General features: G+C 42.7%; 1 protein-coding gene across 1 annotated transcript; it reads right to left on the bottom strand.

Moving 5' to 3' along the window:
* Positions 1-51,984: 51,984 nt before the first annotated feature.
* VIPR2 (vasoactive intestinal peptide receptor 2) lies at positions 51,985-133,128 on the bottom strand. Its single transcript, XM_077809484.1, has 13 exons — positions 133,078-133,128; positions 126,592-126,694; positions 116,911-117,018; positions 112,302-112,399; positions 76,171-76,268; positions 71,476-71,617; positions 68,570-68,720; positions 67,083-67,143; positions 65,879-65,948; positions 58,763-58,854; positions 53,890-54,019; positions 53,761-53,802; positions 51,985-52,158 (listed from the first exon to the last, which is right to left on the bottom strand). Exons 1-13 carry the CDS (start codon positions 133,126-133,128, stop codon positions 51,985-51,987), a joined length of 1,320 nt encoding a protein of 439 aa, XP_077665610.1.
* Between the last annotated feature and the right edge of the window lie 11,051 nt (positions 133,129-144,179).

Here is a 144,179-nt window from a genome sequence, read left to right as displayed (position 1 = left end):
TGGCAGGGAAAACGGGCTCAGAGGTAATTCCATCACGTCAGGTGACCGTCCCAAGGGAGTCTCTGTGACCGACCCTGTCACAGTCACTTCAACATTAGTGTTCCCAGCAGAGTTTATTGATCTAGAGGAACACCAGCAAAACCCATTCACTGCTGTTCCTCAACTATCTCAACCACCTGGATCTGTTTCCTATTTAAATCATTTGATGCTGGAAGAGGAAAGAGATATGACTTCCTTTATGCAAATTTGATGTACTGTGTCACTAATTTGTAATGTAATTTACAGCCAGGTACTGATCATTAGAAATGCATGTAACAAAAATAAATGTATAAGGTGAAATAAATACTCCACACTTTAGTAATGAATACAATATAAATGCCTTCCTGGATTGATGGATAGTTTGATGTGCATTCTTTGGGGATGAAGATATTCTAATCTGAGACTCTGGCATTAGTTTCTTTAAATAGTTTTTCTTCAGTTGTGTTGTCAATGTGTCTGCTTTCCTGGTCTGTTATGCATTTATTCTTCTTTGCAGCACTTGATGTACTCTCTTGTGCTGTTTTAATTCCTTTAATTTCCCTCCTCCCCTGTTAGAAATATTTGATTCAGTGAAGTTTATGAAAAGAGAGAACATTCTCTCAATAAAAATGATAAACATTTGGGGTCAATCCTACATTCTTTGCTCACACAGACATTTAATGGAAGTCCATCAGAGTTTTGGGTTGCAAGGAATGCAAGATAGAGCTTTTAATTAATATTGGAAAAATGAGGAAATTGAATAACTCAGGGGGCTGGTCATGGGTTACAGACAATCTGGGGATTGATTCTGATTTCACATCAATTTTACAATGCTATAACTTCATAGGAGTTATGCCTGGCTTATATAGTATAAGCAAGATCTGAATCAGGCCTTAATGTCTCAAAGATTATCATTTCAAAGAAGAAAATTCTACATGAACTGAAATCAAGGCTACAGGTCTGAAAAGCCCCAAACGTTGAATAGATTAAAATCCAGATTTAGGTGGGATCAAACTCTGGCCCGTATGTCTGAAATGGTCAAAACAAAACCATGGATCAAAACAACCCATAACTTTGGAAAAGTTTATGTTGTAGCTCGGTTCCATCTCTAAGGAAAAAGTATTTTACTTTGAAAAGCAGATTTTTTCAGAGCGACTATATTCCCTATCTACTCCTCTTAGCAGGGCAGAGTACAGGAAGTCTTGGATATGGTAGATGCTCCATCATTTAGGATTTATCTACATGGGGACACCTAGGAAAATTAATTTGGATTAACTGAAGGTGTTAATTTGAAGTTGATTAGTTAAAACGCATTAAGCCCCTGTGTGAACACCTCTGTCATAAATATAAAGGGAAGGGTAAACCCCTTTGAAATCCCTCCTGGCCAGGGGAAAGCTCCTCTCAACTGTAAAGGGTTAAGAAGCTAAAGGTAACCTCGCTGGCACCTGACCAAAATGACCAATGAGGAGACAAGATACTTTCAAAAGCTGGGAGGAGGGAGAGAAACAAAGGGTCTGTGTGTCTGTCTATATTCTGTCTTTGCTGGGGATAGACCAGGAATGGAGTCTTAGAACTTTTAGTAAGTAATCTAGCTAGGTATGTGTTAGATTATGATTTCTTTAAATGGCTGAGAAAAGAACTGTGCTGAATAGAATAACTATTTCTGTCTGTGTATCTTTTTTGTAACTTAAGGTTTTGCCTAGAGGGGTTCTCTATGTTTTTGAATCTAATTACCCTGTAAGGTATCTACCATCCTGATTTTACAGGGGGGATTTCTTTATTTCTATTTACTTCTGTTTTTATTAAAAGTCTTCTTGTAAGAAAACTGAATGCTTTTTCATTGTTCTCAGATCCAAGGGTTTGGGTCTGTGGTCACCTATGCAAATTGGTGAGGCTTTTTATCCAACATTTCCCAGGAAAGGGGGGGTGCAAGTGTTGGGAGGATTGTTCATTGTTCTTAAGATCCAAGGGTCTGGGTCTGTAGTCACCTAGGCAAATTGGTGAGGCTTTTTACCAAACCTTGTCAAGGAAGTGGGGTGCAGGTTTTGGGAAGTATTTTGGGTGGAAAGACGCGTCCAAACAGCTCTTCCCCAGTAACCAGTATTAGTTTGGTGGTGGTAGCGGCCAATCCAAGGACAAAGGGTGGAATATTTTGTACCTTGGGGAAGTTTTGACCTAAGCTGGTAAAGATAAGCTTAGGAGGTTTTTCATGCAGGTCCCCACATCTGTACCCTAGAGTTCAGAGTGGGGGGAGGAACCTTGACAACCTCATTCAGAATAGTAGTCTTAGTTAATTTTATCTTAGGGTATGTCTACACTATAAAATTAGGTCAAATTTATAGAAGTAGTTTTTTTAGAAATCGTTTTTATATAGTCGATTGTATGTGCCCCCACACAAAATGCTCTAAGTGCATTAAGTGCATTAACTTGGCGGAGTGCTTCCACAGTACCAAGGCTAGCATCGACTTCCGGAGTGTTGCACTGTGGGTAGCTATCCCACAGTTCCCGCAGTCTCCGCTGCCCATTGGAATTCTGGGTTGAGATCCCAATGCCTAATGGGGCAAAAACATTGTCGCGGGTGGTTCTGGGTACATGTTGTCAGGCCCTTCCTCCCTCCCTCCCTCCATGAAAGCAATGGCAGACAATTGTTTCGCGCCTTTATTCCTGAGTTACCTGTGCAGACACCATACCACGGCAAACATGGAGCCCGCTTAGCTCACTATCACCGTATGTCTCCTGGGTCCTGGCAGACGTGGTACTGCATTGCTATACAGCAGCAGCTCATTGTCTTGTGTCAGCAGATGGTGCAATAGGCCTGATAACCATCGTCATCATGTCCAAGGTGCTCTTGGCCTCCTCAGTAACGTCGGTCAGGAGCGCCTGGGCAGATATGGCTGCAGGGACTAAAATAGGAGTGACTTGACCAGGTCATTCTCTTTAGTCCTGCCAGCAGTCATTGCACCATCTTCTGATGAGCAGCCAGGAGATGAGGATGGCTAGCAGTCCTACTGCACTGTCTGCTGCTAGCCAAAGATATAAAAGATAGATGGAGTGGATCAAAACAAGAAATAGACCAGATTTGTTTTGTATTCATTTGCTCCCCCTTCCATTCCTCCGTGAAATCAATGGCTGACAATTGTTACGGTGAGGTCTGTCAGGGGCACCTTGAAAAGTTTAATGGGTTGAGCATGGGCCTGCTCAATTGGCCTCAATCCTCGAGGGGGCCATTCTGTGTGACAGTTGTTTTTGTTTCTCCTTGATGTAAAGCCATCCCCTTTGTTGATTTTAATTCCCTGTAAGCCAACCCTGTAAGTCATGTCGTCAGTCGCCCCTCCCTCTGTCAGAACAATGGCAGACAATCGTTCCGTGCCTTTTTTCCATTCAGATGCCATACCACGGCAAGCATGGAGCCCGCTCAGATCACTTTGGCAATTAGGAGCACATTAAACACCACGTGCATTATCCAGCAGTATATACAGCACCAGAACCTGCCAAAGCGAAACCGGGCGAGTAGGCGACATCAGCGTGGTGATGAGAGCTATGAGAACATGGACACAGACTTCTTTCAAAGTACGGGTCCTGGCAATGTGGGCATCATGGTGTCAATGGAGCAGATTCATGGCATGGAACACCAATTCTGGGCCCAGGAAACAAGAACAGACTGGTGGGACCACATAGCATTGCAGGTCTGGGACGATTCCCAGTGGCTGCGAAACTTTCGCATGCGTAAGGGCATTTTCATGGAACTTTGTGACTTGCTTTCCCCTGCCCTGAAGTGCCAGAATACCAAGATGAGAGCAGCCCTCACAGTTGAGAAGTGAGTGGCAATAGCCCTGTGGAAGCTTGCAATGCCAGACAGCTACCGGTCAGTTGGGAATCAATTTGGAGTGGGCAAATCTACTGTGGGGAAATCTACTGTGATGCAAGTAGCCCACACAATCAAAGATCTGCTGATATCAAGGGTAGTGACCCTGAGAAATGTGCAGGTCATAGTGGATGGCTTTGCTGCAATGGGATTCCCTAACTGTAGTGGGGCCATAGACGGAACCCATATCCCTATCTTGGCACCGGAGCACCAAGCCGCCGAGTACATAAACCGCAAGGGGTCCTTTTCAGTAGTGCTGCAAGCACTGGTGGATCACCAGGGACCTTTCACCAACATCAGCATGGGATGGCCAGGAAAGGTACATGACACTCGCATCTTCAGGAACTCTGGTCTGTTTCAAAAGCTGCAGGAAGGGACTTTCTTCCCAGACCAGAAAATAACCATTGGGGATGTTGAAATGCCTATAGTTATCCTTGGGGCCCAGCCTACCCCTTAATGCCATGGCTCATGAAGCCATACACAGGCAGCTTGGACAGGAGTCAGGAGCTGTTCAACTATAGGCTGAGCACATGCAGAATGGTGATAGAATGTGCATTTGGACATTTAAAAGCGCGCTGGTGCAGTTTACTGACTCGCTTAGACCTCAGCAAAACCAATATTCCCATTGTTATTACTGCTTGCTGTGCACTCCACAATATCTCTGAGAATAAGGGGGAGACATTTATGATGGGGTGGGAGGTTGAGGCAAATCGCCTGGCTGCTGGTTACGCGCAGCCAGACACTAGGGTGGTTAGAAGAGCACAGGAGGGCGCGGTGCGCATCAGAGAAGCTTTGAAAACCAGTTTCATGACTGGCCAGGCTATGGTGTGAAAGTTCTGTTTGTTTCTCCTTGATGAAACCCCACCTCCTTGGTTCACTCTACTTCCCTGTAAGCTAACCACCCTCCCCTCCTCCCTTCGATCACCACTTGCAGAGGCAATAAAGTCATTGTTGCTTCACTTTCATGCATTCTTTATTAATTCATCACACAAATAGGGGGATAACTGCCAAGGTAGGCCCAGAGGGGTGGTGGAGGACGGAAGCACTGGGTCGGGTGGTGGAGGAGGGAAGGATAAGGCCACACAGCACTTTAAAACTTTAAAACTTATTGAATGTCAGCCTTCTGTTGCTTGGGCAATCCTCTGGGGTGGAGTGGCTGGGTGGCCGGAGGCCCCCCACCGCGTTCTTGGGCATCTGGGTGAGGAGGCTATGGAACTTGGGGAGAAGGGCGGTTGGTTACACAGGGACTGTAGTGGCGGTCTGTGCTCCTGCTGCCTTTCCTGCAGCTCAACCATACACTGGAGCATATTAGTTTGATCCTCCAGCAGCCTCAGCATTGAGTCCTGCCTCCTCTCATCATGCTGCCGCCACCTTTCAGCTTCAGCCCTCTCTTCAGCCCGCCACTTACTCTCTTCAGCCCGCCTCCTCTCTTCCCGGTCTTTTGTGCTTTCCTGCACTCTGACATTGTCTGCCTCCATGCATTTGTCTGTGCTCTGTCAGTGTGGGAGGACAGCATGAGGTCAGAGAACATTTCATCGCGAGTGTGTTTTTTACACCTTCTGATCTTCGCTAGCCTCTGGGAAGGAGAAGATCCTGTGATCCTTGAAACACATGCAGCTGGTGGAGGGAAAAAAAGGGACGGTGGTATTTAAAAAGACACATTTTATAGAACAATGGGTACACTCTTTCAGGGTAAACCTTGCTGTTAACATTACATACATAGCACATGTGCTTTCGTTCCAAGGTCGCATTTTGCCTCCCTCCACCACGTGACTAGCCCCTCCCCACTCCCCGTGGCTAACAGTGGGGAACATTTCTGTTCAGCCACAGGCAAACAGCCCAGCAGGAACGGGCACCTCTGAATGTCCCCTTAAGAAAAGCACCCTATTTCTACCAGGTGACCATGAATGATATCACTCTCCTGAGGATAAAGAATGGATGTTGTTTGAACGCCAGCAAACATACGCTGCAATACTTTGTTCTGCAATGATTCCCGACTATGTGCTACTGGCCTGGCGTGGTAAAGTGTGGATGGAATAAGGCTGTCCTCCCCAGAAAACTTTGGCAAAGGCTTTAGGAATACATCCAGGAGAGCTTTATGGAGATGTTCCTGGAGGATTTCTGCTCTATCCCCAGACATGTTAACAGACTTTTCCAGTAGCTGTACTGGCAGCGAATGCCAGGGCAAATTAATCATTAAACACACTTGCTTTTAAACCATGTATACTATTTAAAAAGGTACACTCACCAGACATCCTGGAAAAATCATGGAGCAGGTCCTCAAAGAATCAATCCTGAAGCACTTACATGAGAGGAAAGTGATCAGGAACAGCCAGCATGGATTCACCAAGGGAAGGTCATGCCTGACTAATCTAATCGCCTTTTATCATGAGATTACTGGTTCTGTGGATGAAGGGAAAGCAGTGGATGTATTGTTTCTTGACTTTAGCAAAGCTTTTGACACAGTCTCCCACAGTATTCTTGTCAGCAAGTTAAGGAAGTATGGGCTGGATGAATGCACTATAGGGTGGGTAGAAAGCTGGCTAGATTGTCGGGCTCAACGGGTAGTGATCAATGGCTCCATGTCTAGTTGGCAGCCGGTGTCAAGTGGAGTGCCCCAGGGGTCGGTCCTGGGGCCGGTTTTGTTCAATATCTTCATAAATGATCTGGAGGATGGTGTGGATTGCACTCTCAGCAAATTTGCGGACGATACTAAACTGGGAGGAGTGGTAGATACGCTGGAGGGGAGGGATAGGATACAGAAGGACCTAGACAAATTGGAGGATTGGGCCAAAAGAAATCTGATGAGGTTCAATAGGGATAAGTGCAGGGTCCTGCACTTAGGACGGAAGAATCCAATGCACCGCTACAGACTAGGGACCGAATGGCTAGGCAGCAGTTCTGCGGAAAAGGACCTAGGGGTGACAGTGGACGAGAAGCTGGATATGAGTCAGCAGTGTGCCCTTGTTGCCAAGAAGGCCAATGGCATTTTGGGATGTATACGTAGGGGCATAGCGAGCAGATCGAGGGACGTGATCGTCCCCCTCTATTCGACATTGGTGAGGCCTCATCTGGAGTACTGTGTCCAGTTTTGGGCCCCACACTACAAGAAGGATGTGGATAAATTGGAGAGAGTCCAGCGAAGGGCAACAAAAATGATTAGGGGTCTAGAACACATGAGTTATGAGGAGAGGCTGAGGGAGCTGGGATTGTTTAGCCTGCAGAAGAGAAGAATGAGGGGGGATTTGATAGCTGCTTTCAACTACCTGAAAGGGGGTTCCAAAGAGGATGGCTCTAGACTGTTCTCAATGGTAGCAGATGACAGAACGAGGAGTAATGGCTTCAAGTTGCAGTGGGGGAGGTTTAGGTTGGATATTAGGAAAAACTTTTTCACTAGGAGGGTGGTGAAACACTGGAATGCGTTGCCTAGGGAGGTGGTGGAATCTCCTTCCTTGGAAGTTTTTAAGGTCAGGCTTGACAAAGCCCTGGCTGGGATGATTTAACTGGGAATTGGTCCTGCTTCGAGCAGGGGGTTGGACTAGATGACCTTCAGGGGTCCCTTCCAACCCTGATATTCTATGATTCTATGATCCCTTCTCCGCTTGGCGGGTCCGGGAGGCAGCCTTGGGTGGGTTCGGGAGGGTACTGGCTCTAGGTCCAGGGTGAGAAACAGTTCCTGGCTGTTGGAAAAACTGGTTTCTCTGCTTGCTTGCTGTGAGCTATCTACAACCTCATCATCATCATCTTCCTTGTCCCCAGAACCTGCTTCCGTGTTGCCTCCCTCTCCATTGATGGAGTCAAAGCACACGGTTGGGGTAGTGGTGGCTGAACCCCCTAAAATGGCATGCACCTCATCATAGAAGTGGCATGTTTGGGAGTCTGACCCGGAGCGGCCGTTTGCCTCTCTGGTTTTCTGGTAGGCTTGCCTCAGCTCCTTAAGTTTCACGCGGCACTGCTTCGGGTCCCTGTTATGGCCTCTGTCCTTCGTGCCCTGGGAGATTTTGACGAATGTTTTGGCATTTCAAAAACTGGAACGGCATTCTGATAGCACGGATTCCTCTCCCCTTACAGCAATCAGATCCCGTACCTCCCGTTCGGTCCATGCTGGAGCTCTTTTGTGATTCTGGGACTCCATCATGGTCACCTCTGTTGACGAGCTCTGCACTCACCTGCAGCTTGCCACGCTGGCCAAACAGGAAATGAGATTCAAAAGTTCACGGGCCTTTTCCTGTCTACCTGGCCCATGCATCTGAGTTGAGAGTGCTGTCCAGAGCGGTCACAATCGAGCACTCTGGGATATGGTTCCTGGAGGACAATACCGTCGAATTGCATCCACACTACCCCAAATTCGACCCGGCAAGGCCGATTTCAGCGCTAATCCCCTTGTCGGGGGTGGAGTAAAGAAATCGATTTTAAGAGCTCTTTAAGTCGAAAAAAGGGGCATCGTTATGTGGACAGGTGCAGGGTTAAATCGATTTACCACTGCTAAATTCAACTTCAACTCCTAGTGTAGACCAGGGCTTACTTCACTTCCAAAGTGAATTAAACTAAACTGAATTAAGGCTACTTTAATTCTGAATAACCTGACTGGGATTTAATGTGGTTTAACTAATCCACCTCAGATTCAAAACTTTAGCTTATTTTAATTAGTTTTCCTGGAAGTGCCTATGTAGTGTGGCAAGGTACCTCTTTTGCCACGTCAGCCTCAGTGTTTGTCCCTCTGGCAGGGTGGTAGAGGGGATAGGACCTGGAGTAAATCAATCCTACTCTGGAGGTTTTTAATTTTTAACTTTGGTTTATTTGCAATATTTACAGGGTGAGCCTCAGAGTAGCCCAAGTTGTTCTTTTAAGACACCACACAAAAAATACATCTTGTCCCATTGGAGCATTGACTAATTATGCTGGCTTCTGGTTGCCAGCACTTCCCCAAACAGAAGAAAACTCAATGTTTCCCCTATAGGGAGGAGAACAGCCTACCACTTGGGAGAAGCCTTTTCTCTTTGTTGCCCCTAATCCCGATGCAGCTTGTTTCTTCTCCCTCCTCCCCCTCACTCATGGGAAGAAGGGTTTTTAAAAATCAAGACAGCCCTTAATTGGACTCTGGTGTCTCTAATTAACAGGTAACCTCTTTTCAGATCTGACTTTGTCACCATAGACAAACCTAAGTCTTTAATTCAAGATAGAATGTCTTTCCAAAAGTTCTGCTTTAGCTCAAAGAGAAGATGCAGAATTATTCAGGAATTACTACGTCAAACTAGTTGATCATAATAGTCTCTTTTGGTCTTAAAATCTATGAAAAGTACAATGATAGTGGTTCAATCTGAACTCCTGATTGGCATGATTTGATGCAATTATTAGACCCAAAGTGCACACTGAGGTCTGCTTTCTCCCTTTGCAAACTATAGAAGTGTATAAATAAATAAAAAATGAACTTTAAAGCTGCAGACTTCACACTCCACTGGTGAAGAATATTCATCATGTGAATTTTAACTGAAAAGTTAAAATTGCAATGATTAAAATGTCAATTTGTGCATGTACAGGTAAAAAAATCACTTTAGCCTAGATTCTACTACCCATAGTCATGACACCTAGTACCTTACTCTGCTAATAGTCCTACTGATGGTGGTGGGAGTAAGAATCTTCCCAGTACGACTGTGTATAGCAGCATCTGGGCCTAAGTGTTAAGGCCTGTGGCGTTGTGGAGTTATAGTTCTCATTGCAATATTAACTCACTCACATTGCGTGTATTTTTGATTAATAGGCTCTAAGATGCATATCTTTATACATGCAGCATGAGCAGTGTGACTGAGGCAAAGTTTCAATGAAAAGAGTACATTTAAAAACCCCCACTAATAGTAAAATATTAAAGAGCATCTGCAGACAGAGAAGCAGCCACTGCAGGTTGGAGAGGGTTGCCATCACAACCTATCATAGTCCTTATGTTGCTGCTTTCTGCAATAGCTGCAGCATACAAGCATTGCAAGAGTGCACATATAATATGGCACTGTTAAACTTAGTTGCCTGTTTACATCTAAAAATTCAGCCTCTAAACACATGCAATTTATAGTACACGTGTCTGACTCACAGAAACTTCTTGTTAATGGGAAATTTTTTTACAAATGTTCAGTTCTGACTGTATAGTTACTTTTTTGTACCCCAAATCTTCTTCTCAGTACTTTCGTTTCCTCTATCAGGACCAAATCCTGAAGTCCTTAATTAAACCTTCCCCAACTAAAATCAACAGGAGCTCTATCTGAGTGCATACTGAGGGACCCACCCCATAGTTTTCAGGTAGCATTTTAAATACCATCTTGGAGAGGAAGGAGATTTTAAGCTGTCATGGCCAACAGGTCATTTTCCTTGATGAACTCCTGAGCCCTTAGCATTTCTTTTGTTCCCAAGAGGTGCTCTTAGAAGGCATCTGTTTGCCTCTGTATCTGAGCCCCCTCATTCCAATTTTAGCAGCAGTCTGTTCTGACTGGCCAGGGATTTCCTTCAATGGCTCTTTTACAGTGGTGGGATTTTTGGGGAGCAGTGTTGCTGGAAAAGGCCTATTGCTGTCACCTACAGCTAGACCTTACAAGTGGGTTACTCTGACCACATGGCATCAGTACTCAGCTCACTGCATTGGCTTTCTATAGACTTCTAGTTCAGAGTGTTGGTGATTATTTTTAAAGCCCTGAATAGTCTGGAATCTGAGAGACATATTTATATTTACCCTATGAGGGCAAATGAGAAAGAAACCAACAAGCCCTTTCCTGAAAACTTATTTTCAACCCTTTGCAGAGGTCTGTCCAGAAGAACCAGCTCAATGTTTTATTGCTGCACCTTGAACTGTTTCTATTTCTCAGGAAAAGTCACTGTGGCCTAAATTAAGCACATGTTGTAAATTTTAGGCTTAAGCATGAAATATTGGTTTAATATCAACCTTTTCTTCCATTTGTTAAAGTTCATTTAGTTTTATTCACCTCCTGACCCCCAATTCATTCTTCAATCCATTCTCCTTTCTGAGCTACAGAAGTTTCCCAGCACTTTTACTTTACAAACAACTCCTAATCTTAACAGACTCAAGTCATAACTCCTCTGAAAGCCCCCAAGGGTGGCTTTTTATAGTCTCTCCCTCATTTAGGACAGGTGTATGGAGATGCCCAGAAATGGAGCCAAGCCTCTAGCAAGGGAGTATCTGAAGGAAGGAATATTTCCAGCTTCCACGCTGGAATACAATAATAACCTTCCACTCCTTACTGCCTCTCCAGAACCAAACAACAACGAAAAGACCCACAACACTAGCTATCTGTCCCTGGGTATGAGGCTAAAGAAGAAGCCAATCCATTAGTCCTTATTCCTTTGCAATACAATTATTAAAACAATTAAGGTTAATTGACAGCCCTTGGGGTATCATCTGCCAAAAGATTTGATTGCTTAATTAGTTGCCTCTTCACAGTCTTCTTTCTACTAGAAAGAGCAACATACTATTCCAGTTTGGAATCAGCTGCAGTATGGAAGCAAGAAATTATTTGCTTTACACTTTCTTACACTGGGACCCTTGTGGCTGAGGTTACATACTGTACAATACTCTAGACACCACCAACAAAAGTCTAGAAATAAATACTGTAAATTGCAACACAAAATTATTTCCAAATATGTTTCAAGTTTTATTCATAAGGAGAAGTACTTCTTATTTTTGGAACTTTCAGATTGCTAGGGTGAGTAAAATGAGCAGAGTTTACATAGAATGGAATCATTCAGACACATAATGTACAGGTTAGCTCAGCCAAGTATATCTAAAAATGAAAAATATTCATTTGGTTTGGACATTATCAATGGTATGTTTTAGGAATGAGATGGCAGTAAAATAAATTGCATAACTGAAGGTAGTGTTGTCTAATGGTTAAATCCAGACTGTTGCGTACTCGCTCGATTTCTGAACATGGTGTACGCAATAACTAGTAAGCCCTCATGCATCAGCGCATGAACTAGCCACTATTTGTTTGGGGCAAGGAAAAAGCCTAGTGGCAGGTTATTCCATAATTTGGGTTTCTTATACATTTCTCTGAAGCATTTGGTACCAGTGACTGTTTGAACGAGCACACTAGGTTAGTTGGATCATTGGTTTGATCAAATATAACAAGCCCTATGTTTTTTCAGGCATGAAAAAAAAAGCTCATTTACTGAGGCAGATGAATATATAATACAAGTAACCTCTTGAAATCCTGCAGACAGGGTGAGAGTCACAAAATTTATTTAGGTTTCAGAATAGCAGCCGTGTTAGTCTGTATCAGCAAAAAGAATGAGGAGTACTTGTGGCACCTTAGAGACTAACAAATTTATTTGAATGAGCTTTCGTGGGCTAAAACCCACTAAAACCCACATCGGATGCATGCAGTGGAAAATAGAGTAGGAAGATATATATACACACAGAGAACACGAAAAAATGGGTGTTGCCATACACACTATAACAAGTGTGATCAATTAAGGTGAGCTATTATTAGCTGGAGTAAAAAACCTTTTGTAATGATAATCAGGATGGCCCATTTCCAACAGTTGACAAGAAGGTGTGAGTAACAGTAGGGGGGAAAATAAGCATGGAAAAATAGTTTTACTTTGTGTAATGACCCATCCACTCCCAGTCTTTATTCAAGCCTAAATTAATGGTGTCCAGTTTGCAAATTAATTCATAGAATCATAGAATATCAGGGTTGGAATGGACCTCAGGAGGTCATCTAGTCCAACCCCCTGCTCAAAGCAGGATGAATCCCCAACTAAATCATCCCAGCCAGGGCTTTGTCAAGCCTGACCTTAAAAATATCTAAGGAAGGAGATTCCACCACCTCCCTAGGTAATGCATTCCAGTGTTTCACCACCCTCCTAGTGAAAAAGTTTTTCCTAATATCCAACCTAAACCTCCCCCACTGCAACTTGAGACCATTACTCCTTGTTCTGTCATCAGCTACCACTGAGAACAGTCTAGATCCATCCTCTTTGGAACCCCCTTTCAGGTAGTTGAAAGCAGCTATCAAATCCCGCCTCATTCTTCTCTTCCGCAGATGAAACAATCCCAGTTCCCTCAGCCTCTCCTCATAAGTCATGTGTTCCAGTCCCCTAATCATTTTTGTTGCCCTCTGCTGGACGTTTTCCAATTTTTCCACATCCTTCTTATAGTGTGGGGCCCAAAACTGGACACAGTACTCCAGATGAGGCCTCACCAGTGTCGAATAGAGGGGAACGATCACGTCCCTCGATCTGCTGGCGATGCCCCTACATATACGTCTCAAAATGCCATTGGCCTTCTTGGCAACAAGGGCATACTGTTGACTCATATCCAGCTTCTCGTCCACTGTAACCCCTAGGTCCTTTTCTGCCGAACTGCTGCCAAGCCATTCGGTCCCTAGTCTGTAGCGGTGCATGGGATTCTTCCGTCCTAAGTGCAGGACTCTGCACTTGTCCTTGTTGAACCTCATCAGATTTCTTTTGGCCCTCTAATTTGTCTAGGTCCCTCTTTATCCTATCCCTACCCTCCAGCATATCTACCTCTCCTCCCAGTTTAATGTCATCTGCAAACTTGCTGACGGTGCAATCCACACCATCCTTCAGATCATTAATGAAGATATTGAATAAAACTGGCCCAAGGACCGACCCTTGGGGCACTCCACTTGATACCGGGTGCCAACTAGACATGGAGCCATTGATCACTACCCGTTGAGCCCGACAATCTAGCCAACTTTCTATCCACCTTATAGTCCATTCATCCAGCCCATACTTCTTTAACTTGCTGGCAAGAATACTGTGGGAGACCGTGTCTAAGCTTTGCTAAAGTCATGGAACAACATGTCCACCGCTTTCCCCTCATCCACAGAGCCAGTTATCTCATCATAGAAGGCAATTAGATTAGTCAGACATGACTTGCCCTTGGTGAATCTATGCTGACTGTTCCTGATCACTTTCCTCTCCTCTAAGTACTTCAGAATTGATTCCTTGAGGACCTGCTCCATGATTTTTCCAGGGACTGAGGTGAGGCTGACTGGCCTGTAGTTCCCAGGATCCCCCTTCTTCCCTTTTTTAAAGATGGGCACTACATTAGGCTTTTTCCAGTCGTCCGGGATTTCCCCCAATCGCCATGAGTTTTCAAAGATAATGGCCAATGGCTCTGCAATCACATCCGCCAACTTGTTTAGCCCTCTTGGATGCAGCGCATCCGGCACCATGGACTTGTGCTTGTCCAGCTTTTCTAAATAGTCCCGAACCACTTCTTTCTCCACAGAGGGCTGGTCACCTCCTCCCCATGCTGTGCTGCCCAGTGTCTGGGAGCTGACCTTATTCGTGAAGTCAGAGGCAAAAAAAGCATTGAGTACATTAGCTTTTTCCACATCCTCTGTCAGTAGGTTGCCTCCCTCATTCAGTAAGGGGCCCACACTTTCGTTGACTTTCTTCTTGTTGCTAACATACCTGAAGAAACCCTTCTTGTTACTCTTAACATCTCTTGCTAGCTGCAATTCCAGGTGTGATTTGGCCTTCCTGATTTCGTTCCTGCATCCCCGAGCAATATTTTTATACTCTTCCCTCGTCATTTGTCCAATCTTCCACTTCTCATAAGCTTCTTTTTTGTGTTTAAGATCAGCAAGGATTTCACTGTTAAGCCAAGCTGGTCGCCTTACATATTTACTATTCTTTCAACACATCGGGATGGTTTGTCCCTTTAACCTCAATAAGGATTCTTTAAAATACAGCCAGCTCTCCTGGACTCCTTTCCCCTTCATGTTATTCTCCCAGGGGATCCTGCCCATCAGTTCCCTGAGGGAATCAAAGTCTGCTTTTCTGAAGTCCAGGGTCTGTATTCTGCTGCTCTCCTTTCTTCCCTGTGTCAGGATCCTGAACTCGACCATCTCATGGTTACTGCCTCCCAGGTTCCCATCCACTTTAGCTTCCCCTACTAATTCTTCCCGGTTTGTGAGCAGCAGGTCAAGAAGAGCTCTGCCCCTAGTTGGTTCCTCCAGCACGTGCACCAGGAAATTGTCCCCTACACTTTCCAAAAACTTCCTGGATTGTCTGTGCACCACTGTATTGCTCTCCCAGCAGATATCAGGGTGAAGTCTTCCATGAGAACCAGGGCCTGCGATCTAGTAACTTCTGTGAGTTGCCAGAAGAAAGCCTCGTCCACCTCATCCCCCTGGTCCGGTGGTCTACAGCAGACTCCCACCACGACATCACCCTTGTTACTCTCACTTCTAAAATTAATCCAGAGACATTCAGGTTTTTCTGCAGTTTCAATTCCAATGCAGCAGTCTCTTGTTGGAGTCTGTCTCTGAAGTTTTTTTGTTGTAATATTGTGACTTTTAGGTCTGTAATCGAATGACCAGAGAGATTGAAGTGTTCTCCAACTGGTTTTTGAATGTTATAATTCTTGACGTATGATTTGTGTCCATTTATTCTTTTACGCAGAGACTGTCCGGTTTGGCCAATGTACCTGGCAGAGGGGCATTGCTGGCACATGATGGCACATATCACATTGGTAGATGTGCAGGTAAATGAGCCTCTGATAGTGTGGCTGATGTGATTAGGCCCTATAATGGTGTCCCCTGAATAGATATGTGGACAGAGTTGGCAACGGGCTTTGTTGCAAGGATAGGTTCTTGGGTTAGTGTTTTTGCTGTGTGGTTGCTGGTGAGTATTTGCTTCAGGTTGGGGGCTGTCTGTAAGCAAGGACTTGCCTGTCTCCCAAGATCTGTGAGAGTGATGGGTCAGCCTCCAAGATAGGCATCCAGCTCCCATTGATTTCACCTTTGTGACCCGCCCCCAGACTGTGAAGGATATGGGTCACAGCTAGTTGCAGATTCTGATACCCTTATTCATACTGACCACTTCACTCTGCAAGGAATCCCCTAGAAGTCAATGGGGTGATTCATGGAGTAAGGTGCTATTCAAAGGGAGTAAGGGTTTTAGAATTTGGCCCTGAGTAAGCAAATGGGAAAGTCACCTGTCATTTTTCAGTTCACAATATTGACTATTCCTGAACCAGCTCATACTAACTCCATCTTAACAGAGGACTCCCGCTTTCATTGATTTGGCCATTGACTTGGGCAGATTACAACTGATGCTGTTATGTGACATTGCAATAACAAGAGTTACCTCTTGCAAGCACTGTGAGGCTTCATGAACACTTTTAATCAGAGACTGTGAAAGCACTTTACAAGTACTAATAAATTTTAAAGTATAATTATTAATTGCACCAAAACCTCTTCATTAGTTCAGTGTCAAATGTCAGTGATTTACATCTTTTATTTTTTTCCCGTACGAAGCCTCCCTCTATTGGGTTCATTAATTTTGGTACTAAAAAGGAAGCATACAGTAAACTGCAAAAATATTACTGTGCACATGGGAAAAACAAAGTGCTGAAGGGAGCAGGAGTCACTCTAAATGTAATTTAGAGTTACAGAGGAATACAAATACTGGCATAGACTACAGAGGGGACACCACTCTTTTTATCAGGAATGATACAACACCCTTGTGAAACTAGGAGGAGATCTGAGAGTAGTAGTTCAATCCAATGGACCCAGTTCTCCTCTGCCTTGTACTTTATGTTATTAGACTACATCTCAGCTGACTGAGGCCCAGATTTGTAAAGGTGTTTAGCTTCCCAACTCCTATCTAGCCTCCATTGATATCAATGCACTTTACATTCACATCTTTAGTTAATTTGGCCTCTCTCTCCTGAGCATCCCTGTATAGAAAAGCACTAAAAGTACTTAAAACAGGTAGAGTGCTTGCTAATGCAGAACACTACTGCTGTTGACAGAATCAGAAATATGTAGCTACAGGGAAATAAAAGTCTCTGATATTCCTCTCAATCTGAAGTACATACAGTATATGGCCTCTATTACCAGGGCTGTCCCTAGACAGTGTGGTGCCCTCTGCAGCCCGCCCACACGGGGGACGGGCTGGCCCCAGGCCTCTGCTGGGGTGGAGGGCTGGCCCCAGGCCTCCACAGGGGGGCAGGAGCAGGCTTGGAGGGCAGGGTGGAAACCGCCCCCCAGCACGAGCCAGCGGAGTAGAGTGGGTTGGGGCCAGGTCGCTCCACTTCCTGCCGCCTGGTGATTGCAGGGTGGGCCAGACCCTGTACTCACGAGGCGGCGGGAAGTGGAGTGACCCAGCCGCAGCCTGCTCCACTCTGCTCCCCTGGCTCCCAGACTCGGGACTTGGGTGGCAGGGGGGAACCGCCACCCAGCACTCACCAGCGGCGTGGAGTGGGCTGGGTCGCTCCACTTCCACCACCTGCTGAGTGCAGGGTGCGCCCAACTCCTGCTGCAGTCCCCCAGGACATTGCTCAGGGGAAGGTGTGGAGTGTGGGCAGGGCGGGGGCAGAACAGGGGTGGGGTCCATGGAGAAGAGGTGGAGCGGTGGAGGGCAGCTTTTCCGGGCGGCTCAGCCGGCCGGGAGATCGGGCTGGCCACTGGAGCAGCACACAGCTGCATAGGGGACCAAGAAATTTGGGGCAATTTCGTGCCCCAAATTTCCTGGTGTCCTATGCAGCTGCATATTTTGCGTAGGGGTAAGGATGGCCTTGTCCATTACCATAGTATTTGAGTGCCTCACAATCTTTTTAATGTCTTTATCCTCACAACACCCTTGTGAGGTAGGCCAGTATTACCTCCATTATACAGATGGGGAACTGAGGCACGGGGTGTTTGGTCATTGATTTCACTGGGCCAGGATTTTACCCTAGCTGACTTTGCCACAGACTTCCTGTATGGCCTTGGGAGAGTAGAAAATTGACCCTAGGTCTGCCAAATCAGCACCCCAGCCACTGAATTATCCTCTCTCTCTGAAAACAGCTTCCCCTAATTGTGGGCTAGAGTCAGTCACCCTCGCTCATGATGAATAATATCTAATTTCTAGACTAGTCCTATTTATTTCACTGGCCCTACTTGTGGGGTGAAGCCCAGACATGTCGGTATTTAAGCATAGAAGTCCTATTAATTCCAGGGGAAGTCAGGCACCTAAATGCTTTTGAGTGTAACTTTAGCGCCCTTCTGGCCAAGATGGAGTCCACTCTGCAGGCAGCACTGGCCAAGAGAAGGCGTGCACAGGAACACAGCAGGGAAAGTCACTTCCACCCCTGGGGTACCTGTTCCAAACCCCTGGGGTGAACACCCTGCCCCCAAGAGTACGGTGAATATAGGAAAGGGAAATATTTATTTACTGAGGGATGAATGGAGAAAAACAACATGGGGAAATATAGGGGGAGTGATAAAACAGGGTTACAATCAACACCAGGCCACACAGGCCCAGGGGTACCACTGTCTGAAAGGGCAGGCATCGAGCAATGTGTCTACACTCAGAGTTCAGGAGTTCTGGGCAGAGTTCCAGTCTGGTGGTGAGTCTTGGGTGCTCTTGGTCATCTTTGGAGCCAGTAAACTTTCCCAACACACCTCCCTGGTGCCCTCTTCTGCCGTTCTCTGCAAACCCCCACAGAGCGATAACTTTGCCACTTAATGACAGATTTCAGAGTAGCAGCCGTGTTAGTCTGTATTTGCAAAAAGAAAAGGAGTACTTGTGGCACCTTAGAGACTAACAAATTTATTTGAGCATAAGCTTTCGTGAGCTACAGCTCACTTCATTGGATGCATTCAGTGGAAAATACAGTGGGGAGATTTATATACATAGAGAACATGAAACAATGGGTGTTACCATACACCATACTGTAACCCCCCTTAACTAGCTACAGCCTCCCTCCTTATTCCCAATTCAGAGTCACAAGCCCCAGTACCCATGCAGCGCTGGGCAGCAGTGATACTGGGTCCAGCTCCGGTTTGTCCTTCTCGGGTGATTCCACCCTGGCACAGTGCTCCTCCTGGCTCCTGTCCTGGGGTGCCCCAGTCAGCTGCTCTGTCCCTCCCAGGCTTCGGGCAGGTTCTTGGCTGCTTCATTCTGGAAGGGCCTGAATCTGATTGCTGCAGCCTTTCTGTCTGGAGCTCCAGACACACACGCTGTCCCTCTCCCCTCTCTCCATGCCCTCTCACCCCCACAAGCACTTCCTCTTCCTGGAATAATCAGCACTTCCCTCCACAGGACAAAGCTTTAAAGGGGCCATGTTCTCCAACCTCCAAAGGGGTTACAGAGGATCAGGGGCTAAAATACTACTCAGTGTGAGTAAGGGTAGCAGAATGGCTTGGATCCACAAAGGGACTTGAGTGTTGCCACACCTGTTAGGTGACTAGAAAATCACTGGAACAACAGTGGGATCTAAAAAGAGAAACTTCCTAAACTAGCTGAGATGATGCTGAGGAGAAGAGTGTGCTCACTTCATGGAGCTAGGTACCAAAGTGAGAGCTGCAGGGAGGCACCTCTCTCTGCTGGCAATCCACAGCCAGGAGTCCCTCTCCTGGGGTCAGGTGGCTTAGATACCTAAACTGTTAGAAACATTAGAGGAGGATGTGGTGGCAGCTCCCTTATAGCTTTTAGTCTAGTGGTCAGAGCATTCAGCCAGGAGGTAGGATACCTGTGTTCAGTCTCCCCCCTCTGCCTGAGAGGGAATAAGGATTTGAACAGGGATTTCCCCGTTTCAAGGGAGGGTCCTAACCGCTGAGTTATGGAATAGTCTGGGGATGGCTGCCCTCAATATTTCCATTGGAAGCTATTCCACTTTGTACAAATAATTAAATTGTCACTGGAGGAGGGGGACTCGCTCCTGGGTGGGTTTCTCACCTTTCAGGTAGGTGCTCTCATCACCAGACTATGGCCATTCTCACTTACTCGTTCTGGCCCACTGACTGTTCAAGTATTTACAGGGAGTCCCCCCCGTTCAAATCCTTTCTCCCTATCAGGGAGCCTGGAGGAGGGGAGAGGAATTGAACCTGGGCCTTATACGTTCTAGATGAGTGCTCTCACCACTGCACTGAATGGTATAAGGGAGGCAGTACCACCACCTTCTTCTCCTGCTGGATTCTGACTGGGGCCTGCTCCAGCAGGTGTGCCCTGAGCATCCTGTATACTTTACCAAACATCTTTTAAAATCTGAACTTGTTCTTAATCCACACAAGCCTGTTCTAGGGTTGCCAGGTGTCTGGTTTTCGACCGGAATACCAGGTAGAAAAAGTACCCTGGTGGCTTCGGTCAACACTGCTGACTGGGATGTTAAAAGCCCAGTCAGTGGTGCTGTGGGGCTAAGGCAGGCTAGTCCCTACCTGTCCTGGCACTGCACTGCACCCTGGAAGCGTCCAGCAAGTCTAGCTCCTAGGCAGGGGTAGGGAGGGGGCACGGGGCTCTGCATGCTGCCCCCACCCTGAGCACCAGCTCCACATTCCCATTGGCCGAGAATGATGGTGTAATGAAGCAGCCTCTGGTGGGACACTACTGAAAGTATTAATTCAGGACAAATTGCTTAGAGCAGGGCAGTCACAGCCCAAGGCTTTACTACTAAGGCACACCAAACCAGCCAAACAGACAGGACTTCAGTTTTACCCCACTGGCTCACCAGAAGTCTTACAAGCAATTCCCTCAGACACTCCAGTTTCCCAGTATCACCACCAGCACCATTTCTTATGGGGATGGATGGTTATGAAAACCAATACCCCAGTAAAAGAAAGAAGGTTCTCCCAATCCCAAAAGACCAAGCCCCAGACCCAGGTCAATATGCAAGTCAGATCTTACCCACAAATCACATTGTTGCCAATCCTTTAGAATCTAAAATCTAAAGGTTTATTCATAAAAAGAAAGAAATATAGATGAGAGCTAAAATTGGTTAAATGGAATCAATTACATACAGTAATGGCAAAGTTCTTGGTTCAGGCTTGTAGCAGTGGTGGAATAAGCTGCAGGTTCAAATCAAGTCTCTGGAGTACATCCACAGCTTAGATGGGTCATTCAGTCCGTTGTTCAGAGCTTCAGTTTGTAGCAAAGTTCCTCCAGAGGTCAGAAGCAGGATTGAAGACAAAATGGAGGGGTTTCCAGGACCTTTTATATCCTCTGCCATGTGGAAGGACACCCCTTTCTTTTTACTGTGAAAAACCACAGCAGCAAGATGGAGTTTGGAGTCACATGGGCAAGTCACATGTCCATGCATGACTCAGTTCTTTACAGGTAGAGCAGCCATTGCTTACATGCTAGCTTGACATTCCCAGGAAGAATCCTCATATGTGGATTGGAGTCTCCCAAGGTCCATTGTCAGTTAAGTGTTTCTTGATTGGGCACTTAATTTGAAGGGTGCCTTCTCAGTAAGCTGGCCAAATGCTTCACTGGTGCTATTTAGAATCAAACACATTGAGATACAAGTACATAGCCAATATTTATAACTTCAAATACACAAATTATTCATGCATACAGATAGCATAATCATAACCAGCAAATCATAACCTTTTCATAGACACTTCACTCGACAACCTTGTACAATATTTGCTGCAAATATATAACAGTGGTTGCAACAATGATCTATACGGTTACAGTTCATGTCAGTAACATCTCAGATGGCCAATGGGAGCTGGGGGAACAGTGCTTGCGGGCGAGAGTAGTGCGTGGAGCCTCCTGGCCCCCCTGCCTAGGAGCTGGACCTGCTGCTGGCTGCTTCTGGGGCACAGCGTGGAGCCAAGACAGGCAGGGAGCCTACCTTAGCCCTGCTGCACTGCTGACCAGGAGCTGCCCGAGGTAAGCCCGTGCCCCAACCCTGAGCCCCAAACCCCTCATCCCTGGCCCCACCCCAGAGCCTAGACCCCCAGCCGGAGCCTGCACCCCCCCTTCACCCTAACCCCTTGCCCCACCCTAGAGCCTGAACCCCTCTGCCCCACCCCTTAGCCTGGAGCCCCCTCCTGCACCCCAAAGACCTGGTCCCACTCCAGAGCCTGCACCCCCAGCCCAGAGTCCACACCCCCTCCCACACCCCAATCCCCTGTCTCAACCTGCAGCCCCCTGCCACATTCCAAATCCCTCGGCCCCACCCTCCACCCTGGAGCCCCCTCCAGAACCCCAAACTCCTCATCCCCACCCCAGAGCCCACATCCTCAGCTGGAGCTCTCACCCCCTCCCACACCCCAACTCCCTGCCCCAGCCCGGAGCCCCCTCCAGCACCCTGAACCCCTCATTTCTGGCTCCATCCTAGAGCCTGCACCCCCAGTTAGAGCCCTCACCCCCTCCCGCACCCCAACTCCCTATCCCAACCCAGTTAAAGTGAGTGAGGGTGGTGGAGAGCGAGCCACCGAGGGAGGAGGAACGTAGTGAGGGGTAGCTGGGCCTCGGGGAAGGGGTGTGGCGGGGCCTCAGAGAATGGGCAGGGCTAGGATATTTGGTTTTGTGCAATTATAAAGTTGGCAACCCTAGCCCATTCCCTATATAGTAACATACTTTCTGACCTAGTAAATTGGATTTCTTGTGCTACTATATCGAAGTATTTCTGTGAAATACCTAGTCATAAAATGACTGAAATCTGTGATGAATTGTGAAACATTTTGATAGAGCAGCTGCCTTCATATTTTCAGGCCATACAGCAGATCTGGAATTAGTAGTTACATCAGCGTTGAGAACAAGATGTCAGCAGTTGAACAAACATTTGCAAGAAGATTTCAAATAATAAACAGAAATCTTGAGAAATCTCAGCCAGAACCTTTGATGTTTGGAGTCAGTAATGGGATTAGCATTCACTCTTGGAGGTGATTCAAGAAGTTAAATGTCTGCAGTAAAACAGTCCCAGCTCACACTGCTGCTGTCCTATGACTTTCTCCTCTAAGGACCTAAGGCAGTGCCTACTAAAAATCTATTGAAAGGCTGCCTCTGACATAAATGATCATTAGATCAGGTCCTAGCTGAACAGTAAACTAATAAAACTGTCATAGTGGATGCTTTGGAACTTTGGGACTGTCCAGTGGCCAGCACTTTGTAATGAAGCTCAGAAGGGCAAATTTATTTCATGTCAGTGGAGTTAAATTATGGAATCCATGCAATTACAATGGGGATGAACTTGTCCCCAAGCTTCCACAACTGGGACAGACAGGCTTAGGGGGAGTAGTTGTAGCCGTGTCCCCGGATATTAGAGAGACAAGGTGGCTGAGGTAATATTTTTTATTGGACCAACTTTTGCCTGGTGCAATAAAAGATAGTACCTCACCCACCTGGTTTCTCGGGCTTAGGAGCAGGCATTTCCCGAGATTACAGCTGTCAAAAAGGAGTTTACTTTATGACAGATAATTATGTGCCCTAGAAGCATGTAGGGTAAAATTCACCCCTTATGCTTGTGCAGCGGACCAGTATAAGACCAACTAAAGCCACAAGGCTCTGCCCATGACATGGAGGCACCCCGTGCTAACGTCAGGGTCGAGGGAGTTCACGTCTGCCATTCAACTCTTGTGTGCATAGTAAATACTCACCCACTAAAGGGTCCACAACTGAGCCCTAGATGTACAAAAACACCTGACAGGAATTAGGGTGAGACAACTGAACTCTTTTCACACATGACCTAGGAGTTATGTGAATCTCTGTGTCCAGAGATGAAAGATTAGTACACTAACTTCACCAGTTGGTCTAGGCCTCAACCTACCATAAATAATTTGAAAAATTAAATCCAGAGAAAGAAGGGCTGTGGGAAACAGTGCTGGCCAACAACAAACAAATGACAAATGAATCCCTAGGTCAATTAAAGGAAAATATGCACATCAATTTGAAAGAGAATTCACAGCATTATAAAGGGAAAATGTAACAGATGAACAATAAAAGGGCAGACTATGAAACGTCTTAGTATTGGTAAAGGATTCTCAAGGTCACAGACAATTTATACAAATGCACTCATAAAAGAACTAACATGGGATGAACTGATGCTGTTGCGCTAGACTGTGTTTATACATACAAATTACAGCCCAAACTTAGCTAAACACTTAAACACGTCCTTAAAGATAAGCATCTTTAAGTCTATCCCTGTTCAACAAAGCATCTGAGCATGGGCTCAGGTCCTATTGACTTCAGTGGGGCTTAGTCATGTGCTTAAAACTAAGTATGTATTTAAGTGCTTTCCTGAGTTGTGATGGACTTAAGCTCATGCTCTGCAGAATTGAGGTCAAAGCACAGTTCTCTGGGAAAAGGAAGCAGCCCTGGAATAAGAGGATGGATTGGTAACTGATTAAAAGATAGGAAACAAAGGGTAGGAATAAATGGTCAGTTTTCAGAATGGAGTGAGGTAAATAGTGGTGTCCCCCCAAGGTCTGTACTGGGACCAGTCCTATTCAAAATATTCATAAATGATCCGGAAAAAAGGGTAAACAGTGAGGTGGCAAAATTGGCAGATGATACAAAACTACTCAAGATTGTTAAGTCCCAGGCAGACTATGAAGAGCTACAAAAAGATCTCTCAAAACTGGGTGACTGGGCAAGAAAATGGCAGGTGAAATTCAATGTTGATAAATGTAAAGTAATGCACATTGGAAAACATAATCCCAACTATACATATGAAATGATGGGGTCTAAATTAGCTGTTACCACTCAAGAAAGAGATCTTGGAGTCATTGTGGATAGTTCTCTGAAAACATCCACTCAATGTGCAGCGGCAGTCAGAAAAGCGAACAGAACTTTGGGAATCATTAAGAAAGGGATAGACAATAAGACAGAAAATATCATATTACCTCTATATAAATCCATGACATGCCCACATCCATGACATGCCCACATCTTGAATACTGCATGCAGATGTGGTTGCCCCATCTGAAAAAAGATATATTGTAATTGGAAAAGGTTCAGGAAAGGGCAACAAAAATGATTAGGGGTATGGAACGGCTTCTGTATGAGACTGGGACTTTTCAGCTTGGAAAAGAGACGACTAAAGGGGGATATGATAGAGGTGTATAAAATCATGACTGGTGTGGAGAAAGTAAATAAGGAAATGGCTGTATTTTAAAGAATCCTTATGGAAGTTACAGGAACAAACCATCCCGATGTGTAGGAAGAATAGTAAATATGGCTGGCAACCAGCTTGGCTTAACAGTGAAATCCTTGCTGATCTTAAACACAAAAAAGAAGCTTACAAGAAGTGGAAGATTGGACAAATGACCAGGGAGGAGTACAAAAATATTGCTCAGGCATGCAGGAGTGAAATCAGGAACAAAATGCAACTAGCAAGAGATGTTAAGAGTAACAAGAAGGGTTTCTTCAGGTATGTTAGCAACAAGAAGAAAGTCAAGGAAAGTGTGGGCCCCTTACTGAATGAGGGAGGCAAGCTAGTGACAGAGGATGTGGAAAAAGCTAATGTACTCTATGCTTTTTTTGCCTCTGTCTTCACAAAGAAGGTCAGCTCCCAGACTACTGCACTGGGCAGCACAGCATGGGAAGGAGGTGACCAGCCCTCTGTGGAGAAAGAAGTGGTTCGGGACTATTTAGAAAAGCTGGACGAGCACAAGTCCATGGGGCCGGATGCACTGCATCTGAGGTGCTAAAGGAGTTGGCAGATGTGATTGCAGAGCCATTGGCCATTATCTCTGAAAACTCATGGTGATCGGGGGAGGTCCCTGATGACTGAAAAAAGGCTAATGTAGTGCCCATCTTTAAGAAAGGGAAGAAGGAGGATCCTGGGAACTACAGGCCAGTCAACCTCACCTCAGTCCCTGGAAAAATCATGGAGTAGGTCCTCAAGAAATCAATTCTGAAGTACTTAGAGGGGAGGAAAACGATCAGGAACAGTCAGCATGGAGTCACCAAGGGCAAGTCATGCCTGACTAATCTAATTGCCTTCTATGATGAGATAACTGGCTCTGTGGGTGAGGGGAAAACAATGGACTTGTTATTCCTTGACTTTAGCAAAACTTTTGATACAGTCTCCCACAGTATTCTTGCCAGCAAGTTAAGGAAGTATGGGCTGGATGAATGGACTATAAGATGGATAGAAAGCTGGCTAGATCGTCGGGCTCAACAGGTAGTGATCAATGGCTCCATGTCTAGTTGGCAGTTGGTATCAAGCGGAGTGCCCCAAGGGTCAGACGCTTTTGTTCAATATCTTCATTAATGATCTGGAGGATGGCATGGACTGCACCCTCAGCAAGTTTGCAGATGACACTAAACTGGGAGGAGAAGTAGATACGCTGGAGGGTAGGGATAGGATACAGAGGGACCTAGACAAATTAGAGGGCCAAAAGAAATTGGGCCAAAAGAAATCTGATGAGGTTCAACAAAGACAAGTGCAGAGTCCTGCACTTAGGACGGAAGAATCCCATGCACTGCTACAGACTAGGGATCAAATGGCTAGACAGAAGTTCTGCAGAAAATGACCTAGGGGTTACAGTGGACGAGAAGCTGGATATGAGTCAACAGTATGCCCTTGTTGCCAAGAAGGCTAACGGCATTTTGGGCTGTATAAGTAGGGGCATTGCCAGCAGATCAAGGGACGAGATCATTCCCCTCTATTTGACACTGGTGAGGCCTCATCTGGAGTACTGTGTCCAGTTTGGGGCCCCACACTACAAGAAGGGTGTGGAAAAATTGGAAAACGTCCAGCGGAGGGCAACAAAAATGGTTAGGGGACTGGAACACATGACTTATGAGGAGAGGCTGAGGGAACTGGATTATTTAGTCTGCAGAAGAGAAGAATGAGGGGGGATTTGAGAGCTGCTTTCAACTACCTGAAAGGGGGTTCCAAAGAGGATGGATCTAAACTGTTCTCAGTGGTAGCAGATGACAGAATGGTCTCAAGTTGCAGTGGGGGAGGTTTAGGTTGGATATTAGGAAAAACTTTTTCACTAGGAGGGTAGTGAAGCACTGGAATGCGTTACCTAGGGAGGTGGTGGAAACTCCTTCCTTTGAGGTTTTTAAGGTCAGGCTTGACAAATCCCTGACTGGGATGATTTAGTTGGGGATTGGTCCTGCTTTGAGCAGGGGGTTGGACTAGATGACCTCCTGAGGTCCCCACCAACCCTGATATTCTATGATATGTTATTTACTCCTTCTCATAACACAAGAACTAGGGGTCACCACATGAAATTAATAGGCAGCAGGTTTAAAACAAACAAAAGGAAGTATTTTTTCATACAATGCACAGTCAACCTGTGGAACTCTTTCCCAGCAGATGTTGTGAAGGACAAGACTATAACAGAGTTCACAAAAGAACTAGATAAGTTCATGGAGGATAGGTCCAACAATGGCTATTAGCCAGGATGGACAGGGATGGTGTCCCTAGCCTCTGTTTGCCAGAAGTTGGGAATGGGCGACAGGGGATGGATCACTTACCTGTTCTGTTCATTCCTTCTGAAACACCTGGAATTGGCCACTGTCGGAAGACAGGATACTGGGCTAGATGGACCTTTGGTCTGACCCAGTGTGGCCATTCTTGTTTTCTTATATTCTTTTCCAGGGCCTAAGTATGTGTCCCCTTTTCCTAGTGAGTTTAGTAGTACTTAACTTGGCAGATCAAACTATAGGCAGGATTCATGATAAACACTGTGTTTAAATTTGGTAATGGGACCAGGTGTCATCGTTTGAAATTATAGGTGTTTCAAATAAATTGTCAGATTTGCGCATTGGTACTTTCTTGATCCTATAGCATGAGAGGTCTTTAGGTTTTTTTTCTTGAGAAAGAAGTTTTTGTTTCTCAGACAGTTCATTATTCAGAAAAAAATGGGTTCAACCTTCTAGAGAACCAGCAAAGGCCTATGCATTTACTTAATTCATAGGTAATATTACCATTAATATTACCATCCTATTCAGAAATGTTATGGGTTACAGCATAACATCTGATACTGATATGTAGTCAGGATTCTGGCAAACATAACATGTGAGCATTGTGAGCCCAATGCTATCTTTTTTGTGCACCTGGAATTCCCACCAAAGCCTCAATTCTATTCAACATGCCCCAGATTTTCAAAAGAGACTAATGGTTATGGGTACTCAACTTAAAGGGATGCCCTTCCTTTGAAAATTAGGCCCCTCTATGGTGTCTCAATTTGGGTATCCAAATATTGAGGCATCCAAAATCATGTCATTTAAACAAAATCTTAGCCTTTGCCTCTATAGATTATAAAGAGACATGAAAGCTGTTCCCAGCTCTCTCATTAACTCAGCAGAATCAATATGAAGGGTAGCTAATTTTGTTAACTGGCATCAATAATGTCTCACAGATACCCTGCTGTGTGCATGATCAGTTAATGATCAGATTACCTTCTGCTCTATTAAAATGAATCAGGTTCCTCCCCAGATTCAGAAGAATCCCTGGAGAGAGAATCAACATAGAACCCAAGATGCCTTGGAGAAGTCTTAGAGCTGGGTCTAGAACTATAGATCAAGTGATTTTATAATTCCCTGCCAGAAATTTACCCTCGGTAAAAATTGGACCTAGGGGAGGCTCCCAGTGCACATTAAATTCACCCCTATGTAGCGGGCCAGTACAAAAGCCAATGCCCTACTGTAGTCCCACCTAAACCCTCAAATTAGATGGTGCATAGGCCTCATGCTGGCCTTCTACAAAGGGGTGGATTTCAATCAATGAGTGAATAAGTAATTGAGATGTTATCTGAGAAAAGAAAAAACAATGATGTTTGTTTTGTTGTTTACATCTACCAAAAAGGGCAGATTAAAAAAGCCATGAAGCCACTTGGTCCAGTCCTCCATTATTTAAAGTCAGTGGGAATTTTGGGTTGCCAAGGAACCCAGTGTCAAGCCATTAATCCTCAATTTGCAGGAACTATTCCTGATTTACAAATGGTACCCTCTGTGTTTGCAATCCATATGCCTCATGCCACATGCCTCCGCTACATATGTTTCTGTTTCATTTAACCACAACCATCAAGGGAATGGCAGAATACTGAGGAGATGTTTATGTCTGACTGATGCCTAAACTATCTTTAGCCTCTCTAAGAAAGGTGAGATAATCTCCTTCCCCTATCTAAAATTGTGCCTCAGATAGGGACTACCTAAATTTACCCACTTATTATTATATCTGTCTCCCTGGAATTAATTTCCTTGTTTGCATTTTGTAAACATATTCTGGCATAACATGTCTAAGTTGAGATGCTACTATCTCAAAGAGAGGACAGACAATTGATATATCTGGCATTTTCTTCTTCTCTATCACTTTGAATGAATCTGGATCTTTTATAAAGCCAGGATGTCCAAACCATTCAACTGTAAATTAATCAGTGAGGCCAGAAGTTGCTTTCTATCCAGGAGCCAGCCAAATATTTCACAACTCACATAGTAAAAAAATAAAACAATTTTTCAAAACCTGATGACACATTGCATGCTGTGAGCTAAACGGTTCAAAATTTGTTGCCAAGGCCTGAGGTGGAATAGCCACAATTCATCCCAGACCCACTCTGAACATATTTACAAGAAAACACAATTGTGCTATTCATGGATCGGTTTTTGAATAGCTAATTGGAAGAGCTTTTCTCATCTCTCTGTTGACGAGGGACACATTGTACAGGCTTCAGAGTAGCAGCCGTGTTAGTCTGTATTCGCAAAAGAAAAGGAGAACTTGTGGCACCTTAGAGACTAACAAATTTATTTGAGCATAAGCTTTCGTGAGCTACAACTCACAGAAGAATTAGACTAACCACCTCGTTAGGCTAGGTTATATTTTCTCTTAAATTTCTTGTAGAGCAGCTAGGACCATAGCTGAATCTGATTATACCTGAAGATACACTGGAACCATGTAAAAGTGAGTCTACAATACACACAGCAGCATGCATGTAAAATAAATTAAGGCTGTAGCTGTGAGGGGAGGTTCAGGACCTGTTTTCCTGGCCTGCTCCCTATGCAAGTTCTTTTAGTTTGGGGCATGGCCCTGCTAGTCCAGTTGCCCTGCAGTTGGGGCTTCTCTGGAGGATCCCCTTGGCCAGGGAAGACTTACTTGCCTCCAGTGGCTGCACTGGTAGGCAGGTTGCTAGTCTGTGCCTTCAGGCAGGCATACAGAGAGCTCCTGCCTCTTTGCTAGTCAGCCCCTGGCTGAGCCAGGCTCCCTTCTTTTCTCCCCGCTTCAGGCCTGGCATTGGCTGCAGGTATAACGGGGCCGGGTTAGCTGAACCCACAGGTGTTCTTTAACCCCTGCTGTGCCCGGCTGTAGTCTCTCTGCTCCTTCACACATTCCCACACCCCCCATGACCCCGTTTGGGGTCTGCCCCCCTCCAACTGCTTTCCTGTGAAAGGAAGTCTGCATTCAGATGGGCTCTCCCGGTCCGATGCTGGATGCGGAAGGAGAAGAGCTGGAGGGAAAGGTGCCATCTCATGATTTAGGGATTTGCGTCCTTCATGGTGTGGAGCCAGCAGAGGGGGGCGTGGTCGGTAACTAGGGTGAAGTGCGTGCCCAGAAGATAAAAACAGAGTAAATCCATGGCCCATTTTACCGCCAGGGCTTCTTTCTCAATGACAGAATAGGTCTTCTCTCGAAGAAACAGCTTCCTGCTAATGTACAGGATGGGGTGTTCATCGCCCCCTATTACCTGCAATAGAACCGCTCTGAGGCCCGTGGCTGAGGCGTCTGTTTGTAACAAACTCTGTGGCGAAGTCAGGGCTGTACAAGGCGTTTGAAACACCTCCTGACAGGCTCTGGTCCACTGGATCCTTTTAGGACTCTGGTTCTTGAGGAGATTAGAAAGGGGGGGCCGCAATGGAGGGGAACCCTGGGATAAAGAAGTGGTAATATCTGGCTAGTCCTAGGAATCGGCATACCTGCTTCTTTGAGGACGGTGTGGGGCACAGCTGGAGAGTCTGGACTTGGATAATCAAGGGTCGGATTGTGCCCTTTCCCAATGTGTACCTGAGGTCCGTGGTCTCATTCTTCCCAAGGTGACTTTGGCTGGGTTCTCTGTCAGGCTGGCCTCCTTGAGGGACTGTAGGTCTGCAGTCACATGTTTCAAACGGTGTTGCCAGTCGGGACTATAAAGCCATCTAGGTACGCGGCTGCATATCTGCTATGGGGATGGAGAATTTGGTCCATCAGTTGCTGAAATGTGGTCGGGACCCCATGCAAACCAAAGGGCATGGTCTGGAACTGGAAAAGCTCGAAGGGGGTAGAGAAAGCATTTTTCCCCCTGGACTTGGGTGTGAAGGGGATCTGCCAATAGCCCTTTGTTAAGTCTAAAGTGGTGATGTATTTCACCTTTCCCAGCAGGACAAGCAGTTCATCCACCCATGGCATTGGGTAGGCATCGAACTTCGATACTGCACTGACCTTGTGGAAGTCAATGCAAAAGCGGGTGCTTCCATCAGGCTTAGGGACCAGTACCACGGAGCTTTTCCTGTCTCTAAACGACTCCTCAGGCCCATACACTTGCTCTCCTCTTTGATATCAGAGGTGTCCTGTTAGGCATAACTTCTTTCCCACCATAGGGTGGAACCCTAGCCGCACCGAAGTCAATGGCAAAGTGCTCATTGACTCCAGTCAGGCCAGAATGTCACTGTGTACAAACCCCACACACAGTTGTACACTCGGATGGGGTGTACAAACCCCACACTGGGCAACAAGGAGCTAAGGGATTATTTTGGGCTCAGCCAGCCCTGACCCACCACACCTGCAGCAAATGCACCATCTGCTAGAGGAATTAAAAGGCAGGGAATAAGCGCATTGGGGTTGCAGAGCTGGAGATGAGCACCCCCCGCAGCCTACAGGTCCAGCAGTGCAGCGGAGAGCTGAGCCTAAGGCTCTGATTCAGCTGCCCAAGGGGGTCTTCCCTGAGGAAAAGGAGGATCCACCCCGGAGACAACCAGAGAGGGAAGAATCCTGTGGACCTTGGACATTAGTAACCCCCTCTTACTTATTGTGATTTGGATTTCCACACCAGGGGAAAGCCTTGGACTAAGCTGACTTGGGGACTAGAGGAAGAGGCCTGGGGAGGACAGCCTTAAGCAGCCTTGGCTGCCAGATCACTGCTAGCCCAAAGGTCCCTGGGTCAAAGCCTGGTGGAGTGGGAGGGCCTGAGCTCCCCTCCCCACAACCTCCTTGGCAGTCAGGAGTTGTAGCCATGACCACCAGGCCATGCTTCTCAACCAGACCCCAAGTGAGGACAATTACAGTCGCCCATGGAATCTGATTGCTGTACATCACGCTGTAGTATGCAATGTTGATTTCCCTCTTCATCCTGAACACAGTTCTTGGTTCCCCTAATTGACAGTGTAGTTTCTCAATACAATCAGTCCTGACTGTGCAGGCAGCACATGGAACCAAACAAGATAGACACCAAACCACTCTGTTTTTAGACTGCATTCATTACTGCACTGGCTGAGGGCCTGAGAACTGCTCCAGTGTCTGGTCAGGTAAAAAGGGGCAAGAACATATGGGCTAGACTGTGATTTGAGCTACACAGCTGTGTAGGTGAAAACGAACCCCTTATGCCCCACTGCAGGCTCCCCTGCCCTTCATCTGTGCAGATGGAAGCAAGCAGGGCTACCTTTTGCTTGCACCCTCCCTGGAGCAGGTAGGTAGGGAATGCACAGACCCTTGCTTCACCTTGGAGACTAACCAATTTATTTGAGCATAAGCTTTCGTGAGCTACAGCTCACTTCATCCGAAAGCTTATGCTCAAATAAATTGATTAGTCTCTAAGGTGCCAGAAGTACTCCTTTTCTTTTTGCAAATACAGACTAACACGGCTGCTACTCTGAAACCTTGCTTCACCTTCATTACTTGCCAGCAAGAGTATCTGTGCCACTGTGGGAGAGGGAGCAAAGAGGAAGCCAGGGAGGAATTGTGACTCAGGGTTGTCTGCTGTCACCCTGCATTCTGGTCCTGAGGTGGTGCAGTTTACACATGCTCCTGTGTTCAGGGCTGTGCCTATAGGCAGAGGGCGAGATTTCAAAAATACCTAAGGGAGTTAGTTGTCCAGTTCACAGTGAAAGTCAGTAACTTAGGCTCTGATCCTCAAAGATATTTAGGCATTTAACTCCCATTGATTTCAATGGAAGTTAGGAGCCAAAATACCTTTAAGAATCTGGGCCTTAACCGTATAGGCACTTTGCAAATCTCACCCACTTGGCTGTAAATTAATACTTCTCCGTGTAAAGTGGGAGAAGCCTCTTTGTTCCGATTGCTAGAAATGGCAATTCTGAGAGAAGACATGCTCGAGTTCCCTAGCTTGGATCCTGCATGACAACAGATTTCTAAATCATTATGTGGCCTCCTCCCTTGGCTTCTTGTTCGATATGTTTGACTTTTATCTACTTTCACTCATTTTTTATACCTTATTTTTTCAGACTCTTATTATTTTGTTGCTAAAATTTCTTTCTTGATTTCCTGGCTGCTACTTGGGTAGGGTTACCATATTTGAACATTCAAAAAAGAGGACACTCCACGTTGGGGTCCTGTTGGCCGCGCCCACAGTCCACCCCCGCTCCTCCCACAGTCCGCCCCCGCTCTGCCCCAGGTCCCGCTCCCTCCCTGCTTGGCCCAGCCACCGCACCCCTTCTCATCCTCTGGCCCGCCACTGGCTTGCTGCGTCCCTCCTCAGTCCCCCACCCACCACTTGCCTCCTCCCACCTGCCACTCACTCCCCTGCCAGAAACCCCCATGCCCGCCCCAAGAACCCCCGCCTGCCGCTGGCTCGCCGCTTGCCTTCTCACCCCACCCACCGCTGGATCCCTTGCCACTCGCCTCTTAACCCCCCGCTGCCTGCCGCTGGTCTTCTCACCGCCCCTGCTGCCTGCCTTTGGCACGCCGCCTGCCTCCTTACCCTCCCGCCCACTGCTGGCTCCCTCGCTGCTCACCTCTTCACCCTCCCCGCCCTCCACTTGCCTCCTCACCCGCCTGCCAGCCACTGGCTTCCTCCCTGCTCGCCTCTTCACCACCACTCCCCGCTCGCCTACTCACCCCTCCTGCCGCAGGTCCCTCGGCTCCTAGGATCAGGGGCAGCTGAGGGGTCTGCATGTGCTGGGCCTGCCACAAGCGCAAGCTCTGTGGCTCCTATTGGCCGGGAAAGGTGCCAGTGGGAGCTGCCAGAGCTGCAGAGTGGGGCTTGCAGGTGCCGGCAGCACGCAGAGAGCCCTCCGCCACCACCCCCCCCCCCCGACCTGACCTTAAGAACAAGAGGGACCTGCCGGGGAATGAGGTGGGGAGTCCCAGCAGTGCTTACCTGGTGCGGCTCCTGGTCCGGCAGGTTACCTGGTGCAGCTTACCTGGTCCGGCAGGTCCCCCTGCCTCCTACGGTCGGGGTGGGAGGGCGGAGGGCTCTCTGCACGCTGCCGGTGCCTGCAAACCCCGCTCCCTGGCTCCGGCAGCTCCCATCTAGGGTTACCAAACGTCCCTATTTCCGCGGACATTTTTAGATATTTAAAAATTCCTCCTGGACGGCGATATAACAACTAAAAAGCCGGACATGTCCGGGAAAATATGGACGTATGGTAACCCTAACTTGGGGATGGTGGAACTTGCTCAGCCTAACTTCAAACCTTCTTGAACAGGGTGGTTTCTAAAGTTCAACTTGAACAAAAACATCCAACAGGGGGAAAAAGCATGGTGAGAAATGGAGAAGATAGTAAGCCAAGTGAAATACAGAAAGGCAGAGCAAAGGGGTCTTTTATAATAATAAGAAGTTGTATCTATGCACATACACAGACATCATGTATAGGACACCCACTTCTGGAAGTACAGTGTTAGTGGGCTTTTTTCTATTTCTATTCCGTACCATTCCTTATCTAGGCAAAGTTTAAAACCAACCAACAAACAACTGAATTACCCTTTAAAACAACAACATGGATTTAAATTACAGGGAAAAGAGTTTTTACTCCCCAACTAGTTTTGCAAACACAAAATTTACCAGAGTTTCCTACAACACTAGTTGCTTATTTTTCAGCACCTTTCCTTTTGCTGTGTAGTTTATTTCTTTGTCTCAGCTGTCCAGAATGGGAGGAGTTCCTTTCACCTGTCCAGTTACCTTTCATGAGAGGAGCAGAAGATAGCTGGTTCTTCTGACTGTCTCTCAGTTCCCACCTCCAGTCCCCTTCAACTTTACAAATTAACAGGCATCTGACAGCCCAACTGACAGCCCCTCAGAGATGATCTGATAAGTGGCAGCTTTCTTCACCATTCAAGATTGTGTCTGCTGTCCAACTGTTGGGCTTAAAGACACAAAACCGATATAACACATGACTTATGAGGAGAGGCTGAGGGAGCTGGGATTGTTTAGCCTGCAGAAGAGAAGGATGAGGGGGGATTTGATAGCTGCTTTCAACTACCTGAAAGGGGGTTCCAAAGAGGATGGCTCTAGACTGTTCTCAATGGTAGCAGATGACAGAACGAGGAGTAATGGTCTCAAGTTGCAGTGGGGGAGGTTTAGATTGGATATTAGGAAAAACTTTTTCACTAAGAGGGTGGTGAAACACTGGAATGCGTTACCTAGGGAGGTGGTAGAATCTCCTTCCTTAGAGGTTTTTAAGGTCAGGCTTGACAAAGCCCTGGCTGGGATCATTTAACTGGGAATTGGTCCTGCTTTGAGCAGGGGCTTGGACTAGATGACCTTCAGGAGTCCCTTCCAACCCTGATATTCTATGATTCTATGATTCTATGATAAGTGTCTCTGGTTATTAGACACCATATAAGTGTCACTGGCTATTTTAAACCCTTGGAATTCATAATAAAATTCCATATTCCCCCAAACCACTTTTTGATTTCAAGGAAAAGGATGATGGCTCTGTTTTTATTTTAGTGATACTCATAGTTGCAGCTATACGAATCCTTCAGCATTTTTAGTATTGTAACTACAGCTGGTTGGAAATGTTGTGATGGAACAAGTTTTCTGCTGGAAAATGCTGATTCAAGAAAATCAGCATATTCCACAGGAGTGTATTGATTCCATTGAAAATTTCCATGGAAACCTGCCTGGTTTTCTGTCAGCTCAACAATTTGCATCCCTGGCTCCTTCTAGACAACGCAGGTGATGGCTCCCTGGTGAGCCAGGCATCTATTCCCTAGCTGGTGGGCTCCCTATGCTGCCCACCTCATGGGCAGGTAGAGGGGCTGTCCAGCTCCCCAGATCAGAGTTCACACTAAAAATAGAAGAGTAGCTATGGCAGCACAAACAGCAGGAAGGACTTACTGCCCAAGTACTTTCCTAGGGTCTCAAAGAGGACCATACTGGGGTGAGGGGTTCTATCCCATCCTATTCCACCTCTCTTACCTCTGTGGCTACACTTTTAGTTTTAGCATGCTATCTCAATCAGTTAGCACAGGTATGTCTATTCCAGATGGAAATTACCCCATCCAGCTCCAGTGTAGACATACCATCATGATCAGGCAAACACTGAAGTGTGCATTTTAAAATCAGTTAAGCACAGAGTACAACGGCGGACATCAAATTGTCAATATGCACCCACAGTTATCACTGAGTGGTGTTTGAGATTCTGCAGTATTTTTCCAGGCTTAAAATAGATGATAGCGTAGAACTGCACATCCTACCATGTGCTCACTGTGGAAAAATAAATTGAGGTTTCATAGACAGCCATCTTATTTACACACTAGCGCCATGATCCTGCAAACAGAAATACATGCACTTACCTTTATTCATGTGACAAGTATCAGGGGGTAGCCGTGTTAGTCTGTATCCACAAAAACAACAAGGAGTCCGGTGGCACCTTAAAGACTAACAGATTTATTTGAGCATAAGCTTTCGTGGGTAAAAACCCCACTTCTTCAGATGCATGGAGGTGGAAATTACAGATGCAAACATAAATATACTGACACATGAAGAGAAGGGAGGTATCAGTATATTTATGTCTGTATCTGAAGAAGTGGAGTTTTTACCCATGAAAGCTTATGCTCAAATAAATCTGTTAGTCTTTAAGGTGCCACTGGACACCTTGTTGTTTTTATTCGTGTGAGAAATCCCAGTGATTTCAGTGGGTCTACCCATATGTCTGAAGTTAAGCATACATCTAATTGCAGGACTGGAGCCCCAGATGTAATAGCACAGTTCGGTGATTACAGGCATGCACTTGCAAGAGGCTTAAGCCCTTCTGAAAATCATTACTGTTTTTTCAGTAGCCTTCTAAAACTCTGCAGTAACAACATTGTTCACTGTAATGTGCTGGTGAGTCATTATTGAAGCACATTAAATTTTTCTTTTAAATAAACAATGCTACTAACAAATATAATCCCAGTGATTGCTCTTGCAACCTCCGATTGGGCCCAGTACTATTGGTCCTATATAGGCAAAGCTCCCACTGGAATCAATAAGAGTATGATCTGGATAAGGAACACAGCAATAGTCCCATAATGGGCACCCATTTGAACTGTTAATTTAGACAGAATGACTTGCTTTCTGTTGGTTTCAGAGTAGCAGTCGTGTTAGTCTGTATCCGCAAAAAGAAAAGTACTTGAGGCACCTTAGAGACTAACAAATTTATTTGAGCATAAACTTTCGTGAGCTACAGCTCACTTCATTGGAAGCATTCATCCGATGAAGTGAGCTGTAGCTCACAAAAGCTTATGCTCAAATAAATTTGTTAGTTTCTAAGGTGCCACAAGTCCTCCTTTTCTTTTTGCTTTCCATTGTTTGCATTGTGCTTACACACAGCATGCCATAGGACTCTGAATATTCGTCCCCTCTATTCCAGGAGGCCATCCTAGTAATCAAACTTTAAATACAGCCTCACTATCTCTTTGCACAAGTAGCAAATATTATATATAGGGCATATGTGTTATGAAAACCTGGACACAGTTCATACACCAGATTTTGTTGAATTTAGTGTAGGGTGTGTGGGGAAACTGCTTTTCAGTTCTTGTCGTTATTCAAGAACAGCAGTGTCTGAAGAAGTGGGACTTTTCTGTAATGTTTTTATTAATCCAGCATGTGCTTCAGTTTCCCCTATATTTTGTGTAGCTACCCAGTGGAGGTGGGGGGAAGGACTGTTTGCTCTCAGGGGAGGCTGGAAGACACAGGTATGAATGTCACCCAGCTGTTGGCGCCAGAATGAGTCACTAAAAAAGACTGGGTGAGGCTGATCCCATATCAGTGGGAAATCTGAGAACACAATGGCAAAATCCAATCACCAGGCCATTGACACCAGGCAACCAGTGACCCAGCGGGAGATGGATTTCCCCAGCTCTGGGCAGGGAAGCTAGCAAAATCCTCCAGCTCAAGAAGGAAGGCCTGGGAAGGTCTGAGGTGTGGGATTAGGAATTAGCTGCTGGAAGGAGTCTGGGCTGTCACCTGGGAACTGACCATGGAGGTCAGACTGAGACTCAGACATAACCTGAACATGGAGTTCACTACAGCTTAGCTGGGCTCTGGGCTAACCAGAATGGACTTGTATAATGCTTTAACCTTCATTTCTCTGTGCTAACCTAAGGACTTCCTATGCTGTGCTCCAGCTGACTAATAAATCCTACTGTTTTGACAACGCTGTTTGAGGGTCACTGCAAATACTTGGTGAGGTGCATTAATGCCTGAAGCATGTACAAGTCTCTACCAGGGGTCTGTCTCAGTTGGATTCACTGAAAAAAGCTCCCAGCGTTAAGGAGTGCTGAAGCCCCAGAGGTTCAGTGTAAGGAGGCGGTGAGGCCAAAGGGCCTCACCCTGTGCAGAAAGAGCGAGACCCCTTTGGGATCTGGCACACTGGAGGGTTTCCGCCTAGAGACTTTCAAAGCTGGAGGGGCATAGCACCAGCACAGGCACCAACTTTCCTTGGTGCCGGTGGGTGCTCGTGCCCCCCACCCACCCCCCCCGGCCTCGCCCTGACTCTGCCCCCTCCCTGCCCCTATTGGACCCCTCCCCAAATCCCCATCCTGGCCCTGCCTCTTCCCCAAGTGTGCCGCGTTCCCCTTCCTCCCCCATCCCTCCCAGTGCTTGCCGTGCGAAACAGCTGTTTCGCGACGCAAGCATTGGGAGGGAGGCGGGAGAAGCAGGACGTGGTGGCGCACTCAGGGGAGGAGGCGGAGGCAGGGCAGAGGCAGAGGTGAGCTGGGGTGCGTCGGGGAGCTGCCACCAATTTTTCCCCGTGGGTGCTCCCGTCCCGGAGCACCCACAGAGTCAGCGCCTATGAGCACCAGTCCTGCAGATCCGGGACACAGTGATGGCCTTCAACTGGCATGAATGTGAATGCCATGTTGCTCTTGGAGAAATGTTCTTTCAGGTGGCACTGAAAACAGTAGTAAAGCAAAGATGGCCATATTCCCTTCCAAATGGGTTTGCTTAATGTTATCAAACTCATTAAGTTTTTATAATAGGACACACAGTTTCTGAAGCAATTTTTTTTCTTTTATGAGTTCCCTTCCGCTTCTCTTTCCCCTGCACTCCTCAAAGTCTCCAGCATCTAACTGAGCATTAGTCTAGACTCAAAATTTACTCTGACAGATTTGATACAACCCAAATCTCCCAAGACTAAAAACGTTTTCAAATGTGATTGTTTTTCTGTGCTCACAAGTATTTTTGCTTCTCCTTTTTTCTCTCCCTAAATGACCTCTCTTTTCCTTCCCCATCAATGCCTACTCAGAGCATAGATTGCAATGCAGTGTCCCAATTTTGTTCAGCTGTGAGTTTTTTTTCGTCTCAGTAACTCCATTTGCTCCACCACTTAGCTCTTTTAAAATTTCCTGCTGATTTCATAGTATAAATTTTAAGTGTCCCTTTCATGCTTGCTCTTCATCAAGTACCTGACAAATGCATTTATGCCTGCAATTCCCAGCCAAAAAATTTGAAGGTTGTAAATTTGGGTCAATCATTTAGAAACTGTGTTAGTTTAAAAAAAATAAATACCATGTGTTTCTGAAAACTAGGAAATTCCGAATTAAAAATAAACTTAATTTAAAAAATTCAATATGCACTGAAAAAGCACAGTTAACAATCTTAACTCTGCCCTCATTTCCCTCATCAACTCTCCATCCTAAAAACTCAAGAAAACAGTATGCCTACACATCATACAGCTTTATCATTGACAATATGAGCCGTGTATACTTAGGTATTTAAATAAGTGCCAGGTGTGTTCTCTTTTTGTTTGGAGCTTCAGTGAGACAGACAAAATGTGAGACTGGCACCCAAAATGTTTTGCCATTCCTGTAATTACCATGAGTCCGTCTATTATAGTGGAGCAGTAGCTCTGCTTTAGTTAAGGTTGAGAATTGCTTGCTATTTAAAAGATAAGTTTTCTAAGTGCTCTACATTCAAAATGTTGATTCAGATTGTGTTGAAATTGGCTGTGCCTCATAAAAGCATGGCGTAAGATTAGTGGTCTAAATGTAGTGTCATTTGAGCAAGAGGTTCTTGAGATACAGCCCATGCCCCCCTGTCAAATCCAGCAGTTTACAAAATCCTGTGGTTCTTCCAATGTTTTTTTTCCACATACCTGTGTTCAAAATATGACTCTGATCCTCTCTAAACAGAGAGCAGCTGTTTGGGATTTACTTCAGCTAGTGCATGAGACACACTATCCCTTTGCAGGGGCGGGGGTTATATTGACAAAGTTATTAAGGGTAAAGAAAAGGAGGACTTGTGGCACCTTAGAGACTAACAAATTTATTTGAGCTGTAGCTCACGAAAGCTCATGCTCAAATAAATTTGTTAATCTCTAAGGTGCCACAAGTTCTCTTTTTCTTTTTGCGAATACAGACTAACACGGCTGCTACTCTGAAAAGGGTAAAGTTTGTAACTCCAGAGTGGGAGGTGCCAAAATGATGCACTCAAAAGCGTGAAATGCGCATATGCAGCAAGCTCTGTTGAAGCAAGTTTTGCAGGCAGTCTATTGTCACAATAGGGAGTGGTTCAAAGTGACATGCTAAGGTCATTGAACTTAACCTACAGCGCTGCATTATAAGCTTGGGCCCTACCCTTGGTGGTTTTCAGAGATTGCTCCTTGCTCTCTGCCTGCATTCTGCAAGGGCTCCTTTTGGAAGTTTTGCCCTGAGACCAAAATTTCTGGTTGAAGAGCAATATTTTAAAGCATTCTAAAAATCCACATACAGACTCCAGTTTTACTTGAGAAGTATTGAAAAGGAAATTAGTACTGATTAAATAGAGGGAAGAGGAAAGTAAGCCATTAAGGTAATCATGTTTCCTGAACAATGGAATTGTGATAAAAGAAAAGCAAGTTGCTAGGTCACTGGTCATGTGGTTCCTGATACACAGCCTCCTTAATATGAGCCACTCACAACATTTTCAACTTCTTATAGCTTTTTTTGGTGCAGAGCTAGAGAATATGGAGGATTGGAGCAGTAAGAGGGTCAGTGTGTGTGTGTGAGGGGGTGAGAGCCATCCTGGCAGTGTGGGATTTGGAAGGAGAGGGTGCATGGGAGGGGGGCAAGGAGAGCATAGGAGGAGAGGGGTTTGGTGCTGTGGTGAGGGGGAATTAGGGAGAGTGGGATACATAGGAATGGGTAGTAGGCAAATGGATTAAGGGAAGGGGAGAAGGCTTGGTGGGGCTTGGGCCTGGGGAGGGGTGGGATTAGTGGGAGTGCTGGGGACACATCAGGTGGATGGTAAGGGGCACAGGGTAGCTTAAAGGCATGGGGGCCTATTAGTCCTGCATTCTCCACCTAAAACAAAACCAGATTACTGTCATATAAAATTAAAAAGATTGTAGAGGATATTTTAAACTAAAGGCTGGGGGAAAGCAAACAGTTGCAGAGAAACACATGGTTCGACAGAGCCATCACTTAGGGGAGGATCTATTAATGAGAATACGCTATGGCCTAGTAAAAAGGAGAGGATAAAAGTTCATGAAATACAGGTGGGAGCTGAAGAGAAACAGTCAAATGAAAAAGAGTGCCATTCAATTACATCACAAGGGATAGACAATAAGCCAGTAAATGTCATAATGTGACTATATAAATGCATGAAATACTGTGTGTGCAGATCTGCTCACCACAGCTCAAAAAAATATATATTAGAAATGGAAATGGTACAGAGAAGGGAAACAAAAATGATGAGGGGTATGGAACAGCTTCCATCTGAGGAGAGGTTGAGAAGACTGGGACTGTTCAGCTTGGAAAAGAGCTGACTAGGAATGGATACGACAGAGGTCTATAAAATCAGGGATGGTGTGGAGAAAGTGAACAAGGATATGTCATTTACCCCTTCACATATCACGAGAACCAGGGGACGCCCGATGAAATTAATAGGCAGAAAGTTTAAAACAAATAAAAGGAAGTACGTCTTTACACAATCAACCTGTGGAACTTGTTGCCCGGGGATGTTGTGAAATCTGAAACTATAACGGAGTTAAAAAAAAAATTAGATAAGTTCATGGAGGATCGGTCCATCAATGGCTATTAGCTAAGATGATCAGGGATGCCACTCCATACTCTGGATGTTCCTAAGCCTCTGACTGCCAGAATCTGGGACTGGATGAAAGAGTACAGATTACTTAGTGATTGCCCTATTCTGTTTATTTCCTCTGAAGCATCTGGCAGTGGTCACAGTTGGAAGACAATATATTGGACCCATTGGTCTGATCCAGTATGGACGTTCTTATGTTCTCACCTCCCATTTGAAGACCCTATGGCTTCCTGGTTTATACAGGGAATGGCAGCCACTTAGGGAATCATGGAGCAGTGTGTGTGTGTGTGTGTGGGGGGGAATTACATGGGGGGGGTTATGTTTGGGGGGGGTTGGAGGAGTGCAGGGAAGAGGAATGGAAAGGAGGCGGGTCTGAGCTGTGCAGTGGGAGATGTTAGGGAGGTTTCGTCTCTGTCCTCCCAAAAGCCCCACATCCATGCCCCACCATGTCAGTCCCTGCAGTTAAAAACAGCCCCACAGACACCTGGGTAATCCAGGCACTGTTCCTGCTGCCTTGCTCCAGGTTCTCACCCTGCTGACACCTGCCTCTCTGTGTGCAGGAAGGAAACCAGGCTGTGCTGGCTGGGAAGAGAGATGGGAGACAAGGAGATGATGCAGGGGCGGCAAAGGGACTACCATGCAGCCAGTGCTTTCTATGTCCAGAGGAATCCTGGCCAAGGGTGCCAGCGGCCGTAGAGTGGGAGAGCTGTGCTGTACTATACAAGGATGCTGAGAAATTATTTTTTAAAATACACAAAGGAAATTAAATGCCCTCAGATGTTATGAAAACAGTTAAGTGTGCCCAGTGGTGCCTCATGCTCTTCCAGAATGTGGAGAGTGGCTAAACGTAAACCTCTGAAAGCTAAGAAATAGGAAGTTCAGGTGTACATCATCCCTGTGATGGAACCTGAACGCTGCCCTGTTTGCCTCAATATGTCAACCACACATACCAGCACTGTAGACTCAGAGATGCTACAGGGAACCTTGGAAACAGAACACATGAGCACTGCAGGACAAAGTCTAACACTCTGCAAAGGGATAGGTTGGATGTAGCAAACAGGAACCACCAATCCCTGGCCTACATGCAAACACTGTGCACGCCAACTCCACACAAACCAAAAATGGCCCCATCTCGTCACATGTACCCTGAGGAGTCCTTCTGAGATATTGCCTTACTTCTCACTAAGCCCCGGAGACCTATGCCATCAGCCTGCAGACAATCCCCAGGACAAGAGGACACCCTTATGCACCTCTACTGGCAACCAACAAAATTCAGCACTGAAATGAGGCATATTTGATCATTCAAGATACACATGCACCTCTCTTCATATCACAGTTCACTCTCCACCATTCCAACGGATACTTCCACCCTTCAGTACAGCTACCAAAATGAATGCAGCTGGAGTGCATGCAGATCCATGCTGGAATTCAACTCTGTGGAACACAATGCACACAATGGCACATTCTGAGTCCTTCCTCATAGCTATTTATTGCAGATTCATAGATTTTATGCCTCAAAAGGGCCATCAGATAATCTAATCTGACCTCCTGAATACCACAGCCCACAGAATTTCCTCCAGTTACTCCTGTATTGCGCCTAACAACTTGTGATTGACTAAAGCATTTTCCAGTAAGGCATCCGGTCTTGATTTGAAAACATCAAGAGATGGAGAATCCACCATCTCCCTTTGCACTGCACTTACTGAATCATTGCCAATGGTTACAGCCAGCTCCAAGGGGGCAGAGTTAAGGTTGCACTGTGGAGGGGCGGCGGGGGGGTGAAGTGTGCCATAACGTTGTGTTTCCTGGTTCTCAGAGGTTTAAGTGTAGCTGCTGTCCACATTCTGGAAGGGCATGAGATATCACTGGGCAAAACCTTTAACAAAGTTTGGGGGCAATTACTTTATTTTTGTCAGTATTCTGAAGCAGTGCAAGGCATTTCAGTGGAGACGGTGGCTAATGTAAAATATTGAAAATAAATACAATACACATCCTCATAAGGATTGTCATGAAAGACTTATTTAGTTATCTAGCTCATGTGACTGTGATCCCCCGCTTATGCCTCGTTACAGGTGTTGAACCCTAAACACCTGCCTCTTCATTCTTGATATTTACACCCTTTGAATATTTTCTCCCAGTAAATCTACTTCTTTTAGTCCGGGGTGGGCAAACTTTTTGGTCTGAGGGCCACATCTGGGTATGGAAATTGTATGGTGAGCCATGAATGCTCACAAAATTGGGGGTTGGGGTCCGGGAGGGGGTGAGGGCTCCAGCTGGGGGTGCAGGCTCTGCGGTGGGGCCAGAAATAAGGAGTTCAGGGTGTGGGAGGGACCTTTGGGCTGGGGCAGGGGGTTGGGGTGGGGGGAGTGAGGGCTCCGGGGTGGGGCTGGGGATGAGGAGTTGGGGGTGCAGGAGGGTGATTCAGGCTGGGATGGAGGGGTTTGGAAGGTGGGAGGGGGATCAGGGTTGGGGTGCAAGAAGGGGTCAGGGTGCAGGCTCCGGGCAGTGCCAACCTCCAGCGGCTAGCTCTGCACACCACCCTGTCTGCAGGTGCCGGCCCTACAGCTCACATTGGTTGTGGTTCCTGGCTAATGGGAGCTACGGGGGTGGTGCTTGGGGTATGGGCAGTGTGTGGAACCCCGTGGCTGCCCCTATGTGTAGGAGCCGGAGGGGGAACATGCCACTGCTTCTGGGACCCGCGCGGAACAGGGCAATCCCCCAACCCTGCTCCCTGGGCGGAGCTCGAGGGATGGATTAAAACGTCTGGAAGGCCGGATACAGCCCCCCCGCCCCCAGAGCAGTAGTTTACCCACCCCTGTCTTAGTCACTATTGAGCCCAGCTGTATTCACATAGACATATTGGACCAAATTCAGGAGGAAGATGTAGGCCACACACCACAAAGTGCATGTAAATCTAGTTAAATTTAAAAGAGACTACGGTGGTGTAACTCACACGCTAAATAGCCAGAGGAGGCGGGGGGGGGGGGGGGGAGTAGAAATAGCAACTATCATAAGGGTATAAAAAGAGAGATACAGCTTACACTCTAAGGGGTCATATTATCATCATATAACATATCACTTTACACCTCACTTCTGAAATGGACCTAATACGATTGACTGTCATTACATGAGTAACGAGTCATGAATGGAGAAATAGACAAGGTGCAGGGGATGAAGAGACGAGTGGATTCAGCAAGTGAAATGTTGAGAATCTGGAGTAGGGGACAAGCACCCAAGTGTTGCTGGGAGGTGAAATGGGAGCTGTATCCGTGACTGAAAGAAGAGAAGGGCCAAGAGTAATAAGTGCTGGGAGTGTGGCTCCCTCGCAGTGGGAGTGCCATAGGGAATGAAGCTTCATGGGACACAGGCACCTTAATGCTGGCCACAAAACTTGTCAGTCCCTGCCCCAAGATAATTCTTGTATGTCACCTAACAATGGGCAACATTGATTTAACTATAATTCAGCCCGGGGCCACACAAACCACAAAATTTAAGGCTAGATGGGTCCACCATCTAGTCTGACATCCTGGATATCACAGGCCACAAACACCTGCACCTTAAACCCAACCACCAAAATTAGACCACAGCCCACAGGAAATTAGACTAGAGCAGAGAAAAGGAAGGACTGAGGTGCACCAGTGCCTGAGGCTCCCGCAATTACAAGAAAATGATTACATGAAATATACCCAGATAATCCTGGCAAGTGACCACACCCACATGATGTAGGGGAAGGTGAAAAACTCCAAGGTCACTGCCACTCTGAACTGGGGGAAAATTGCTTTCTGACTCCCACATATGGCGATTAGTTAGACCCTGAGCATGTGAGTAAGAACCACCAGCCAAGCACCTGAGAGAGAGAGAATGCTCGGTGCCACCTCAGAGTCCTGGCCCACATCTCCAGCCATGGCATCCCTAATGCTTCAAAAGGAGAGAAAAAGACCTCTCAAACTCCAGAATATATTAGGGGTGGAGGGAATCTCTTTCTGCTCCCTGCAGGTGGCCAGCTGAAGCCCTGAAGCACGAGTTTTTAGGAACCAAAGCCATAAACCAGAAGTGAGCCCTAGGGCTGTTGAGCCATGCCCCCCTCACATCTCAAGCAACCTCATCATACAATCACACTCAGAAATGTGTCCAATGTGGATGCATGGTGGGCCCTCTGTGGAAGATAGAGTGTGCAACAGAGGGGCCTGCCTCCCAGCTTCCACTGGACATCCACATATGGAAGGTCCTGTCTGTGAACAGATCTAGTGGGGATGATACAGGCCATTGACTTCCAAAGGAACAGTTGCAGAAGGTTAGGGCACCAGCTTAGGACTTGGGAAACCTGAGGTTCAATTTCACGCTCCCCCACAAACTTTCTGAGAGACGCTGGATGAGTCATTGTGTCTCCTGTGTCCCTCACATCCCACTTTGTAAAATGAGGATATTATTTCCATATCTTGCAGCGGTGCTCTACAATCCAGACTGTGAGGTACACAGCTTCTGTGGTAATGGGGACCACAGAAATAAGAATGAACGAACGATAGCTAGTGCTCACAGTGAAATAACACGGGCAGAATCAGGCCCTGTATTAGCACATGAAAGCATTGCATTATGAATGGAAAGAATGCCTGCAACTTAAACTCAAGGGTGGATGAAATTTAAAAAAAAGCTATGCTCCTTTGTTTTGGTAAACTGGCTCTTAGACACAATGACCTTGTCAAGTTAGTCAAGACACAAGTAGAGCTATCTGGCTCTCTTATCCTCAGGAGATATGCAAAATCTTTGATTAGACTGTAGAGAGCCCACTCCTTTAAATTAGGTCATAGCTTTCATCTGTGGTAGCTCTGCTATATCACAGACACTGGGAATATCTGGGCAAATGTATTAAGCAAGAGAGGCAAAGACTGAGAAACAGAGATCAAAATGCAAGCCCTGACATAGAGAAAATACTGAATCTTTTGGATCAATTGTGTATATATGTGTGCACGCATGTGTCTGCAGGCAACCGAGAGAATATTTTTATACCAACACAAATTCACTAGAGTTGAATAAAGATTACCTACTTCTCAAAAGGAAAATCTCAGGTAGGTGAGTTACTTTTTTACATGCAAGGATTAAAGTTGTTTACTAAAAACCAGAGCATTAACTTCAGACACATCTCTTGGACTATCTCTGGCCAGACATATCAATGAGAATATGGATCACGTCACCAGTTGGGAGGTTTAAGCAGTGCAGGTGTTGAACCAAACCATCCACAAATACTATTTTCTGACACTATTTTCAGTGTATTATGGCTAAAGTTTGCTACAGAACTGAGTAAACTGTTGTTAGAATAAAGCATGTGAATATCTGCTTTTTCACAGCCATTGCATGGAGCAAACCACAGAGAAATCTGTTAGCATTATGACATTATAAATCAGCAGGATAACAGAGACTACAGATGCTGTATTACAAGTATGAAAAGCAAATCTATTTACTCACATTTATCTATACATCATCATAATATGTACATTTTGTAAAAAATACCATTCATTTACATCAGGTTTAAAGTTTACTGTACTTGACACATAAAAACCATTACCAATACAGAGGACCAAAGAGAACGTGTTAAACAGTTTCTTATGCGAATGCACTAGGGAAAAGTTGCAGGATGTAAATAATCTTATTACAGTACATATGGAAATAAAGCAGTTTTATACATAGCAGCCTGGTATAAAGTAGTTTACAAAATAGATGTACTTGGATTATGTTTAATTACACTTTATTACAAGATGTATCAATGGCAAAATACATTTTTATACTGGATTATTACAGCAGACTCTGGAATTCTCTGTGTTTAATGTTATGGTGATGTAGTCCTCATAACATACTTGTCAGAAAAAGTGTTTATCTTGATGTTTTATTTAAATCACAAAAATAGCACAGTGTACTAAATCATGCAGTTTGGTAATGGCAGTGCAGTATTCACTGCTCAGAGATTATCAAGGTGTATAGAGGCACAGTTGGTAATTTAAAAGTAGTCTTTTGTTGGTAAATGACACAGCTTGCTGTATCACTGCAGACACAGGGTTGTAGTCTAAGACTATGGAATGACAACCTATAAATACAGAGTAATTCTTTCTGCAGATTACTTGTCAGTTCTACCTGATGTTGCCAGAAGAGTTTAATGTTTGATTGTCATTAGGGATGTGTGAAAAATTTTGCACGTAAAGTGGAGAAGGAGAATTTTGGCTTTTGTCATTTACACATTGTCACTTTCCTTGGATGTAATTTGGATGAGGTGGGGAGATGAGCTTGGGAGATGGCAGTTTACACATCTCTTCCCTCTCTCGCCCCCAAAAGTTGTGAAGGGCCAGATTGTGGTACTCTCACATTGAGAAGAGCCTTTCTCTGGTCTGCTAAGGCCACTTTGTACCTCACGTTTGTGCCAAATGCCTTCCCATCCCCAGCGTCAGAGGAGGGAGAGGGCATGCCTGGAGTGCTCTGGGGTGGGAAGAAGGGGTGCAATAGAGTTGAGCAGGCATACTCCCTATCTGCTACTGGAGTAAGGTCTTTGTGGAGCCTTACAGCAGTGGCATACGTTCGAGCTGTTCCAGAGCAGCTCCAACTTGTGTTAACATAGGGTAGCTCCAGATCAGGGAGCCACAAACAGTTATCTGTGCCCCACTCCCCAATCTCCACTCTGTCCAGATGAAGATGACAATGCACTGATGTCAGAGGGGCTATTTGTGGTGCGCAGTGTAATTCAGAATGAGTAAGAGAAACACAATCTGGCCATCTCCCCATGCCTTAGACACAGGATCAGCCACAACCTGTCCCAGTGTACGAGATGTAATGAAACTGAAAACCATGCAAAATCATCAGGTTTCAGGTTCTGCTAATGACTCCAAGATCTCTTTCTTGAGTGGTAACAGCTAATTGAAACCTCATCATTTTATATGTATAGTTGGGATTATGTTTTCCAATATGCATTACCTTGAATTTATCAACATTGAATTTCATCTGCCATTTTGTTGCCCAGTCACCCAGTTTTGAGAGATCCTTTTGTAGCTCTTCGCAGTCTGCCTGGGACTTAACGATCTTGTGTAGTTTTGTATCATCAGCAAATTTTGCCACCTCACTGTTTACCCCTTTTTCCAGATCATTTATGAATATGTTGAATAGGACTGGTCCCACTACAGACCCTTGGGAGACACCACTATTTACCTCTCTCCATTCTGAAAACTGACCATTTGTTCCTACCCTTTGTTTCCTATCTTTTAACCAGTTACCAATCCATGAGAGGACCTTCCCTCTTATCCCATGACTGCTTACTTTGCTTAAGAGCCCTTGGTGAAGGACCTTGTCAAAGGCTTTCTGAAAATCTAAATACACTATATCCACTGGATCCCCCTTGCCCACATGCTTGTTGACCCCCTCAATGAATTCTAGTAGATTGGTGAGGCATGATTTCTCTTTACAAAAACCATGTTGACTATTCCCCAACAAATTATGTTCATCTATGTGTCTGAAAATTCTGTTCTTTATTATAGTTTCAACCACTTTGCTTGGTACTGAAGTCAGGCTTACCGGCCTGTAATTGCCAGGGTCACCTCTGGAGCCCTTTTTAAAAACTGGCATCACATTAGCTATCCTCCAGTCATTTGGTACAGAAGCTGATTTAAATGATAGGTTACAGACTACAGTTAGTAGTCCTACAATTTCACATTTGAGTTCCTTAAGAACTCTTGGGTGAATACCATCTGGTCCTGGTGACTTATTACTGTTTAGTTTATCAGTTTGTTCCAAATATCTGAATATTTTGACCAATGTTAACACACAAGTATCACTGAACAGTCAAATCTTTTTAACTTTTTAAGTTAACTTGAAAAGTGACTGTCTCTACAAAATATTCTGAGTGGCTTAAGGTATAAAAAGCTGGTATGAAAGTCCCTTGATTGTCAGATTATTTTTGTAGAACAGGAAAGGCCTCAGTTGTGCAACGGTGACCATTTACCTTTTGAACCAAGGCTATTTGTGAATATGGCAATAAATAGATTGTTACACAAAACAATCTTATTTCTGTTACTTATTGTTACTTAAAATGAACTACAATACAGGGTGTTTATTGGTAATACTAATTAGAAGATATGAATTAAGTGATTATTATTTAAATCATGGCAACTGTCATGTAATGTACAATTTGCTGTTTGAAATATTGTGGTAACACTTCAGTTTATGAGGCAAAAGTACTCATGCAAATGCACAGTATTCACACTTGTTATTTAGAGAGGACATGGTCAGTTGTGACATGAGAGGTAAACATAACAGTGCTTATGTCTTGTAAGACTCCAGTGTGTATTTATAAGCACTTGTCAGCGCTGTGTCTTTTATTTCACTGGGCTACATAAGGGGCTTGAGGTTACCAAAAAAATCCTTTCAATTTATGCCTTTTATGGTCATTTGAATGGGATTGTGTCTTTTTTTTTCTGGCCTTGCTGGTCAGGATTGCATTTTCAATCACCTCACAGATATAAAACGGCATTTTGTTGAAAGTATTTACATAGTTCATTAAACTCCAGTAATATTTATAATTTGATATACTTAATTTTAGCTGCCAAATGTGAAGTTCTAAAGATATATTTTAATAAAATCATTATGTATAAAAACATGTTTTCAGTGGGTGAGTGGGATGTCCATTCCTGTTTAGTTTTCACTAGGTTGTTCTATTAGGAAAATACCCCTTTAGAAAGTTAGATAGTAAGAGATTGAGGCGCCTAGTTTGTATTCTATGTATTCCTAACTCTTTTCTAACATCAGTGTGGGTTCCTTTCTGTCTGTTTATTTTATATGATGGATATCTATCATAAATGTAACCAAAATATTTTTTTCTTTTGAACCAAAGCAAAGAGGATACCATTTCTGAGAACTCATAGAACTTGATGGCTAGGGTATTAAGGTTCAGTCCCACCTTTCTGAAACACATACATGTACTGTCAGGTAGGTAGAAAAAAATCAGATGGAGGAGAAGTCATTAAAAACATTAACATTTGCCAAATGTTACCACAGATATCTTTGATTTTTAGTATGGGGTAAAACTCTAGTAAACTCAGATACCACTATTGGCAAATGCTGACTGTTTAATGACCACTACTGTGCAATGGACTTTTCTGTAAGGACTGCAGGGCTAGCCTCACATTCTGCATTAAGATATGTAGAAATGGGCACTCGTGCAGGAAAGCAGGATCAAGCCCTTAGGATCAAATATTGCAGTGAGGTAGCTCTGAATTGAATTAGGATTTATGTAAGGAGCTAAGAAGGACTAACATTTTCTTCTGTGCAAAATACGGACTCATAATGCCCTTCATCTGTATGCTAAATTCCCACTGTCATCAACTGGATTTCCATATGGGGATCAGGAACATACATATGGCCCTAAATATCTCTATTTCAATTTTCTTTGCTATAGTAGGGTCTAGCATCTGTGTGAAAGAAACAGTCTATTAAATATAGATGGTATATATGATATTCTCTCTCACCTCCCACCCTACCCCCGTAAACATGGACCAAAGCAACATACACTGGGCGTGGTTCAGCATACATTACATATTAGAGAGAGAGATAAATAGAAATGGAGCATTACAATAAATTATATTTAGATAGTTACTGCTGGTACAAATGACAGGAGAACATCAGAATGTAATGTGAATACGACTAAATAAAAACACAAAGGCTCAGATCTCGAAAGGTATTTAAGCGCCTAACTCCTACTGCTTTCAAATCAATGGGGGTTAGGCAGCTAAATACCTTTGGGGATTTAGGCCAAAATGTCTGCAAAGCCGCCAGCCCATCTGTTACCTGATTTACTGCACCAGGCCATTCTCCAGACGTCAATATGTAGAAAAGCAAAGCATAAATGGTGCATTTTAGAAAATATTACATTGAGCTCCATACAGTGATATGTCCCATAATCTTTAGTTTGAGCTACATGGTTTATATCACTGTGGTCTCTGTCTGCATAGAAGACTGTGCCCCTGAATTCTGATGGAGCTGGGAGACACTTTCTGAGCCATTTCGAGAAATAGAACAGCTATTGGGTCTGTAGCCGCGGCCCACTGTCTGCCTCAAACACAAACTCCGCCATTTCCTTTTCAGCTCACCTTGTACCTATATTTAAAAAATGCATGTGAGTTAAAAACGCACTTTACATGGGAAACAATTGTGCTTTCATTAGTGTCACATGCAAACTACTAAAATAATCTCTATTTTACTTGAAAACAAAATTGAGTCAAAGAGTCCGAGGAGAGTTATTAATAATACTTTGAACTCATATAATGTCTTCCATCCAAAGACCTGAAAATGTGCCATAACCCTTTGGCCTCCTGAGAAGTTGGAAGAAAAATAAAAGTAAACACAACTCTTCTAAATTCAGATAGGCAGCACAATCCTGAGATAAAAGCACAGGCATGAGAACCTGGGCTCTAAGTTTAGCTTTGCTATGGACTTATTGTGTGATCCCAAGAAAGTCACATAACATCTCTTTACCTCCACAACTTTAACCACAACTACCTCCCTAGGATGTAAAGCTTAGCTCCAAAATCCTCAGGTTGCAGGGGCTAACTATTATTATTAATAATAACAACTCAGAACCCTATTATTACTGAGAGCAGTTGACTAATATGTTTCCTATCTCCAGAATTTAAAAGTGTATTGACTTGGCTGAAAAATGAGAAGAGAACAATCAAAAAGGGTTTGTAAAAATGGTGGGTAGTTATTTATGATAAGTTTTCACCGATGAGTAAGCCGAGGCATAAATAATTCAGTGACTAGCCCAAGATAATGCAGCACATCAATGTCAGAGCCAGGAAAACTCAGGAGATCTGGCTCTTAATCCTTTACTCTAGCAAATGCACACACTCTTTCTGTGATATACTTTATATTATTTAAAGTGTGGTTCTACTCTGAAAAGTGACTGTGCAAAAATGGCATCTTCTTATTCAGGGGATATGTCCTCGAATCTATTGGTCATCATATGAAATCAGATGACAACACCATGAAGGAGGGCCTAGATGTGCCAAGTTTTACAGTAAAGACTAAATTGTAGTAAGCGCTTAGCATCCAGAAGCTCCCATTTAGGGACCTAAGCAAGTTCTCAGATTTTTGAAAGAGCTCAGGCTCCTATTTAGGCACCTGAATGAAGTGGTCAGATTTTCAGAAGCACTCTGCACCCCAATAGCTCCCATTGAGAACAATGTAAATCATCACCATCACCGGTGCACTTCAAGAACAATGGGAGCTGTTGGGTGCTGAGGATTTTTGAAAACCTGGCTCCAATTGTGCGAGCAGAAGTGTGTCCCAGAGAATTTCCAAAATTAACCTTTGAAAGTTTTGGGATGAAACCTTAGGCCCTCTGAATCCAATAAAAAACAACAACCTCCCATTGACTGCCCTAGGGCCAGGACTTCACCTTTGGGATTTTCTTAGATTAATAAACAGTAAGGATAGAATTTAATAACACCTCCTGGTTTTAGGGTGATAGAGGTCCCAGACACAGTTTAATCTCTCTTCTCCCCACAATTACGCCTTCGTATGGTGTTTTTTATATCTAATATAATCCCCTCTCATATAGAAATCACCATATTCTGTACAATAATAACTCACTGATACGATTTATGATTTATATACTAGAATACTAAGGCTGCTATTACACTTATTGCTACTACATTGAAAACATTATTCAATATCACTGGGGAGAAAAGGGAAACTTACTTCACTGTTCAAAAAGCAGTACAGGACTGCAACAACCAGCCCCTGTAAACAGACAACGTGTATCAGTTAGTACACAGCTCTGAACTCAATCAGTAAAAGAATTAAAATTTGTAAAGGTTTAGAATTTACCTGAAAAGATCCCAAAGATAACTCAAAAATTATCTGATAGTGACTGGAAATGCGTATAGGAAATACAGCAAACACCATGTAGTGAACTCCAAATAACGGAATAAGCAGCAATGTTGATTTTGCAAGTCTCCTAAATAATCAGAGCAGAAGAATTGGAGCTTAATGGAGTATCCCAGTAAAGTCTTGTTTCAGTAACATACATATTTAGTGCACTTTTATTTTTTTAGATCAATCCTGTAAGCCCTCAGACAGTATGATCCGTAAATTAATATTCCTCATAAGGGCCATTCATACCTACTGAAAACTATATTTTCTCTTACATCTTTGCTATAGTAAGCCCACACTGGCCTTATAGTCACTGGGTGAGATTCTGTGTTATGGTTCAAAGAGCTATAGTGGCTTTAAGCTACCTTTGCACCCTCCTGATTTTGGGGCTGTTTCAGAGGCTAGAGAAGCCCCCGGCATAACTCAGACAGCCATTGGGGGGCTGTCTAAATTCAGGAGCCTCCTTGGGCTGTCCTGTAGACTGCACCAGGCTCCAGAATCTCCACAGCATGGTGTGCTGTAGCCCCATCCTTGACAAAGTCCTCTTGTCCACAGTGTGGCCCCTGTGTCCAGGATTGTGAGGGGGTCCCTGGACAACAGCCTTATGGCTGCCTTCCACAACGCCTTCATCCAGGCAATCCTCCCCCAGCTGGACAAGAGGCTTATAGAGTGACTTACGCTGCCCTGGCCCTTTTTAGATTGTATGAAGTGTCAGAGCATAGTTGAAGATCTGACCCAAACAGTAGGGAATACTGGAGAGTTATCCAGACATCTCCATTTTCTTTAATTTGAATATTAAAATACATTTAAAATGTACAATGTGTAAACAGTGCCTGGAGAATGTGATCCCAGAGCAGTCCTTCAATCAAGGGATTTCTTGGGCAATTATATACTGATCCCAGAGTCCTAACACCTCATTTTATACTGATGGCATGAAGCATTTACCCTTCATTAATTAAAATTCCAACAGTTATGTAACAATAATTATTGAAGTACAAGAGAAAATTATATAAGTATCTGGAGATAGAACTTTAATTTGTTAAGCAGCATGATTTTGTCAAACTGACACTAAACTGTTGAAAAGGTGGGAAGCTAATTATCCTTTAGCTGTCATGCATTTTATTTTAATAACATAAACTTTACATGTTATATGGATTCAGTCAGGCATGCTTATGGATGCCTGATCTTAGATAAAATGCAAAAAGTTAACATGGAGAGTCCAGTGAGTCATCACTGTCTTGACCACAACTAGATTCAGCAATGAAACAGATAGGCTGCCTTGAGGCAACCATCTTAAACCCAAACTGTCTATTTAAGAGACTAGGCATCTAAAGAACCTTCTATTTGAAAGTGTCTGTGCCAGTCCTCAAAGTCCTCCATGGATCATGCTCAAAATATTTCAGAGGTTGCCTCTATCTATGTGTCAGTGACCTTCTGGACAGCAAAGTTCCTCAGGAATCACAATATGTCTGGACCTGAAGGTGAAACCAATGACCGTAAAAGACAGGGCTTCCTCAGCAAAATATCCTAACCTTTGAAATTCTCTACTGGAGGAGAGGAGAATGACCACAAATCTCACTGCTTCAAGAGCAAAGTGAAAAACTCATGTCTTCAGCATAGCTTTCTGACCACCAAAACCAAACCAGCAGGAAAGCAGATGAAAGAGAGAAGAGGGAAAGGCAGCAGGTGGGGAAGAGGAAAAACAGAAGAGGAGTGAAGTGGAAAGTGGGAAGGGTAAAAAATAAAGAATAATAAAACCAAAATAATTAATCAAAACAGAACAAATTAGTGAATCAACATCTGCCCCTATGTGGCTTGTGGGGGAGTTAGAAAAGAAATAAGAATCTCGACAAATGGATAGAAGTCAAATTTCATTTACATCCATATATATATAAAATGATGGCCTGGGTAAAACACGTCTAACCTGTTCTCTTGTATGACTTTTTAAATTTCACGTTTCCTTGTAGTCACTTAAGAATCAGTGGTCCCAATTTTTACAATTATATCTGAATTTAGATTAAAATTTCTAATAAATATTAGCAATATTTTTCATTATCTATGGCCATATAACTTATATTAACCCGTCTCCCGTAATCATGACGACTTCCTTCCCTAAAATAATATGAGTGCTATGAAAATTTATCTTTGACTTCTGTTTGTGGGTATCAAATTAACCTCAGGGCAGAAAGCATACACATGATCCTACACCCTACTTAAGATCTACATTAAGGGATTATGAGTAGCGTAGGACCTGGCAGGGCCTTCTACAGTGGGATGAATTTCATCCCATGGATGGAGGCATGCTACTGATGTTGCAGAGGAAGATTAACTTTTCCAAAAGTGCCTAAATGATGTAAAAGCTGAAGCCCCAATTTCAGTGGAAGTTAGAAGCCTGAATACCTTTGAGGATCTGGTCCTTAGGAGTCCAAGTCTCACTGACTTTCAGTGTCACTTAGGCACTTTTGAAAATGTAACACAATATCTACTTTTCCCGGCAGACCCTGGTGTGACTCTTTCCAGAACGCATAATGATATGCCATGCAACCACTTTATCTTGTCATATGTCTCCAGAACTAACGGCCCGACTGTGGAACACTCACTCATGTTGGTGAGCAGCCACACTGAAATCAGTGGCGCTAAGGATATTAGTAAGTGCTTACCAGTATGAAAGAGGGTTGCGCAATCAAGTCCTAATTTAACAAAGAAAACCTCCCCATATCCACACCAAAAATTTCAGTACATTTAAGGTCAAAGCCTCCATGATAATCCTGACTTTTGCAAACCACACAAGTTATCAAATTCCAGACCATTTACACAAACTTTGTACCTTGTGATCTCATGCTCCACTTTCATTGTTTCTCAACTTTCACATTAGCATTTTTGCTTTAATAATTTTCGACTGACTGTGGAGCTAACTCTATATGACACTGACATTTTAATGGAGGAAACAGCCATACAAAAATAGTCTCATGCCCCTCTGCATTTTAGAAATTGCATTTGCATGTATATAAATGAGGCTTCTGGACCTTTAAATTGCTCCGCAATATTTCTCAGTGAGCTTGATCTACCATTCTCATGGATGTCTACTGAACACCAAAACACCATCCAAACCAAAATTAAAAACCAGGCAATCAGACTCTCAAGAGTTGAGTTCACACTGATGAACAGTGAAAAACAGGTCTGCTGCTAGTAAGCAGCCTACACTGTAAGACACTAAGATGCCCTATGGAGGACGCTTGGAGAAAAACAGAACACACAGGACTGAACAGAAGTATAAAAATGAAGATGGGAGGAAAAAAAGAATAGCTCTTGCACAGATGTCCTGCCCATCGTCTGGTCAGTTTTCTGAATAATAAATAGAAGACCCCAAAATCTCAAGTAGTGTGGTCCATAGATTGAGCGGGCCATACAGCGTGGTCCACTGGTTGAGACAACAAACATGCCACCTTCACAGAGAGCTCAAGTATCCCCAGCCCAACCTGCTGCAGTCTTTACTGGTGGGTTTCTTTGTCTTGAGACATCACAATCCCTAACCTCTCAATTACCAAAACAGGGAAGCAAGGTATCATCGCATATGTAGATCTATAAGTGAGCTGCTCCAAAGCCAGCTACATTAGGGGCTACAAGGGAGCAGGGAGGAAAAGCAGGTCACTTCAATGGAACACCTAGTGCAGATGTGGTAGCTTGTTTATGCTGCTGTCCTGAAGCTTTTAACCCACCTGGAAGCCCCTCCTCTGCCTTGTGCCCTGCTGAATAGTATGGCTGCCCTCTGGTTGGGGTGTAAAAATAAGCACTACACTTCAAGCCTAGTACCCCAGACAGAATACCTAGACATTACAACATCATATTCACTACATTGTTTTTTGTGGGACCTGTCACATCCTATTGAAATCAGTACAGAGCAAGTAAAACCAAGTTTGAGGCTTAAATGGACAGGCTGGTATATAGTGCCCATAAACTAAAGCCAATTCAAACAACATCAGGTGAAAAGTCCACATCTGTCCCCTGATGTGACTTAAGGGATGATCCTAGGAAGTTTGTGGAAAGTTTTTGTAGACTATGGCTGGATTCTTAAGTGACTTGTAGAAACTACAGGAGAATTTCCATATTTTTAAAAGAATCGTGATGCAACAGTAAGGTGCCAAACATGTCACACTGGTTACAGAAAAAATACCCAGGGTTTTATTGGGTATTTTTCATTTTGGTATTGTCAAAAAGTTTCTATTGCTTTTTAAATATGTACGGCAACAGCTTGTTTTGGTGAAGTGAACAGGTAATTAACAAGGAACCCTATTAAAAGGCCTACTGTGTGTGACTAGATGGCTTGGGGTTTTCAGTGCTCAAATTAGACTTAGGCATCAACATGCCATTTTTTGCTCTCAAGTGCCAATATCGCATCTACATTGGGATCTGGGCTTTTTTGGGCAGGGTCCGTCTTTTTATTATGTGTATAGAGCTTAGCACAATGGGGCCCTGATTCTGTACTGGGGCCTATAGTCACTAATAAATTATAATTAATAGTAGAAGTAACAATAATCAATACTAACCTTGTTAAAGACCTCTGTTCAGCAAAACACTTAAACACATGCTTAACTTTCAGCATATGCTTAAGTGTCATAACATTGTTGATTTCAATGTGTTTACAAGCTTTGCTGAATCAGGGTTCTAGCCCCAGCTATCCATCCATTTGAAAATGGGTACCACTGTATCAAATAGTTATCACAGCATCACAACACTGGATGGTTGCTGGCAGTCTGCTCCAGCAGAGGAAATCTTTAAATAGATTACTTTGATATACTCTATGAATTTTCTAGAACACATCACTCACTTGTATTGTGACTGATCATTGCCTCCGACATCGGGCGATCTTAACTTTTGCAGTAAAATTCTTATAATACTAATGAAAAGTATAAAATTCACCTGCAAAAGAAAATATATATTTATACATATATATATATTTAAGTGACTTCAAGCTCCTCACTTTAGTATGCAGTGTGCTGGTAAGAGGTAAACAAGCCAGATTAGTCAGTTCATTAGTGAGCCTGGAGTGCTTGCTGCCAGAACATGTTAAATTGCACTCCCTCAGATCTACTGCTGCTTCCCTGCCTCAGTGACGGTTTGTCACATCCAACACACCTCTGCATGACTGTAAATGCCACTATGGAATCATCCTCTGAGATACTTAAAAGCTGACAAAATCCCTTTCCACCAGCAACCCCATTAAAGGGAATGTTCTCAAGCATGATGGGGCTTTGGTCAAGTCTCAGTACAGCCTAACGTTACCTTAAACCCTTTGGTGGATTTACCACTGGTGGCCAAGGGATAATGCACATCCTGTTTATAACTCTTCCCACTCTTGGCCCTTAAATCCCCTGTCTGGAGTTGTGGATGGGAAGCTGTTGTAGAGGTGACATGTATTCATAAATCAACGATGAAAATGGCCTTCTTTGTATATCTATCTAAGGTACTGATATGGCCCCTCCATTTCCATAGTAAGTGTGCACCTCATAATCTTTAATGTATTTATCCTCACAACTCCCCTGTGACGTAGGGAAGTGCTATTGTCCATATTTTACAGATGGGGAACTGAAGTAACTGGATAAAAGGAAGTGTAATCTGACTCAGGGGTGGGCTTGAACTCAGGACTGGAAATCAGAAATTGCTGCATCTGAATCCCATCTCCCATAATGTCTTCTTTGGTCTTTGGCAAGTCCCCAACCTTTCTGCCTCAGTTCCCAATCTATAGAACAGATGCCTTCGTGCCAGGCATGTAAGATGGTGCTGGATTGTGTAACATGGTCTATAAAATACTTTGAACATGAACAGTGATTTCTAAATGTTAGGTGTGGTATAACATCCTACATCCATATAACTTTCTTCATCGTGCGTAACAGCAGTAAAGTGAGCTAACTCAGATCAGGGATGCAGAAGCATCAAACACAAGAAAAAACGTTCTGGTATTGAGCCAGGGACAAATATCTTATTTTTTATATTTAAAAAACAAACAAAATAATCAACAGAATCACCAAGCTGTGCACCTAGCTAAACAGAACCTGCGTCTTGTATGGGTAGATCCCTAGTCTTTCCCAACCCTAGCTCTGCCCCTGGTTGTTCAGTCTAATATTTTGATTGAAAGCTCTTTGAGGCACCATGACTTTTGGTGTCTTCTGTGCAATGCCCAGTATAATTTTTAAGTGCAAATATATAATAAATGATTATAATAATTGCATGTCATTCTGTGCCTGTTATTTACTGCTAAAGGAAATGCTAGGGCTAAAGAAGGGATGGTGGAGGAAATTGACAGGACACAGGATCCTAATTATATAAAAAAAGTTAGGAAGATTAGGTCTAAATTTTTTGTAAAAGAGAAAATTAGAAGGGGACTTCACTGAAGTAAAAGAAACAAAGAAAGAGGATAAATATACAGCCTGTCCATATGCAGAATTCCCAGTGAAGTCACTGTTAGTTCAGCAGAATTAGGCCTTCTCACTGTTGCCTTTGGGCCCGCAGTTTTGTGTAATGAAGCATATTACAAAGGTCAGGGGATATACATTTTATAAGTATGTACGATAAAGGCAATACGATCTAATGGTTAGGACACTGTGGTGGCAGAGGGATTCTATTCCTGGCTTTGCTACTGACCTCCTGGGTGACCATAGTCAAGTCACTTCATCTCTGTTTCCCCTTTCCGTTTGCCTGTGTTTATTTAGATAATTGGGGCAGGGACTGTTTCTTACTGTGCATTTGTACAGTGCCTATCAAAATGGGGCCTAGTCTCAACTGAGGTCCCTAATTTCTCCTGTAATACAAACTATTATCAATCACAAAACATTAGAAACTGTGGTCCTTTTTAAAAAGGCCAATAAAATAATTGGTTTTCACAGGGCATATCTTGGAGCACTATATTCAGGTGAACTACATATTCAAGTATTTGTATCTAGGTCTCTTTTGAGGCTAGTCAATTTTTTCTGTTGGTCTTTAGTGATATACTGTAAGCATTGTGTATGGCTAACGTTAACCAAGTATCTTTGTTTGCATGATGTGAGTATCACTTCAAAAGATAGAGCTACTGGAGCATTAAATCCAGCCAAAGGGGATTAGGCATTTAGATATCATGGTGTTAAGTATCCTAGAAATACTTTAGATAGTATGTGAGATTATAATTCAAATGATCATTTAGGACAGTTGTTAAAGACCCCAATGTATCCAAGTTAATCTTAAAAATATATATTTAGTTTAGAGTCTCATATAATTTCAGTATGTTTAGATAACAAAATTAGAAGAAAATGACAGAGTACGTTCACACTTTAGGAGATTTTGTCTTCAGTATTGTAGATTTAGTTCTATAATATTCTTTGGGGTGGAATTTCTTTATACAGAAAGCAGATGATACACAATGTTGAACGAACTGCTAAGGACAGCAAATTAAGCCAATAATATAAATGCAGGATGGGGTACAGCAGTGAAGGTAAATGACAAAGTAGAAAGTTAGGAAGGTAGTGGAATGACATGAGACCAGTGATCTTATCATTTTGGCTGCCTTAAACTGACAGTAACTTTTGAACCAATTACACTGTGAGTACATGTATCACTTAAAATGTTCTTTTTATTACTTCCTTCTTGTTATTTAGTCCTTTACAGAAGTTTTAACGTCACAACAAGAGGGACACAACTCTCTTATGTTGATATGATACATGACTGCTTCTGGTTTCTGAAAGCCTATTAATTCAGATTTGTGTCCACCTGAAAAGACACACAAATGAGAGCAGTCTGTATGGGAGAGGGGAAGGAAGAGGATCGCCGTGGCGGCATTTGCCAAATTGAAAACATGGGTGGTACTCCAAATGAACTGTTTGGCATAATACATCTCCAATTAAAGAAATCAGAGAGGCTCTGAAATGTGCACAGCATGACGCATGGAAGGCTGCCAAGGAACATTTCTCAGGCCAAAAATGTTCAGAGGAAAGACCAGGGGAAGGCCTCTGACATGCTGAATTGACTGTGAGGACTGACCCTGAAGAACTCACTTTGAGAATGCTGTTTTAGAGCAATCAACAGCTGATTAAATGCAATCCCCTAAACCAGCTAAAATAATTGGAAGTAACATTGAAACTAATGCCAACAAGGGGAATACTGAGTGAAGGTTGGTTTGTTATACCTATTAGAGGTAAATCCTGCTCGAGTCCCTTCACTTGCTTTGCTTTTCCTTCCGAAATACATGTATACTCTCATCCTCATATTCAGAATGCCACACAACTCTCATTTTGTCTCTATCTCTGCTCCCACTTCATCAAATACCCCTTCTTGCTCCATCTCTCACACTCCACTTTGGACCTACTTTCACGCTAGTCCATCTGGTGAGTACAGAACAGCCTCCCTTTTCAAATATTCCAGTTACCTTCCTTTTGCTTCATGAAAGCCTTCCTCAAAAACAACTTCTTTCACAGCTTTCCTATCTTAATCTCCTTACTGACAACTTGTCCATAATGTCTTGCTTCTAATGGTTGTCTCATGTATCCCATTTATTTGCGGCAGGCTGCACACTCTTTGGGGCGGCAGGACCTTGTTTTCTTATACAGTGTGTTTTGCAAAGCTCCATGAGCAGCTTGCTTTAAGGGCTGAGAACAACAAAACAGAGCCTAGTGCTTCTGCTACTTAACTTCTGGCAAACAAGTTTCAAACTTCAAACTTGTTTGCCAGAAGTTACATTTAGGCATCTAAAGAAAAGTGGCCTCACTTTAACACAGGCATCACCTTTAGATTTCAGCGGGAATTGTGGATACTCCGGCCAGTTCTTCTGGGTGCTTAATGTCAGGCACCTGGGTGTGAAAATTAGGGCATGTGTATACTTGCAGAGTTATCTAACTAATAATAAATGGCTAGATTTTAACCTACTCCTATATATCTGCACAGGGTGCATAAAATCACACAGCGCTTACCTGGATTAAGAATCCAGGCACAGGGAGTAGAGAAGGCTGCATAAAGCTGCTATTCCCCTAATGACAGGTGGGTGCGGTTGAGAGTAGATGGAACCTTGATCTTCCCCCACAGAGCTGAACAAGTTGCATCATGCATACAACAATTTACTTTCCCCTTTGAGAAGTGGGGGAAACATGACACGATTTTTAACTCTGACAGCTTTCCAGGGCTATTCCTGTGCTGGCACAGGTAGGCTCTGCCTCTTATCAAACATTAGGTGGAAAGACAATCTAGACCAAACTAACTATTGCACCTTAACTCATCTGTTGCACTGGAAGATTGAATGTCCATTCCTACTTCTTTTGGCAGTGCAGTTCAGCTCTCTGCAAATGGCCCAAATCCACTGTGAACTGCTCTTTCACAAATTAACACCACAGATACAGAATTAACATCTGGGTGATCACTGAATCCGACAGGAGTGTGATTTTATTTACACCTTAAGTAGCAGAAGCACAAGCCTCTGTTTTGTTGTTCTCACCCCTTAAAGCATGTTGCTCAGGAGAGAAAACCGATCTGGAAAAAGACAGCCAATCCCAAATGTGTACACAACCTGAGCCAACACAGTCCATGTACATGGACATTTCCACACTTCATTACTATATCAATTCAATTACCGATTTAAAAAACAGAGGGCTGGTTGTACCTCAGTGTAACTCTAGAATCAAATTAAGATTTGGTCAGTTTAAGACTCATAAGAGTTTCATTAAGCATCCTCTCCTCCACCAAACAGGCTTCCCAGCCTTTGCAGGAATCCTTCTAGAGCACCAACAAGTCTGTCAATATGCACTGTCTAACATAACTAGAGTTAGACAGCTCTAACTGCTGTCTTCAGATATTGCAAGTTCTAGGACTTTTCAAGGGTCAGCTTGAAGCGTTATTTTCTGGGACACCGAACCACAGAGGGAGGGGGGATGGAATGAGTGGGGGTGAGGCCTCGGAGAAGGGTCGGGGCAGGGGTGTTTGGTTTTGTGCGATTAGAAAGCTGGCAAACCTAGCTGCATACAGAGTAGTTGTTTAAATCAAAAGTGCTCAGTAGGAGCTTTAATTTTGCACTTTTGAAATATTTTGTATGATTTATTTTGTTTTTATCATTCAGCGTGATCTCCTTACTTCTCCAACTCCTTTTGGACTTTTGCTTCCCTTCATGCTGTACATCTGCTGAGTGTCCACCCATTATGTAGAAAAACATTCATGTTGGTGAATCTTCATTTCATGTAAATTCACCCAGGAATCACCTTTTGCCCTGTCTTGTTTAAACAATGCAGAACTCACTCTTATGAAGGAGGAATAAGGTCCTTTGGATTAACACATAGATCATTCAAAAAGAATGAGGAATACATGTGGCACCTTAGAGACTAGTAAATTTATCTGGACATAAGCTTCGTGGGATAAAACCCACTTCATCAGATGCATGCAATGGAAAATACAGGAGGAAGATATATATATATACAGAGACCATGAGAAAATGGGGGTTGCCATATCAACTCTAACAAGACTAATCAATTAAGGCGGGCTATTATCAGCAGAAGAAAAAAAACTTCTGTAGTTATAATCAGGATGGCCCATTTCAAACAGTTGACAAGAAGGTCTGAGTAACAGAAGGGAAAAAATTAGCATGGGGAAATAGTGTTTAGTTTGTGTAATGACCCATCCACTCCCAGTTTTTATTCAAGCCTAATTTAATGGTGTCCAGTTTGCAAATTAATTCCAGTTCTGCAGTTTCTAGTTGGAGTCTGTTTTTGAAGTTTTTTTGTTGAAGAATTGCCCCTTTTAGGTCTGTAATTGAGTGTCCAGAGAGGTTGAAGTGTTCTCTGACTGGTTTTTGAATGTTATAATTCTTGACGTCTGATTTGTGTCCATTTATTCTTTTGTACAGAGACTGTTCAGTTTGGCCAATGTACATGGCAGAGGGGCATTGCTGGCACATATCACATTGGTAGATGTGCAGGTGAACGAGCCCCTGCTGGTGTGGCTGATGTGATTAATAATATCCCACCTTAATTGATTAGTCTTGTTAGAGTTGGTATGGCAACGCCCATTTTTTCATGTTCTCTGTATATATACATATATATCTCCTCCTACTGTATTTTCTACTCCATGCATCTGTTGAAGTTGGTTTTAGCCCACAAAAGCTTAAGCCCAAATAAATGTGTTAGTCTCTAAGGTGCCACAAGTACTCCTCGTTCTTTTTTCTGATACAGACTAAGAGGGCTACCACTCCGAATAAATCATTCAGTGAGTAGACTGTCTATTTAGGCCCCGATTCAGCACCTCACTTAGGCATGCACTTTAAGTTAAGCTCATTCTTAAGTGCTTTGCTAAATTAGGCCCTTAATGAACACTGTAATTCAGAAGCCGCAAAATGTTACCAAATGAGATGCTGAAGGCTACAGCTAATTTGTAAAAAATGCATGATTGCATTTGTGTTTGTATTTTGCACTGGAGGTAAAGCTATTGTTATGCACACTAATGAGTACATCTTCAGCACAATGAACAAGAATTTAACTGCACATGTTCAGTTAACATTAATGAACTCTATGCAGCACAATCCCTGTGCAGCATGCTAAAAATGTCCTTCTGTGTAAATGTCTAATGTATGTAATTCTAGGCTACTAGTTAAGAAAAGATATACACAGCTGTCAGTCTTTTCCACTGTAATAATATTTATAAACAAAAGTAAATCTATAATCCACATGAAAAGTTTAACTTGATGTTTTCTTCCCCCAAGGTTCTTGAACTGGCAAGAGTTTCAAACAAACAAACAAACAAACAAACAAACAAAACCAACCAGTCATTTAATAGGAGGCAGCTGAATTTTAAAGGCAATGAGTTTAAATAACCTGGGCATGTGTTTAAAATCTCCCCTACAAAGTAATTTATTTCATTACAATGGAGTTTTTGCCTATTCACTGCACAAGGCTGCAAACTTATATATAATTCATATTGCAAAATGTAGTTTACTTACTATAATAGAAACTAAAATTGGTAATCGTATAACCCACCAAGGACCACTGTGTTCATTTGTATCCCAGCAACTATAAAAAGAGTAAAAGAGAAAATTATGTTAATACTAATTTTATTTGGCAAGTGAGGTATGTGAAGACAAGTGTTTTGGATTTACAAGTCAAAACAAAAATAGTCTGCTCTTGTGAATTCTAAGCAACATAATTTGATATTCTCCTGCTTTTATTTTTATTTTCACTGGATTTTAATGCGCACATTCAAATCAATTAAAACAGAGATGTAACAGAGCAGTGTTAGAAGAAACCCAGGCAAATACTGTGGGGGTCTCTAAAGTTTAGTTTCACTCTTTATGTCATGACACTTTTCCAATAAGAGTTTAGTTTAGTATCTGGGGCAGCAGAATGATCTGACATAACTGACAGATACAATTAAAAGGATATAATTTACTGCTGGACTATTTGGGTTACAGATGAGTGGAACTGGTGTGGGAAATATTAAGAATAAGCCTTCATCTGAAAAACTGGACTCTCATTTTTCCCTTTAAATAATTTGTTCAGTTTTCCACCCCAAGCCATTTTACCCTTCAATGACCATCTAACTTTACAGTCAGTCATTCTCAGTGCCCACAGCCCCTGTTGACTTCAGTATGTACTGAGCACTTCTGAAGAAGCAGAGCTTAAAACTTCTGAGAGAATAGAAGCTACAAGTGATAAACCTTAAATAGCAGAAACATTTAATAGTTTGTAAGCTTCCAGCTGTGATGACCATAGCAAGGTACCAATTCAAGAGCAGCATCATTTTGAGTTTATTTTTTTAGAGGTATTGCAAATAGGTTCCCTGAGAAATTACGAATAATCCATCATCTGTACCAGCTATTGCAGATGCCACTTACAAGAGTTTCTAAGTCATCTAGAGCCTAATCCTGTGAGGTGCTCTGCACTCACAATTACCAGGGATGCTAGTCTAAATTCTGACTCCCTTACATAGAAACTTAGGGAGGCACACCATTACAAATGGAGATGCATATTAAAATCATGCCATAGTTTTATTCAGATATTACAGTTAGCAAAGTGGATGAGCTGATAGACCAGGGGTGGGCAAACTATGGCATGCGGGCCAGATCCGGCCCCTCAGGGCTTTGGATCCGGTCCATGGGATTGCCACCCCCGGGAAGCGGCCAGCACCAGGTCCTCCTAGCTACTTACCCTGTGTCCTCTAAAAAGATCCTTGTCACTGTCCACAAGATGATGAATACTGTAGGAATTCCTAAGAAATTATAGTTTGTTATAGTGAATGATTGTAAAAATCTATGAACAATCTATGGATTGTTACCCCTCTTGTAACAATCCACTACTAGAATACACAAGCTCTGGCATGAAGCAAATGCAGCACAAGGAATAATAAAGTGTAGCTGTAGCTGCAGGGTGGGGACCAGCGGCAGGTTGCAAACAATTTCTATCCATCTCCCAATGAAGACAAGCACAAGCAATTATTACAGGTGAGTGCATTTATTTCTTACAGAACATACAAAGGATGCACACCTTCAGGCTCCTGAGTGGGACCCTTAGGGATACAAATGCTATGCATCCCTGGACTAAATGAAGATGGATATTAGGAATGAAATGTAATGTGCAAATCATTTTACATAAAAGCATTCACACAGACTGGTTCACTCCCATTTCCCAGCTACACCCAAGTATACTTTTATGATCAGTTTCTAAGGGCTTCACATCTATAAAACCTTCCTTTGGCTCTCGGGTATGAAAGGAATCAGTGTGTAAAAATGAAACAAAAATATTTACAGTATGTTGGAAAGTATATTAAAGATGAAGAATAAGGGACTGGCTGGCACAAAGAGTTACTGGGTCCAACTTTCACTGTCGGAAGTTGAATTCAAATCCCATTTTACAATTGAAAATGAATTTAGTGGCCTGATCTTATATCGTACCCATGCCCATCACATCATCACAGTGTTTGTCATTCTTTGCAGTTCAAGAGATTCCCAGCAAAGACAGAGCCATTTCTCTGGCAAGCATCTAAGGTGAATTGGCAGCAATGTGAAGGATAGCTTCCATAGTGTTTTCCTGTACAATGGGGCATAAGCAAGTGCTTCTAACACCACATTTCACTGAAGGCATTAAAGTCACTCTTTACTTTTAAAGAATACAATGAACATGTGGGGCCTGATTCATCACTGAATCTGAGCTACATTCAGACACAGGAACTGGACATGTGAGAGGGAAGGAGAATGGTGGCTTTGCACGTCCCTTATTCTGGGGTCAACCAGCCCGACACTGATTAGGATAACCTCAAGGCTGCCTTAGCTTGTGCCCAGCTGCTGATGGTTTCCAAGGGGCAGTCAGGTCTGTGGGAATACTTGAGAAAACAGAAGTGTTCTGGACATATCCACTTTTTCCTGGCAATACCCTCTACATAGTCACTGTGCAGTGGCCTGTGAGGGAGTGGCATGGAGCCTTTGTGCCAGCTCTACATCCTTTTATGCCAGAACAATTTCTTGGTGGCTAGATTTGCATTGGTGGAACAGAATAAAGGGGCTGTCTTAGCCTGTGGAATCAGGCCCATGGACGGTAGCTGTCTAATCGGAGATAATGTTATCTCAGTGGGAAACACTGAGCCTGACCAATCCATAGCTAAAAATAAGAATAAAATATGTATATATTTAAGTACTTACCCCAGCCAATCAGAAGATAGACTGTGAAATGTCTGTTAGGAGAGAATATTACCACAAGGAGGATGTGGAGGTAAAGTCCTTCAACTAAGAGCCAGTAAAAGTTTGCCATAACACAATATTGGAAAAATACCAAACTAGCCTTGCAGCCAACCTGAAGTGTTACAAACAAACAAGGATTAAACTTCTTGCAAAGAAAATGCAGTAATATTTTGTTACAAACATTTTTCTACAGACCCAAGCTCTCTATATATTATGTTCTCTTATCTCTCCTGTATGTCAATATACAATATATAGAAAAGTTATTTTTCAATGGCCCCTAGAAATAAGGAGATGCATTTAAAGTATAAAGAATGCTTATACAAAGGAATTTAGTTACCCAAACCTTTATTTCTATGGCTTCCTTGCAGCCAATTTACTCAGAAACCTTGAAATCATCATGACATAAACATTAAAAAAGGAAGATACCAAAGACCATCAATTAAGATAATAAACACATATAACTTTATAGGTTTTCCTAAAAGTTTCCTAGAGGTTTTAATTTGTTAGAAAAATAACAAAAATTTGCCTTTGTGAATTTTCAAAGGTCAAAGTGAAAAATATAGAATTAGGTACCAAATGCAGTCCCACTGGTCAGGATGTAAGGATATCTAGAAAATAAAAATTTGACTGTACCATCAAAAATATTTTTCCCGCACTGTGAAATTCTCTAGTGTTTCCCAATTTGTTAAAGACAACCAGAATGCATAACTCCATTATGACCTCTGCAATTTATAGTCTGTGTGATGTTTTTCAGAATGTACCGTTCTAAGATATCTGATGCTACAAGGAAATGTGCAGAGGGTTTCACACAGGTGAAAATGTAACTTTTTAAACTGTAAATTAAAATGTGGTTTGATGCTTAATTCTCTTTACAACCTGATTACGGCATGGCATTCAGGGTTAGAAGGCTTTATCTTGACTCAAAGTCATGATACACTTTGTGTCCATTTACTCCTCTTCAAAGTCTTTTGCCCTCCCTCTTGAAGTTAAGCCTGTAGCTGAGGCAGTTCCCAGCCAATGAATAGATGCCACCAGCCAGCCAAATTGTGTAAAAAAAGTTATTCCGTTTTAGAAACTGTTCATTTTAAAAGAGCTGTGCCAAGAGCACAAATAGCTCTGTGGAATGCATAAACATGATCTGAGAGTCAAACTCTCCAAGCTGTTACATAACTAAACCAGGGTTCAAATAGTGTAAGAAGCAGTACCTATTCCAAGCAACATCAGATCATCTCAACAACAATGCAACAGAAATTAGAGAACAGCACATTGATCTGGACCAGTCCAACTGCAAGAATATCCAGCTGCAAACAAGAGTAACTGCAGGACAAAAACAGAAAAGACTTGGGTGCAAATAGGCATGATCAGGGCCAAGAGCCTAATCCTGCAAGGCTTTGAGCATTCTTGACTCCCTGAGATGTCAATCCAAGTGACCTGTTTACAATGATTTTACAGTGCCAGTGTTAAGTATTTCTACAGTGAGAGTGTTTCAATTGACGGATTGTGTAAATATAGCTTAAGAGTCACTTGGAAAAGGTTTGCACAATGGAAGAATGTAGCTTTATCAATACAAAAATATTACACTGCATTTTTCTTCAGTTTTTTCTATACTCTAAATTTAGCCACAATGGGCAGGGGAAAAAACACTGTAAATTAAATTCTCTGAGGTCTTCAGCAGTGTCCGCAGATTTATTTTGCAGCAGTTCTGCTCCAAACCAAGGAGATGGGGATACTCTATGCCAGTGGTTTTCAAACTTTTTTTCTGGTGACCCAGTTGAAGAAAACTGGGGCCGGGGATGAGGGGGTTGGGGTGCAGGAAGGGGCCCCGGGTTTGGGGGGCTCAGGGCTGGAATTGGGGCGTGGGGTTGGGGCACGGGCTTACCTCCGGCGGCTCCCGGTCAGCGGTGCAGAGGTAGGCTTCCCGCCTGTCCTGGCATGGTGGACTGCACTGTGCCCCGGAAGAGGCCAGCAGCAGGTCTGGCTCCTTGGGTGAGGCATGCAAGCGGCTCAGCCCAGCTCTTGCCTGCGGGCACGCCCCCCCTCCAGCTCCCACTGGTTGTGCCCCATGGCCCTCCTACATATGAGCTGGACGTGCTGCTGGCCGCTTCCAGGACGGTGTCAGAATGGGTAAGGACTACTAGTTTTTACTGGCCAGCCACCAGGGTCCCTGGGTGCTGAGCAAGGCCATCCAGTGCCTTGGATTCCGCGACCCAGTACTGGGTTGTAACCCGAACTTTGAAAACCACTGCTCTGTACAATGTGATATACCATTTAACTGTGCAACCTTCTCAACCTCTGAGATTTTGCAACCCTGCATACTATGTTAATGCCTTATCCCTACTGTGCCACATGGTTTGCCATGAATGCAGATGACAGCCCTCCATCACCTTCTGGGGGTGTGGCTTGGTTGCTAGAGCCCTCTTTCTCTCCTACAAATACCTACTCAGTCTCTTATTGCTCTCCCTCCCTTAATGCCCCTCCTCTGACTCCAGATACAGCTGCAAGAGCCTTCTCAGAACATCTAGCCTTTCCCATTTCCCGGCTGATTTATCTTCCACTTCTAACCTCTACCCTGACTTACCCCACCTCCTTGCTGTCATAGTTATCCTGGGCCATGGCTGATTCTGTTTTTTTGATAACTGAAATTCCTCTGCTACCTGCCTGAATATCCAAAGCTGCATTAGCTCACCTCCCAGCTCTTCCGCTCCCTTTCTTCTCCTGCAGTTGCATCTCAGTTCTACCTGACACTAGTTCTCTCACAGCTCCCTCCACTGACAACTTAGTGTTCCCAAAAATTCACCAGGGATGCAGAGGTGGAGAGGGTTAAAAGGCAAAAATATTACACAGTGTAGCCAAAAAAGCTTCATTACCCATGACGACTGATCCTCTGAACAGTGAGCTGTGTTGGAATTGGAATAAAGAATATCATCCTTGACTAAAACAGAGATTGCTCTTAGAATGAAAGAGAGGAACAAGTTCAGATGGATGTAGTTCCGCGTGCAGTGAAGTTTTCTACATTAAAGAAGAGATTTTTTTGAAAAAAGCATTTTAGTTTCCAGGACAGAAAGGCTATCGTACAGTCTTTTGATTAGTCTTAAACTGTTTCTTAGTGAAATGAACCTGTAGTGAGTACCTGCCCTTTCTCTGTGTGTGACCCTGAGTAAGTCCCCTTTCAGGGTTTAAAAAAAAAAATTCTGACCAGTGCATACAATTAAGGCATCTTTGACACCTTTTCAGTGTCACAGATTAAAAGGCCCTGCTGCCATTTTTTACCATGAAGAGTATATAATAAAGGTGATTTTTCATTTTCTATTTTTGGTGTGCTCTAGCCTTTGTCTTCTAGATTCCCAGTGAAAAGCCTAGCTCTTCTGGCTAAATTTCTGAAATACCCCTTCCTAATGTTTTCTTGTTGGAGTTTTCTGTCTTTAATTCCAGTATTTTGATTCATAAAGTATGGACATCCTGGGATGCAGGTGAATGTATAAACGATTCAGAAATATTGTACATACAAAAATACAAATTGGACTGCACTTACTTAAAACCTTTACTCTTTGAAATCTTGGAAACAGATGAGGTTTTCAGTGTGCCAGGAAAATCAAAAAACTCTAGTGGGAAGTAGGTTCCAGAGGCAAGGACCTATCACCTGAAACACCTTTTCTCCAGCACCTTGTCTTTTAATGCAGCATTTATCCTAGCTGATCTCACTAAACAGCAGAGGAGAGAGGGAATCTATAAGGCAGACAGGAACCAAACCACTCAGGATTTTATCAGTAAAAAGCAACACCTTGAACTGCAGCTGAAAACTAGTACAGATTCGAGAATATTGTTGTTATTAAAGGAATGCAGACAGAATAGAATTTTATGGCAGATGACTGCATTCTGAAGCTTCTGAGTGGTCTTCCGGCATAGACTTATGCAAAGAACATTAAATAACCCATTCTGGAGGTGACAAAAGCGTGGTCAATTGTGGTCAGCTCTGCATCTGAGAGAAGAAGTCATAACCTTCTAGCGTGGCAGAGATGCAAAATGAATTTTTGGCCTATTCAGCAAAGGACATAATCCCATGATTTACTTTAAACACTTGCTCAGCTTCCATTGACTTCAATGGCTGTGCATATGCTTAAGAGCTTTGATGATGCAGGGCCTGAGACATCCAAAAGCAGCTGAGGGTCCATTGCTATTATAGTACATGGCTTAATACATCCCTATGAAAGCCAAGGTCACATTCCAGGCATCTAATTATTTTCCTTGGATAATTAATAGGAACAACATGTTTCTCTCTCATGCTGGATTTGAAAGAATAAAAGTCTAATCCTGCCAGGAGCTAGGTGCTCCTGAGAGATGCTGTACTCTTGCAGTTCAGTGAAAATGATAGGTGCTCAGGGCCCTTGCAGGTCAGGCCCTTACTGTAGTGATAGTTGCTAGATTTCTGTATGTGTAGAAATCTGCATATATGCAAACAGCAGCAAAGTCAGATATACAAAAGGTTTTATACAAAGCAGAAATAGCAAATTTTGATATTTTCCACAATATGAAATTTTAAACAACATTTTGTTTTGGGTCAATTGAAATGTTTCATTTTGATTTTGACTGAATAAAAATTGTATAAGGGGCAGTGTGGCACAATGGACAGAGCACTGGACTGGGAGATGTAGGTTCTATTCCCACTTCTGACACTGCCCTGCTGGGTGACCTTGTGTCACTTCTCCTCCCTGTGCCTCAGTTATCCCTCTGTAAAATGGGGCAATGATATTAACCTCAATTGTAAAGTGCTTTGAGATCAACTGATGAAAAGCACTGCATCAGAATGAGGTATTATTATTATTATACAATATAAAAAATTCAAAATGAAAAGTAGTTTTGAAATGAAAAGTTGCAATGTTTTGTTCCAATAAGGTCATTTGATTTTTTTTCTCATCAAAATTTCATCAAAATTGCAACATTCCTGTGGAGCATGTTTATTTTGACAACTCAGCATTTTCTGATGAAAAACTGTCAGAAAATTTTCAACCAATTCTAATCATAATGTTCATACAAAGTGTCACCTGGGATGAAAAAGCCTTGACATTTGAAAAATTGGTACAATTTTGAATAGCAAGAGAGTTTAGGAGCTCAGTATCTCTGGCTGGCAATTTAGGATTAACAAATCTATCAAAGAGATGCTAGAGTCATAATTCCTTCCCCTTAAAATACTTCAGAATCTGCCCTTTGGTAGGAAAACTAGTCAGAATCCAGATTGGGTTTCTGCAATGACTGAAAACCCAGGGTTGAATTTATCCCCAACTCTGCAAGTACATAAAGAATTTTCAATTTTAGGAAGAGTGTACAAGAGAACCTTGCAAATGTGTGAAACTTTCTGAAACAAAATTTCCTTTTCTCATCTAATTGCCCTAATTTTAGCATGACTAGCCATAAATAGTATCCTGTACATTAAATAAAGATCAGAAAGCATTGAAGTTGTGTCAGTTCTGCTATTCATAACTCCTTAATATGTGCTAGACTAGGAAGCAAACAGAGCCAGCTAAATGAGAGGTTTTATATATTTGTTATATGTACATACAGGCACCCACAGTTAAATTGAATTCCTTCCACCCCAGAACTTTGTTTCAGAAAATAATGGTGCACGTGTTCAGGGATAAATGCTATAGATTTTGAGGAAAGCATGTCCAATTCCACCGATGTAGTTGTGTGCATCAATGCACAGTTTTAAAAATCCTATGTATTACTAACATCAAAAATTCAAACTTTAATCCTGTTGGATGAAGTTAGGATTTAGATTTTTTTTTTGTTGCTTTAGTAACTTTTAATTTTTAACCCACTAGTGTAATTGCCAGAAATTCCTCCCAGGAGTTTCATTTGAAGAAGTTATTCTTTACTTCTCTTAAATACTATTGTATAGGCCGGATGGCTCCATCCCAAAGATGGATGTATTTCAGTGGATCCTTATATACAATACATTGGTACTTTCTGTAAAGCACCTTGGGATCCTGTCAGACAATAACTGCCTCTTCAATATAAATATAAATAGCTAATAAAGGTGTTTTCAGCTACTCTGATCCTGGAGAATGGGAAATGGAGCCTTTCACTACCTATTATCCTTAGATCACCCCTCACAAGATATTGGTTTTTAAAGGCATTTGCATCAGATTCTCAAGCCAATATTCCAAAGTGTGATTTATCACTGAGGATACATTAATTGGGTAGAAGGGACGGGGATTGGAAATTCTAAAAATATCCCCACCTCCGAAAAAATGATCCCAATATATACAATGCCCCATTTTGTCGATACTGTGTGAATGAAGTGTGCCTACACGTATTGGTTTGTGCTCATTTCCGTTGCTAGTGACAGACATTATCTCCCAGGGGACTAGCTTTCCTAAAGTAAGCATTTCTTTGTTGCATGGGAAACAAATTGATTCTCTTTAACCTGCCTTTTTTGGGTGACGGTTTTGAGGAGTCTGTGATAAGGCGTACATTGATGTCCTGTGGATTCTTCTTACTTTCCCAACCCCTCTTCAGTCTTGCTTCAGGCACGAAGGCGGTTTTCAGTCTCACCAACTGACTACCTTCTAGCGATGGACATAAGTCAAGAGTCTATGCGCGAGTCCTTCAAATGCACTAATAGCCATTGACAGTGTTGAACACAAGGTGGTGTTGATTTGCTTGCAGACCTTAACTAGGATAGAGGAGATTACTCCTGAAATTGCTCTGTTCGTTCTTTGCAGAAAGACCACAAAAGATCTCGTCCTTGTGGTAGATTGTGGCAGGGCTGGGGCTCTGGCGCCACCATGCTGCAGATAACATGCAGCTCGACATCTTCTTTTTGCTGAAGCTGGACGATGCCTTTTCTCAGCTCTCAGTACCTGGTGGAGATTGCAGGCATGGATGAAAGAAAGTTGGCTGAAGCTTAGTTTGAAGAAGATAAAGGTGATGCTAGTAGGCAGGAGGAGGTGAAACTCATAAGCAGGCATCTGAAGGTATCTGTTCCCATAATATATTCCTGCCCTTCTTTATTCTGTGAACCAATCTGAATTGTGGGTTACTCCCAGAATCTCAAGTAGTGTCAATGGCCAGAAGAGCATTTGTCCATCTCCATTTAACAAAAGCACTGTGACTATGGTATTTCTCTTCACTATCTCACCACCTTTTTGACTTTCAGGAATGATTACTGAAGACACTCGAAATTTGAACACACTTGGAGACCACCGAGAAGCTTCACCAGAACATGGCTGCTCACTTGGTTAGTATTGACTGGCTTTCCATTTATTTTCAGGTACAATTCAAGGTGTTGATTTTGATCAATAAAGCATTAAATCGTTTAGATCTGGTCTAATCTTGTGCATATAGGTTGTACTATGTATGAATTTCTAAAGTTCTCTGGAATCCTCTGATATGAGAGGTGCAAACATAAATTCAAGTTACGAATGCAACTATTATTTGTTATTAAATTCTTCGAAGTGTAAAAATCATCAATTTTCTAAACATCTGAATAATCATAAAACAAACAAGGATTTTAAAATATTTTCCTATTTTCTTGCTTATTTTTGTTCATGTGAGGTACTTACTTGAAAAGACAAAGAATTATACTTCCTGTCGTTAGAGCAATCAGAGATGCACTATGTCCAAGGGTGTAGATTGCCTTCACTAGTATATAGAAATTAATCTATGAAGAAAAATATATATTCATAAACCATTAGTGATATGTGCAACCAAATGTGTAATAATGTGGCATTGCTTTAAATAGTTTTAAGAATAAAAACTGTATAATTTTTACAATTAACAATTTTTACAATGTAACAATTTTTAGTCTGGCTACCAGCTACTGAATTCCTGTGCAAATGTTAAACATGCTGATTCCCTTACACTCATGTAATGCAACACCTCTAAAGAAGTCGTCTCTGATGAGGAAATCAAATGTGGGACTTCTTGATCTTCAAACATCCAACTACCTCAACCAAATAACCCTGCTCCATTAGTAGGCTCATAAGCCTCAATGTGGTTCAGTCACAAGAGAAAGAGAGAGTCACATTTTGTAAGCATGGGTTAGACTTGGAACAGTCTTCCACAACTTCTGCTCCAAAGCCCTGATTCAGTAGTCCAGCCTTGTTCAGCAACAGACATAAGAAAGCGCTTAAGTCCCATTGACTCCAAGTGAACATATGGAGTGCACATATTTGGTGAACTGGGGCCCAAACAACCCTTCCTCTCTCTATTCAAATTCCTCCTTAAAAGCCTAAAAGCCACTTCTTCTACAAAGCAAAAGCAGCACAAAGGGGATGCACCACTGAACAGCCATCACTGTCCCTTAATTTACCACCTAAATATTACGACATGCAATGCTATCAGAAATGAAAAATTCGTAAGAGTACTGCCAAAAAGTCAGAATTAATCTGCTACTTCTTTTGATGCCTACAATGAAATTTGATTTGTTTTACATTATTTTCCACTAAAGTACTATAAGGTATTAATACCATAGATGTGATTTATGAGAAACAAATTAATAAACCATTTCTTGTTATTTGATGGAATTAACTGGTAGTTTTTTAACATCAATGCAGCATGCTGTATCTTATGGAACCAATTTACAAAGGTAGGCGCATGCATTTATGTGCATACACATTCTGGTGCCTGTGTTACTAAGGGGCACAAATTCACAGTATTTTAAGAATATCATATTTAAGATAATAGGCTAGACTCTCTGCTACTGTAAGTCAGCCTAGCACCATTTATTTCAATTGAGCTATGGCAGCTGAGATTCTGACATCAAATTTCAAAAAGTAGAAGTATGCCTCTTACAACATTTTGTATGTGTCTAAATTTCGATTTGTACCAGATTCTTCATTTGGATTCAGCACTTGTTAAAAATTATACAATTTTAAACAGAAATATTGCTAAAACTCATCTGGTAGAAAAATATGTTGTTTTATACCCTTTTAAAATTGCTAGAAAGCAGTGATGAAAGAATAACATTAGGAAGCTGCAATTTTTCCAGAAGAATACCATTGAAAGGAGGTAATTTTAGTGATCCTGGTTTATGTCAAAATTAGCAGAACAACGTTTAAATCATTTAGCAATCACAGCATGCATTTGGGCAAATCTAAATTAAATGTTAAATGAAATGAAGTATCTTGTAAATGCGGTATAATAGATATACTTAAAGTTAAAAACTGAGGGAAACAAATTACCTACATTTAGCAAATAGATCTTAAGGACATTCAAGGCAAATGGCACCAGTCCCTGTTAGCAGCTGCGTGAGGGAACATTCGCTCGTTATCCAAAAAGCATGGTCCAATTCCAACAGGCTACTTCAATAACTAATCCAACATCACTATTCTCCTAATTCTCAAATGGTACAATAGATACTACAAGGGAAATAGATGCCTACTTTTATTTTTGTACTAGGCAGTGCATAGAAGTGGATTGTCTTGACATTTTTGTAGAACTCCTGACATTTTAGTATTGAATTAGTTTGCTTTTAAAGTAGCAGTAAAACACTGGAGAGTGTGAAGGGTACACTCTCACTTTGTGGGAGAGGAGACTAGCGAGTGTTTTGGGGCTTGTTCAGCGCTAACGAGGTATACCTGTTAGGTTTGTTCTGACTGGAAAGAAATGGGCGGGGGGAAGGGGGGACGGGATTTCTTAAAGAGAGAAAACCCGCCAAGGGTGGGTTGGGTTATGGTGAACAAGAAGAAGACTGCTACACCTCAGAGAGTAATCTGCCAAGAAAGAAACACTCAGAGGCCTCACTGCCCTGAAACATCATGGACCAGCTGTAAAGAAGGGTGCCCCAAGAGAAGGGGCTGCAGGTAGACCCTAATTAAAGACAGTAGGCCAGCTGATAACCAAGTCCCAAAGAGCTGGTCCCAGAAAGCCTGCCTAAGAGACGGGCCACCTGAGTCATTCTCTTACTTTACTCTGATCATCCTCTCTCACAAAGTAGTTTTGCTTGTTTGTTTGGTGTAGAGAACCCCTCACATGTTACAAACACGGGAAGCACATTACAGAAAACTTGAATTGGGAACTGGTGGAGATGCAGAGGAGCCCCAGCCCCCCATCCCCCAGACGCACCAGAGAAAACATGACCATGGAAATTAGTAAAGGTCCCAGTGGAAGAGGAATGATATTAGGAAGCTTCCCCACTTAAAGGATCAAGGACTGATGATAAACTTTCATTTTAAATTGAAATCCTGAGCTTTCAATGATATAAAATAGATTATTCCTTTCATTGTATTTCATAGGGTCCCAGTCCTACAAATACACACCCTTGTGCATAACACCCTTATACTTCTGTGGAGTCCCACTGAATTCAGTGGGACTCTGTGGGTACAAGAGCCCAGATCTTAAAAGGTATGTAGGTGTTGCTCCACTTAGCTTTGCAACACCTAACCCCTAGATGGCCAGTCACCTAGTGGAATCCCCAACCCCAAGCTAGGTTCCTAGGCTCCCTAAAAAATGCGCAGGGAGAGACACGTGCCTAAAAGAAGGGGATACCTAGAAGCCTGCAAGCTGAGCAGGGAGCTAACTAAACTAGCCAGGAATGAAATGCCAGCCTAAGAGAGCTGACCTAGTACACCTGGCTGACTGGGCAGAGATAGGCACCTCCCTCTACTCAGGATTCTCTGCTGCAAAACTCTTCCTCAAGTCAGGCCCCCCTAAGCCAGATCAGCTGCTCAGGTAGCCCATGCTGTAGGAGTTGAAACCATCATTGTTGCCCTATGTTTCCCTGTGCCCCTGGCTGTCTTCAATGTGGATGTGGTGCTGCCCCCTATTGGCAGCCTGTATCCTGCCCTCCAGTGTGGGGTCTGACAGGTATCAGATCTTAGACATACTCAAAGCATCCCTACAGGATTGGGCCCAGTTGCCAAATAGGTGTTTCCCTCTCTAGTTTGAGAATCCTGCTTGGAAGCCTCTCCTCTCCTTTTTGAAATCCATTTCTTTCACAAACCCTCCCATGCTGACCTTATCACTAACGATGTTATCAGGCTTTGCAAGGAAAGTTTGTTGGGTATTTCCTGTTCCACTGAGCTCAACTGTAATCTGTTCGGGTCAAGAACCTTGTGTTCTACACTTCTTGAAAAACACCCCGTGCACAGATGGTGCTCTATCAGTAACAGCAAGCAGGAGGTTCTAGGACAACTTTCCTTACGATTCAGAGTACTGTGCAACCAGCACAATCAGTCCAAAGCCATAAAAATATTTGAATTCCTACAATAATATTTAGCCTGCACTAAAAACACTAGCAATTTTATTAAATGTATTCCTGTTGCTGTGGTGACTACTTAGCCCATATTTTTAAGAGCGATCCAGCAGTTTCAGCAAGGATTAGATCTTGAATTTGGACATTTTCTTTCAAACAAATGAAAAGTAGTTATTCTTAAAAGAAACATGTTTGTTATCTCTGAGAACTCATTACTCAAGTGGTTAGCTTTAAGATGAAACTGAATATAGCATTAATTTATCAGTGAGCAATCATAAAATCCCGTCTTTTTAATTCACCAAATTGGTTCCAGTATTTACTGCTGATGGATGAGTTTCAATTGTCGTAATAAGTGTATATTTTCTTAATGTTTTCAGTGACTAAGTTGGGTTTTATTACATGTACACCTAGAATTATTGTCATGTGCTGTATTCTAGATAACACTCATTTAAGATATATTTAATACCATGCCTTTAAGAAATAGTGATTTAAATGAACTGTCAGTTGATTATGAACTTCCTATAGACCAGAAAACTATGCAGATTATCTCTGCCCTTTTAACAAAGCAGACCTATTACTCTGCTCTTACAGGAAATATCATGTTTCTCTGTTAAAAGGTAAGAAACTGTGAACTCTGTGGTGATATAATCATAACATGCTGTAGCACATCTTTATGCCTTGGTTTATTATGATCCTGGGATCTAAGGATTGCACTGTTCTGTAAATTATTTTATACAGAGGAGGTCACTGGCTCAAGCCAGAGTTATTAGTTTTTCTTGGAAATAAATTCACACAAATTAAAAAGGGACATAAAACTTAATATAAATTCAAAGCTATATCTTATATTGCATATATATTTTAAAATCCTTACCTCTGTTACTACCACCAATATAAATGGTTATTAAAATAGAAATAATATTAAGGGCTAAATGGTCCTGTCATGTGTATTGTGCAATTCAGAGAGGATGTGTGCTTGTTACGTTCTTGGCGCAAGAAAATGAAAGGTCCAAGGTTGGGAATACCAGGGAAGTAAATTGCGTTATACTGAAAGTACAAGTGAGAATGGAAAAAGATGGTATCAGAAAGTAAAGAAAAGGAAACCAGGATGCTACAGTCATTATAGTGGTCCTTCACTGGCAAAAGTTTCTCTGTTACTAAAATATCTTCTCTTGTATGCTACAAATAATACAATTAATTAATTAATTAACATCCTCACTAACTGTTAAAGTAGTGATCCATATGCTTTCTTCAGTGAGCAGCTAAACTCATTCTTATTGCCAGCACAAAAACCAAATAAACCACTGCACCTTTTAAACTCTGTATTTGGTAACTTTTTAAAGCTTTTCTGTTCAGTATATTGGGCTACTGAAAGTCTCTGAACAAGATCAAATAAGACTTTTGTACACCCAAAAGCCTTAGATCAGTAAAAACTACATTCACTAAACATGTTGTCTTGTGCTCATGTGACTGCACTATTGGCCAATTAGATATCAAACTAATGTTTAAGGTTCAGTTCCCCACTCTGTCACTGGCCTGATAAGTGACCTTGGGCATGTCACTTCACTTCTCTGTGCCTCACCTTCCTTACCTGTGAATCTGAACACTGCCCCTTTTGGTTGATGAAAGAGAATCAGGATCATTTGGTGCCCCTCATGACCACCACTTGAGTTATCATGAAATTCTTGTATTTCCGAAAATGTTAGTGACCCTTTGAGATGCGCCACCCAATCAAGAGAGATTATACATTCTTTTTAGTTTTGGTCTTGACGGGGAGGTATTTGTTTAGGAAAAATGTAAATGGTTGGTGCCAAGTATATCAAATTTATGTCATGTTTAGTCTGCATTGCTTACCCTAACTTTTTTTCCATGTTTGCATATTCTCATTTCAGAATAAATTGCACTGATTCTACATTCTTTGCCTCCCCCAATCAAACAGGCACAGCATCAGCTGTACTTTTATAAACTTAGAACTAAGTAGAAACTGATTTCTGAAATTCAGAGGCTCATCACCCATGATTAATCAGAATATGTGCACTAGGGGCTTGTATGAGAGAGACTGGCTACAAGTCATCATAGGGAAATTCACTGTCAGACCAGTCTGGCCTTCCTATGAGAGAGCCTGGGTACAGCAGACACCATCTGTATGACTTCATGTCAAGAACTGATGGGACTTAACATTTCTCATATTCTCCTTTTCCTCAGCACCCTGCAACACTACATTCCAATGAGTAACACTAAGAGATTTATGTGCATTACTCAATGCTATGGACTATTCTAAAACATGTGGGATTTTTTAACTTTTTATTTCCTAGAGAAGAATTTTTCGAAGTGCTATATAGATGTTATCTTCTGATAAGCACTTTCTTTCAGTCTTCCAAGGCCAAGACTCTGTAGGTTGAATTTCCTGTTTTGCCTACTCCTAGTAAATTAGAATAAAGTACAGGGCAGTAAATAAGAGCCTGATCTAACAGCCATTGAAATAATTGGTTTCAGAGTTACAGCCGTGTTAGTCTGTATTTGCAAAAAGAAAAGGAGTACTTGTGGCACCTTAGAGACTAACCAATTTATTTGAGCATAAGCTTTTGTGAGCTACAGCTCACTTCATCGGATGAATACTGAAATCATTGGAGTCTTTCCATTGACTTCAGTGGGCTTTGGACCAGGCCTTGCATGCACTACATTACTTTATTTTTAATAATTTATCAAGATTTTTTTCCTCCCCAGTCATCTTCATTATTTAAAAGAAAAACACACTGGCATTTGTGCTTTTTGTTTTTAGCTTCTCTCGTGCCAGTGATGACGTTTGATGATTAAATATGCCTGCTCTCCTTCAAACTGCGGCAAAAGACATTTTGTATGGGACTTCCAAAGGAGCCTTAGAGAGTTGGGTGCCCAAATCTCACCGGATTTCAGTTGCTAAAAGACAGTTGTCTTTGCAATGTTATTGTGGAAATAAAACATTCAAGATGAATATATTAAATTGTTTGAATGACAACTGCAGTTTCAACAATATGAATAGGGCTCTGTTGTTTAACAAGTTAATGGGACTATAGGTTTTGTGTGCCAGCTTCATCCTTTCTGTTTAAAACAGACCCTACCATTTCCATTACAGCTTTAAGGATCTGGTCCATATACGAGGATTTAATTTCTTCTTTCCTAGCTCTTTCATTTTTGCTAGTTCTGTAATTTACATTTTTTCCCTCTAGTCCATGAATTTCAAAATCAGTGTAAGGTTAGGTTCTATGCCTACTGGAGTTGAAGTGGAATTAGAGCTGTGGAATTTCTCCCCTGTCCCTTTAACTATTTAAATGCTAAATAAACTGTGTTTCAAGATGTGTTGATAAATTGCAATGGCAGGGCCACATGCACTAATAAATATTACAAAATTTCCAAAGGTTTCTTAGACAAATTATTGTAACACATCCAGCTGATATAACTAGTGATTGTGTTATTAATTAGGTTATTAATTTCTAGTGACATAATTCTAAAATATTTCATACTTACTCATCTAAAAATAATCTCCGTTATGTAATTTCTCAGTACAATAACATTCATCCTACTAATACTTAGGCTGCATAATGTACTAAAGACAACATGTAACTCCATATGCATATTGCTTAAAGTTAATAAGAACTGTTGGAAAGAAAACACTGTTTGATGTACAGGAATGCAAAGGGGCAGTGGCTTGGACTGCTATTTTCAAGGGAAAATTCACTAAAATGTCAGGCCTTACAATCTGTTGGTTTAGCTGTGCTACAGCTCAGTTGTGTTTGGGTTTGGGGTTTTTTTGCATGTAAATTGATAAAGCTTACACATCTGAATTTTTTGTTACCCTAAAGCTCCTTTGCACCATTGCAGCAGTATAAAGGGGCCTCACAGTGCATGTACATTTAAGTCAGTAAGGAACTGACTTACGTAAACCAAGTTTAAATCAAATAAAGAATTTTCAAAAAAGGTGTTTTTTGCCCCCACCCCCCAAACTATGCCCAGGTTAAAAAGTGGGGGCATGGCCCCCGTGGCCACACCAGTTCCACCATTGGATCAAGGGTATGGAATTGCTTCTATATGAGGACAGACTAAAAAGACTGGAATTGTTCAGCTTAGAAAAAAGAGACAATTAAGGTGGGATGTGATAGAAGTCTGTAAAATTATCAATGGTGTGGAAAAAGTGAATAGAGAAATGTTATTTAGCCTTTCCCACAATAGAAAAACTAGGGGTCACCTGATGAAATTAATAGGTAGCAGGTTTAATATAAACAAGAGGAAATATTTTTATACAGTGCACAATTAACCTGAGGAACTCATTGCCATGGGATGTTGTGATGGCCAAAAGTATAACTGGGTTTAAAAAAGAACTAGATAAGTTCATGGAGGATAGGTCTATCAATGGTGACCCTGAACCTCTGACTGCCAGAAGTCAGGAGCGGAATATGGGTGGATCTCTCCAAAATTACCCTGTGCTGTACACTCTTCCTCCCTAAAGCTCTGGAACTAGTGGTGGTTGGATATAGGATAATGGGCTAGATGGAACATTGGTCTGATCCACTATGGCAGTTCTTATGTTCTCAACATAGTCACATACCAGTTTAAGTCAATTTAAATACACAACTTCCATTAAACTAGTGCAACTTTCTGTGTAGACTGAGCCTAAGAGCCTGATTCTCCTCCTCCTTGCTTCTTTTGTTGCAATTTACATCTGTTCAAAGCGAATGTGTTTGCACAATGCCACAATTCTGAACTGATAAAATTTGCACCCACTTTTCACAGGAAGAACTGACTATATAAGGTGCAAGACAATGAGAATCAGTCCTTAGACATTTATTGCTTCTTACCCTAATAAAGAAAGTAATTTATGTATTTTCCACCATGAGAGTCACAGAAGAAAGTGCTAAATCAAACAGGCAAGAACTACACCAGTCAGGTCTAGCTTGCTCACCAAATCTTAAGAGAACTAGAGAAAATATAAAACAACTTAACAGGAATCAATAACACACAATATGGCAAAAGGCAGTGTAAGAGTCCTTAGTTCCCTAAGAAACACTACATGGGAGTACTGTACCAGTGGTCCATTTTGTTCAGTGTCCTCTTTCCCAATGCCAGATGCTTCAGAGGAAAATGTAAACCACACCCATAATATATGTAATTACATAATATTATATGGTAGAACATGTTTTCCTAACTTGCCTGCAGCTGACCAGCCCTGAAATTGCAGGGTCCCAATTGTATTCTAGCTGCTGTGACTGCAATGTTATTCCTAATTTAAATAAATGTTGAATCCTTGTTTAAAATGTACTATGCTATTTTCTTCAATATAGCAAGTGCTGCAGGTTAATTCTATGTTACATTATAACTCATGCTCTCCATTTCAAATGTTTAACTTTTGAGTTCCCTCCTTTGTTTTTCCCCCATAGGAAAAGGTAGAATAAATATTGTAAGAACACTCAATCCTTCTCTAAACTATTCTTTATTTTATATTCAGTCCCATAAACCACATCTCCTCTTACTCATCTTCTTTACTTTTTTATGTTTTGCTCTTTGCCTTTTCTGAGATGCTGACCAAAACTGAATGCGGTAGAACAAGACAACTGAATTACATATTTTCTGTATTATTTCTGTCTCATTAATGCAGCCTAATATCTTAATTGCTGTATTGTACACTGCACACGGATCAGGAATCTTCAGTGAGCTGTCCAAGATTATGATCTGCCATTTGTGTTGCCCAATTACCTAGTTTCAGAGGCTGGCAGTTTGCAATGGTGTCAAATTAAAAGATGAAAGCAAAAAAGCACTCATGTTCCAAACCAAGAATAAAAGGAGTTAGACGTGCATTTAAAAAAAGAGTTCAGGATCATTCAAAGCGAAGTAAACAAGCTGAAATGGATTTACAGACTGACAGTGTCAGCAGAGCACACAATGAAACTAGTTAGCAACAATTCAGAGTATGTTTTTTGAAGAGTTTAACTGCTAATGTTCCAGACTTGCAGTGCGGTATGAATATCTGCATATGAAAATGGTGGTTGGACCAGAACTCCCCTGAAGGATGCTCATGAGGCCTGCCTCTCCTCCAATCTGTCCTGGTCTGCCAGTTCCGAACATGCAGTCAAGAGGAACCCAATTCTTACAAAGCACCTGACAAACAGGTCCCATAGCATCAGTAGGAAAAGGGGAGCTTGCAATGAAATCAGCACTTCTACTCCCCTAAGGGCCACACCCAACAAGATACTGGGTATCGTCCGTCTGAGGAAGTTGAGGGGACTGTGAGCTGGATACTGTTTGAGCGCTCATTATCAATTTCTGAACAGATTATAGGGCCCAATTATCAAATAGCAATTCTAAAAAAAGTCATTCCTACAACTGGACGCTCAGGATGGCACTTGAATATAAATGGCCATTTTATGGACTCAATTTAATTTAACTCCTACAGTACAGGATTTAACTGTCCTGTTAAAGTGTTCACATTACAAACCTGCTGCCACTCATGCAGTCTTTACAAATCATACCTCATGAAAACAACAGTTTTTGTAACTAAAATTTTGTTTTTCCAGAGACTAATCTTTTAAGGAAGGATTGAGTCATTTAAATATTAAACTGAAATGTTACCAACATTAGCATTAGAAAATGTTTACAAACAATTTGATACAAAAATAGCAGAAGTACAGGACACAGGCTAAATTTCACCACACAATCATACTGCTTCTCTATCATGCCTTCTATCCTCTATTCTTTATCTGTATAGTGGGCCTAGAGTTTCTTTGGGAACACCATACAGTCGTTTGAGCAGAGCCACTGAAGACTCGTTCTCACTCAGGCATTGAAGACAATGGGCTTCTTATGGTACTATCCTTGATAATAAGCATTTGCACAATCCGGCATTTAGGTCCGATCCTGTACAGTTACACATGTGCTTAACTTTACCCATGTGAGTAGTCAGTGCAAAACATGTGAGTAGTCAACCCAATGACCAGATGAGACTAGTTAAGCATGTGCCTAAGGCCAGGCCTACACTAAAAAGTTAGGTCAACCCAGCTATGTGACTGAGGGGGCATGAAAAATCCAACCCCAAGCAACTTAGTCAAGCCAACCTAACTCCTGGTGTAGACAGTGCTAGATTGATGGAAGAATTCTTCCATTGACCTATTTACTGCCTCTCAGTTTGGTGAATTAGATATAGCAATGAGAGAACTCCTCCCATTGCTGCAGTGAGTATCTACATTGAGGTGCTGCAGCTGTAGAGGTTTAAGTGTAGACATAGCCTAAGTGTTTGCAAGGTCAGATCCTTAGACAGGAATTTGTCTCCTTGTTTGTTTGGGAAGTGCCTAGCATATTTTAGTTGCTATAATAATAAGTTATATATTTGGGGGGTGTTTTCCACAGATTTTATGGGAAAAAAATATTTCACCAGTATGAAATCCAAGTAGCATGGCAGGTGTCAATGGAGAAGAAATGTTTTCTGTAAATATTACTTTAAATATTCGAAAACCCTTGAGGTATAGGATAGCAGTTAAACAGAATTATGTACAATATGCCATCAAGAAGGCAGCACTGGTCAAACCAATATCTGACTGAGTGAGCCAGACTCAACAAGGAAGGCAAGAAAAGAGAAAAAAAAAATCTCTCTCATTCTGCACCATCCTGACCCCGCCCCCCGCATATTATATATATATAAATTATTTTATTTACATCCTCAAATCAAAAAACCAATTATATATATTGGTTATATATATATAATTGGTTTTTTGATTTGAGGATGTAAATAAAATCCCCTCAGATACCACAAGGAATTTTTTTGAATCTGAGGGGATTTTATTTACATCCTCAAATCAAAAAGACAACCAGACCAAAATTAATCTTAGTTTGAATCCTTCCAAAACGTGCTTGCTCTGGGTTGTATACAACATATATGTTTTCAGAATGCAATGAAAATATTTCCATCTAGAAACTAACTAACTAAAACCCAGAAGTGAAATTTCTAACAAAGGATTAGTTGTCCAGTCATGTTGAAGCAGCCGTGACCCCAATTTAGCCTTTGGCTACATACTCTAAGTTTGACAGTGACTGGCAGGGAGCCTGGATATGAAACAATTCCTGTCACTTCTAGTCATTAGAAGGAATACAAGTTGGATGTCTTCCTCCAGCAAAACACATCACTTAATATCACAGCACCACTGCAAACTTCCAGGGCCTCCACAGCAAAATGGTTTAAGTAAAGAGGTGCATGTGCAGGCTGAACGACACTGCTAGCTAGAAATCTCTCATCAAAGGCTTGAGAGGGTCATGCTCACCTGAAGTGGAGCACCCTTAGGGACATGACTTGAAGAAGAATGTTCATTCAAGGGCTACACGGAAGGGCAAATCAGATTCAAGCCATATTTCATTAGTCAGCCTACAGTACTCTGACGAAGTGTAACCTTAACATTGATCATGATCTCTTAGTTCAAACCAGGGACTTGAGTTTGTAAACAAACTAGCAATCATTACTCTTACTGGGATTAAATTAGTTTCTCTTACTACACACACACCACTGTATGCAAGTTTTTAAAATGAGCCTCTAGTCCACATTTAAAAATATAACCACTCTTTCTTTCCTCAGCCCTTGTATGATTTTATTTTATTTTCCCTCCATTATAACCAACACAGAGCATAGAGTCTAGCAGTTTTCCACTGAGAATCAACCATGCTTCTCAAAGGATAGCAAATACAATATATCAGATTGTCTTCAAAGGGAAAGAAAATCACTTTGAACTATACCTCCAATTGCATTTTCTGGCTTATAAATGCAGGTTATGACCTATTAAATTTAGGTGCCAACGTTTTCAATGTGACTAATGATTTTGGGGTAGTAATTTGCAACACTTTAAAAGGTCACATTTTCTTATGTGCACATACGTCTGCTAAGAGAAGATGAACCCACGATACTTGCTAAATTTTATGTGTGATTTTAACTCCCAGTAGCCCAAATTTAAAAAAAACAACATAACGAGGAACGGTCTTCTCTGAAGCTTTAAAACTACCTCCTTATAAAACATTCAAACAGAAAAGGTCAGGGCCCAAATTCTGCTCTACTGGTTTAAATGCCACTGAATGAAGCTGCTTCAGACTTATATCAAATAAGGGAAGAGTGGAGTTTGGCTCAAGGCCAGCACACCACAAAGAAGATAATATTTTACAATTAATCTTTATCATAGATAATACCATTCATTTAGCAGACTTTATACTGCATAAGGGTAAAACAAATACACATAAACAACAACAAACAGTGCTTCACAGCCAGCAAGAATGCAGGCAACTGTGAAAAGCAAAGTTAAAGAGGCAAGCTTTCATCAAGCCTTGAAAATGTTGGCACACTAATTTTAATGTGATTTGGAAGAGTTCCATATTGAGCCACGATTGCTGAAGTCCTTGTCCCTGTGAGTTTTTAGTTTCACCCTGATTTGTAATAAGTAGTTCATTGAATGGAAGCTGTTATGAGTAAACTGAGCACAGCAGACTAGAGTATATACTGCCCCAAACTAATTTTTAAAACAATGAAAACATTTTTAAAACAGATCTTAACACAGACATAGTGAAACTGAAGCTCTCCTAGATTTTCAAGTTTTATTCAAGACACAAAGTGCTGCAATTCAGACATCTAAAGTTTTATGAACCTACTATTAACAAGTCATTATAGAACATTACAGTAGTTCATATTTGTGATAATAAAGGCATGAATAGAACACTTGGCCTCAAGAAAGTTCATATTGTCTAACATTACAGAAATATTGCTTCTGAGAGGTAAACTTTTAGACAAAGATTTTTTTCAAAGAGATGACAACGTTCTATTCATTACTGTATTTACCGAGGAAAATTTGCAATGCATAGCCACTAAATATAACCCAGCAGGGGGGTAGGGCACTGCAGGGTCAGCTGTTTTCAGTTTTCAGAGTAATTGTCATGGAAATGTTTATATTATGATGAATTTATACTAAAAGTTGCAGGACTTATCCTGTGACATTTTCTTTCTGTGTGGTTGCCTGATGTTAACAGGTTTTAAGAGGATAAAGGGTATAAAATAAACTGCGTGTAAAAATAAAATGTAATAGAATGTGGTTATGTAATTCGCATTTGCTAGACTACTAATCTATAAGGGCTCTTCATATGCAGAATTTTAATTTACTTTTTTTAAAAGGCACTATATTTTGGGCTAATATTTTAAGTGAATTTAGTGCTATGTTAAAAAAATTCAGGAATCTGAAGTGTTCTGTATATCCATAGAATAGACATAGTACAGATAGCAGGAGTGCAAAACCTGGTTGTTCTTTCAGCTTCAACCTTGGCTTGGAAGGACCTCTGGGGGAGAGGGTAGTTTGGTCCTTGGTTGTTCAGCTGACACTGACTGTAAGGATCCAAGTTTTGATAAAAGTTTAGGGGTTGATCCTGCTTCCATGGATATCCATGGGAATATTGCTATTAAGATGACATGGGCACTTTTTGTTTTTGTGGAATGTTGGTCCACCTGTTACGATGAGAGGAGACTGTAGAATTTGGATGGCCTCCATCTCAGTAGAAGGGGAACCTACAGGCAGGCTGGGGTGTGTGTGTTAAACTAAAAACAAAGGGCAGGGTAAAAAGAGGAAGATATGAACACTCAGCACAAAATCGAGATGTTGAGAACAAAATTAATCATGGAATCAAAGGCCACAAAGAGAAGAAATTCTTTAATTGGCTCTACACCAGTGCTACTAGACTGGATAACAAACAGGACTTGGTTCATTTATTAACATAAATTCAATCGAGTTGGTATGACTGAAACCTAGTGGGATGATTAACAACATTGGAAAATAAAACTCAGTGGTTATAAAACTTACCGGAACTTATGAAATATCAAGTAGGCAAAAGGGGACATTATGTGTTTGAGTCACAGAGAACTTGGAAAACAGTGATCTTGCATGCTTATGGATCAATGTCCTAACAGACAAATCACAAGATGAGATATTAGTTGGTGTCTGCTACAGACCACCAAAATCACACTAGGGAACAGGATGAGTGGCTCCTTAAGCATCTATCTATTTGTAGGGAAAAAAACAGTTACTAATCTTTTGTCACGGTTGTTCTTCTTCGAGATATGTTGTGTCCATTCCATTGTAGGTGTTTGTGCTCGCCACATGCATCGGTGCCGGAAGTTTTTCCCTCAGTGGTATCCGTAGGGGACCGGCTCTGGCACCCTCTGGAGTGGCATGCATAAGCTCTGGTATAAGGGGCACCACTGGCTCCCTCTTCCCTCAGTTCCTTCTTGCCAGAACTCCGACAGAGGGGAAGGAGGGTGGGTCATGGAATGGTCATAAGCAACACATCTCGAAGAACAACAGTTATGAAAGATTAGTAACCATTTTTTCTTTTTTGAGTGCTTGCTCATGTTCATTCCATTGTTGGTGACTCCCAAGAAGTACCTCCAGAGGCAGGTAGGAGTTCATGGACATGTCGATTGCAACACAGCTCTGCCAAAGCATTGTGAACGTGTGTACCGAAGACCATGTTGTAGGCCTGCAGATGTCCTGGATAGGGACATGTGCCAGGAAGGCAGCCAAAGATGCCTGAGCCCTTGCACCGACTCATAACAAGTACGGATGCAGGTGGTGATCTAAGACGAAATCCTCTGAGAAGACACAGGAAGGACTTTCATCCTGTCAGCTATCTCAATAAAGAGCTGAGTTGATCTGCAGAAGGGCTTGGTGTGCTCCAACTAGAAAGCCAGGGCATGCCCGACATCTAGAGTATACAGATGCCTCTCCTCATTAGTGGAGTAATGCTTTGGACAGAACACCAGGAAAAAAATATCCTGATTGACATGGAAGTGCAACACAACCTTTGGCAGGAAGGCTGGATGGGGCCGCAGCTGAACCTTGTCCTTATAGAATACCGTGTACGGGGCTCCAAAATAAGGGCTTTAATCTCGGAGACTTGCCTTGTGGAGGTAATAGGTACAAGGAATGCAACCTTCCATGACAGGTGGGAAAGGAAACAAGAAGCCATAGGCTCAACGGATGAGCTGTGAGCCTGGTGAGCACCACATTGAGGTCCTGTTTGGGGACCGGGTCCCAGACTGGCAGAAAGAATCTTTCAAGACCTTTTAGGAACCTGATCGTTATCTCAGAGAATACTGATCTACCCTGGACGCGAGGATGGAAGACCGATATGGCCACCAGGTGAACCTTGATTTAAGAGAACGTGAGGCCCTAGTGCTTTAAGTGAAGCAGGTAATCTAAAATGGCCTGCAGTGACAAGTGGGTGGGGGAGATATTCTGTTCTGATGCCCAGCAGGAGAATTGCTTCCACTTTCCCAGTAAGTTGCTCTGGAGGGCTTTCTGCTCTCCAAGAGCACTTGCTGCACCTGATTATAGGTGACTCCCAAGCAATACTCCTCTGGATTCAGTCACACAGCATCCAATCTGTGAGATGGAGAGGGGCAAGGCTCAGATGCAGCAACTGACTGTGATCCTGTGAGAGAAGGTCCGGGTGGCTGGCAAGTGCCCACGGGGCTGTTACGGCTAGGTCCATGAGCATGCCCAACCAACGTTGGTGAGGCCAAGCCGGGGCAATCATAATGACCTGTGCCTTTTCCTGCTTGATTTTCAAGAGGACCTTGCTGATGAGCAGAATGGGTGGGAAGGCGTACATCAGGTCTCCTGACCAGGACAGGAGAAAGGCATTGGAAAGCGAGCCCCTGCCGAGACTTTGCAGAGAGCAGAACTGATGACATTTTCTGTTCTGTCTGGTGGCGAACAGGTCCACTCAGGGAGCTCCCCACTTTTGGAACAGCATCCTGATGACCTCCGAGTGAAGAGTCCGCTCATGGTGAGAGAAGAAGGGCCTGCTGAGGTGATCCGCTAGCGTGTTCCGGACACCGGGGAGGTGCAAGGCTTCCAGGTGGATCACATGCTGAATGCAGAAGTCCCATAGACGAAGGGCTTCCTGGCACAGAGCCTACAAACAAGCTCTCCCTTGCCTGTTGACATAGAACATGGAGGCCGTATTGTCAGTCAGCACCTGCATTACTCGACAGGATAGTTGGGAAAGGAACACTCTGCAAGCCAGATGGATGGCTCTGAGTTCCCTGACGTTTACATGGAATGCCAACTCCTCTCATGACAATAGTCTGTGAGTCCGCAGCACACCGAGATGTGCTCCCCCACTGAGGTTGGACGCATCCGATATCAGGGAAACCATGGGTCGTAGGCTCGCAAACGGCACACCTTCCAACACTAGCACCCGGTCAGACCACCACTACAGGGAGGTAAGTACTCACAGTGGGATCATGAGGAGCTTGTCCAGGTGATGCCTGGCCAGGGAGACTGACGCCAGCCACATCTGGAGAGGACGTAGTCTGAGCCTTGCGTGCTGAACAACATATGTGCATGCAGCCATGTGCCCCAATAGTCTGAGATAGACCCGGGCAGTGGTGAGCGGATGGGCAGTGACACTGATGATCAGATCAGATATTGCCCTGAATCTGGCCTCTGGCAGAAAGGCTCTGGCTCAGGTGGAGTAGATGACGTCTCCAATAAACTCTATCCTTTGAACTGGAACCAATGTTGATTTTTGTTCTTTTATCAACAGGCCCAGAGCTTGACAAGTGCATAAAAACATAAGAACGGCCATACTGGGTCAGACCAAAGGTCCATCCAGCCCAGTATCCTGTCTACCAATAGTGGCCAATGCCAGGTGCCCCAGAGAGAATGAACTTAATAGGTAATGATCAAGTGATCTCTCTCCTGCCATCCATCTCCACCCTCTGACAAACAGAGGCTAGGGACACCATTCCTTACCAATCCTGGCTAATAGCCATTAATGGCCTCCAGAATTTATCCAGTTCCAGCTACACCGGACATGGATTCTGAAGCGCCCCTTGATGAGCCAGTGGTTGAGGTACGGGTAGATTTTGATATCCCAATGTCTGAGGTAGACCACCACTATTGACATGCATTTCACAGCACAATTGCTAGGACAAAAGGGAGCACTGCAAATTGGTAGTGGGCAGTCCTGACCACAAATCATAGGAACCTTCTGTATCTGTGAAATATTGATATGTGAAAGTAAGTATCTTTCAGATCGAGGGTGGCATACCAGTCTCCTGGATTCAGGGAAGGAATGATGGAGGCTAGGGAGACCATGCGGAACTTCAATTTCTTGAGATACCTGTTGAGGTTTCACAGGTCGAGAATGCAGTGTAGACCCCCCTCCTTGGCCTTTGGAAACAAAAATAGTGGGAGTAAAACCCTTTCCCCACAGATGAAAAGGAACTTCTTCCATGGCTCCCACCCACAAGAGGCCTTGTACCTCCTGAGTGACCAGATACATGTGAGAAGGGTCCCTGAAGAGGGAAGGTAGGGGGGAGAGATAGAAATAAACTGAGGGTATACCCCACTGCTACTGTGCTGAGGACCCACTGGTCTGATGTTAAGGGTCCAGGAAGGGTAGAAGGGGAACACGCGGTTGGAAAATAACGGGGTTCTGGATCCAGGACACAGGATGGAAGGTCGCCCTCAAGCGCACCTTCAAAATGCCTGCTTATTACCCAATTTGTTGTGGATAGAGCTTGAGTAAGCTGAGGAGGCCAGCTGTTGGCCTTGCAGGCGCTTGTAGCCCTTGCCCTTCTTGAGGAAGGGCTCCGATTGGGAATGGCCTCCAAACCTGTGGGACTGCTGCGGCTTGAACCGCTTTCTCGCAGGCGCCGGTGTGTAAAGGCCCAGAGAGCGCAAGGTAGCCCTAGAGTCGTTCAGGCCATGTAACTTGCTGTCTGTCTGTTCCAAAAACAGTGCCAGGCCATCGAATGGGAAGTCCTGGATGGACTGCTGAACCTCCACTGATAGGCCCGATAACTGTAGCCAGGATGCATGCCTCATGGAAATAGCCAAAGTCCATTTGCATCTGACTCCATTGCATCTGAGACCGCTTGGAGGGCTGCCCTGGCCACAGCCCTACCCTCGTGAAGGATAGCCAGGAACTTCTTCCTGGGCTCCTCCAGCAGCGAGTCCTCGAACTTGGCAATGGACTGCCAAATGTTAAAATCATAACAGCTGAGTAGGGCCTGATGGTTGGCCACTCTTAACTGGAGGCTGGCAGTAGAATAAATTTTTCTGTCAAAGAGATTGAGGCTCTTAGGGGTTGATCCCGGTTGGCCCTGTCTATCGTGCTCATTGGCTGCTGATACAACTAGGGAGTCAAAGGATTCTGCCAAATCCTTGGCCTCCAGCCCCAGGTTAGATGCCTTCTCTTTAGAAGCTCTTGGTGAGCCTTACATCATCCTGGGGAACTGTGTGGGAAGGTCCCGCTATCCTCATTGGGCGAAGAGGATGAGGAGGTGGGTATAGGCAGGTCGGCCAACTCTGTTCCCTCTGCCATGGGAGCTTCCACCGAGGTAGGCTCTGACTCTGCTTCTGAGTCAGGGGATGAGTGGGAGACTGTCATCGACTGTTTTCCAGATGCCCCTGAGGCTGCGATGATTGAGGAAACCCCCATGGGTTCCATAGCTGCCAAAGAGCCGGCCACTGGCCTTGGGGCATGTGCCTGCTGGTGGCACTGAGGGGAATGCCAATGCCCTCAGTGGTTGGCCTTATCCCATAGGCAGTTTTTCGATCTCCCTCTCAGAGCCTGAGGAGGGGGACACTTGTCTTGGGGACCAGAATGGTATTGCTGCCATCTGTCTACCCCTGTCCCATCAGCCCTCTCCCCAGGTCTCCAATGGGGACCTGTACCAGGATGACAGCTCTTGGTGCCGCATCTCTGGTGACGGCATTTGGAGGATCCATGACAATAACCTATCGATCGACACCTCATGCTTTGAGAGCGGGTCGCTCTGTTGACCGGGAATGAGAGCAGGAGCAAGAGGATTGACATCTCAGCTCAGGAGACTATTGGCATGCCTCTGGAGACCCGTACCAGCAATCCAGAGACCAGTGATGACACTCTGGGGATCAGCGTCTTGACTCTGGAGTGGTGCCGCGAGATCAGAGAGCAACACCGACTGTCCGGGGACCAATGCCGGGACTCTGGGGACTGGCGATGTGCCTCCACGGGTCTGTGCTGGAGTGCTGGCAATTGGCACCAGGATCCCAGGGAACTCTGTCTAGAGTCCGGGGAATAACCCTGGGAACTCTGACAGGTAAGCTGACCCGTATCTGGGGGCTGGCACTGCTCAGGTGAGCACTGGCAGGGCACCCTCTGTGGCAGGGAGTGGTGCTACACAGATGGGGATCACTGAAAATTTACCCCCCGAATGGGGCATCTCGCTGGCTGGCGTGGGCAGCATTGTAAGGGACAATATGTCCTTAGCGGCCTGAAAGGCCTCCTCGTGGATGGCACTGCCAGGTGCCAAGTGTCTCTGCCACTTACCGGGGTGGCGGGAGAGTCTCACAGAAGGCTCGACAGCTCAATGGGCTCTGGAGCCTGGCCACTGTCCTGAGGAGGAGGAGCTGCCCTGTGAGGGTCTTTGTTCTCCCCAGGCTCTCTCCTTCCCTTTATGGGATATAGGAGAATGTCAGTCGGAGGTCAGTGCCGGTGGTGACTCCGCACCGATGCTGCGGTGCTTGGAGTGGAGTCCGATCTAGCTTGCTCTGAGGCCGATGTGAGTGCCAGCTCCATACGGAGCTCTAAGTTGAATGTCGCGCTCCTTTTTGTTTCACGGCTTGAAGCTTTTACAAATGCGACACTTGTCGCTCACGTGGGTTTCCCCCAAGCACTTCAGACTGCATTGATGGGGATCACTGACTGGCATAGGTTTTTTACAGAGGTCACACGGCTTTAAGCCTGGGGATCGGGGCATGCCCCGTCCCTAGGCTAAGTCCCATACGGGACTAACAAACTATTTTTAATTTAGCACTAAGGGAACTAATAAAACTATACAAACTTTCTATAAACTATCTACAAGACATTCACAGCTAGGTATAGTTGAGAAAGGTAAGCTTGCCGAGGCAAGGAGACATTCCAGCACCATCACCAGTGGTAAGAAGGAACTGAGGGAATCCTGATCATTGGGGACTTCAATCTAAGTGAATGCTGGAAGTCTCATGCTGCCAGTACCAAAATACCCTTGGATTTTCTAAATATTGCAGATGAAAATTTCCTAACTCAAGAAGTCATCCAGCATGAGGGAATTCTATATGAGATGTTGTCTTGACAGATAAAGAACTACTGATCACAGAACTAAAAATTAGTAGTAGCTTTGGTACAACTGATCATGTCACAACTGTCACATTTATTATGTGCAAACAGAATAAAGGCCAGACCAAAAAGTGTATATATGCTACTTTGAAGAGACCAATTTCACTAAGCTGAAAACAATTATGAGACAAATCAGCTGGGAGGAAGAATTCAATTACAAACATGTGAATGATAATGGGGAATTGTCCCCAAAGCTACAATTCCAGTCTAGGAAGAAGGTTGTACGGGTTAAAAAAAAAAAAGACCTGGCTTAGAGGGAAACTGAAGGCATCTATAAAAAAGTTAAAAAGGGGACAGTTGATAATCATGAATATAAATCAGAAGCTAGGAATTGTATAAAATTCATAAGGAAAGCAAAGGAACATAAGGAGAAAACAATGATCAGCAGCATTACGGTTTTTAAGTATATTAAGACAAAAGAGAATCCTAACAATGGTATTTGTCCATTACTAGATGGAAATGGTAAAATTATCAATACAGAAAATGGAGAAGTGTTCAATAAATATTCTGTTCTGTATTTGGGAAAAAAGCCAGATGATGTAGTCATATCGTCTGATGATGATGACGATACTGTTTCCATTCCAACAGTAATTCATGAGGATGCTAAATAGCAGCTACTAATATTAGACATTTTAAAATCAGATAACTTGCATTCAAAAGTTTTAAAAGAGCTGGCTGAGGAGCTTAGTGGACCTTTAATGTTGATTTTCAATAAGTCTTGGAATATAAGGAAAGTTCTAGAAGACTGGTAGAAAGTTAATATCATGCCAATACTTCAAAAGGGTAAATAAGATGACCTGGGTAAATATAAACTATAAGTCTGACACAGATCCTGGGAAAAATATGGATAAAAATAATGATAAAATAAAGGCTGAGAGCTTCCTAACAAGGCTCTAGCCTCCCATCCTTTGATCCCAAATTCCTATAGGTTCCCTTGATAGGGAGAACAAGGCTTTAAAAAGCAAGATCCTAAGCGACCAGAGAAGCCAGCAAACAGGAGTAGCAAAAAGAGGATTTTTGTGAGGGAGTTTAGAGAATGTTTGTTAAGTGTACCTGGCTCTCACACGCCCTCTCTAAACTTAACCCACTTCAAGATGGAATGCAGAGATAAGATTTCTAGATAACGTAAATGGCTGCTTCTTGGAGCAGCTAATCTTGCAACTCACAGGAGTAGAGGCAATTCATGCTTTAGTCCTAAGTGGAGCACAGGATCTGGTCCAAGAGGTAGATATAGCTGAACTGCTCAGTAATAGCAACCATAATGTAATTAAATTTAACTTCCTGGGAAACATTTGGATGAATGGGCTAGAAAACTGGCTAGATTTTTGGGCTCAACGGGTAGTGATCAATGGCTCGATGTCCAGTTGGCAGCCGGTATCAAGCGGAGTGCCCCAGGGATTGGTCCTAGGGCTGGTTTTGTTTAACATCTTCATTAATGATCTGGATGATTGGGATTGATTGCATCCTCAGCAAGTTCGCAGATGACACTAAGCTGGGGCAAGAGGTAGATATGCTAGAGGGTAGGGATAGGGTCCACAGGGACAAATTGGAGGATTGGGCCAAAAAATGTCTCATGAGATTCAACAAGGACAAATGCAGAGTCTTTCACTTAGGACAGAAGAATCCCATGCACTGCTACAGGCTGGGGACCAACTGGCTAAGCAGCAGTTCTGCAGAAAAGGACCTGGAGATTACAGTGGATGAGAAGCTGGATATGAGTCAACAGTGTTCCCTTATTGCCAAGAAAACTAATGGCATATTGGGCAGCATTAGTAGGAGCACTGCCAGCAGATCGAGGGAAGTGATTATTCCCTTCTATTTGGCACTGATGAGGCCACATCTGGAGTACTGCATCCAGTTTTGGACTCCCCACTACAGAAAGGATATGGACAAACTGGAGAAAGTCCAGTGGAGGGCAACAAAAATGATTAGGGGGCTGGGGCACATGGTTTATGAAGAGAGGCTGAGGGAACTGGGCTTATTTAGTCTGCAGAAGAAAAGAGTGAAGGGGGGATTTGATAGCAGCCTTCAACTACCTGAAGCTGGTTTTCAAAGAGGATGGAGCTCAGCTGTTCTCAGTGGTGGCAGATGACAGAACAAGGAACAATGGTTTCAAGTTGCAGTGGGGGAGGTTTAGGTTGGATATTAGGAAAAACTATTTCACGAGGAGGGTGGTGAAACACTCAAATGGGTTACCTAGGGAGGAGAATCTTCATCCTTAGAGGTTTTTAAGGCCCAGCTTGACAAAGTCCTGGCTGGGATGATTTAGTTGGGGTTGGTCCTGCTTTAAGCAGAAGATTGGACTAAATGACCTCCTGAGGTCTCTTCCAACCCTAATATTCTATAATTTGAGAAAATACCAAAGAAACCCACCACAGTAGCATTTAACTTCAAAAGGGAAACTACGTAACACTGAGGAAGCTAGTTACATGGAAATCAAAAGGAACAGTTACAAAAATGAAATGCCTGAAAGCTGCATGGAAACTTAAGAAAACGTACACCATAACTGAGGCTTAAACTAAACCTATATCCCAAATAAATTAAACTACAAAAGGACCAAAAATGTGGCACCATGGCTAAACAGAGTAAAAGAGGTGATGAGAAACAAAAAGGCATCCTTTAAAAATTTGAAATCAAATCCTTGTGAGGAAAACAAAAAGGAGCATAAACTCTGGTAAGTCAAGTGTAAAAGTATAATTAGACAGGCCAAAAAAGAATTTGGAGAAAAGCTAGCAAAAACCACAAAAGCTAACAGCAAAAACATTTAAGTACATCAAAAGCAGGAAGCTTTCCAAACAAAGTGGGGCACTGGACGATTCAGGTGTTAAAAGTGCACTTAAGGATGACAAGGCCATTTGCATCCATCTTCACTGACGAGGATGTGAGGTCCCGTGCTGCCCCCTGCCAGCAGCGGCGGTCCTGTGCCCCCTCCACCCTCCAGCACCAGAGGGCACCCTGGAGCCCCCTCCCAGCACGAGCAGGCACCCCAAAGGCCCCCTCCCCAGCACCAGCAGGTGCCCCAAAGCCCCTCTCCAGATCGGCAGCTGTGTCCCCGGAGTCCTCCAGAACACCAAAAAATTAGTCAGGGGTATAGAGTACAAGTCATGGACAGGTCACGGGGCCGTCAATTTTTGTCTATTGCCTGTGACTTGGCCATGACTTTTACTAAAAATGCCCATGACTAAATCTTAGCCTTAGTTATAAGTCTTTGAAAAACTGCAGTTTGCACATGTGCAGTACAGACTGGCTACAGTTTAACAGCTAAGCTATCTGAAGATTTCATCCTCCATGAGCATGCTCAAGCCTCTCAGAGCTTCTGGTGCTGACCAGACTGTGCATGCACTGTCCCCCAGAGTAACTGAGTAAGCTCACCCAAGCAGGGCTACACTAGCCAAGATGGACTTTCCCTGTACTAGTTGTTCCCACCTCCTTTTGACAAGGGCAGAGCTGGGCATTGGAGCTGAAAGCAAGGGGCCTTTATCTCCTGGGCTCTCAGTGACTCCCTTCTGCCTCTCAGGCTGTGTGGAGGAGGAGGATGTCGGATTCAAATGCATAGAGGACAAAAGCCAGATCAGGTGGAGAGGGAAGGAGTAGATTGGGGCAAGGAGTCTGGTGAGACTGGATGTGAAGAGGGAGAGAAACTGTGACCGGCTGAGTAAGGCGATTTGGACTGACAGGGCAAGGAGACTAGGACAGGGAGTGAGGGGAGTGGTGGCAAGTGCTGAAGCTGGGCCTGGGATCCCGGGGGCGGGAGAGATGCTGGAACTGGTTGGACAAGCAGAATTGGACTGGAAGCTAGTGAGGGAAATGTGGGGGATGACTGGGAGCCAGTTCGTTGGTGAGACTGCGCAGACGATGACACGGGGGAGGGAGGGAGGGAGACTGGACAAGGAGATTGGGGACTAGGAACCAGTGTGGGTGAACAAGGATATGGGAGAGGATAGACACATCTGACAGGAGGCTGAAGTGTGGGAGGAGAACTGGGACTGTATATGTGTGTATTGTAAAATCATCTCTCTGCATACAGTAATATACTGTATATGTGTATATTGTAAAATCAACTATTTTCTATGGTGTGTGGGAGAATTTGCAATTTGTAAGTTACATTTCCACTTTGCTTTGCAAGACAGAATAACAGTTTTTATTAAGGGTCCAGTGTGGCAGAGAGATGGGGACAAGGACCCATGGAGAGGGTGGTGAGGAAGACTGAATTTGGATGAGGAGCCCAGGGAGGGGGACTAGCTGGATAAGGAGCTGGGAATGGGGAACTGCACCGGGCTATGAAGGAGGGTGGGACTGGAATGAGAAACCTGTGAGGAGACTGGGACTGGGCAGACAAAGAGAAAGTGACTGAAATCAGGAGCCAGGGTGGGAAAGAGACAGGACTAAGACAGGTTGGAGTGGACGGGGCAGAAGAGTTGAGCTTCGGAGCAAATGGACAGAGCTTGGAATGGACCCCAAAGTTCCTGAGTTTCACCATCCACTCTGAGGCCAGCAAATATGTGTGATATCCACGAGCAAACTGTGTTTTATCCCCTTCTTATACTTGTCCTCATAGAGGATGACAACTTACTATTGCTATCAGTTATTTTGTTAGCTCAAGAAGTCTATATGGTAAATTGAAAGTTTCCAACTCCACTGATGAACCATGTGGATGTCAATATGATGCCACACAGTAGGATTTTTGTTATTTTCAGTTTGCTTTCCTAAAAAGCTAGGAAATTACACAAAAAAGTAAGTTAAACTAATATTACTAAGGTCACAAAGTTAAGCACTCAAAAGTTAATTAATTCCATACAATGCATATTTTTAAATCAGAATTTCATGTAGTATTAGGTCAAATGCCTTGGAAATCCAAGTATACTATATCAACAGTTAACTTTATCAACAAGACTTGCAATCCTGTCAAAAAAAAGACAACAGGTATGTTTGACAAGAGCTAACTTCCAGGAAACCAAGCTCACAGGCATGAATTATATTTTTAGTCTCCAACCTGTCACTGAGAGTCCCAAGTTAACTGATCTATTATTTCCCGCAGGATTAACATGAAGCTAACCAGTCTATACATCCTTGGGTCATCCCTTTTAAAATATTGGAATTACACTGGCAGTCCTCCAGGTCTTGGAAATTTCCTGTTTTCCAAGATATATTAAAAATTAGCATTATTGGGCCAGTGATCTCTTTAGCTAGTTCCTTTAAGATGCTTGGGTGTAAGTTATTCAGGACTGTTGATTTGAAAATATTTAATTTTAGCAGATACTGCCTCACAGCCTCCTTTGTTACAGATGGTAAATCCTCTGCTTCATTCCACATACAGAACAGAAATATCTATTGAACTTTTTGCCTTTTCTACATTACTATTTACAATTTACCATCCACATCTAGCAATGAAACTATTCTATCTGTAGGTATTTTAAAAATTCCTAATAGGTTTAAAAAATGTCTTCTCACTGTCTTTAATCCCATTGGCCATTGATTCCTTTGGCCTTAACAGTCACCTACATTTTTTAACCTGACTTCTATTCATTACCATTTACGTTCCCACTTTTCCATTCTTTATATATTGATTTTGTTATGCTTTATCTCTACTCCTACTTCTTGGGTGTTCCTCATTTTCTGGGTTCCCAACTTGATTTACTAGGGCCTAGTTTGCTGAAGTGCAGAGCATTACAACTACAAATGAAGTCAAGGAGAGCTGTGCTTGAATATGTAAAAAATATATACAATGTTAAGTTCTCTGGAAAAAACAGGTTGTAGGCATCTCATATTGGCTCCCAAAATTAATGGATACTTTTGACCTTAATATATCTGTGCCTCAGCTCCCCATATTTAAAACTGGGATAATAATGCCCTCTCACTTCACAAGGGTGTTGGGAAGATAAATGAATTAATCCTTGTGAAGCATATGGATACTAGAGTGATGAGTGCAATAGGAAAGTCAAGAGGACATTAATAATTCTGTCTTCAAAGCAGGTCTGAACAGGTTGCAGTAAATAAGGTGTGGGCCACACACTGAACAACAAAGAGAAAACAAAATCTTCAACAGTGAGTCATTAACTGAGCTGGGTCCATCCTGTGCACTGAAAGAGGCAGCAGTCTTGTGGAAATAATATGTGAAAACATAATTAAAGACTGTATTATAGTGCACATGCACAAGGGGGCTGAATTAAGGTTGCTTAGACAACCTTAATTCTGGCATTTCTTAACTTTGAGTGCTTGGCTTTGCAATGTCAGTAGTGTTCTTTTAATGTAGTTTTGTGTGTGTAATATACTGTATATGCATGTATTGTAAAATCAACTATTTTCTATGGTGTGTGGGAGAATTTGCAATTTGTAAGTTACATTTCCACTTTGCTTTGCAAGACAGAATAACAGTTTTTATTAAGGGTCCAGTCCTGCTCCATTTGAAGTCAATAAGCGTTTTTATATTTACTTTAATGAGTACATGAGAAGGCCCTTAATCACTTCTCATGGAAAAAGTAATGAAAAAAAGTGTAGAGTGTGGTGTAAATAAATACAGTATGACGCACAATGATTCAAATCATAAAGAGCATCGGTAGCAGTGAGTCCTGCATTATATTTTCTTGAGGAGGAAGGGTCCAATTTAGACTTTTGAGACGAACAGTCCATTAGTCCACAGCAATGATACATTTCAGAGATAACCGTGCTGTACATGTGTTCTGAATACACTTCGTGACATTAAGGAACTGTTTGAACAAGTCACGCTTGGCCGGATTTCCTTACTTCGATAGGATCTGTGGGTGCTCAGCCTCTCTGAAAATTCAGAATAGCTATGTCAGGTCTTTCTGCTGCTTATGTAACTCAGTCATAACCAAAGAGCATGGGAAATGGAAAAATACATTGTAAGTTACCGTGGTACCAAGCATTCACATTACTTCAAATGTGTGTTATGTCTTGCATTAATTTCCTAGCTATGTGTGGGTACCTGCTTATGGCCTACAAACACACATCAAACCCCGCTCCACATAATTCGTATGTACTGCTCTGTTTTATCTTAGGGTCAATCTACACTGCACACTCCCTTTACAGTAGTGTGTAGCGTACATACACAGCATGCCCCCCAGCAGCAGTATAAATAGCAGCATAGATGGCACTGCTCACGCGAGAAGAGTAAAGACATGCTCAGGCGAGAAGAGTAAAGGGTATGTACCTGACACAGTTCTCTCCACACCCAAGAAGGGCCTCCCCCATCCACACTGCTATTTCTAGCAGTGCAGTGTCCCGCTGTCTCCCCACCGCTGGAGTTTTTTACTACCACAAGGAGCCGCCAGAGGCTTTCCCCGCTGTCGTGGAAGACTCTGGCAGTGGGGAAAGGCTCTGGCCATAGGAGGCAATAGGGAAAGGGTCCAGGGTAGCTCCCTGCTTCCGGAGCCTTTCTCCGCTGCCGCCCCCTGCCAGAGCCTTTTACTGCCATGTGTAGCGGCACACTGCAGTGTGGATGCAACCTGCTTTTCACTGCAGCATGTAGCTACACATAGCCTACACGCCACACATGGTTTGCAGTGCAGACATATCTTTAGGCACAGCAGACTTGCCCAGTCTAGAAAAATGGGTTGAGGTTAGCGTATGGTCGCTAGCTGGCTTTTTCATTCATGCGGATGAATTTCAATGCCTTTTACCTTGCCTGACCAGCTTGTGCTGTGCCCTGTGCAGGGTCTTGGCACTACGAAAAACACCCTAAGAGGGAGCCAAGGATATACCTCGACCTATTAAATCTAGATGAAAGATACTGAAATCCATCCACACGACAAAAAAGGTGGTGACAAGGTTCAGATTAGTTAACACATCCCAATCTATCCTTGATCCATTTTTTAAGTATAGACAAGCCCAATTATTCCTATTGCTGTTATACCTACTAAAAATCCAATACAAATATTCAAAGGAGAAAAAAAAAAGGAATGAAAACTTGGATGGCCAAGGTGGCATCTGGAATTGAATCTCCTAGACTCTTGAAGGCTAATAGCTCACATACTGTATGGAGATTAGAAACTAAATACTGTAATAAAGATTTAAATTAAGCTCTGACTGTTAGCAACATACATGGCCTGATTCTCCTGTCTCATAGCTGCCAATCAAGAGTAACTCTCCTGAACTCGAGAGTTACAGCAGTGTAAACCCAATGCAAATGAGAGGAGAATCAAGTTGAGAGTATTTTCTTCAAAGCTACTATTGCAGGTAGGTTAGGAGAGAATTATACTTTAGTAAACATTCTCCACAAAGCTTCTATTTCACGACTATGTGCACTCAGTATATTGCGTAATGAACATTTTTTAGATGTGCCTAACTTGATGGCTATTGATTTACATATATTCTAAATAAGTGAGATAAACTGCAATTGTTAAATTTGTCTTTTAATATATTTTTAAAAAATGAACATTGAAACTTAAAATTCCATCTGTAGGGCCAAGTTCTGCCCTCAGATGCCAAAAACTTGCAAATGAAGTGAATGAAGTTGCTTTCATGCATCTGAGGGCCCTAAAGCATCAAGCTGTGCACACTGGCCAGCTATGTAACCACGTGATCGTTACTCCAATCTCTTTACAAAAGAGAAAGTATCATTGTAGCAAATAACTCATATTACAGATATAATCAAATGTCTTTGTTTCTCTTGAGAGAAAACTAATCTGACTCCTTGTACCCTTTCTATGTACCTTCATATTTAATTATTTTCCATGCATTCCATTGGTCATTTTATTTGGGATGTATGTGATAGAATAAAAGGGAAAATCAACTTGAAAAAGCATATTCCTGTATTCCTGGATCAAAGATTTCTGTAACTGAAAGAAGTCAGCAATAAAATGTTATGTGATGTCTGGTACTGTGTGAATTTAACAGCGCTTTGTGGGTAGAAAGTCTGTTGTTTCCTCCGTAAGTCCAAGTTAGGCCACCATGCTGCAATCAGATTCATGGTGGCAGACCCCTGGCTCCGTGTGGAGCCCAACTGAAACCAATGGGCTTTCACCTGGGTGCAGGGGATGAGCCAGCAGATCTAATGGCAAGATCAGGGATTAACTCAGTTTATCCCTCACTAAGACAACCTTTATACGTAAAGACAGGAGAGCAGAAGAATCCTTGTTGTTGTATTTAAAAAAAATTAAGGCCATGCTATTTCAGGCATGCTGAATCAGAAAAGTTTATTTTAATTAGTTTAAAAAAATTAAGTTGATAGTTTCCTGATTAAGTAAGATAACAATAAGATGATAATTAATTCAAATGATACAGATTAGGACCTAAACTAATTCCCACTAAAGTCAATGCAAAAACTCCCAACGACTTCAGTGGGAATTGGATCAAACCACTCACCATTTTAGCAAGCTAAGTGAATTTGTTCTTTTTGGGAAATTGGCAATGAAATATAATGGAAGCATTAGGTGATTTATTATTAAATAAACTCCTTCTATTCCAGATCATTAATAACCTGAACAGTTTGTCACCTTCTTATTAAATACCTATTCAGTATATTTTTACTAATCCCTTCTCTCTCATTTAAGTTTTTAAAACAAATTCATAACCCTTCAAAGCAAACGTGCCTTTCCCCTTCTGGAGCATAAAAATAAGTTCTCACCCTAATTGAGAGTAACTGCTAAAGAAACAGAAATAAACAATCATAGAAGTGTAGAACTGGAAGGGACCTCGAGAGGTCATCTAATCCAGTCCCCTACACTCAAGGCAAGACTATGTAATAACTAGTCCTGACAGGTGTTTGTCTAATCTGTTCTTACAAACCTCCAGTGATGGTAAATCCAAAACTTCCTTCGGCAATTTTTTCCAGTGCTTAACTACCCTAACAGTTAGGAAGTTTTTCCTAATGTCCAACCTAAACCTCCCTTGCTGCAATTTAAGCCCATTGCTTCTTGTCCTATCCTCAGAGGTTAAGAACAATAATTTTTTACCCCCTCCTGGTAATAACCTTTTATGTACTTGAAAACTTATGTTCCCTCCTCAGTCTTCTCTTGTCCAGACTAAACAAACACAATTTTTCCAATCTTTCCTTAATAGGTCATGTTTTCTAGACCTTTAATCATTTTTTTCTTGTCCTCTGGACTTTCTCCAATTTGTTAACATCTTTCCTGAAATACGGTACCCCAGAACTGGACACAATACTACAGTTGAGTCCTTATCAACATGGAGTAGAGCAGGCGAATTACTTCTTGTGTCTTGCTTACAACATCCCAGAATGAAGTTTGCTTTTTTTTGCAACAGTGTTACACTGTTGACTCATATTTAGCTATAAACCCCAGATCCCTTTCCACAGTACTCCTTCCTAAGCAGTCATTTCCCTTTTGTATGTATGCAACTGATCGTTCCATCTTAAATAGAGTACTTTGCATTTGTCTTTATTGAATTTTATCATATTTACTTCATACCATTTCTACAGTTTGTTCAGATCATTTTGAATTTAATCCTATCCTCCAAAGCACTTGCAACCCCACCCAGCTTGGTATCATCTGCAAACCTTATAAGTGTACTCTCTATGCCATTACCTAAATCACTGATGAAAATATTGAACAGAACTAGACCCAGGACTGATCCCTGCGGAACCACAATCAATATGAACTGAATCTATGAGATAACTCATTCAGCAGCAAAGATAAACTGCTATGTCTGTAGGCAACAAATTAAGAACCAGATTTCACTAGCCTGGCATATACTGAACAACACTTTCTTCAAGGGGACTGACTGTAGAAGAAATGGCTATTCAACATGAATGAGGGTAACAGAATCTGGTCTAAAACATTAAACCTCCTGTTTCCATAATCCCAGTGGTAATACCACTACACCACCACGTATACCCTTAATAGACACCCAATGCAAACACAGTTCCTTTCTTTTTACACACTTCTGGTGTACAAAGAGAAAGAAATGTGAAGATTTCATCACTGAGCCCTGTGAAGGGGAACACTTTCTATCTGTGCTGCCTAGTGGTCAAGCTGCCTTCCCCCTGGGCATTCCCCTTTCTTCCCTACCATTCTGCCCTGTAAAGGCGTGCCCTTTCAGTGACTCAGCCCTGAGCCAGGTCACATTCTCAGGCTATATACGAAGAATCCAATAACAAGGAAGTCTCCAGGATTAAGCAAGGGATTCAGGGCTTCCCCCTTGTTTGGGGTCTCATGGTCCAGACTGTTGTGTCTTCCCCCAACTAGGGATTCCCCACCAATGGGTACAGTTCTCTAGCTGTCCCTCTTTAGGGACTGGTATGGGGGCCCAGGCCCGGACTCATCCTTTCCAGCAGGCTCCAGTCCAGGGCCCAATGGCAGGCAGCTAAGCCCTGCAGCCTATGATGCTATGCAGCTGTCTCCTTGGATCACTACCTATCAGTCCCCTCTCTCCCCACAAGATAAAGTACTAATGTACAATGATAAAGGCTCTAACCTTTAGAGAGTCACAGGTCCTTCTTTGTAGGCTTGGACATGTCGCTATAGTCAAGCCTCAAGCAGCAAGTGCTCCTTCCCAGGAGCTCAGAGGGCAGGTCAGCTTCTTTCCCCTGTCTGCCTAATACTGAGCTACTCTGCTCCTCTTTTTAAGCTCCTCCTCCAGCCAGTGCAGGCTTTGCAGGTAGAGTGGAGTGAGGTCGCCTGGGCCCAGAGTAGTTCTTTAACCCCTTCCTTTCCAGTGTGGGCTTTGTTACAACCCATCACAGGTCCTCTTTGGACTTTTTGCCGAAATTTGGGCCCAGATCCAGCTAAACTATGCTGACTTCCACCAGCTAAGGATGTGACCCTTTGATAGTACTGTAACTCTGTACTGAGGCCTCACTTCAAGGAAGCATCCTGATTCAGGAAAGCACTTCAAACACATAGCTAAGTCTCACTGACTTCAGTGACACTGAAGTACATATTTAAGTGCTTTCCTGAACAGAGATGGATTTAAGCATGTGTTTTCCTGAAGTGGGCGCTTCACATCGCAAAATTTCTAAGGAAAGCCTCAACAAAGAGACTTTCATATTTCTTCCTCTACTTTGAAACTATAAATAAAATAAAATGTTAAGAATTAAAAGAACTAACTATTCTTATTTGAATGTACTGTCTATTTGCAAAGGAAATAGCTACTTTCTACTGACCCAGAACTAGTGAATTTAACTTTATTTTTGATACTAGATAACACTGAACAGATTGTCCAATTTCTTGTCAGGAAGGAATTTTCTGTCGTGTCACATTAGTATGGTCAATTTATTTTCTGGCAATGAAGTGCCCAGAACTGAACTCAATATTGCAGGGTCAGCCATGCCAGCACTATGAGGAAAGAGGAATTGGTGCCTCCCTGCTCTATGATATTATGGCACCTCAGATGCAGCCCAAACTTGCATTATCTCAGTTTCCATGATACACTATCCACTCGAGCCAGTTAGAAAGCGGTAACACCACAAAACATCTTGTAGTAACAGTGGGCAGCTAAGTATCTCCTTTCTACTTCCATCTTCTGGATTTTACCCTAGATGCTTTATTGTTGCTTGCCTTATTCCAGGTTGATTCATATTTTGTTAATTCTGCCCACATTTCCAACCTCTCTAGTTTCTCCTGCACTATTATTTGCAAATTTAATTAACTTAAGTTTCACACTCTTCACTCCAGATCATTAGCAACAATGTTAAATAAGAACAGGTCTATTCAAATACTAATTCCTTCATCTGCCACCAGGACTGCTACAATGTATCCCTTTTTATTTATTGGCCTTTGGTTGGTTTTCAATCCAGGTGACAATGTTTGGGTACATGACAGTTTGGTGGTTGTAAAAATGGTTCTCTGAAACAGTAAATCACTTTCAATTTTCCAAATATTCAGATGATTCCAATATCTCAGAATAACCATCTGCATACAAAATGGGAGAATAAAATGTTCCAGTCCATTTCTTTGTCAACTATTTTTTAGTTATTTATGTGTCTGGACTTTTTAATGCATTAATGAGCCACACTAATTCATGATATTTGCAAAACTCTTCATATACATAAACGAATAAAAAAAGTTCTTTAAAATGGAAAAAAACTTAGAGACTACAGATTACAGTTATGTGCATATATGAGATATGGAACTGTTACGTACTCACTGGCTTTTGACAGTCTTAATTGAGAAAGAGCAGAAGTGAACTAATTATAGTTTTCCAAACACGTTGTATTTTCATGGAGCACAGTGATTACTGTTAACACACATATGTATACGGAGTGGTATTGTTTTCTTTCTTTTAGTGTCTAAAAAGAATCTGGAATCCCTATATTATTTTGAAGGAAACTCAAGTTTTTCATATTTACAATAACTTTGGTTCTCTGTCCAGCATGTACTTGTTACAACACACGAAATGAGACAGGAAAAAGATCAGGAGGGAGTTTCTGGCAACCATTCTACCCTTGTGTGTGTTTGTGCAAGCACACACACACAGTGATGGGGAGGAGGGAATGGGGGTAGGCTGGGATAATACGCCTGCTGCTCTGGACAGGGTCCTGAAAGAGGTCAGCTGGAAATTTCATGCACTCCTTTGGGGATCAGGCTCTTCACTGACTCCTCCAACCTATTTCACCCTGAATAGGTCTACCACTTAGACACTGACTATGACTTCTTTAGCTTGGATTTCATCAGATCTGGCAGATAAGGCAATGAGTCATAACAGGCATATCAGACATGTCTACAGCTGACTGCATCTGTTGCTGGCAATCCTGGCTGGAAGGAGCAAACTGCTGGCAGTGACAGCTGAGTCAAGGTGGGTATCTATCTATCTGACAGATTTCTTTAGTACCCACCACCGAAGTCATTAAGCACCTGGAAGAAGTAGGACATATTCCTTCTTGAAGAATAGGCATCAACTTTATCATTGCATGGGAGGTACATAGGAGGAGCCCATCTCTCCATGTGTGAATGGGAATTTGACTGATGGTGGAATCCTGCATTTGCAAGTGAAGTCTTGCTCTGGTGTGATACTACAGAACTACTAGAAAACCAGGAACATTTCTCACAAATAAACAAAGATTGTGAAAAACGTATGCCCTTTTCTTGTTGAAAAATTTCAATGTTAGCTAAGTGTTCTAATCTGCAGGTGATGCAGGAAAACCTGGTAGCTCTCCTCAAAAGACATATAAGGGCAAGAAATGATAGAGGCAAACTGAGAGGATTACATTTTAACACTTGCTAGGATCATTTGTTCTATATCTGACAGCCTTTGGTCCACATTCTGATGTACCTTATAAACTGATGTAAATCCAGAGTAATTCCCATGAAGACAATAGAGCTAAATGTTCATTCTACCTATTTACTGTATTTAAATGTACTGTACAGATTAAATGATATATACAATCATATTAAACTAAAGGAATATTAGTTTGTATTATAAATACACAAAATACTTAAAACATTAGTAGTATGCAACAATAGCAGAAATTTTATAGTACAGTCACTGATAATGGCATCACAGTGCCTAGCACACTGGGTTCCTGATCCACTACTGGGGCTACTAGGCATTACAGTAATCCAAATAATAAATAATAATGATGATAATAATAAAAATAATCATTAGTTTTTTATCATTATAGTTTATGAACCCTACACCTCTGCTCTTAGGGTATGTCTACACTTCGAGCTGGAGATGTGATTCCCAGCTCAAGGAGACATTCTTGCCCTAGCCCTCATCAAGCTAGCATGCTAAAAGTAGAGTGTAGTCACAGTGGCGGGATAGGCCCTGACTACACGCTTAGGGTCTCATACGGGTATGTACCCAGGTGGCTAGCCCCTTCCACGGCTTGTGCCGTCATGGATACATTCTATTTTTCATTGAACGAGCACAAGTATGTTTCCTCAACCTGAGAATCAGACCCCCAGCTCAAAGTGTAGACATACCTTCAGCTTAGATGAGAATTTCAACTCAAATAAAAGATTTTCTATACTCTCAAACATGCGTACACAATTCCTGTAGATTTCAGAGTAATATGCATGTATTTGGGAGCAGAATTTGGCCCTATAGTTTCAAGCAGAGAAAGGTATAACACAATCCAATGGCTGGAAGTTGAAGCTAGGCAATTTCAGTACATAAGATGTACATTTTTAATGGTGAATGTAATTAACCATTGGAACAGTTTACCAAGGGTTGTGCTGGCTTCTCCATCACTGACAATTTTAAAATCAAGATTGGGATTTTTTTTAAAAGATATGCTTGAGGTATTATTTTGGGGAAGCTCTATGGTATGTGTTATAACAGGAGGTCAGACTAGATGATCACAATGGTCCCTTCTGGCCTTGGAATCTATGAAACTCTTTTGAACATCTGCATCTGAATGAACAGAATAATTATTTTTCTTACCTTACTGTCATCATCACTGTCATAATAACCACAAGCGCTTATGTAATCTGGAAATATCTCTGACCATCCATCACTTGTACAATTTTTGCTAATATTTCCTGTAAAACAAAAGTCACAAATTTTTCCACATAGATTTAAAAGCTTCCTAACCAACAGGCCTTAAAGCCAAGCTTCATAAAAACTGTGCCTTCTTGTGGAAACCACTCCATTAACATGCTTTATGCTCCAGCACTGTCATTAAGCAATCCCACATATTTCCATTCATGTGCACTTATTGTTTTAACATTTATTCTTGGCTCTGAGTCATACCAAATATCTTTGCTATGCTAAAGAAACATACATACAAAATTGCAATGCTATGCCTCCTACTTTCAATCATGGAGTGTTTGAACAGAAACAGCCTGAAAGATTTTGTAGTTTTGTTAAAATTACTCTGAAGGGAGTTTATTATCTTCCACTTTTAGAGAATTATTTGTAGTTAAAATAGTTTGCCGGACAAGTAATTTGAATGAAAATGGCTCTATACAAACCTTGATTACTCTAAACTATTATTTAAGATCTTCTGAGCAGGTGATATTAAGTGTTCTACTGAAAGAGTTATTGAAGTCCTTGGATACTACAGTAGTGAATTTCTACATAGACAGATGAACATGCATCTGGTTTATAGCAAATTCTGATTTAGCACATAATGCATTTTAAAGGCCCTCTCAAATTATGTGCACAGAGGCAGGGAGCAGGGAAAATATCACAATACAGGCAAACTTCAGGGACTTCCATCTATCCTCCACACCCATAATTCAATGGGGGAACCAAAGGGGAATCTTTTTGTTTTAACTATGAGTCAGCAGTGTGCCCTTGTTGCTAAGAAGGTATGAGTCAACAATGTGCCCTTCTTGCCAAGAAGGCTAACAGCATATTGGGCTGCATTAGTAGGAGCATTGCTAGCAGATCAAGGGAAGTGATTATTCCCTTCTATTCGGCACTGGTGAGGCCACATCTGGAGTATTGCATCCAGTTTTGGGCCCCCTTCTACAGAAAGGATGTAGACAAATTAAAGAGTCCAGCAGAAGGCAATGAAAATGATTAGGGGGTTGGGGCACATGACTTATGAGGAGAGGCTTATTTAGTCTGGGCTTATTTAGTCTGCAGAAGAGAAGAGTGAGGTGGGATTTGATAGCAGCCTTCAACTACCTAAAGGGGGGTTCCAAAGAAGATGGAGCTAGGCTCTTCTCAGTGGTGGCAGATGACAGAATGAGGAGCAATGGTCTCAAGCTGCAGTGGGAAAGGTCTAAAACTATTTCACTAGGAGAGTGGTGAAGCACTCAAATGTGTTACCTAGGGAGGTGGTGGAATCTCCATCCTTAGAGGTTTTTAAGGCCTGGCTTGACAAAGCCCTGGCTGGGATGATTTAGTTAGGGTTGGTCCTGCTTTGAGCAGGGGGTTGGACTAGATGAACTTCTGAGGTCTCTTCCAACCCTAATCTTCTATGATTCTATGAACTCAAGCATGAAAGGTCATCTGGCCTCTGTCAACTATAAACTGGTCAAAGTGGCCCTCTTATCTGTGATAAACTAGGAGCCCACACTTTGAAGCAATATGGTCAATAGCACATGGGGGAGACTTACCAACTAAGAAGATAAAAGTTATTCCTATGAGGTGAACATTATTCATGATGCAATACGTTACATAGGTTCAGACAGGAGAGGTGAGGTTCAATTCAGATAAGCATACAGGCTTTTGGAAGCTTATCTCAACTTCTGAGTCTGCAACATTGGGCAGGAATTTTGTGAGGACAGGCTTTCTTTTACAACTCTGATCAGTTTTAGGAGGCCCTGTGTCATGTGAAGTGCCATCTTTTGGGAAAAAATTCAAAATAGAGGTTCGGAGCAATTGTAGTGATTAAACATCTCATGGCACTTTTTGCAGAAGTAGAGGGGTTACAGTAACTTGTCCAAATTAATGTTTAGGAAATTACATTCTGACCCCTTAAATTCAGCCTCTAGTTTCAATTGTATACAGTATTATCTTTACTCAGTGTAGTTTTGTATAGTGTTGCTATGAGCTGTTGAGCAATAATCACTCAAAAAGAGGCTGCATTTCACGGATGGAGAAAAGAATTACTATGTATATGCAAAAAGAAAAGGAGTACTTGTGGCACCTTAGAGACTAACCAATTAGTCTCTAAGGTGCCACAAGTACTCCTTTTCTTTTTGCGAATACAGACTAACACGGCTGTTACTCTGAAACCTGTGTATATGCAGTATACCAAATGATTTCCCATTTCCCGTCAACTGGATTTGTCTGAATGATAGATTTGAGCTAGAAGATCTTGATCACATTTTACACATTCTAGAAATCTTTGCTTCCTTTTGTGAGTTTGGGTAAGGAACAATATTATAACTTTTGCTTAGCACTATGAATGTAACTGTGCTAGGAGAAATTGCCTCCTTCTCAGAATTCTCAATTTATGCTTATTCTAATTTATACTTAATTTGTGCAACTGATGACCCATCTTTACTCCTCAATCCCATGAACAGGTGCCAGATAGATTAGGTTTTCCTACTACAAGTGTGTTTTTGGAAGAGCCACAACTGAAACCACTGAAAAGCTATTTTCAGAGTTGTGGAATTTTGGTACAATGGAAGTTCTTGGAAGTTCTTGATATCCAACAGAAAAGCTTAAAGTTACAGGGATACGCTGTATGAAAAGAATCTTTTCCACAGACCTATTTCCTTGCTGATTCTGCCATTCTCTAAAGCCTAATACTGGCTAATACGGTCCAATGACTAGAACACCAAATTAAGACACTAGGACCTGGGTTTGATTCCTGGTTCGGTGATTTACAATGTGAACTTGGGACAGTTATATAACTTCATGCCACAGTTTCCCTACCAGAAAAATGGGAAAATAACACTTACCCACCTTGAAAAACATTTTGAGATCTACATGTGACAATCTACTTGTAAGCATTATGTAATATTATAAATTGCACTGACCAGCTGTGCTGCAGAATTAAAGCACTCTGGATAGATGTGACACTGGATATTACCAGCTAAACTAGGCCCCCTAGCAACCTGGCTAAGAGATTAAGCTGGGTCTTTCAGGTTGTGGTAAAAAACAACATGAAGGTGATTATAATCCCATGTAATTCCCACCACTGTTAATTTATCTAAATTATGTAGTATTGTTGCATGCATTTTTAAGTGCCCATCACCAGAGGATAGGGGAGCTCTTCCCACTAACAAATGGGAAATGCCCATAGGCACAGAGACAGTGACTAGCTTCTAAAAGAGCTGCATCTGGGTGGCTGTCATAAATATAAAGGGAAGGGTAAACCCCTTTGAAATCCCTCCTGGCCAGGGGAAAGCTCCTCTCACCTGTAAAGGGTTAAGAAGCTAAAGGTAACCTCGCTGGCACCTGACCGAAATGACCAATGAGGAGACAAGATACTTTCAAAAGCTGGGAGGAGGGAGAGAAACAAAGGGTCTGTGTGTCTGTCTATATTCTGTCTTTGCCGGGGATAGACCAGGAATGGAGTCTTAGAACTTTTAGTAAGTAATCTAGCTAGGTACGTGTTAGATTATGATTTCTTTAAATGGCTGAGAAAAGAACTGTGCTGAATAGAATAACTATTTCTGTCTGTGTATCTTTTTTGTAACTTAAGGTTTTGCCTAGAGGGGTTCTCTATGTTTTGAATCTAATTACCCTGTAAGGTATCTACCATCCTGATTTTACAGGGGGGATTTCTTTATTTCTATTTACTTCTATTTTTATTAAAAGTCTTCTTGTAAGAAAACTGAATGCTTTTTCATTGTTCTCAGATCCAAGGGTTTGGGTCTGTGGTCACCTATGCAAATTGGTGAGGCTTTTTTATCCAACATTTCCCAGGAAAGGGGGGGTGCAAGTGTTGGGAGGATTGTTCATTGTTCTTAAGATCCAAGGGTCTGGGTCTGTAGTCACCTAGGCAAATTGGTGAGGCTTTTTACCAAACCTTGTCCAGGAAGTGGGGTGCAAGGTTTTGGGAAGTATTTTGGGGGAAAGGACGTGTCCAAACAGCTCTTCCCCAGTAACCAGTATTAGTTTGGTGGAATATTTTGTACCTTGGGGAAGTTTTGACCTAATCTGGTAAAGATAAGCTTAGGAGGTTTTTCATGCAGGTCCCCACATCTGTACCCTAGAGTTCAGAGTGGGGGAGGAACCTTGACAGTGGCGATCATGACTGATGTAAGTCAGGTCAAACACAGCAGGGCCCTCAAGCTTGATCAGTGTCAATGTATGAGAACATCGACTGAAATCTGAAGTTCTGGAAACAATAAATGCCATTTGGGTAATCAGTACAATTTGTTTAGTGCTGTCATGATGCCATCTCATACTTTCTTATTGGCGCCATTGAGAAGGCTCATTCTTCTCTCTCTAAAAATAAGACAATATCCTAAACTCCAAATACATGCTTTTACAATTTACTGTACATAAGCAAATTTGCAATAGACATAGAGTAAATTTCACCCAACTGAATGGTTTCAGGTGAACCTTGCAGTGCGTGAGGTTATTCTTTAAAAAAAAAATAAGGCCATAAAATAAATACATAAAATAACTTAAAACAAAATACCTGGTTTGCTGAAAAAGTGGCTAAATACTTTTGGACAAGGGACAGTGACAGTCTCTCCAATTTCAGCAGGGCGCCAGCAAGTAAGGTTATCCCAAACTCCAACACATCCTGTGAATGATAATGAAAGTTGCAGTCCTGAATCCATCAAACTGAAATGAACATCTGGAAATAAATCTTGGTCATCTTATTCCTACTTAAGCCAATGGGAGTTTTGAAGGAGTAATTAAAGAAGGATTTGGCCCTTTAAGGAAAACTGCTAAGACAATATTTACTAGGAGAATGGTAAAAGGTTTTACAATAAGAGCCCACTGATTAGCCAGTCACTTTGCAAATCAGTGCCCTTGTTCTGGAAATGCAGCTGCTATGAAGTCTACCGCACAAATAATGTCATCTTGATGTGATCATCCTGAAGGAATCATCTGTAAGTAATGAAGATAACGAAGATTAATGAGTAATTTCTGAGGGTTCATATGCATTAGTACCAACACTAAATTTTAGAATCCCATTAAAATGTGCTTAATTAAAGCTAAATAGGACAGGTGCTTCTATAGCAATACATACAACATCCAAAAAAGGAGTTCATTGCACTAAGCAATAGGATAATTAATTATTTGAGTCCATTCTGATTGATGTATTTTCAAAGCAGTGTTCAGGAGTTACAAAATCAACTTTCCTTACCAAAAAAAATTGGTTTTGGGCAAAGAACTCCTCCTCCCACAGATGCATTACCAGGGCATTTGATTCTAACTTTCAGAATGACAGATAAAGTACAAGGCCCTGATCCTGCAAAGACATATGGGTGTGCTGAACTTTATGGAACCTGGGCACAATCCAATGCCTTGTCCTTCCAATGACCATATTGGGTACTGGATCAAGCCCTGTGAATATTCAGTGGAACTAATCATAGTGCATAGTGCTAAACATGCACATAATTTCTTGCAGGATCAGGGCCCAAGTAAGCAGCCAAAATAATTAAACATTATTTTTATCAGGATTTATAAAAACATCCATTGGTGTATGTGCAAGATTCTGGGCAGTTACATCAATAAAACATTTAAAAAAATGTATATTGTGTTGCCAACAACTGGCAGAAACAATAGACTACCTGCAAATTAAATGTACAGTAAATGTAATGGAGAGAGCATTCAAAAATACCCTATCCTACTCAATACTTCTTACATTTTTTGGTAAAGGATGATGGAAAATGTGTTCCTTTCAGCAGAGAGCATAAAAGGCCAAGCTGATTCAGAAACTGCTCACATCTTAGGATTGCTCTGCTAAAACATTGATGGTCTTAAATACACACTGTAGATTTAATGTGGGTCAGTGGTGTTACACTTTTTAAATTCTAGAAAAAATATCAAAAATAAAAATGGGATCAGTAGAAAATAATTATTTTATCCATTTCATTTCACCATGATACAGCAAAGGCTAAGCGCCATCTTTTGTTAAACATGTCAGCTGTGCTACCTGTCACTGGTTTTACTCATTTGAAGATAACACCATCAACACAAGGTAACATCAGTATTCCAGGACTGGTTATTTTTTAATTAATGAAGAGATTATGAGCAGATCTGTGGTACAAAAGAATACATTTAGTAATTTTCTATTTGATAAATCTACAGTACAAAATGACACAATGTACATTCCAACAGGGGTGGAATAGTGGGGGTCCTGAGAGTCATTGAACCAAACTGTAAACCCTGGATATGATAAAAACCACTTCAAGCCAGAGGGTGCAGCAGCATCCCCAGCACCTATGCATTCCAAAATCTTCTGCTATAACCAACCTACATTGCTTCACATTGTAAGGCCAAGCCAGCACCGGAATGGAAAAACTTTACAAAAAATGGAAGAGCTTCAAAGTGATGTCTTGGCATTTCTTTAAAGAAGTAAAAGGAGCAGGTTGGGGTGGTGGCTCCCTAAAGCGATCTGCTGTCTAGAAACCACTAGATGGCACTTAACAATTGGATTATAGCAGAGAGTGCCAATTCAAACAAAGTCTTAGAGAACTCTGGGAGGAGGGGTGTTTAATACTTTTAGTAAAGGACTTGTGTACAATAAATAAGATAAAATGAAAGACATCTGAAAATGAGCCAATAGGTTGTCAGCTAGGCCATGGTTTGTTTTTAAAGTTTGGGAAGCAGTCAGATTTTGTACTTGATTTCCACTCACATGGTAATCAGACCATACATTGAAGAGGCCTCAGTGCCTATGGGCAATGTTTTTCCAGTCCAAGGCTCTGAATGCAATACTATGCAGTATAGCGTACATGGCAGTTTTCAAACATATGGACAGAAATTCGTTCTGCATCTTTTTATATGTAAATGAGAATGAGAGGAAAAGAAAGAAGGGCAAAGAAATTACAGGCTTAGGAACAAAGCAAGTTTAGAGTAAGCTCACTTAATGCTAATGACAAGAAGGTGACCACAGCCATAATAGCCAAAAAATCAATATTGAAGAGCCCATTCAGCAACACTACAGTGCATACAGTTCATAAACTAGTGAACTCCCAAATCAGATGTGTGCATACCACCAGAATGCCCATCTCAGAAGTACAGACACAGTTCTGGCAGGCATTTTAATGCCAAGGTGAGTGAATTATGTAACAAGCTGTAACATTTCTTACCTCAGCATAGAGCACACTATTGGTGCATAACAAATAATAAGAATGAGAATTTACCTACAGCTGAGCAGTGCTCAAAAAGGTGCAAAGTTATTTCCAGCTTTCCTGAACCTTTTTAGTCTGATCCTTACAACCAAAAGCCTTAACAAAAGCGAAGGGACAAATATATAACCAAAGATAGGAAATGCTTTTTGAGAAAGTAAGATCTGACCCATGCATCTGAATGATCCCTAAATATACCACTATGGTATGTGTGTTCTGAATTGACACCTCAAAGAGATTTTACATGTTGCTCAGTTAGAAGGATGATGCTAGATTCTATAAAGGAATCCGTTAGGAACAAGAGTCAAAACCCCTCCCTCCTTTTCCAGCATAATTTAAACATAACTAGTCATGAATTTCTATTGACCTGCTTTTCTTCATGGCTATAGGCTGATGTCACATCCTCTTTTTTTCTACTAAAACTGCTCACTTACTGTTGCTCTTTCTTAATGACCTTTATGATCTGAGGTTTAGAGCAAGGCTGATGATGAGATTTTCTTAATGTAGGACGGCATTTCAGAGGACTTTTCATTTTCATTCCACCCATCTTATATTACCACATTTACCTTAAATGCCAGTGAAAAAATGCCCCAGCAGTCTATTGTTTGAACTGTATATATGAAGTAAACTATTACAGAAGAAGACGGCATAAAACAGGACTTTGGAAGTAGGAAAATCACAAGGAAGACAATGATAAAAATATAGCACAAGCCCCCTCCCAGATATAAAGGTGTCTGCACCCTTTAGCAGTCAAGGTCACAACTGATTAAGTCCTGGAAAATTCTAGCCCTGTTATAGAGGAGCACTTTCTTAGAGCTCCCTTTGAAAGTACTGGGGCCATATTGTGCTATTTGGTGTTAAGTGGAAATGTGATCAGTGGAAAAACCTGCTTAAAAATGGATAATGCAAGAGGTTTCCAACTGCTAATTTTCCATCAGTCAGCTTTCAGTTTAAGACTAAATTTCCCAAGATGCCTTTCACTTAAGTCTCATTTCCCACCAAAATCAGATGCAAGCCTCTTGAAAGGGTCATATTTCGGATGTCCTATTCTGCCCTCAAACAACCATGCACAGCTCCCACAAAAGCTCTTACATATCGTGATGATGGGCAGAGCACAAGGAAGAAAACAGAATAAGACTAGCAGTGAATTAAGCCTCATAAAGAGACAAACTTTCTTGCCAGGTGAGTATACTCAGACCCACAATGATTAAATATTTAAAAAAAATGTTTAAAAATATTTTAAAAACACCTACAAGGTTTAGTGTGTGGTTTCCACAGCTGGAGAAAATTCAGTTTGAATTAGGCTCAAGCATAACTGCTTGTACACCTTTGTACTTCCCAGCCATATTAGATCCATTGTCATAGGCTTGACAAATGCAGCCTTGACAATCTAACTTAAAAACTTTTAGAATTGCTAGTACTCAAGCAGCAATTTCTTTTCCAGTTTTTCTCATGAAATTATCAAACAAAATAAACCTTTCTTCAACTGAAAATTTTGAGCTGTCTACAATCTTAACATATTGAACAATCATAGTAGTCTGTTCCTTGTGAGGACAATCTGGCGTGGCATCAACAATGATTGAAAAATACTTGGCATTTCAAATTTCACCAAGAATTGTTGTTTGTACGAATGACACACATAGCTCAATAAACTTGTTTTGTATGCATGTGGAGAGATAATGGACTTGCATGTGCTTTTGACTCTCTTGTGATTCTCAAACACGTTTAATATGCTCTGATAAAAGTGGGTCATATTTGCTGAGGAGCTCAACTATGCCTAGGAAGTTTCCATTTGCACGATCACCAGTACATTGACTGGAACCAAAGAAAGCCAATCCCCGCTCAGAAAGAAAAAGGATGACATTCAGGATGTGCTTAAGAAGTTTTTTCCAGTTATTAGCTTTTGTAGAGAGTTCAATCAAGAGTAAATTCTCAACTGAACTTTCAGCTGATGCTGCCCTACTGCCTGATTTCCATGAAACATAGTTTTCTTTGTGTGACGTAGAACTCTCATGTGATGGTATTCGGTCTTTCAACTTTCTCCAACCTCTGTTGATGCTCCATCCTGACTGATCAGAGAGAACTGATGCATTTACAGCACTTTTGTTCAAAATGTAGCAGGGTGCACAGTACAGAGATTGTTTTTCCGTACTCCAGCATAACCAGTCTTTTGTGTAGGTCTCACCATTTGGAAGAGTTTTTGTCAGCAGACGAGTAGGGAAAGCATGTATATCAGCATCTCATGGAATTTTACTTGGAATTTCAACACAACTAATTTGAAGAAAAGATTGCATTTAGGCAGCATTGCTCTTGCCACTAATTCCAATGTCAATCACAGTCAAACCTGTAGTACTCATGACTTGCTCTTGCTGTGTAAGATCTACATCTTCCTGTTGTTGCTGAGTTTTTTGTTCATACACAGGCTCTTCTGCTGCATCTGTTACTGTTGGCACATCTCCTTCTTGACTATTGTCCTCAAGTTCAAGTATTGGCACTGAAATATCACCTGTTGCAGTTGTGGAGTTTTCATTATCTGTAGCATCGTTTGCTGGGTAAGGTGTGTTTTCCAGTGGTTTGAGAAATGAAGTTATTGGCTTTGAGCTCTTAGCTGCTGCTATCCACAGTTGAAATATTCTGCTGTAAATAAGTAGCTTATCTACACTTGAAATTTTCTACTGTAAACATGTACACAAATGCTGAAAAGACTTAAAACGAAGGAATACTAATTAAGAACACAACATGACACAGTCAGACAGGTTATTATCCTTATCACTGAATCAAAACTCAAGCATTCAAAGTATAATATAACAGGCTGAGCGGAAGACAAAGGGATGACATATATATATATATATAGTAAACACAGACACGGATACAGAGGGATAATGTTAAAAATTTAAAATGTGTGTCCTCACAAAACTCACTATACAAGATCATCCTCACAAATTTTCACCTTGAATCTGGGCCTATAGACTACAAAAGCCTATGATGATGGCCAAGCTACCAAGCTAGGGTTCAACCAACCAACCAGTCACCTCTTTTAGCTACCATATGAAGATAATAATGAGGAATTCTCATACATAAATAATTCTTTAGTCAACTAGACATAAAACTATAAAGACACTAAAATGTAAGAATTCTCTACCTTTCAACACGCACTTGATCCAGCACCAGCCACTAGTAGTGGTTTGTCACTTCCACCCTGGGCCCCAACCACCCTAAGGATGGCCCTGGCCCTGGGGCCTGGAATTTCAGGCCTGCACGGGATCCTTGTTATTCGCATAAACTGTGGATTTGTTCAAAGGTAGCATTTATAGAATTTATACAGTGTTCGACTAAGAGAGGGCATGGTCCACAATATTGATTTGTTGACCCATGAAGACCAAGGATCTTCCTGGACTCCACAACCAAAGATTATGGGTATAACGCAAAAATTACTGGCAGGTGCTTTGTATGGCCTGTGTTGTGCAGGCGGTCAGACTAGACAATTGTAATGGTCCTTTCTGACCTACCAAAAACAAAATCATGACTCTATATTTCTTCTCCCTTTCACTGTTGATACACTTCCAGGCAAAAGGAGAGGCTGCCTCTCCCAGAGGGAATGAAGGCCTATCCTAAGCAATCTCATCACTTGTATGGCAATCAGATTCTGGAGAATTGTGCCCAGGGACTCGGGGATCAATCCTATGCCCATTCATGTCAGTGGAAAAATTCCCACTGACTTCAGTAGTGCAGGGCTCAGTGAGTTTTTATTCCCCAAGTGGGAGTGAGTTCTTCCATTGCTGACTAAATTTCAGTCAATGGGGATAGGCGGTGTTGTTGGACCCATGTCAGTCCCAGGATATTAGAGACAAGGTGGGTGAAGTAATAACTTTTATTGGACCAGCTTGTCTCTCTCACCAACAGAAGTTGGTCCAATAAAAGATATTATCTCACCCACCATGCCAGTCAATGGGGAAGAATTTTAACATTATTATGACCTTGGTGTGACAGGTAGCAGATACCAAGGTCAGTCAGAAAGACGAAGCAAGGACCATGTAGCCAGCCCTCCTGTTCAAAATAAGAAAAATATTTTTATTAATTTATTTTAATTAAATAAACTTTAGAAGTTTGATTCAAATTTAAGTCAAAGGCTTCAGGCAGTTCGTATTTTAACAAAGCCGACTAGCCCATCTCTAATTAAAACCATTTGAATATATTAAGTATTTACTGTTAAGTAAATTGCAATAATTGGTGTGTCTGTGTGTTGCCTTCCTGTTTATTGCTTCCTGTACCTGTTTGTTTCTCGGCTTCTGATTCCTGAACTTTGCATGCGTGTGTGCGCATAGCATTGGGGGTGTGAACTTACTCAGGGCCTGCTGCTATATGCCGGCCATTTGGACTGTTACGTTTTGTTCATACTGTTGCTGACTTAACTTGTTCATGGTTATTACATGTTTTGATTAACAACCTGCATTGCTTCAATTTCCTGGTGTTTTGGGATTGCTGTTATGGAGTGCATCAGAGCATAACACAAATGTAGTTCATTAACAAATCAAGGATTTATTTCAGTGAGGGAGCATCATTGTGAAGGGTATGTATGTCTGAGTATAGAAGATTCCTTAAACTAGGATATTTTGCTCATGAATAGAGACAGTTTATTGGTGCATCAAGGACACACATATAACAAATATTTCTAGATATGCAAGGGAATATTATTAGCCTAGAGTGCCATTTGGCCAGTTTCTTGGTAGAAGTTATCTTTAATATCAGATGTAGACATAAATTATCCAAGGGTGTTAAGCATACACCCAGTAAATTGGTTTCGTTCCCCTGGATGTATTCTCCAGCCTAGCACTTAATTACATACGCAAGCCCTTCTTCTATCGCTGGGTCCCCTCTGCCCCGCTGCACTGAATCAGTACTGTCAGAAGTACTGCTTCCTTACAAGGCATGAGAAGAAGCATGCAGAGTCCTTTTGGGAAACCACCACTGTAAAATAGTAGGAGTATTGGAAGAACCTGTTGAAAGGAAACCCTGCAGAAAAGTCAAAGCATCACATTAGCATTTCCTCTCCAAAAGCCAATGGCAGCTGAAATTCACAGCAGGGATCTCCTCCTTGGACCAGCCCAGCAACAATGAACAGCACAAGTGGACTTGGAAGTGAACTGAGCTGGGATTTTTAAATAGCTCATAGTGAATTTATTAATGTAAGATTAATTATTTAAGCAGGCCTAGTAATCATTTCACCATTTGGCTACGCACTAGTATTTTTCATGTAACAGGGTTCTTCCTTTAACACTTATTTCCATAAAACAATTTCACCATGAATACGGAATCTAGGAGTAGATGAATGGTTTCAGTGGGAATTTTCTTGGAACAGATATCCATGTCCATGAGAGTCACTGTTATTACAACTGCACTTCTTCTAATGCTTGAGCCAGATTAATCAAAAGGAGAAATGATAGAAAAATATATTGCTTTTGACTGTGTTACTGCAGGAAATGCATATTTGAATATGTACTCTAGGGGTCACACACTGAAATCTAAGAGACCTCCAGGGGATCATGAAATAGGAGTCACGGTAAAGGGATATTGCTGACACCTGGTAGCTTGGCAAGTTTTGTGGCATTGAATCCCAAAGGCATTACACAGGGCAGAAGAAACTCATTACGCACCACATGGCTCAATCAGAGGGAAATCCCCATACCATTATGGGAGATGTAGTCCTCGAGGGAGCACAGTCCATAAGAGGGAATTAGGGCCTCAGCCACAATTCCACAAGGCCATGTGCTGATAGTGAAATGCAGTTTCATGTTTTGTTGAACTGATTCAAAATGAAATGCATTGTATCAGATAAAAAATGAAATATTTCAATTCAGAATATTTAATTTCAATTTTCTCAACTGAAAATAAAAACATTTCCACATGAAAATTTTTGATTTTGTGGAAACTGCAAAATTCCTAGCCAGCTCTAGAAATTAACTTTTTGCCACAAAGTAATAGCTCTTTTCCCTCTCCGAGCCTCCCTGGAGCCCACTGTCTTCTAAACTTCTAAGTTCATCTCAAGCATCATGATGGGAATTGTGGATAGGCTGTCTGTTCAAAAAAGAGATTTTTATGGCAGCATGTTTCCCTTTTCATCAATAGAGAGAGTAGAGAGCTCTTTCCCTTCTGGAGCTTCTGGCCATAGACCATTATACAAATATAATATAACACTAATAATTTTAATGAAAATATAAATATAATAAACATATTCTTCCAGCTGAGGAACACCTTACCTAAAATGACAATAAATTTTTTTTTAAACAAAGTTCTTACTCAGGGCTTCCCTTCTAGGTCCATGCTACAATCTGCTTTTCCTTTGCATCACTAGATTATTTATTGTTTTCACACTGAAAACACCAGGGTATATTTCTTACCTTCATACTGAAAAGTATGTTTGCTCTGTGAACTGGTGACCTTGTCAGAGGCCCCTACTTGCAAGGGAAATATCATACATTTTTATTTGTTTTCTGATTATCTTACCTTCCACTCACATTACAACTGCAGAGAAAATCCCTTAAAAGCTTAAAACAGAAGAAAAAAAATGGAACTGGTCTCCTCCTCACGAAATCTAATTATAGGTCACTTTCTTTCTCCTCTCTCCTCCACCTAGGTACAATAAGCTGCATGTGTATATTTTAAACATTATTGTACCCAGAACATTGGGGTGGTGGTGTTTCTTTTAATAAAACTGTATGGTCCAAGTGCACCTGTGGCATAGCTCCATAGATTTCAACGGAGATACATCAAGGATGAATTCGATCCTGTATCTGAATTGCCTTGTGCATCAGAACATTAATTAGGTCTCTCATCCTTAGTTTTTACTTTCAATACGAAGTCAGCATGAATTATCCAATTCATAAAAAGTACAGTCACAGCACAAATAAATTCTGAAAATGTAATTTTAACTGTCAAAGAAGTTAATCAGTGCTGATGAATAAGGATTTTTTCTTTGCAAGCTGTCTGTGCATTGCAGCACATCTTTTTCTTACCTTTAAACGCCACTCTTTTGACACTCTTTAGAAGTTCCATACATCTTATTTCCTCCTTATGAATCTCCAGCTGAAATCTGCATTCTGGGTGGATGCCATTCACCTGTTTAAAATGAACAAACAGGCTTGGGTCTTAAAGTATTTTAATTAAAATATTCCATGATGGATGCAACTACCAATCAAAGAATCCACAATTTTTATTTGTTATTTTAAGCTCTTAAGAGTGTACTAGGTGCAGTCCTTTCTCAAAGTCTATGCATTTTGGCTTTTCAAAATGAAACATTAAAATAATGCTCTTCCATAAAAAGGAGCCCTCCACAACTCCTTTCTGAAGCATTCCAAAACCAATAGTGTCATTTACAAAAAGAATCCTTGACATCATAAATAGTGTATTTACCAACATTCTTCTGAGTAACTTCCCACCTCACCCGAATAGAAAGACAGTGTGTCAATCTGTACTCCAATATAACATCCTTAACTGGGAGACAAGTACATTTTTGATTTTTAAAAGAAAACTGCTTCATTTTTGAATTTGCTTTGGGTTTGGGTCACAATACTTCATTACAGATTCTTTGATTTAAGCAAGTAGTATGCAGTGGGAAACTCATTTTAAAACAGAGCTGCGTTGTTTTCATTATTTATCCTTTGCTTATAGTACTGCCCACAATATACCAGGCATTTTCAAGACAGTCAAGAAGGGAGGGTCCCTATCCATGAGCACAGACAGTTAGGTAGACTGAGGCTAGAGGAAAGGGAACAACAAATAGAGATTTTTTTTTATTCAAGTCAACAAGATTCACGACAGGCAGCACAGTAGCAGAACTGGAGGAATGAACTTTAGAAGCTCACACGATGCACAGGAGAGTCAGCATGGAACAGGTGACTGTGCAATAAATTAACAAGCAGGAGGGTAAGGGTGGAAATGTTGGCAGAGTTGAGGGCGTAGGGACAACAGAAAATATTTAGGAATAATAATACATTTTAGTCTTTAGGAATATAGCAGTGAGATTAAGCAAATGAAACAAAATTATAAGGCAGTAAGACTTTGCTGAACTGTTCAATCAGCTGCACATTTTATAATTCACACACAAAGTGATGGTCTCTCTCTCCCCTCGTCAGCAAAGATTTAGTAATAGAGTCGTGTAATGAGGTCTAATTTACAAAACACCATTACTTTTACTATGAAGTATTATAAATAAGTGAGAGCCAGGATGGTCTTGGCTTTAAGGCAGTGGAGTAGGTCAGGAGATCTAGGTTCAAGTCCTTGCTGCGCTGCAGATTTCCTGTTTGACCTTGGGCAAGTCAATTAAAACCAGATTTTCAAGAGTCAGAGCATTGGATGTTCTATTCAATCTGGCCATACCATCACAGTGGAAGTTCATGAGTGTTAAGCACTTCTGAAAACTTGGCCCTTGTTCTCTGAACACCTCATAGGCTTTGTCTACACAGCAATGTAAGCCTAGGATTAGTGGGACTCGAGTCTGCTGACCCATGTCACGAAACCCTGGGCTTGAGCATCTACACTGCATTTTAACCCTAGGTTAAGGATTTTCTGACCCATACTGGAACCTAGAGCTCTGGCGTCCACACTGCAGTGCAAAGACCCAAGTCAAAGTAACCCTATCCCAGAGTGCCTTCCTCCCCCACAGTGTTGACACTCTAGCCCTATGAATATGTTGCACTGTGGGAAAACTCTCATGCCCATGTGCACCTGTTCTGAGGATAATTAGGACATCAGACTCTAGGGCTGTCAAACTATTAAAAGGAAACTGCGATTCTTAATTTTTTATATAATGGGATGTTCAGTGAAGGTGTTTTTGTTTGGTTGTTTTTTTATCTATTTATTTTTGTCTGTTTGTTTTGAAGTTTGACATAAAATGTAGGTTTCAGAGGAAAAACAGAGACACACCCCAGTCTGGCTGCTTCTGGCTGCAGAGCAATGAAGCGCATCCCCTGGGGTTGGGGTGCTCCAGCACGCTCAGAAATCTCTTATCCCTGCCCCTGCCGCACCCTGGGAGGCAGGGATAAGGGATCTCCAGGAGGCTGTGGGGAAGTTTTGGGGCCGGTTCCCACTCACCACCCTTACAGTGCATTCTGCCAGGGCACCTCTGCACACACAGCCCCATGGTAGGTGCGGGAGAGGGACGGAGAGTGGAGTGGGGACCAAGTGGCTGCCCTGCATGGAGCGGGAGGAGCCAGCATCCTGGGGGTCTTTCTCCCCCAGCCATGCTGAGCCAGTAGCTCTGCCACTCCCTCTCACTGCAAGGCAGCTGATTAGTTCCCGCTCCACACTCTGGCCTTTGCTCCCAGGGGCTGTGTGTGCAGGAATGCCTGGGTGGTATGTACCAAAATCTGGCTGTATTCTTGTGACCAGCTGTCTTTGCAAAAATCTTCTTCTGATCAGTCTTCTTTGAAAACCCTGCAGGCTCTCTGATAGTGTGCTTGCAGACCGGTGTTCAGCAGAAAATGGGTTAACACTGACCTGAGCGGCTGCCTTTGCGAACAGGTTTGGCTTCTGTTTGCAATAGCATGCAACAGACTGGACCACAGATTGTCCACTTAGGGAGGACTAAGGAAGTTCCCCCAAGGAACTTGGATACATCCGGAGGACTTCCAGGACCCAAATCAAGCCTGGGCTGTGTGCATACAGGAAAGCAATAGGGCTCGAACTCAAAGTCCCAGTTTAACATGGGCTCGGACCCTCAGCCCTGCAGGACCTTGGACCCTACCTAGGTCTGAGTCCCAAGTTAACACAATTGGTATGCGGATACAAGGGTTAGACTTGAGCCCAGCCCGAACCTGGGCTTACATTGCTGTGTAGACATACCCTTTAAGGCCAGAAGGGACCACCATGATCGTTTAGTCTGACCTCCTGCACATTGCAGGCCACAGAACCTCGCCCACACAGTCCTGTAATAGACCCCCTAACCTCTGGCTGAGTTAGTGGAGTCCTCAAATCATGATTTAGAGACTCTAAGTTACAGAAAATCCACCATCTACACCTGTTTAAACCTCCAAGTCCCCGTGCTCTATGCTACAGAGGAAGGTGAAAAACCCCCAGTGTCTCTGCCAATTTGACCTGGTGGAAAATTCCTTCCCAACCCCAAATATGGTGATCAGTTAGACCCTGAGCATGTGGGCAAGACTCACCCACCAGGCACCTGGGAAAGAATTCTCTGCAGTAATTCAGAGCCCTCTCCATCTAGTGTCCTATCACCAGCCATTGGAGATATTTGCTGCTAGCAGTCGCAGATCGGCTACATGCCATGGTAGGCAGTTTCATCATACCATCCCCTCCATAAACGTATCAAACTCAGTCTTGAAGCCCGTTAGGATTTTTGCCCCCACTACTCCCCTTGGAAGGCTGTTCTAGAACTTCACTCCTCTGATGGTTAGAAACCTTTGTCAAGATAAACTTATTTCAAGATAAACTTATTGACAGTCAGTTTATAGCTATTTGTTCTTGTATCAACATTGGTGTTTAATTTAAATAACTCCTCCTGCTCCCTGGTATTTATCCCTCTGATGTATTTATAAAGAGAAATCATATCTCCCCTCAACTTCTTTTGGTTAGGCTAAACTAGCAAAGGTCTCTTTGCAGAAGTAGGTTTTCCTGATCATCTTAGTAGCCCTTCCCTGCACCTGTTCTGGTTTGAATTCATCTGTCTTAAATATGGGAGATCAGAATTGCACACGGGATTCCAGATGAGCTCTCACCAGTGCCTTTATAATGGTGCTCTTACCTGTCTCTACTGGAAATACCTCACCTGATGCATCCTTGGACTGCATTAGCCTCAGTTTCCCATCTGTAAAATGGAAATATTACTTCCTTTCTCCCACCTTTCCTCTATATTTTCTATTAAAATCATAAGCTCTTCAGATCAGGCACTGTCTCTTACTCTATATTTGCACAGTGCCAAGCACCATGGAGCCCTGATATACGTTAGGGTTTCTAAGTGTAATAATAAATAAAATAATAATAATAATAAAAACCTGCAAGTATTATTATTTTATTATTACTAATTATCTGCATTTTAGTAGCACTCAGATGCCCAATCAGGATTGGGGCCCTAATGTGCTAGGTGATGTATAAACCACTAGGAAGATACAGTCCCTGCCCCAATAGCCAAGAAACTGTCAAAATAAATGAAGTGTATTTTGTGATGTGTTATCCTGTTTTATAATGTGTTGATTTGCCAATTTGAAAAAAATCAGTAATCTGCAATATGCTTTCTACTCATTATTTATTATTAGTGCTAGTGTGAATTGCAAATAATTTACTGGAGAACCACTAATGCAGAGTGTAAATCATACTGTAAACATTTTGGCAAAGAAACTTATGAAAAAACAACTTCAATCACAGGATTGAAAGGATTCCACAAACTGAGATTTAATAGAGATGGTTACTCCTTTGAGAAAATACAATTATATAGTACCTAAAGACTATAACTAATGCAATACTTTTTCAAATGTCCACTGCATGTCAGATATGTAATAACATCCATTTTCTAATACAGGAACCAGTTTAATTCAGATTTCAGAGTGGTAGCCGTGTTAGTCTGTATTCGCAAAAAGAAAAGGAGTACTTGTGGCACCTTAGAGACTAACAAATTTATTTGAGCATAAGCTTTCGTGGACTAAAACCCACCTCATCGGATGCATGCAGTGGAAAATACAGTATAAATTTGTTAGTCTCTAAGGTGCCACAAGTACTCCTCGTTCTTTTTTTTTTTTTTTTTAATTCAGATCTACTTTATCAGAGTTAAAAAGTTTAGTGCCCAATCCTGTGCAGTACTGTTGCTTGGTCTTTTAGGCTCTCTTTCCCCCTGTTCTACCAAAGAATGGTTTACATAAGTAGTCAATATAGACCTGTGTTGTGATACACACCTAGCTGGACTGCTATAGTTTAGTGTCTGTCAGCATTCCCATAAATCAATCAATTTTTCAGGCACCTGAGATACAATAATTTTACCACAAAAATTTACTTCTAGCAGCCATTTTACATTTACCATCAGTATGACTTATCAAGTTTGGTGCATAGACTGTGTTTTTAAATTTACAATGCAGAGAAGATAACTGTTCTCTGTTGGCCGATGCTTTTGTGTGTCTCCATTTAAGCCATGAAGTAGTTAATAAAACAGTCAATAAACAACATAATTTTGATTCAATTAAAACTAGGAAGGTTTTACAGCAACTAATTTCATAAGGATTTTTAATGAAATTATTATTACATGCACAGTGCAGAAGTTAGTTAAACAGCATCATTTTTTCAGCTAGACCATAATAGATCAACACACTCCAGTGAGTAAAACTCTTTAGCCATAAATAATAACCACTTCCTAACTGTCCTCTGCGAATACTCTAAGAACGTCTCAAACCGCTGCTGGGACCATTTCCCGTTTTCATTTGAATAAAAAAAAAGAAAATAAAAATACATACAAATAATATAAAGTGCCAAATTATGCTCCCATTATATTGGTGTAAATAAAGGATAACTCCGTTTAAATACATTACATTATTCTGGATTTACTTTGGTGCAAATGAGAGCAGACTTTGACTCTGAGGCTTATTGAAACCCACAAGGGGAAGAGTGTTCAGATTACTACTGGTTTTCACTACTCCACTGCGCTAGATATCGCAGCACATAAATCCCAAATGTCACTCACTGCCGTCTCTCCCTTGATGTGCACAAACCGGCCCGCTGAAGATAAAAGGCTAGTGACCTTGACGAGTAAATACTCCAGCGGTGTAATTAATGCAGCATCAGCCCGATGATGGATCACTCTACATTTGGCCCCACGCCACATGTTCGCTAAGAGCTCGAGTCTCCTTCTCTGGAGTTAAGTGGGAGCAGGATCGGGACCCAGGTCTGTTTAATTTAACTACTGAGTGGGTTAAGTCATTTGCTTCTCAGTGAACAGCTTGGACGTTGTCAGGAGGCACCCAAGCAAAGGGCTGCTGTAGCGCCTGCCCCGGGGTGCACCTGGCTGGGATGGGCACAGCCCGCTCGATTATCCCGGCGTTTACACTGGGCTCACACAGCCCGATCCTGTAAAAGCGGGCGAGCCCCTTCACTGCACGAACCAGCGACGCCACACGCCTGCTCCTTTCAAGCTGAACCCAGGCTCTTGTTCCCCGCAAGTCGGCGGGGGGGGGGGGGTACAAGAGCCCCCCGCTCGCCCCCAGCAGCAGTTTGCCCGGCAGAGCCTGGGGTCCGCCCGCGCGGGTCACAGAGGACTCGCACCGCACCGCCTGGCGCGCGGGGAGCCCCCCGGGGACACGCGCGGCGCTGCGGGCTGACTCTCCGCACGGGGATTGCGGGGCGAGGTCTCACTCCTGCCCCGCCGCAGCAGCCCCCCGCCGGGGAGCGCGGCTGCAGCAGCCTCCCTTTGCCGCTGGCAGGGCAGAGCCGCGCTGTGCCCTGAACCGGGCTCCTCTGCCCGCAGCCAGGAGCCCCGGGCGCCCGGAGGCGAGCGGCGGACTTACCGGCCCCACGCTGCAGCAGGCGGCGAGGAGAAGGAGCAGCAGGTTCCTCATCCCGAGGGCGCCCCGCGAAGCAGCACAGCGCGAGAGCGCTCCCGAGCCAGACACATAGGGTCCGCGGGAGAGCCGCCCGCAGGCCCGGGACCGAGCCTCCCGCACACGTGGCCAGCCGGCACCTGCCCCGGCTGCTGCCCCTCAGCCAGTCACTCCCCAGGTCCCGTCCGCTTGCTCCTGCGCGGCCAACTTCCAGCCCAGACTGACACCACCTGCCTGCCCCGCTGCTGCTCCGGGCGGCTCCGCCTCTAGGCTCTGGCTGGCTTCCCGCCTTCCCTCTCCGCCTCTGCCCGCCGCTTCCTTCCCTAGGAGGAGCAAGGTACCTGCCTCTATGGGGGGCATGGGCAACTACCTCCCCCGACAGCTCTGGCCACCTATGGGGGAGCATGGGCAACCCTCCTGGCCCCAGAGAGCCCTGGGCTGCCTATGGGGGGCATGGGCAACACCCTTGCTTCCACAGAGCCCTGGGCCACCTATGGGGGGGCATAGAACCATAGAAATGTAGGACTGGAAGGGACCTCAATAAGACATCTAGTCCAGTCCCCTGCTCTCAAGGCAGGACTAGGTAATAACTAGACCATTCCTGAAAGGTGTTTGTCAGCCTGTTCTTAAAAACCTTCACTGCTGGAGATTCCATAACATCTCTAGCTTAGGAAGTTTTTCCTAATGTCCAATCTAAACCTCCCTTGCTGCAATTTAAACCCATTGCTTCTTGTCCTATCCTCAGAGGTTAAGAACAACAATTTTTTCACCACCGCCCCCCCGGTAAATAACCTTTCATGTACTTGAAAACTGTCAAGTCCGCCCTCAATCTTCTCTTCTCCAGACTAAACAAACCCAATGTTTTCAATCTTTCCTCATAGGTCATGTTTTCTAGACCTTTAATTATTTTTGTTGCTTTTCTCTGGACTTTCTCCATTTGTCCACATCTTTATGAAATGTGGTGCCCAGAACTGGACACAATACTACAGCTGAGGCCTTACCAGGGTGAAAGAATTACTTCTCCTGTCTTGCTTACTACATTCCTGCTGATACATCCAGAATGATGTTTACTTTTTTTGCAACAGTGTTACACTGTTGACTCATATTTAGCTTGTGATCCACTATAACCTCCAGATCCCTTTCCACAGTACTCCTTCCTAGGCAGTCATTTCTCATTTTGTAGTGTGCAATTGATGGTTCCTTCCTAAGTGGAGTACTTTGCATCTGTCCTTATTGAATTTCAGCCCTTTACTTCTGAACATTTTCCAGATCATTTTGAATGTTAATCCTATCCTCCAACACTTGCAACTCCTCCCAGCTTTGCATCATCTGCAAACTTTATAAGTGTACTCTCTATGCCATTATCAAAATCATTGATGAAGATATTGAACAGAACTGGACTCTGGACTGATACCTGCAGGACCCCACTCAATATGCCCTTCCAGCTTGACTATGAACCACTGATAACAACTCTCTGTGAACATTTTTCCAGCCTGTTACGCACCCATCTTATATTAGCTCCATCTAGATTGTATTTCCCTAGTTTGTTTATGAGAAGGTCATGCAAGACAGTATCAAAACCCTTACTAAAGTCAAGATATACCACATCTACCTTCCCGCCCCCATTCAGAAGGTTTGTTATCCTCCGCGAGTCCTGCGCCACTGCTGGGATGCATGGGTGTGACATGATCCCTGGGGTACAACCTGGAAGGGTGGGACAGCTGTGTTCCCTGCGCTTTAGCCTGGGCTGTCGCTCAGAAAGCAATGCCAATGAGAAGCAGCAACCCCCCTCCAGGTGCTGTGATCACTCAGCCATCAGCATGTGGAGCCCCACACCCAGCTGCATTACATGTATGCTTGCTGAGCTACTCATGAATCATACACAGAGAGGCACCAGCCAATCACCCCAGCCTTGCACCCCAGAAATATAGCATCTTTTACTGCTCAAGACTCCCTTGGGCAGTGCAAGCTCATTATTAGCTTGGCACTCCAGTAAAAGGGTAGTGGACGTGCAACAGCTCTTGTTAACCTGAGCTGAGATTCCCCAACCACTTCAACCAAAACCCCAGTGTTTTAGGTAAAATATAAAACAGATTTATTGACTACAGAAAGATTTTAAGTGATTATAAGTAGCAGACATAGAGATCTAAATTGGTTACCCTAAGAAATAAAAACAGAAACACAATCTAAATTCTAACTTCAACAGACTAAGCAAGATTTGAATCAAGCAGTCTCTCACCCAAATAGACGTTACAGGCAGCTCACAGTTCCAGACTGTACCCTGGGGATCCCATCACAATGAGCAATCCCCCTTCTTTCCAGGGGTCTGTGCAGAGCCATCCCGAGCAATTCTGGGGCCCTAAGCAATGCCCCCATGGGGCAGATGTGTGTGGGGCCCCAGGCCTCTGCTGGGGGGGAGCGGGTGGGCTGGCCCCAGGCCTCCGCGAGGGGGGGAGGGGTTGGCTTGGAGGGCAAGGAGGAACCACCCCCCAGCACTCACCGGCAGCACGGCTGAGGCCGGGTTGCTGCACTCCTGCTGCCAGTGAGTGCAGGCCCAGCCTGGCTGCAGAGCTCAGGGGAGTGGGGGAGGAGCAGGGGCAGGGCTGGGCCTGTACTCACCGGCAGCGGGAGTGCAGCAGCCGCCGGTGAATGCTGGGGGGGCGGGGGGACTGGGGCAGGGATGGAGCGGGGTGGAGCAGGGGCGGAGGCCTGGGGAAGAGCCGGAGCAGGGGCTGAAGCAGCACGCAGCTGCACAGGGAACCAGGAAATTTGGGGCACCAAATTTCCTGGTGCCCTATGCAGCTGCGTGCTTTGTGTATGGGTAAGGACGGTCCTGGGTCTGTGCTGCTACTGTGGTGAATGGGCTGCCTTCCCTCCCTCCATCGTAAGCAATCTAGGGAAACTCATAAAGCAAACTAGGGAAATGTGGTCTAGAGGAAATTACTATAAGGTGATTTCACATCTGGTTGAAAAGAGTAGTTACCAATGGTTCACTGTCTGACTGGAAGGATTTGTCAAGGAGGGTGTTGCAGGGGTTAGTCCTGGGTTCGGTAGTAATCAATATTTTCATTAATGACTTGGATAATGGAGTTGTAGCCCAGTGGGCTAGCTTACCTGTATTATATTCATTGCTTTGTTATTTTGCTTTATTAGATTTAGTAGTAATGCAAGGAACCTACAGGCTTTTATCCTGTAAGATTTGGCTTTAGTAGCTACTGTGAGGCTTGAGGCCTATAATCTTTGGTATGGATAAACTTAAGTAACTCATAAGTTATAGGGAACTAAAAGGAGCATGCAAGGGGGAACTTTGTCCAGAATGCTGACATCAGCCACCCATAGAACACAGCTGACACCAGCACAAAACATAACTGACACCAGCATCCAGAAAGTTCCGGACAGGACCTCCGACCGCAAAGCTGCCATGACAGCAAATTGACATATATGCTAATAGGGTAACATCATACATATACTAACCTATAGAAAATGGACCCCTTGAGGGGAGGAAATACAAATAAGGACCTCTATTGAATATGCATTGGTCATGGCAGCATCAGCGTAACCTACTATAAAAGTAACATCCCAGGGACAGCAGATAGGTTGGAGAAATTTAGCCTTGGGAGGGGCCAGAATGATGGCCACTGGGGAAGATGAGGACGATGATGGTGATGAGAAAGATAATGGTTAAGTATGAAAGATAAGGGTGTAAGTATGGACGTCCAAATGTAGTTTCTGTATTATCTCTATCTACTTTGTTAAGTTTAAGTGTGTGTTTTATCTTTGCTAAATTATTAATAAATCATATATTTATATATTGAGAGAGTTTCTATAGTGTGAGTGTTATACCTGTGCACATCGGGGATCCCAAATTATATGATAACTTTATAATAATCTTACTGGGCCTGATCTTGTGACAAGAACCTGTTAATCCTCAAGTTACAGTTATATTTACCCAACTTTGGGTCAGGCTACAGAGTGGAGAGTATGCAGATGACACCAAGATGGGAGAATTTGCTAGCACTTTGGGGAAAGGAACTGGATAAATTGGAGAATCGATCTGAAATGAACAAAATGAAATTTGATAAAGACAACTGCAAAGTACTACAGTTAGAAAGGAAAAATCAAATGCACAAATACAAAATGGGGAATAACTGGCCCAGGCAGTAGTACTGCTGAAAGGAAGCTGAGGGTTATAGTGGATCACAAATTGAATTTGAATCAACAATGTGATACAGTTGCAAAAAAGGCTAATACTATTCTGGGGTGTATTAACAGGAATGACATATGTAAGACACAGGGGGTACTAGTTCTGCTCTACTTGGCACTGATGAGGCTTCAATTGGAGTATTGTGTTCACTAAGGACAAACCTACACGACAAAATTAAGATTACGTCAATCAAAGTTATGTTGACGTTCAGCCACCACAGTAATTGAATCAGTTTTACATGTCTACACTTGTGTTGGGAGTGTGTTTCCTCACCAGGAGGCCTTGCACCGATTTAACTGCCAGTGTGGGGTATTGTGGGACAGTTTCTGAAAGGCAGCAACAGTCATTGTAAGCAACAGCGTGTCTACACTGACACCGTGTCAACCTAACTACATCGACTTACGTGCTCAACCAGGGCAAACCGCAAAGAATGGGGCAGACGATCTCCAAAACTGGGGGTTATTCTAATAATTGAAGTCACCAAGCCAGCAACAAAACAGCTTCTACAATACCTTACCGGTTATGCAGAAGCCAAAAACACAGCTCCCTTAAAGCAATCCAGCTCTGGGCTCCCACCCAGACAGCCAAGTCAAATATGGTGAGGATTACTTAAAATCTAGTTCACCATATATAAAATTCTACCAATCCTAAGGGATCGGACACACACTCACCAGGTGAATGAATATTTCAGATCTTAACGAAATACATGCTTACAACCAATTCTTATTAATTAAACTAAGATTTATTTAAAAAGAAAGAGAGTTACTGTGGTTAAAATATCATTATAAATGCAGATATGAATAAAGTTCTTGAGTCAGTTTCATAGTAGAGATGGTGAGCTGCTGATTTGTAGAAAGTTTTTCCAGAATCAGTTCCATAGATTATAGTCCAATAGGCAGTCCATGTGCAGAGTCTTTTTAAATTCTTCTATGAGAAATAGCAGGGTAATCCAGACTGGAGCTGGAGACCTGTCTTGCGACTCAAGCTTCCCTTGACCAAGCTTAAGCAGATCTGAGATGAAAAAAGGATCAGGTCCCATGTTCTTTTATAGCTCTCTGGCAGGTTACAATAGCCTCTTGGGGCAGGTCACAGGAGGTATGCCTTGGACAAAGAACAGGTAATATACATTGTGGCAATACAAACTTGCATTTCAAACACTCTGGCCTATCTAACATGGCTTTGATAACTATCTACAAGAAATGGCCCTGTTTACCATTTCAATACTTCTCTAATATGTTCTTAAAGGTTGATCTGGGTCACGTTAGCCTGCTGGTTGCTTAACCCTTTCTGACTCAGTGTCACACCTCTATACCCCTATCCCATCACCACTGATGTCTGTCCTACATGAATTGGTGGTCTCAGTCCAGTTCCTAGTGTATAGGTGTCTATATTACAAAATCACTCTTCCCCCAAATTGCACCTTTGTTAGATGTATCATTAGAGAAGCAACAGACTGGGCCAGATTTGGGGCTGACAATTTGAGCCAGGCCTGAGGATCTTGACTTGCCTTGATCTACATATAAAACTTATTGAGCTGTCATGAGATGCCATTGATTCTGACCCAAAAAAATCTAGAATACCTATTAGTAAAGAGAAATGGATGTTGTACTTTGGCTTTTGGTTGCAAGTTGGAAAGTAGAATAAATCATAAACCTCTTTTTGCTATTACTGTGCTGTAATTATATGTTATGAATTAGTAACTAACTCAGACACTTCTTGCTAATCTGGAGAAGTGTCTGAGTTAGTTACACAAAACTATTTCTCAAACAGTGCTATAGATTTGGAGACAATCAACCATAGACAAGTGATGGGCTAAAAAGGACAGCCTCTCTCTTTTTTGGAGAATGGGGAGGGTTGCACGGGAAGATTTTCTTTGTATTCAACTTGCTCACAAAGTTGCACTAGACAGACACAGATGGCCCTGCAATGTAAATATTGAAAATAATTAATAATACAGCTGCTCAGATGTTGAGCAAATAAGAGAGAGGGGTGTGGTAAGAAAAGCAACTAACAGGAGGGTGTAAGAAGGAATAAATTAAGGTATCATAACCTTTGCTACAACCTGATCCAGTGCTCCTCTGAATAGACACCAGTCTATTATGAGTGGACCCACATGCTGGGTCCCATGTGCTTCTAAGCCAACTGGATCTAGATAGCATCTAATCACTGTTGCTAGCTCTGGGACTCTAGGGTGCACTCCCAGGCTCAAACCTCTTGTCTGAACCCTCGTGTCATTGAAGATTCTGCAGTCCAGCCTCTTTAGTCCTGGAACCCAGTGCTTCAGACCTCCTAGGCACCTAGTTGCTTACACATGCTCCCACAGAGTTCCACCTGTAACAAGATCCAGAAACCCCAAGGGGAGAAAAGAAGAGTTAATGCACCCAAAATGTGCAGCTAAACAAACTGATTGCAAATTGTATTATTGTTCTATAGAAATATATTGAGTAAGATCATTTATGAAAGCTTGTAAAGTTCTGAACTTGATGGTCATTATGAGATATCTGTACAGACTGTGGTTATGAATCTATGTATTTGTACAAAACCAGCTTCAGGTAACAATGCATTGCCCTGCCCAGGAAGAGACAGTGCTGGACCATTAGAGTTAATGGAAAGACATTGAGACATTAAGTCAAAAGGAAATACCTCCAATTTGAATAAACATGAGTCACCATGGAGGAAATAAAAGGAAAAGGCCTTTTTAAAGGATGCTTGGAACTGAGGGGTTTTTATCCAGAATGGAGGGACAACCTTGAGGGGGGAGATTGCCAGGACTGGAGGAGATGTTCGTGTCACCCTAAAAGAAGTAACTAGGCTAGCTAATACTTGTAGGCATGCTACTGGTCTCAGGGAATTGAACCATAGCTGTGCAGCATTAAGGCACCTCAAGGTTAGAAAGCAGGCAGTGACAGAACCCCTTACTGCTCAGCGTAGACCCCAAAACAGCACAGTGGCATAATCGCTGCAAGAGTTTCCAATAACAGCAAACTGAGGTGCACACTCCAAATACTTGCTAAACCGACCCTAACAAATTCAAAAGGGAAAGAACAAAGTGCAAGCTTACAGTTTGTTATTTTATTTGCTTCATCTCCTGAACCCAAAATAAACCAAAGAAACAGCAGAATGAATAAGAGTCATTAGACAAAATGAATAAAAAACAGCTTGGGATTTATGTTTGAAATACGATGTCCTATAAGGGGAAATCAAGGGAGGATCTGAAAACGTTGCTCATTCAATATTTTGAGAAGCAGAAGGAGACTGCAGTGGGAAAACTAGCCAGCCCTTAAACTGCTGCAGGTGGCGGTTGCTCAGGTAGAGCTGGCCAAATTGCAGCTTCTCAGGGAACAGGAGGAACACAAACACCATGACAGATGGCAGAGCTGAGAATCCAAGAGATGGTAGAAGAAACTGAATCACAAGAAAGAAAAGCAACAGTGGAAGCGGAAGCTCCCCTGTGGCTCATGGAGGCGATCCAGGCAGCCAAGGCCAAAGATGAGGCAGAGGAGCAAGCCCACCAATGATGGATTGAGGTGATTAAAGAAGAAGAGAGAGCACACGAGTAGCAAATGGATGCACAGGAAATGCAACTCTGAATACTGAAGCAACAAATAGGTATTCCCCACCCCAAGGGTAATTCCCTCCAGGACTCTACCAGCTGGGACAGACGGGGAAAACTTTCAAAGATTCAGACTCGATAGAAGAATATTTGCTTTTGAAAGAATATGCCAGGCCATTGGCATCTCAAAGGACAAACAAATGTCTGTACTGGTCCCCAGAATTTTCAAGTAATTTCCAGGTCTTTACTGGCATGGCCCTGAGGGAAGGTGGGAACTATGATAAATGTAAGGAAGCTATGTTGCTAGAATCATGCTGTTTTAAGTTCAGAAACCTAAAGAAGCATGACAATATTGGTCATGAAGAGTTTGTGCACAAAATGAATGATTATATGAGAAAACAGGTAAAAGGAAAAGGGGCAAGAGGAAAAGGGATTATAGGAAATTGTTTTTGTTTGTTCAAGAACACTTCTTTCATGCTTGCTCAGATGAAATCAGAGCAGCCATGTGGGAGAAGTCTCCAGAAACAGTACATGTGGCCAGGGCCAGATTAAGGTTATGAGGGGCCTAAGGCTAATGGGAGGGAAGGGCCTAAGTATGAATTACATATTGCAAAAACAATTGTGAAATAATCAAACATTTCTCTACATACATATTTACATATTATTTATTTATGTAAAATTAACAAGTTTATTCTACTCTCATGACACTCAATTCTTCAAACAGATACTTCTGAGTAAGAGGTAGCATGAGGGATGCTACACTGTCCTTCTCTTAGGCCTCCTTTCTCCGAGGTAGTGGAGTGTTCATCTGTATGAGAGTGATCACTGCAACATCCCCCATCCTCTTTCCACCTAATGCTTCTACCCTCAGCTCTCCACATGGCACAGGGCAAAGCCAAGCCCTGCAGGTGTTTCCCCCAAGCTATGGACTCTACACCACATACCCTATCTCACTCTGACTGTAGTCTGGGAGGCAGCCAGCTTTTATTATGTAAAAGAAAACCACTCAGGTGTAAAATCCACTGAAATAGAGGAAGTAGTAGTGGGAAAATTACATGGGGTGGCATTGTATTTTAGGCTGTCTTGTTTTGAAAGCTGCCTCCTAGTGTTGCATTGGCTGAGGACAATGAATTACTGTTTTCACATTGAACTCAAATATTATTTGTGGGATGATACCCAGTTTGTGTAGTTAATCTCCAGTGATTCACCACAACAGGCCATTCTGTCACCAAGCTCTTCCACAATTAGAATCATAGAATAGAATCATAAGACTGGAAAGGACCACAAGAGGTCATCTAGTGCGGTCCTTGTGTGATGGGTTTGGGCCCTTTGGGGTGTCACCTGATATGCTGGGGTGCCACTGAGTCAGCTTATTCTGCCAGCCTGAGTCCTCTTTACTTGGCCTTGCACACAAGCCTCTTCCAGTCAAGCACACAGACAGGGCCACACCCAGAGAGACAGAGAACTGCTCTGGAAAGATTCAGTCTTAGGGACTTGCCCCAACACCCTGGTTCCCACCCCCTTTCAGGGGTACAAACCTAAAGGTTTTATGAAATTCGCCCCCTCCCCCAATGTGGAGGGAGATATGCACAACTTCTCCCCCCCCCCCGTTAGAAATTACATAAACTGGGTTATATTATAAACAAGAAATAAGTTTATTAACTACAAAAGGTGAATTTTAATTGAATATAAGAGATAACAAGACAGAACAAAGCAGATCACTGATCAGATAAAGCAAAATACGCAAGCTAAGTTCAATATATTTAAGCAACTGGTTACAAAATGTAAATTCTCACCCAAAATGTTATTTTAGGCAGGTTGCAAAGTTTCTGTGGTTCAGAGTTCCAGTTATATTTCTTTTCAGACTGGACCCCTGTCATAAATATAAAGGGAAGGCTAACCACCTTTAAATCCCTCCTGGCCAGAGGAAAAACCCTTTCACCTGTAAAGGGTTAAGAAGCTAAAGATAACCTCGCTGGCACCTGACCAAAATGACCAATGAGGAGACAAGATACTTTCAAAGGGGGGGTGGGAGGAAACAAAGGGTCCTTTCTGTCTGTGTGTTGCTTTTGCCAGGACCAGAGCAGGAATGCAGGTCAGAACTCCTGTAAAGAGTTAATAAGCAATCTAGTTAGGTATGCGTTAGATTCTGTTTTGTTTAAATGGCTGATAAAATAAGTTGTGCTGAATGGAATGTATATTCCTGTTTTTGTGTCTTTTTGTAACTTAAGGTTTAGCCTAGAGGGATTCTCTATATTTTGAATCTGATTACCCTGTAAGGTATTTACCACCCTGATTTTACAGAGGTGATTCTTTTACTTTTTCTTTAATTAAAATTCTTCTTTTAAGAACCTGATTGCTTTTTCATTGTTCTTAAGATCCAAGGGTTTGGGTCTGTGTTAACCTATGCAAATTGGTGAGGATTTTTATCAAGCCTTCCCCAGGAAAGGGGATGTAGGGCTTGGGGGGATTTGGGGGGGGGGAAAGACGTTTCCAAGTAGGCTCTTTCCCCTTATATTTGTTAGACGCTTGGTGGTGACAGCAATAAAGTCCAGGGACAAAAGGTAAAATAGTTTGTACCTTGGGGAAGTTTTAACCTAAGCTGGTAAAAATAAGCTTAGGGGGGTTTCATGCAGGTCCCCTCATCTGTACCCTACAGTTCAGAGTGGGGAAGGAACCTTGACACCCTGTCTCAGTCTGGACTCCCCACCGCCTTCCTTTCAGGTGGCTTTTGCAGTCTTTCTTTTTGGGCAGACCATGGAGAGGAGGAGTCCTGTTTGCCTTCCTCCCCACCCTTAAATAGGATTTACATAAGGCGGGAATCCTTTGTTTCCCCAACTAGACCCCCCCTCCCTTCCAGTGGAAAGTTACAAGAAGTCCCGACTCCCAAGTAATGTTTAGTATCAGGTGACAAGACCACCTGACTCTGTAGTATCACAGTGTCCATGAGTCATTGGCAGTATGAAGCGTCCCCAAGAAGGCCAAGCCTTTTCACAGTCCATTGTCCTCGCCGATGGATCATCAGCCCTGTCTGGCTTTTCCATTGTTGTACCTGAAGTGTTAGCAGTGGGCATCACCCAAAGTAGCATAGCTGAAACAGACACATAGTCAATATTCCTAACTTCAGATACAGAAATGATACAGGCATATAAATTGGATAATCACATTCAGTAAATTATAACCTTTCCAATGATATCTTACAAGACTCATCTTGCATGAAGTACATCTCAATTATGTCATATTCATATCATAAGCATATTTTCTTAAAGAATATGGAGTGAAACGTCACATCCCGCACTCATGGCAGGACTA

The sequence above is a fragment of the Eretmochelys imbricata genome, chromosome 2, assembly GCF_965152235.1.
Source record: "Eretmochelys imbricata isolate rEreImb1 chromosome 2, rEreImb1.hap1, whole genome shotgun sequence".
In the NCBI taxonomy this organism is placed as follows: domain Eukaryota; kingdom Metazoa; phylum Chordata; order Testudines; family Cheloniidae; genus Eretmochelys; species Eretmochelys imbricata.
This window is presented reverse-complemented; position numbering and strand designations above follow the sequence as displayed.

Bases quoted from the DNA above. Each gene is read 5' to 3' on its own strand.
- VIPR2 (XM_077809484.1), bottom strand. From the start codon at position 133,128: ATGAGGAACCTGCTGCTCCTTCTCCTCGCCGCCTGCTGCAGCGTGGGG. The intron at 126,695-133,077 runs GTAAGTCCGCCG...CATTTTAAACAG, and splicing joins CCTGCTGCAGCGTGGGGCCG to GTGAATGGCATCCACCCAGA. The intron at 58,855-65,878 runs GTAAGTAAACTA...TTTCTTTTGCAG, and splicing joins CAATTTTAGTTTCTATTATA to GTGAATTTTATACTTTTCAT.